Below are 109,522 nucleotides of genomic sequence, written 5' to 3'. Positions count from 1 at the left end.
TTAAGCAAACCCAAGTGATTAGAGAATGAGTGATGAACTGTCGAAAACAGTGTTGAAAATGTTGCTGAAACACAAAGAACCTTTCAAAATCCTTCAAGGATATTCACAGTTACAAAAATGAGTTACCCCTACGCAATAGCACTGCTGCGTACCCAGATTGTTTATTTTGCTTTAACATGACCGTTACGGCAATCATTTGGAAACTTGTGGCAGTTGCTAAATTTCATCAGAAGTGAGGTCCATTATATTAAGTAGAAATATGGCTCAAGGAGCAAACAATGTCACTAGTGGTAATATGTTATCACATTGCATCTCCAGTTATTGTCATAGTGTTACACATGTTTGATTACATTGTAGTTTAATATTACAGTATGGATATTATTGTTGGAAGAGTAGAAAGCAACAAATTTGACCATGGATTTCAAGGACTTAAGTTATGAGGAGAAGCCACAGAGGTTAGACTTGTTTTCTTGTAAATGGAAAACTTTTATAAGATCGGATTGAAGTCTCCATCATGATGAAGAGAAATGGTGAAGGGTTTATATACCAGAAGGCATAAGTTAAATAATTAGGGAGATAGGAATAAGAAGAAAGAACTTTTTCATCTTCAGGGTAATAGAGATGTGGAGTAAGTTATCAAGGAAGGTCATTGAAGTGGAAAGCATTTAGTGGTTCAAGAGACAATTAGGTCTGTTCCTGGAGAGAGAAAGGACAGAAGTACTACTGATAGATGACAATGATGTTTCAAAAAGAATGAGCTTTCTGCAGTTGATAGCCATTTTCTGTTTCTAAGAATTGAAAGGCATCTAAATGTAGTGCATAGTACTGAAATTTGGTAAGGCAAGCACTATACTGCTGCATGTATCAAATTATCTTTCAGCTCCAGTATCAGGCCAATGCTGTTTTTAACTTACTGGTGCTTAGATGGTAATGTGATACTGTGGTCGGCATTTGATGTTACGATTATACGGATAGTAGTATCAATGGGCAATAGTGAAAATGAGCCATTATGTCATACATTGGAGCATTAATAATAGAAAGTTAAAGAATTTGTAAGAAAATGTGTGGTAGTGCTGTCATTTAATACCGATGGTAGCAAAATAAAACTCAGGTTAAAAGCCTATGATCAACAGTCAGTGACATCAAGTAAGGAGGAGAGAAAATGAAAAAAGAATAAAATATAAAAGAGCTTATGAATAAAACATCATGGTGAGAGGTGTGCAATAGAAATATATGAACAGTTTCCCATCTGTTCTGTAGATTATCCAGTAATTTGCCAGAGGTGAGGTGCAGTATTGCAGCAAAGAAAATGGAGAAGAGAGTTGGTGTGATGTCACAGTCTTGTTTGACTGCAGTTTTCAGTGAAATGGGGTTTGTGGGGTTCCGTTGGTGAGGATCACAGCTTGCAAGTCATTGTGAAGTAGGTGGGGATGGTGACAAATTTCTGAGGGTAGCCAAAGTTGAGGAGGATACCCCATTAGACTTCATGGTTGACAGAGTCAAAGGCTTTTGTGAGGTTGAAAAAGGACAGGTACTGTCATTGGTTGGTTCAGAGACTTGGCCAACCTAGAGAAGACACCTCAAAGCACTGGAGAAATACCACCAGCAGTGCCTTTGCAAGATCCTCCAAATCCATTGGCAAGAAAGGTGGTCCAGCAGTAAGGTCCTCTTCCAAGCCAATCTGCACAGTATGGAGGCACTAAACACTCTAAACCAGTTCTGCTGGGCAGGACATGTTGTTTGTATACCTGACACAAGATTCCTAAAGCAATTGCTCTACTCGGAACTCAGTCACGGCAGGAGACACCGAGAAGAGGTCAAACATTCTGGCTGATTCATGGGTGACCCTGGTTTATGATAAACCAAAATGGAGAATGCTAATTCAGGGAGGCGCTGAAGACATTGAGAGACTTCATCAGGAACATGCAAAGGCAAAATCAAGGCATTGGAAGGAGCACACAGATCTCCAAACAACCTATCTACCCAACCCTTCAAGCACCACATGCTCCGCTCGTGGCAGAGTCTGCAGGCCATGGGCAGAATTTTCTGCCTGTCGGGCAGCTAGGCCCGACCCAATCTCCAGCGGACAGGGAGACGATCCCCGCTGGAGAAGCAGGCCCCGCCGCCATTTTACATGGGCAGGCCAATTAAGGCCTGCCCAGCGTGACATCCAGCAGGAAACGCTATGTGCTTCCTGTGCGGCCGGTGGGGGGGGGGGGGGGATTCCCCAAATGTGAGAATGCGCTCTTTCGCACGTGCGCACGAAAGAGAGCACACATCTCCCTGAGGCTAAGTGTAGCCTCAGGGAGATCGCTGACACTTTTAAAAAATATTAAAAAGAGAAAAAAAAAATCCTTAACATGTCCCCCTCATGTGACAATGTCCATGAGATGGGACATGTTCATAATTCACCATAATAAGAAGTTTATTAAACATTTTTAAACCCTATATGAAACCTCATCCTGCCAGTGGATGAGGTTTCATGTTTTTTTCAATTTCCCGCCGGGGCTCCTGGCCTGCCCGCCAACCTTAAAGTTGGACGGGCAGGTCCTTCAATTGTATAATTGATCCTACCTCAATTGGCCACTGGCAGGTCTGCGGGCACGCAGCTGATTTTGCTGTTTCCTGATTTCCTGAAAATTTAAATGGGCCGGGATGACGTCGGGGGTTCCCCGACGTCATCCCACATCATTTTACGTTGTCAGCGAGCGGATCCCGCTCCCTACTCGCCGATGGCAAAATTCTGCCCCATGTGTTGAAATTATCAACCATCTCGAACCAATCAAACTGGAGTGGAATCAAGTCATCCTCCATCCCGAGGGACTGCCTAAAAGAAAAAAAAACATATGATGGTTATAACAATAATAAATCATTGCTTAGTAGCAGTTTAATGTATTATGTTGATGAGACAGTGGTGATACAAAAGTTTTTCAGTGAGAATAAAACAATCTAACATTGAAAAAAACAGAAGGTGAAACAGAATAGCAGCTAATGACAGTGATGATTTAGCGGCAGAACATTACAAGGGTAACAGCAGTATTCCTTCAATGCAAGTCCAATACTGAAGCAGTGTGACAATGGTAATGGTATAATGTGAGATTGATGAAGCAGCGGAAATAAAGCAGTTTAACATTAATGAAGCTTTCGTGATGGAAGGGTATGACATCAATGGGACAATGTTAATGGAACAGTGTGACATTTGTAAGATTGGTGAGGCAGCAGTAACAAATATAATCAAATTGAAATTAGTCCATCACTTTCAGCTAGAGTTTATATCACTTGCAATGCCTGTTCTTTTTATTTATGTTTCTTAAGATTGACATTTTTTGATCTGTACTGTGTAACAGAATAAATTACAATGGATACCACAATTAGATGAGCTAAGTTGGAGGATGAAGTAAACAGCCAGATAACTGAATTACATTTATCCTATCTGATTGGATGACTTGCATTTGAAATATGTGATCAGATAGTGAAATTGTGGTTCTTACATTATCAAGTTAGCTAGAGAAAAAGCAAGTAAGATTGAGAATTTAGAACCATGTGAAGCTGTAGCCAAGATTGGCAACTGAGATGATGAAACTGTTTCCTTGCGTTGATATTTGAACCTTGGACTTCAAGGAACTGTAACAACAACATGTAATGACTTTGTAACAAAAATTTTTTTAACATTATGTTAAATGCAAATTGTATTGTAAACATCAAATGTGTAAAACTGGTAATTATATATCTATATATTAAATACATATTTCTTGATAAATAGCTGTTGATAAGAATCAAAACATCTTGTAGCGCTTGAATTTTTTGCACACTGTTCACTTGTGTATTCTTTGATCAGGTTTCTTCTTTAGACTCAAGCAGAAATTATATTAGTTTTGGAATCTCCATTGAAATGGACTTTTCTGTCTGTGCGTACATGAGCCTCCCTCTCTCCTTTAAAAATGGCTTTCAAGAACGACAAACCAAAATTAAATGTGCAGGTTAGACAAGAAAACACTGAAGGATGTATGAAGGACACCAGGGTTAAGAAACAAACCATTTCTACAATTTCTGCCTTAGCAAACCGATTTTTCTTTTTCTCCTTGCCCACCCTGAGAACCAGCACAGAGTTTACCCTCTTAAAGCAACACTTCCACTGATAATGGAACACTCTAATTCGGCATCTTGAACTATTGTTACACAGCAATTACGTACATTTATGACCCTGAAACCCCTTCCTCTACTTTAGCAAGCTTATATCCCCACATCTCTTACTTTAGCACTCCCATGAGAATTGACATACACTCCCCAACTGCTAGTCTTACCTTCATTTACTCTATTTTCATGCAGACTAAATTTGCATGCAATGCTCCCATTAAGCAGAGCACCAGACGGTCTCTTCCCAACCTTAAATACATTGCCCTTCAAGTCAAAGGCCATACAACTCATGGAAAAAAGGACAGCTCTTGTCCTGGGTGATGAGAGGTTGAGGCATCTTCCCAGGGTCAGGTTACTGACTGAGTACCTGTACTATTGTCCCCAAATCTAAGCATTAGACAGACATAACCTCCTGCCCACTGCTGTCTCTGCTTAATCCCAAGGGGTAATGTTTGCCATCCTTAGTTTCAGCTTCTGTGCTACAGATCCACTGCAGCAAAGAGCAGCACAGGAGGAAGTAGAAGATGATGAAGACCAAACGGCATACAGGGGATCACAGCGGCACAATAATGCTGTCTCTCAGGACAGCAACGCATATGAAGCAACACCAAACTGTCTAATGCAAAATGACATGAAATGAGGGTTAGTGATGTTTCTGCTCAATCATTTCCTATACTCCACGTTCTCCAGTAAATCTTAGAAGGTGCACTAGAATAGCTGATGGAAAGTTATCTGTTGGCACCCAGGGCAAACATGATGTTAGAAAAGAATAGGCTGACTGTTTGCACTTTGTAACTATTACATTGAAATAAACTGTGCACAAAAATGGCATTTGTTATTCATGAAGGTCAGTCATACAGGAAAGGGTACTCTTTGGTGCTGACTTATTCACTCAGGTGATGAATAGCCTGCAGATATAGAATGAATTGAGGGAGTATCCCTGTATTTAAAAGTAAGGGAGAATGAGGTAAGTCTCAATGGTAGAGACTTTGTTCCACAGAAAAGAAGACTTCGGTGATAACAAGTGCTGTGATATCTCTTTCAATAAACAATGCCTGGGTCTCTTTTGCTCCAACTTGTGGTGCTCTTACTCTTCCATGGTAATGGTTCACTGGACCATGCCTATTGGGAATGCCATTGCTATTCCTGAGAAGCCCTAACTGCTAATAAAGGGGTGGTGGGGAGATGTAAAATTTGCAGTGGCCTGACTTTAGCAGAAACATGAGAAGCAACTACTGCAGTATATAAGGAGAACTGTAAAAAAAAAACCTTTTAAAAGCGTTCCCCATCTTCAGAAATCTATATTTGAAATCTCCGGATCCTTTTGCAACAGGAACCCCTCACATCCTCCCCTATAAGCTGATCCTGGCTGCTGCTGCACCTTATATTCACTGAGTTGCCCAGTGTGTATTAGCAGTTCACAAGCAAGAAATTCACAACTGCTACGCCACTAGTCTCACTCTGACGCTGCTGGAGGGAAAATATAGGTTAATGTTTCAGACAGAATCCTTCATTGGAACATTTCTCCTCAAAAAGACTTCTGTCCAAAACATGAAGCTTTATTTGCTCAGGGAGCTGACTGGCCTGCTATATATATTTTTTCAGATTTGCAGTTTTTATTTTAATTTGGATTGCCAGCTGTTTCGTGTTAAAGTATGCTTTCTTTATTCTTTCACAGGGATGTGGGCATCGCTGGCTAGGCCAGTATTTATTGCCCATCCCTAATTACCATTGAGAAGGTGGCGGTAAGCCACCTTCTTGAGCTGCTGCAGTCCAAGTGGTGTAGGTACAGACATTTGTTAGGAAAGGAGTTCCAAGTTTTTTGACCCAGCGACAGGAATGGATATATAGCTCCAAGTGAGGATGATTTGTAGCGTGAAGGGGAACTTGTCTTTTTAGGTAGGAGAGGTCATGGGTTTGGAAGGTGCTGTCAAAGGAGCCTTAATGAGTTGCTACAATGCATATTTCAGATGGTACGCACTGCTGCCACTGTGCGTCGGTGGTGAAGGGGATGAATGTTGAAGGTGGTGGATGGAGTGCTAATCAAACAGGTTGCTTTGTCCTGGATAGTGTCGAGCTTCTTGGGTGTTGTTTGAGCTGCATTCATCCAGGCAAGTGGGGAGTATTCCATCACACTCCTGATTGGTACCTTGTAGATGGTGGACAGGCTTTGGAGAGTCAGGAGGTGAGTTACCCTCTGCAGAATTGCCAGCCTCTGACTTGTTCTCCTAGCTACAGTATTTATATGGCTGGTCAGTTCAGTTTCTGGTCAATGGTAAAACTCAGGATTTTGATAGTGGGGGGATTCAGCGATGATAATGCCATTGAATGCCAAGAGGAGATTAACAAAGAAAAGTACAGCACAGGAACAGACCCTTCAGCCCTTCAAGCCTGCACTGATCATATGGCCCGTCAACTAAAACATTTTGCACTTCCGGGGTCCGTATCGCTCTATTCCCATCCTATTCATGTATTTGTCAAGCTGCCTCTTAAACACCATTATCATACCTGCTTCCACCACTTCCTCTGGCAGCGAATTCCAGACACTCACTACCCTCTGCGTAAAATACTTGCTCTGCACATCTCCTTTATAGTTTTCTCCTCTCACCTTAAATCTACGTCCCCTAGTAAGTGACTCTTCCACTCTGGGAAAAAGCTTCTGACTATCTACTCTGTCCATGCCACTCATAATTTTGTAAACTTCTATCAAGTCGCCCCTCAATCTCCATCACTCTAATGAGAACAATCCGAGTTTCTCCAACATCTCATAGCTAATAACCCCCTGACCAGGCAGCATCCTGGTAAACCTCCTCTGCATCCTCTCCAATGCCTCCATATCCTTCTGGTAATGCGGTGACCAGAATTGCACGCAATATTCCAAGTGTGGCCTAACCAAGGTTCTATACAGCTGCAGCATGGCTTCTCAGCTTTTATACTCAATACGCCTGCCAATGAAAGCAAGCATGCCATATGCCTTCCTGACTACCTTATCCACCTGCATTGCCACTTTCAGTGACCTGTGGACCTGTACACCCAGATCCCTCTGCCCGTCGATGCACTTAAGGGTTCTGCCATTTACTGTATAATTCCTGCCTGTATTAAACCTTCCAAAATGCATTACCTCGCATTTGTCCGGATTAAACTATCTGCCATTTCTCCGCCCAAGTCTCCAACTGATCTATATTCCATTGTATTCTTTGACAATCCTCTTCACTATCTGCAACTCCTCCAACCTTAGTGTCATCTGCAAACATACTAATTAGCCCAGTTACATTTTCCTCCAAATTATTTATATATACCACAAACAGCAAAGGTCCCAGCACTGATCCCTGCGGAACTCCACTAGTCACAGCTCTCCATTCAGAAAAGCACCCTTCCACTGCTACCCTCTGTCTTCTATGACCAAGCCAATTCTGTATCCATCCTGCCAGCTCACCTCTGATCCCATGCGACTTTACCTTCTGTACCAGTCTGCCATGAGGGACCTTGTCAAAGGCCTTACTGAAATCCATGTATATAACATCCACTGCCCTTCCATTGTCAATCATCTTTGTCACTTCCTCGAAAAACTTGATCAAGTTAGTGAGACACGACCTCCCCTTCACAAAACCATGCTGCCTCTCACTAATATGCCCATTTGCTTCCAAATGGTAGTAAATCCTGTCACGAAGAATCTTCTCCAATAATTTCCCTACCACTGACGTAAGGCTCACCGGCCTGTAATTTCCTGAATTATCCCTGCTACCCTTCTTAAACAATGGAACAACATTGGCCATTCTCCAGTCCTCTGGGACCTCACCCATAGCCAGTGAGGATACAAAGATTTCTGTCAAGGCCCCAGCAATCTCCTCCCTTGCCTCCCTCAGTACTCTGGGGTAGATCCCATCTGGCCCTGGAGACTTATCCACCTTAATATTCTTCGAGACGCCTTGAAATTGTTTCTTGGAGCAATATGTTGTGGAACCAACCAGGGAGCAGGCTATTCTGGATTTGGTTTTGTGTAATGAGATGGGATTAATTAATGATCTCATAGTAAAGGATCCTCTAGGGAAGAGTGATCATAGCATGATGGAATTTCAAGTTCAGTTTAAGAGCAAGAAACTTGAGTCCGACACTAATGTTCTGGAGTTAAACAAAGGTAACTACATAGGTATGAGGGCAGATTTGGTCCTAGTGGACTGGGCAGGAAGGTAGACAGTTGATGAACAGTGGCAGATATTTGAGGAGATATTCAATTCCTCCCAAGTAAAATATATCCCAATGAGGAAGAAAGATGGTAAAAGGGGGAAAAAGCATCCATGGCTAAGCAAGGAAGTTAAAGATAACTTAAAGGCAAAAACTAAGGCATACCAAATTGCAAAGGTTAGTTGCAGGCTGGAAGATTGGGAAACTTTTAAAGATCAACAAAGGGTTACTAAAACAAATAATAAAAAGAGCAAAGGTAAATTATGAAAGAAAACTAGTGCAAAATGTAAAAACTGATAGCAAAAGCTTCTACAAGTATATAAAAGGAAATAGAGTAGCTAAAGTGAATGTTGGTCCCTTGGAAAACAAGACTGGAGAGTTAATAGTGGGGAACGTAGAAATGGCAGAGATGCTTAATCAATATTTTGCCTCAGTTTTCACAGTGGAGGACACTAGTACCACCCCAATAGTAACAGGTAGTGCTGAGGATATAGAGAAGGAGGAACTCAGAACAATCACCATCACTAGAGAAAAAGGACTGAGCAAACTATTGGGATTAAAGGGTGACAAGTCCCCAGGACTTGATGGCCTGGATTCTATCTTGTCATTGCCTGGCATTTGTGTGGTGTGAATGTTATTTACCCCTTATCTGCCCAAGCCTGAATGTTGTCCAGGATTCATTGCAATAGGACTGCTTCAGTCCATGCTATTAATTAACTTAAGTTATTACCTGATGCTGTGGGGGAAGATACAGGGAAGCTTATCAAATCTAAAGTTAAGAACACAAGAACACAAGACATAGGAATAGGAGTAGACCATATGGCCTGTCAAGCCTGCCCCTCCATTCAATACAATCATGGCTGATCCTGGGTTTCAACTCAATTTTTCCATCTATTCCCCATATCCCTTAATTCCCTGAGAGACCAAAAATTTGTCTATCTCAGCCTTAAATACATTCAACAATGAAGCATCTACAACCCTCTAGGGTAGGGAATTCCAAAGAGTGAAGAAATATCTCCTCATCTCAGTTCTAAATGATCAGCCCCTTACCTGAGACGGAGCCTCCATGTTTTAGATTCCCCAGTCAGCATAAACAACCTCTCAGTGTCTACCCAATCAAGCCCCTTCAGAATCCTGTGTTTCAGTGAGATAACTTCTCATTCTTTTAAATACCAGAGAATATAGCCACTCATTATTGGACAATCATCTCATTCACAGGGACTAATCTAGTGACCTTTCTCTGTACTGCCTCCAATGCAAGTATATCCTTCCTTAAATGTGGAAACCAAAACTGCTCACAGTACTTCAGGTGTGGTCTCACTAGAATCCTGTGCAATTGTAGCAAGACATCTTTATTCTTATACCCCAGTCCACTTGCAATAAAGGCCAATATGCCATTTACCTTCATAATTGCTTGAAGTACTTGCATGCTAACTTTCTGTGAACCTTGTATGAGCACACCCAGGTCTCTCTGAACATCAACATTTAGAAGTTGCATGCCTTTTAAAAGATATTCTGCTTTTCTATTCTTACGACCAAAGTGAATAACCTCACCCTTCCCCACATTATACTCCATCAGCCAACTTGTTGCCCACTCGCTTAACCTAATGCTTTTACATCACGTTTTTAAATTTCTGGCTAGTTTACTCCCATAGCTTATTCCTTCCTTCTTAACAACTTTATGATGGTCCTTAGCCAGTTTTCTCCTCATACCTATATAATTGGCTTTATTTAAGTTTAAAATTCTCATTTGTGATTGAAGTATGTTGCTTTCAAACTTAACATGATATTCAATTTCATTATGATCACTCGTTCTCAGTGGATCTTGTAAAAAAATCACTAATTAGCGCTGCCTCAATACAAAATACTATATCTAAAATAGCTTCATCCCTAGTTGGTTCCACAACATATTGCTCCAGGAAACTGTCATGTAGGCATTCTATAAACTCATCTTCTGAACCACCCTCGCTAAGTGGATTGGTCCAGTCTATATGAAGATTAAAGTCCCTCAAAATGATTACATTGCTTTTATTACACACTCCAACAATTTATTTTTAATGCTCTCGCTAATGGTACTGGTAGGGGGCATGTAAAATAGTCCCACCAATGTCTTCTGACTCTTGTTATTTCTAATCTCCACCCATACTGATTCTACTTCTTGATCATTTGAGACAAGATCCTTCCTCACTGCTATCCTTATGAGCTCAATCAATTAACATTTGGAAAAAAAGCATATTGCTCTCTTTTTAAGTGAGAAAGAAACTTGCATTTTAATCTCTAGCCTAAGTTAAAAGGTGACAATGTTTTTTGCTTAATTTATATAAAGTGACTTGCAAAACAACAATAAATCCAATTAAGGCAGTTTATTTATCAGACCTGACTTCCCAAAGTGCTGTTGCATTATAATATATTTTAATAGTTTTGTATATGTGTGAAACAATTATCTGTTTGAAAAAAAATTAACAATGTAGTAGAGCGAATACACTATTTATCTCAGGGCAACCACAAATGGACAATAAATGCTTCCTTGCCAGCTTTACCCACATTCAGAGAATAAGTAATAATTTTCTAAAAATCTCAATAAAGGAAATCATTAGCTCACTAACACTAATTTTTTGGACAATTTGCAAAACTGTTGAAATAAGAGTTCTTTGAGGATGTAACAAGAAGGTTGGATAAGTGAGAACCAGTAGATGTAGTATTCTTGGATTTCTAAAAGGCATTTACACAAGTAAGAGCTCATGGTGTTGGAAGTGATATATTAGCTTGGATAGAGGATTACTAAGTAACAGGAAACAAAATCAGGATAAATGGATAATTTTCAACTTGGCAAACTGTAACTAATGGAGTGCCACAGGGTTCAGTGCTGGGACCTCAACTATTAACGATCTATATTAATGGCTTGAACAAAGGGACTGACTGTACTGCAGCCAAATTTGCTGACAATACAAAGATAGAAGAGCAAGTTGTGAGGAGGATACAAAGAGTTTGCAAAGGATATAGATAGGTCAAGTGAGTCAGCTAAAATTTGGCAGATGGAATATCATGTGGGAAAATGTGAGGTTGTCCACTTTGGCAGGAAGAATAGAAAAGCAGAATATTATTTAAATGAAGTGAGACTGTAGAATGCTGTGGTACAGAGGGATCTTGGTGGCCTTGTACATAGTTAGCATGTTAGCATGTAGATACAACAAGTAGTTAGGAAGGCAAATGGAATGCTGGCCTTTATTGCAAAGGGGATGGGGTATAAAAATAGGGAAGTTTTGCTACAACTATAGCATTAACTGCTATTAAGGTAGACAGGACCATCACATTCCCCACTTTGTCTGATTTGCCACCAGTTATCAGGTTCCCACATACCCATCCCACCACCCAAGCCACATAAAAATCAAGACCAAAAGATTTAGTAACAACAATGATCTGTATTTATATTGCACTTTTAACAATTGTGAAGCAACCCAAGACACTTCAGATGAGCTGTCAAACAAAATCTGACAGACAGCCACATACAAAATGTTACAGCAGATGACCAAAACCCAGTAAAGGAAGTAGGTTTTAGAGAGTATCTTAAAGGAAGGGAGAGAGGTACAGAGGTGGAGAGGTGTATAGCGGGTATTCAGAGCTTACGGCCTAGGCAACTTGAAGGCAAGGAAACCAATAGTGGAGTGATTAAACTTGGAGATGCTCAAAAAGGTAGAATTGGAGAAGTACAGATATCTCAAAGGGTTGTGGGGCTGAAGGAAATTACAAAAGAGGGAAGGGTGAAGCCATAGAGGGATTTGAAAACAAGGATGAGAATTTTAAAATCAAGGGATTGCTTATGGGAAGCCAATGTCAGAGAGCACAGTGTTGAAAGATGAATGGGACTTAGTGTGAATTAGGATACAGGCAGCAAAATTTTGGTTGCATTAAAGTTTATATAGGCTGGAAGATGAGAAGCCAGCCAGGAGTGCAGCCAGGAATAGTCAAGTCCAGAGGTAACAAAGGAATGGCAGATGAGCTGAAGGAAGGGTGGAATCAAGCGATGATATGGAGGTAGAAGTGGGTGGTCTTGGTGATGGTGTGAATATGTGGTCAGACGCTCATCTTGGGGAGATATGACACAATGGTTGCTGTTGTAGTTCACCTCAACAAACTACCAGGAGACTCAGGTACAGGCTACAATAATTTATTAATTATTCAAGCATTCACAGGGAGACACAGCCTTGGACAGTCCAAGGCTGAACTCTAAAATGTTACAGTGTCCCTTCCTTATACACATCTTGAGTCACGAATACATATTCTAATCCTGTCAATTTACAATCATATGCTTCTCCAGTCTCAGTTACTTGTTTCCCGTGTGTACATACATCAAGCATTGTCCTCATCCATGCAAGAGCACAATATCTTGCTGATTGTGCAGGAGTCTGGGCCTTCCTGATCTCAGCATCCACTCCCTGGCCTTGCTCTTTGTTTTACCAGCTTGCCTATCTCATTTCTTATCCTGTTTAAAACACATATGCTACTCTCCTGTTCTGCTTTTCTGCTTACATTTTATTTTTTACTAAAATACACTTCTATCAAAATCGTTTAACCCTTTCAGTTGCATTCAGTCTGGTTCAGCCTCGAACTATTCCCTAGGAGAAGGGTGGAGTCAGTGGCTTGGGAATGGAGTTTGTGGCGGGGGCCAAAGACAATGGCTTCAGTCTTCCCAGTTGGAGGAAATTTCTGTTCATCCAGTAATGGGTGTCAGACAAAGGATGTGACCATTTAGGGACAATGGAGGAATTGAGAGAGGTGGTGGTGGTGAGGTAGAACTGCATGACGTCCATGTACATATGGAACCTGACATTGGGCTTTTGGATAATATCACTGAGGGACAGCATGGACATGAGAAATACCAGTGGCCAATGTTAGACTCTCGGAGGACTCAAGGGAACCTTTTTCGCACCTTGTTTTGAGGTGAATTCCCTTGCAAGGTTTGTAATTTTGACTGAAATCATATCAAGATTAGATTTAGGTAGGTCGATGAAGCAAAGGGAAATGAAGTGATTTGAGATCAGGCGGGGATGGGGGGAGGGGGGCAACAATGGTGAATAAATGTGATTAGGACTATTTGCTGTTTCGGAAGGTAAATGCCAAGATTGGGCCAAACGACCTGTTTCCTTGTGCCTTCTACTCTTTTCATTGAAACCCTTAAGGAGACACTGGGTTTTCCGAGTATCATCAGCCAAATAACCTAACAAAAGTAACCCCTTTTACAGGGTAACAACTAATTAAGCCCAAAACATTAAAAAAAGGAAGCTTATGTTAAAACTGCTATGTATCCGTTCCTCATTCTCTCGCCTGATTTTTGTGTACTGATTTTTAGTCGGCTAAATGAGGATTAGTGACCTGCCCTTTTAATGACACTAGTCGGTGCAAGTGCTAGAAATCTGCAGAGGCGGAAAACCCAGGACTGATCAGTCGGGTACGTTCGGTCAGTTAAGGGCTGCAGACCCATCAGCTGGGCACGGACAGCCTTGGAGGTCTGTTTTCTTTTGTGTCTCCTGTGCAGTCATGGAGTTGATCTGGTTGGTGCTCCTGGTGATCGTCCTTTATTTTGTCCTATTTTACCGCTGCACTGGGGCTTGGACAAAGCCAGTGATCCGAGAGAAGGGGAAAGCGGATGGCTCGCTCCGGTATGGTGTGAAGGACATGGTAAGTGAGCCGGGCCGGGAAAAGAGCCCCAACCAAGAGAAGCTGGACAGTCTCTCCATTCAGCACCTTTAACTTTTTGTATGTTTGCATTCTCTCCTTTTTGATTTTTCTACTTGCATTTCTTTAATCTGATTTTTTAAAATTATATAGTCCCGCCTCCAAATGTCTTTTCTTTGATACGTTCAGTTTTGCTAGGACTTTTTCAGTATCAATATCTGCCCGCCCGCAGAGCATGTAGACGAAGCCATAAAAAGGGATGAGTACAAAAGCAGACGGTTAGATTTATATTTCCTGGTACTAGCCCAGAAATTATGAGACCCGGCGAGGTTTTGAAATCAAATTTGATAAGGGAAGCAATTTGAGCCAAGTTCCCTAATGCTGTAGAAATTGGTGTGAAATCTTAATTGCTAACCCAAAATGTGGGTCAAATTAAGCCACATAGTAAGATACAGTATTTGGCTCAATGTGACCCACATTTTGAATTGGCAATTAAGGTTCCATACCCATTCCTATTCTTGAATATGGCTCAAGTTGTTTCTCTTATTAAATGTGGTTCTGAAAGTCGAGCCTTGGAATACTTTACACATCACACCAGTGACATATTCACATGTATTAAATGAAACATCATAGCACAACATGTGTGAAGTCCTACTGAAACCTGGCTACTTTGTTGAATTCACTAAAAGAAAAAAAAATCTTCCTATCATAGGCTAGGATCTGACACCAATCAAATTTTACCAACCCAGAATAATCCAGAAATGTATCATTGGAATATCAAAAAATGGCCTGCGTGGATGACAACCTTTCATGTGTCTTGAAGACCTTTCTGAATGCCCATTAACCTTCTCTGTTCCAGTGGAAAAGTCCTAACTTGTCACATCTTTCTTTATAACTAACCCTCCATTGCTAGTTACACCCTAGTGAATTTATGCTGCAACTTTTCCATTGCTTTTATATCTTTCCTATGCTGGGTTGCCCTAAACTGCTACAACTGCAAACTAAGGTCGTGTTTAAGTTTAAACCAAGAATTTTATTTACCTTTCCATGGCCTTGTGTCTTTTTTTTGCCAACTTTCAATGACCTCTGTACATCAAGGGCTTCCTACTTTTTAAAACTTTATTTAAGATCTTACCATTTAAAGTATATTTAATTTGTAATTATTATAGGGTGTACATAGAATCATACGCAACAGGAAAGGCATAAAGCGCAAAACAAGTTGCTTGCCAAATGACGAGCTATGTGGTGCTACAATGAGGGAAACATATTTGCTCAAACTGATTATCAAATGGATGTGTGCTAAAAAGAAGAAAACAGAACAAAAATGAGTGATCAAACAGTTCACTTAGTTATTATATTCACTCTAATACAAATCCAACAGAATAAACAGACTAACTCAAAACCCAGAAGCAAAGAGAGCCAGGAAACCTGTTTCCTCATGGATAGAATTAATTAGAATTTGATTGTTACTAAATAACACTGGTTATGATCCAACTGTCACTCATTGATTATTATCTGGGCTGCTTGATCATATCTTGAGAATGAAAGGAAAAAAACAAACTTGCAAAACTGTTCACTGGTAATTTTTGTGTACTTTTTTTCAGCCAGCAATGCGTCTGTCTGGCATTGCATTGAAAATATCCACACATCTATCAAACACGGTGAGTAAATATATTGCAATTGACTTGAAGGAAGTGATTATTCAAGATGGATCTTGTAGCTTTATTTTTCTGGCAATGTGGTCATTACAGAACAAGCAGTATTTGTTGCTGAAATAATTCATATTTATTCTTTCATTTGTAATAAATATTTTTGTTTCCTTGAATTTATAGTGCAATAATGAGAATAATGTCTTTAATACAGCAACAGACAAACTTGCATTGTCCAGCTGTGGGTAACTTTAATCAAGGGGCTCGTGGATGAGGCTGTAAGAGTTCCAGTTGCATATTTCACTGATCCGCTTTGTCACGGAGCAGTCTTCCACTGCTACCCAAAGAGTGCTTGATAACAACCACAGTAGATATTGTGGAGAGAAAATAGGGAAGTGCAGATGGATCTAGATAGGTTGAGTGACAGGGCAAAAATCTGGCCAATGGAGTATAATGTGGGAAATGTAAAGTTGTTCACCTTGGCAGGAAGGATAAAAAAGCAGAGTATTACTTAAATGGAGAATGACTGCAGAATTCTGAGTTGCAGAGGAATCTAGGTGTTCTAGTACGAGTCACAATAAGTTAGTATGCAGGGACAGCAAGTAATTAAGAAGGCTAATGGAATGCTATCTTTAATTACGAGAGAAATTGAACATAAAAATAAGGATGTTATGCTTCAGCTATACAGGGCATTGGTGAGAACACATCTCAAGTACTGTGTGCAGTTTTAGTCTCCTTATTTAAGGAAGAATGGGAGGCGGTTCAGAGGAGGTTTACTAGGTTGATACTTGGAATGAGCGGGCTGTCTTCTGAGGAAAGGTTAGACGGGCTGGGCTTGTTTCCACCGGAGTTTAGAAGATTGAGGGGCAACTTGAAGTATATAAGATCCTGAACAGTCTTGACAAGATGGACGTGGAAAGATTGTTTCCTCTTGTGGGTGAGTGCAGAACTAGGGGGCAGTTTTAAAATTAGGGATCGCCCTTTTAGGACAGATGAGGAGAAACTTTTCTCTGAAGGTTGTGTGACTTTGGAACTGCCTCAGAAGGCAGTAGAGATGGGTCATTGAACATTTTTAAGGCAGAGTTAGATAGATTCTTGTTAGGCAAGGGAATCAAAGGTTATGGGGTGGATGGGAATGTGGAATTTGAAACACAAACAGATTAGCCATGATCTTATTGATATTTTCTAGTGAATTGTCCTGATGAGTGCAAGACAAAAAGCTTTGACTAAAGAAGTCTCTTTTTCTCAGCAATACTTAAATCATGTAACCTGGACCCCCAAGTCTCTTTGGATCTCTACTCTTTCTAACTTTTCATTGTTTAGACATTACCTTTTTTTAGATTCAAATTAGATGACTTCACATTTGGCTACATTGAAACCCATTTACAGTTGTACCCATTCACCTAATCTATTGATTATCTCTTTTTTAAATTTTATGATTCCATCTACACTTCTTGTAACACTATATACTTATCTTCAATAAGATAAAAAAACTGCGGATGCTGGAAATCCAAAACAAAAACAAAAATACCTGGAAAAACTCAGCAGGTCTGACAGCATCTGCAGAGAGGAACACAGTTAACGTTTTGAGTCCGTATGACTCTTCAACAGAACTAAGGAAAAATAGAAAAGAGGTAAAATATAAGCTGGTTTAAAGGGGGAGGCGGTGGTGGGACAGGTAGAGCTAGATAGAGGGCCAGTGATAGGTGGAGATAACCAAAAGATGTCATAGACAAAAGGACAAAGAGGTGTTGAAGTTGGTGATATTATCTAAGGAATGATAATAGGTGACATTAAAGGTAGAAAGCAGGACGAGCAAGGTAAAGATAGCCCGAGTGGGGATAGGGTGGGGGGGAAGGGATCGAAATAGGCTAAAAGGTAGAGATAAAACAATACTTATCTTCATGTCATTGGCAAATTTGAATATGTGGCTTTTTCATCCCATCACATAAGTCATTAGTTGAGCCCCCAACGCAGATCCTTACAGGAAACCACTAGTATGTCCTGCTAGTTAGAGCACCTACCTGTTGTTCCTGCTTCCAGTCTACCACTGCTCAGCCAGTTTCTAAACTAGGTCAATAATTTACCTTCAAATGAACTTCAACTTAGCTAAAGGTCTCTTATGAGGGACTTTATCAAATGCAGTCTGGAAGTCCATATAAATATCATCCACAGACAATCCGCTGTGCTTTGGTTACTTTGGTTATCTCTTCGAAAAATTCAATCAGGTTTTATACTCCTTTTTTGCAAATATAACCTGTTTTGTCACACTTTGCTGTTCTTTATTCCCACTCTCCAGAATCTTTGTTTTTTATGTTTTGCATTGTATTTGCATTTCTTAAAGGGATATGTTCACAGCACAAAACTGCTAACAAAATGATAATCTCAATTCATGAGGTCACAGGAAGCTTCTGTTACAAAAGGAAATCATTAATAGGAGGTGTATTTGAGGTTGTATAAGGCACATTGTTATGTTATAAATAGAGTCAGCTTTACAAATTCAAGTTGGCTGTCTGTGATCAGCTGAAATTTTTTTAGGTGTTCAGTTATTCTATCCTTATTTGTAGACTCTTAACAATTTACTGAAAACAGATGTTAGGCTAATTGGTTTATTGTTTCTTCTCGCCATTCTTAAACAGTGGGGTATCATACACAATTTTCTTATCTAAAGTGATGATTTTTGGGATTTAAGAGAACTTTACAGATGCTCTAACTATAATCTTTCAAGGTTCTCACCTAAACTCTATGTCGTAAAGCACTTTGGAACATTTATGTTATGTAAGAGATCTGATATAAATTTAAGACATTCCTGATCACCATGATATTTTTCATTAGCATTTCACAGTTATAATCTACATTTCCTACATTAACATTGCCAATACTTCAGCAAGTACTTCATTGGCTGTGAGCACTTTGAATTAAAGAAATTTACAGAAGGAGGCCATTTGGCCCATTGTGTCTTTATCAGTTGAAAAGGATCTATCTGGCCTCATCACACTTTCTGGCTGTTGGTCTGCAACCCTGTAGGTTATAGCACTTCAAATTCCTATCCAAGCATTTTTAAATGTGATTGAAATTAATAATACTCAAAATAATAGTGGAAACTTTAATCACATGTGGCTTTCTTCAGGTGATGCTTCTATTACCCTTTCAGCTAGTGAGTTCCAAATCCCCACCACCCTCTGAGTGAAAAAACTCAACTCCTCTCTAATGACTCTACTGATTACTTTAAATCTACGTCCCTGGTTATTGACCTCTTTGCTAAGGGAAATGGAAGTCCTTCCTATCTGGTCTACCTAGGCCCCTCATAATTTTATGCACCTCAATTAAATGACCCTCAGCCTCCTTTGTTCCAAAGATAACAACCCAACTTTCTCAATCTTTCCTCATAGCTAAAATTCTCAATTTCTGGCAACATCCTTATAAATCTCTTTTAAGCACTGTCTAGTTTGATAACATCCTTCCTGTAATGTGACAACAGAACTGTACATAGTCCTATAGCTGTGAGCCAATTAGTGTTTTTTACAGTTCTAACATAATCTCTCTGCTCTTATATTCTATGCCTCAGCTAATAAAGAAACGTATTCTGTATGTCGTCTTAATCACCTTATTTATGTCGTCTTAATCACCTTATTTACCTATCCTGGCACCTTTGGGATCTGTGAACTCCAAAGAGCCTCTGTTGCTCCACACTTCTCAGTATCCTATCATTTATTGTGTATTCCCTTGTCTTTTTTGTCTTCCCCAAATGCAACACCTTGAAATTCTCCAGATTGAATTCCATTTGCCACTTTTTTGCCCACCTGACCAGTCAATTGATTTCTTCCCTTAATCACATGCCCCCTACATTTTAGCCTCAATTCCAAAACTACCTCAGGGTAGTGTCCTGGGACCAACCATCTTCAGCTGCTTCATCAGTGACCTTCCATCTGGAAGGACAAGGGCAGCAGACGCATAGGATTCACCAACACCTAGAAGTTCTCCTCCAAGTCACTCACCAACCTGACTTGGAAACATATTGCTGTTCCTTCACTGTCATTGGGTCAAAATCCTGGAACTCCCTTCCTAACAGCATGTGGTGTACCTACACAACATGGACTGCAGCTGTTCAAGAAGGCAGCTTACCACCTCCTTCTCCAGGGCAATTAGGGATGGACAATAAATGCTGACTTAGCCAGCGACACCCATGTCCCTTGAATGAATAAAAAAAAATACCAGACTAAATTAAATAGGACCAGCAACTGGATTGAGCACTTGTTCCAAACCCAAATGCAACTGTTGCTTCAAATTAATGTAATTTTTTTTTTGTATTTGTCACTCCAACTCGAGGTCAAGGGTAAAGAAGTAGGTCCTCAATCCTTGTTATTTGTTCCTGCTCTGACAGCAAGAAAACTATTAAATTGAATTCTCCCATCAAAAATGATTTGAGAGACACAAATATCTCGGTGGATTATCTGCTTTTTCAAATGACTAGTTTGGTTTTGACTGTGTTTTCTGCAATATATTTTAAGCTCTTCTGTTTATCTAACCTATTTGAGAAAGATAGATCAATAAATAGGTTTGTATTAACTTGTTATAACTACTGAGATCACCTGGCTGATCTAAATCTATTCTTGTTCTTTCCCATTGATTTTTAGGGCAAATCTGTTGAGGACTGTAATTGATATAAACATACCAGTTACATATTTTTTTTCTCACTACCAACAGTAGATGTGGTTAAAATCTTGAAAATCTGCAGTGTGATTTTCTTATTTTCTACTTGAGTACTTTAAGACATTGAAAACAAAGTTTTAAAAAAAACTTGTTGCTATCGTTAGCAGATGTCTGGTAATAGTTTTTCCTGCAACCATGCCCTGTTTTGCATCAGGCATCTATTTGCAAGGTATTTTCATAGCCTTGGGAGCAGTACAAAGTAATAAATTTGTTTTTCCAGATTTGCCAAATATTAAATGACTTTCAGGTGAGGATTTTTTGGAATATTAATGAGTAGCATCTTTAGGATTCAATTTGCCACTATTTCTTTAAAAAAAAAGTAGCTTAATTTAAGCAGTACAATTAATGCAATAGTTGGTCCACAAACTGTATGTTTTGGTTGTCATGGTGGATTACAGAGCAAATGTCTGCATTGCACTTAGTCCATCGGGTGCCTCACCTAAGAGTGCTTGTTTTATGTTTTTTTTAAATAAAACCTTCAGTCTTGTGCTAATGATTCTCTTTATCTATTCTATAATTTTATATATTATTCTGGTTATTTTTCAGATCTTTGGACAACTGATTTTAGTTCCACTGCTCATGAGGTATAGTATTTGCACATGTTGTAAATCTTCAGTGTGGATGACATCACGTCAATTATTTGGACTGTGTGACCATTGAGATCACAGTGACAATGGGCCAGAATAAACTGTAGCCAGCAAACAAATGGCACCTACCAATCATTAGACTTACTCTTGGAGATCTTTGCAGCTGGGACCAAAGTGAAATTAAGATTGAGAAAGGTGAAATCCATGGCACAGAGATTGAGAGATCTTTTTGGGCAGGTTTACTTGAGATCAGCGATGAGTGCCATTGCTTTACAGCTAATCACAAAATCTAGACCATTAAGTAATCTCATTCTTGTTAGCCTAGTAAGCATTGCACCCACTTCCGTCCCTGTCATCTCCAACCTGCTGAACAAGAAGTGCAAGGACCTTATGGTATATTTTGGCATTAAGATGGAGATTGTCTATTCAGTTGCTTTGAGTGGGGTGCCTTAAGGATCAGTATCGGATCCCCTCCCCACGTTTTAGTAGTGCATTCACACTTCCAACTTTGGTGTGAAGCAATTTTGGATTCACATTGATGCTGTAGTCATAATGCAGAAATGGCCTGACTCCAGCACCTTGACTTGACCAGATATATAAAAAGAAATTGTGAAACTCCCTCAAGTTTGGAATCTATTCGGGCCTTGGCATTCAATTTATACTTTGTATTTTATACTTTTTCTGATTGGCAGGATGTGATGAGTGGAGTCCTGCAGGGATCTGTGCTAGGGCCTCAACTTTTTTACAATTTTTATCAGTGACTTAGATGAGGGGAGTGAAGGCATGGTAGCTAACTTTGCAGATGACACAAAGCTACGTAGGAAAGTATTTGTGAAGAGGACAAGGAGATTGCAAACGGATATTGCTAGGTTGAGTGAGTGGGCAAAAATATGGCAGATGGAGTATAATGTGGGAAAATGTGAAGTTGTTCACATTGGTAGGAAGAATAAAAAAAGCAGAGTATTACTTAAAGATAGAACGGCTGCAGAATTCTGAGCTGCAGAGGGATCTAGGTGTTCTAGTGCATGAAACATAAACATTAGCATGCAGGTTCAGCAATTAATTAAGAAGGCTGATGGAATGCTATCCGTTATTACGAGACAAATTGAACATCAAAGTAAGGATGTTATGCTTCAGTTGTACAGGGCATTGGTGAAACTACATCTCAAATATTGTGTGCAGTTTTGGTCTCCTAATTTAAGAAAGGGTGTAATCGTATTGGAGGCGGTTCAAAGAAGATTTACTAGATTGATTCTGGAATGAGCGGGTTGTCTTTTTAAGAAAGGTCAGACAGACTAGGCTTGTTTCCATTGGAGTTTAGAAGAGTGAGGGTGACTTGGTTGAAGTATATAAGATCCTGAATGGTAGTGACAAGGTGGACATGGAAAGGGTGTTTCCTCTTGTGGGTGAGTGCAGAATTAGGGAACGCTGTTTTAAAATTAGAAGCTATCCTTTTAGGACAGAGATGAAAAGAAATTTTTTCTCTAAAGTTTGTGTGACTTTGGAACTGTCTGCCTTAGAAGGTGGTGGAGGCGGAGTCATTGAATATTTTTTAAGTTAGAGGTCGATAGATTCTTGTTAGGCAAGAGAATCAAAGGTCATCAGGGGTAGGAAGGAATGTGGAATTTGAAACACAAACAGATCAGCCATGATCTTGATAACTAACGGAGCAGGCTCAAGGGATCGAATGGCCTTCTTCTGCTCCTATTCATATGTTCATATGTACAAACATTAAACTTGTAAATCTTAATTTACATTTACAACCTAGATTCAGAAACCAAGGGCAGAATTTTCTGGCTGGCGGCGGGGGATGGGTGGGTGGAGCGAGAGTGGGCGGATCCATGCTGCCATTTTACGTGGGTGGGCGAATTAAGGCCAGCCTTAATTCACCCAGCGTGAATCGCGGCTCCCGAGGACAGCAGGAATGGACGGGTGGCGGCAGGACTGCAATGACCCTGGGTCCAATTGCGACCCAGCGGCCTGTTTTAAAAAGCTGCTGCAACCTTTCAAAGGCTGTGATTCACGGCCAGTGGAAGGTCTCCCCACAGTGCTGCTGGTGAGCAGGCCAGGCAAGAGGGTAGGGCAGCAGGACACAGTGCCCATTGTTTTTCGGATGATTGCCTTGCTGACCTCCTTGGGGAGGTGGCAGCACGGCGGGAGGTCTTCGTTCCCCAGGACAGGAGGAGGAGGCCCTGCCATATGACGAAACATGCCTGAGAGGAGGTGGCGGAGGTGGTGAGCTCCCACAATGTGGTTCGGCGCAACTGGATCCAGTGTCGCAAGTGTTGTGCTCAGGAAGAGTGAGTACCATGTTGGCATTGGTCACTTCAAGCAGGAGGCCCTAGATTTGGAGAGGCGCCATGCACCCAAGTCCACCGGTGTTAGTGAGGCTGGGGTGCCATGGGCAGGTATGAATGCCCTGCAGTGAAGTCACCATTGTTCTCCCAACAGCCATGGCAGTGCTGAATGTTTAGTGATTGAAGTTTGCAACATGGCTTGACAAATGGTTATGGAAGGATGAGCGCACAATGATTCGGGAGACAGGGATGCACATTGACATTGTCTCCAATGCTAAGTGATCCACTCTACTTGTTCATCCTTTCAGCATCATCGGAGCAGGGCCGGGAGGAGCAGCAGCAGAGGCCCCCTCTCACACCTGAGGGCCTGAACTCTCACTAGTGTCACACCATCTCTGCCAGGCAGGCACCAGCGCAGATACTAGCACCTTGGTGGGAATTAGAACATCAGCTAATGTCCCGGGGCACAGCGGTGAGGACACTTCACAGTCGCTGGAGGAGCTGGCAGAGACAGAGTGCCCATGGTGCCAGCGGTCGGAGGAATGCAGGAGACCAGGCACATGCTCAGTTGGTGCCTGATGATGTGCCTCTGGACCTGTCCGCAACGCAGCAAGCAGAGGAAATGTGGGAGCATCTGGGAGAGATACATGAGGCTATGCTTGGCTTAGTCTCCGTGGTGGAGGAGTCTACACGGACAATCACCGAAGCAATGAGCCACGTGTCTGAGTGCCATGCGTCCTCCATGGAGAGAGTGGTGACTCTCGTGGAGAGGCTCCTCCAGGAGGCCCATCAGGGCTTCTTGGGGATGCGCTTAGAGCAGCAAGCCCTCACATCGGCATTAACCTCAGCTGGTCATTGCCAATGTGGGAGATGGTCTGGGCACCAAGTTTCCCAGCTCGGTGCCCATCCATCCATGGTGAGCAGGGAGTTCCGAAGTGACCTCATGTCAGCACATCAGTTGCCTGTCGTCTCTGCAGGCTCCTCTTGGGGCACTCCAGATGAGGGCGGCAGTTCCTCCCCCCCTTTCCCAGTGACCGTTGCATCCAGTGAGACTGCGATGACTGGGGAGATGCCAGCTGTGGAACTGGCAGCTCCCTCCCAGGCGGGGCCAGCACAGGCTCCAAGGACCAGAGGATGGACACCAAGGTCATCGAGGCCAACAGGACAGCAGAGTCAGCAGGTTTTCAGATGCCAGTCCCAGCGAGGGGTCAGCACCAATATGTAGCACCTGAAAACATAAACACAAGGCACCTTAGGCACACCACGGGTCTATCACTGGTGCTTTTGTGTTAGCCCACAATGAGGTCTTTATAAGTTGATGTGATTTTTAACATCTTTGTCATTTTGTTTCGTTAAGTTTCTTTGGCTGTAATATTAAATTCAGACATGTCACCATGGCTGAGGGTGCCTCTTTTCTTCTGCAGGTGGATGGTTTCCAAAAATGTTATGAGTGTTTTGTGGGACATCCAGCTTTATTAACAAGGACCTTAGTTAATGTTCTGAACCAGGCAGATTTTGCACTTAGGTTTTGAGTATGGAACCCATAGCCCAGGCTTGTCCTGGAGGTCCATATGTGGTGTGCTAGCTGAAGGTTCATTGGATTAAAGCCTCCCGGGTGTCCCTGCCTCCCTGGAGTATGCCCAGGTCAGCGTCTACCCTCTCAGCATTTCCCTGTGTGTGCTCATCCTTGGACTCACTGCTGGACTCATCGTGTGCAGCCGCAGCCACTGCGTCGACGTCCTCATCGTCCATTGCGTTCCCCCCTTTCCAGCGCAAGATTGTGGAGAGCGCAGCATGCAACCACTATCAGCAACATGCAATCTGGGGGGTGCTGGAGTGCGCCCCCTGAGTGGTCCAGGCATCGGTAGCGCATCTTGAGAAGACCAGTGGCTGTCTCCACCACAGCCCTTGTGGTGCCATGGCTCCTATTGTACCGCTGTTCAGCTTCTGTTCTTGGATGGTGGAGAGGCGTCATGCGCCACCTACTGAGGGGATAGCCCCTGTCACTCAGCAGCCATCTATCCAGCCGGGCCGGAGCATTGAAGAGCCCTGGCACCTGGGAGTGTCTGAGGATGTAGGCGTCGTGGGAGCTGCCTGGGTACCTTGCACAGACTTGCAGAATCAGCATCCTGTGATCACAGGTTATCTGCATGTTCATGGAGTGGAAGCCCTTCCTGTCGACGAAGGCTCTGGGCTCACCTGCTGACGCCTTGATGGTCACGTGTACAGTCTATAGCACCCTGGACGCGGGGGAAGCCAGCAATGGCCGCGAAGCCTCTGGCTCACTGTGTCTGAGTTGCCTGGTCCCAATGTTATTGGATGAAGGTCAATGCACCCTGAACAGAGCATCTGTAACCTGCTTGACACAAGTGTGGACAGCTGATTGGGAGAAACGGCAAAAATCACCCACTGAGCCAGAAGGAGCCAGAGGCATAGAAGTTGAGGGCAGCTGTGACCTACAGAACCACTGGAATGGGGTGTCCATGCACAGTTCGCAGAAATCTTAGGGCCAATCATCTGACAGAGTTGACTGTGTCCCTTGAGAGACGGAGCCTCCTTCGGCACTGCACCTCAGACATATTGAGGTAGCTGCTTCACCACCTGTATACCCTGACAGCAGGATAATGGCGTCTTCTGCGGCCCCTCCCACCTTGGACTACCTCATGGCCCTGTACCCAATGTGCCTGCACCTGACCTCCCAAAGGTGGCTCCCCTGGAAGCTGAATGTGTACTCCTGGCCTCCTCCCCCTTTTAGCCCACCCTTCCTCCTCAGAAGAGATGCCTCTAGTGGACAGTTCAGCTCCCATTCCCGGGCTAAGGGAAGGCTTCCTGAAACCTGCAGGCCCAAAAAAGGTTCCTCATTGCAGAGTGCTGAGCTGAAGGTTGTGAGTTCAGACCAAGCAGCTGGCATGCTGGTTTTGAAGCATTGCAGATCTTACAGGCAAGTATCATTAACTTTGAAGCATCAATATTTGACGGAGCACACTCGTGACCCCACTGAGCCCTCTTATCCCGCCCTTGGATGAGCATGTGTCCTACCCGCCTGCCCATTGTGCCCATGCGCCGACCCGAAGATTGCACGGGTGCCGAAAAATCGCCGTCTATTAGCACCTCAAGGGTATTAAGTGGCCGGTTAATTAATGGCGGGCGCGCATCGGTGATCAACGCACGCCCGCCCAACGAAATATCGCAATTGCGCACGATGACGTCAGGACACTCGCCCGATGTCACCACGGGAAAATTCTGCCCCAAATGTAAATTGGCTATATTTTTAGATAATACCAAACTGGGAGGAGCAACTGAATCTGAGTAAGAAATTGGAGAATGATGATGTGTCAGACAAAATGACTGATAATGCTTTGAATGCAATGCCCTACTCAATATCTTGGTTGAGAATGGCCTTTTTTGGATAGGAGCAAAGCGAGAGGAAGAGAGAAGAGGGAAAAACAGTAATTTAATAGTGTTATCCTCACTTTAAAAAGAAATGTGCTCCTTTTTCTAGGATAACCAACCTTACCTTGCTGCGGCACCTAGTTATTACAGAAGACCCAGTATTTATTCCTGTTGTTATCCCTGAGGGCAACACTGAACCACCAAGAGATGAGACAAGTGACAGCATTCTGAGGGAAGTCCTGCAGCTGAGGTGGGTATTAAGGGTTGGGTAAGATTTTATCAGAGATGTTTACAATAGATGCTTTTGTTTCCAGAAGTTTGAATATATATGCAAACCTAAAGACATTGGGGGAATCATTCATGTTGATCTCTTGCTTTGATTCTGCAGCAGCTGCCAAACCAGTCAATTCTAATGAATGAATTGCCAATTAAGTTTCCTACCAGCATTATTTACTAATCAGGATTGCGCAAAAATGTGCATTGTACAATCTATAACCTGGTTTAAATTGGAATTATTTAATAGTAAATTAATTTGATAGATTATAGACATTATATAATTACAATAAATTGCAAAGAAGGTTTTAATGCCATGTTCATAAAACCTGGCAAAATTAGGACTGTGAAAATTGCATTTTAAAAACATCCAAGTCCTTCTGTTTAATTCTTTTGCTAATTGCTTTGCTTAAGACACCTCAGTGTATAAAGCTAAAAGCTGTTACTCAGATAATCCACTCCATATCAAAAATTGAAAAGCTATCTTATTGCAAGAACTAATGTTGGGTAGCACAGCTGTTTGGTCAAAGGTTCTTGATTCAAATTCTGCTTGGGTGCATTCAGCACCTTAGGATATGAGAAGACAGCAGGAGACAGCTTGCCATATGGTTGCAGAATCCATCTTGGGACTAGCTTTTGCTGTTCAACACTGATTACAGGTATATCCAAAACAGATTTGAATATGTCTCTAAGGTGACATCCCTGTTCCTTGTCCTTTTGTCAAAATAGGACTCATTTATTCTTTGATGTTTCCATGTATGTCGCCTTAACATTTACTCATTTTCTACATCCATTAGCTTATTTGTCTAGCTTCCTTTGAATGCTGTAGATTTATTTTATGCAAATCAAGTAATTGCAACTTTTAACATCTGTAACATATCTAGTGTAAACAGCAGGGAGCACAGAAGATTCTTTCCTCTCCCAGATACAACCATTTTTTTTAATACATTATGTCATTTTATTTGACGGTTCTAACAAATAACTCAATACCAGCAAGAGGGTCCAAAAACAATAAACAAAAAACAAAAGCTCATCCAGCAGATGAGCAAGGTTTCAGGTCACTGACACCCTCCCTCCTTCCCCCAGTTCCATCTCTCCCATACTGCCATCCAGATCCCAAGAAAGCGAATCAGTGTCTCTCAGCCAGACTCCAGAAGCCCGGCTGTGTGCAGTCTCACCCATCCTCAAATACCAACTTTCATTTTTAGTGCTGCTTTCTTCTGAAGGAACAGCCTTCTGTTAACCTGGCCTTTCCTCCGGTGGGCTGGCAGAGTACGGTGGAGCATCCGACACACAGCACTACAGTCTGTGCATGGCTCAACACAGTAGTGATTTTGTAGCAACCAGGGCACTTGACATCCATGAAGTAGGAGTTGGGACTTTGCACCAGATGCTTCTTCTTGTGTTTCCTCTTCTCCTCCTCGGGAGATGGATGCAACAAATCTTTTGCCAGAGGCATCTTTAGCGTGGACTCACTAGCGTGGAAAAGTACAACCATTTTTATTTCTCTTTGTGCCCTGCATTGACAAACAGCTCTCAAACAAGGCAGCTAATTTTCCCTTAATTTCATGAACATTAATTTTCCCAAAGACTCAAAACACATCTTTCTGAAATTCCAAGCAAGCTATATCCATTTGATCACTGTCATCCATCAATTTAGTAAGTTATTCAGAGTTTCTGTAGACGTAAGTGAGGCTAACACTGTTGCCTCTAAACATGTTCAACCAATGCAACACAGCAACCAGCAGACCCAACAAACTGTTGAACTGAACTGAGTAAAAATCAGAGGAAATTATGTTTACACCGTACAGTACTCTGGTGAGACCCGTATTTATCTTCTCAGGAATGGGAAATAAATACTGGTGTTGCCAGTGACTCCATATTTTAGGGCTAGTTTTCTTTTCTTTTGAAATATTAAACAAGCCTTTGATACTAGAATCCTTTCTGGTCTCTAACACACAAAGACAATATTCAAGCACTGGAGGCATTGCAGAGGAAACCCACAAGGGTGATCCCGAGCCTTCAATGCCATGATAAAAATTAAAGACTTGCAGCAGAATTTTTCAGTCGGCGTGTGGGGGCGGGCCCAACATGCCTACGTGTAAAATGACGTGATGACGTCAGTTGTGTATCCCGAAGTCATCGCGTTGAACTGCGATGTTTCGTTTGGCGGGCGCACACCGGAGTTGGCTGCACGCTCACCGATATGTAAATGGCCGATTAAGGCCATTAAGGATCTAATTAAGGTAATTGTAAATGCTGCCTGTCCAATCTTAAGGTTAATGAAAAGGCCAAGCAGCCTTTGAGTTTTTTAGAGACCACGTCCACGAGCGGGATGAGGTTTTGAAAAGCTTTTATTAATTAAATTTTTAAATTTTCATAAATATGAAAACATGTCCCATCTCATGTGACACAGTCACACGAGGGGACATGTTTAAATAAATTTCTAAGCCTTTTATTTAATTTCAAAAGCCCTCCAAACTCCCTGATGCAGCTCCGTGCCTCAGGGAGATTGAAGCGCTCTTTTGCACGCATGTGCGAAAGAGCGCTGGCCCCGAATCTCCCTCCTCCTCCTGCCCGCACAGGTAGTGCTGAGCGCTACCACTCACGTCTTACACTGGGCGGGCCTTAATTGGCCCACCTGTGTAAAATGGCGGCACGGAGCCGATCGTGGGTGGCAGTCAGCTCCGTGACTGCCTGCTCCCATTGAGCCCACCCGCACCTTAAAAATTCAGGCCCTGGGCTTTTCAGCATGGAAATTAGTTGTTTCCGAGGTGACCTTGTAGAGGTATATAACATAGTTAAGGGCATGGCAATCATAGTTAACGAAATGCAAAAGTAAATCTTGAATATTACTTAACTTGAAATTGTAAAGATAGACCAAAGGAACACTGGTTCGAACTAGCAAAAATTAAATGTAGTACTGATATTATTCAATATATGGACTAAACTGTCAGAGCACTCTGTGAATGTCCTGGAAGCATTTAAGAGACAGTTGAATTATGCAGTGGGGAAACTGGAATATTTTACTGGATGGATGACTTTAAATGAGTTGACTGCCTTTGTCATCAATAATTATCTTGTGACCTTCTATACTCCTTTATGGACACAGCATTTGCTAAGAGAACACTGATAACCTCTTCGAAGAGAATGGCTGGTGGTATGACTGTATGAAAAAAATCTATAAAGGGAAATCTTTGTTTATGGATATTTATGTATTCAATCTTTCATGTAAGAAATGATATATTTACATGTTGCATAGTCTAATCTTTAGGCCTTTTTTTTAGTATAAATGGCTCTAATTTTCTAAGAGTGATATTTTTATATGTAATTTGCAGTGTTACTGAAGAAAGGCCTGGATTTAACTTCAAAAGCATCTCTGATTTCTTGGAAGGATACAAGTATGTATATAAATGGAAAATGTCATTTTAATTATTTCCTTAATGTCCCTCCCCGCCACCAACCCCACCAAAAAAAGACTTTTAATGTCTAGCAGTTCAGTGGCTCTGAAAATATCAGTGATAGCTTAGAATGCTTTACCAGTGCTATTTCAACCACCTCATGCTCCTCCCCTGATCCCAAAAGTTCTGCACATGTTGGAAGTGTTGAAAGAAAAGATAATTATATTCTTTGCTTGTCATGAAGTATTATTTATGATAATACTGGAAGCTATTGATGCTAGCCCATCCTAGGCCAGAGTCTAAACATAAATGCCTTACTGCAGAAAAAAAAAGACAATTGCAGTGATAAAAGCAGTGCGTCCAGTACCTCAGGAAAAGAATCTGAGGAACAAACGTTACAGTTTGTCTTCTATTTACAAATATAGATCACGAAAATCAAGTGAGAATATAATTGACTAAAGTACCAAATGATAGCAAACTTATTGATTGTGGCTTTCTGATATTAAATGCGTTGTAGGTTAAAAAGTTGCTATGATTGCTGCCACTCAAGCACCTGTTATCCTACGATGACCATCTCATTTTCCGGCAGTGTTTATTTCAATGTTATTGTAAAAGATTCACGTCAACAGGGGCAATAAGTGCTAGGAAAAACCATGGCAATGAGGGAGTCCAGGTTACCTTTGACCATTGAGGCTATGATTTTTGCCTCCTTATGTCTTAAACTACTTATGCAGCGAATGGAGCAGTTTCGTGAACAAGTAGTCATGCAGTTTGAATGTTCACACCGAAATTTTCATTGGAGTAAATAGCAAGGGGATATGTGAGACTTTTCATTTACTAGCTACATTGAACAGTGATGTATACAGGTCCTGGTGAAATTTAGTTATGTATAAATAACAAGGTAGTTATAAGCAACTGTCATCTATGACAATTGGTTTAAGACTGCCAGCTACTATATTCAAATGACCTAAGCAGAAGTTGCATAAATTGCTGAAGTTGGTTTGAAATTTGTTATGAGGCAATAATGGAAAGGATTTACAGCTCAGGAACAATGTTATAATTCAGAAAAATCTTTTTTGCTATGACAGACTAGTGGATTTCTGGAATAAATTCTTAGATAAGGGGGTTAATTCAGAGTTGGTTTGAAAATAAATTCCATTGATAACTGCTCAGAAGTAAGATTGAGGATTAAATTAATCTTTAGTAACCTTTGATTTTTCTTTCAAACAGATTAAGGTATGGGATTAACAGATGGTGTGGGAGAGAAGTCCAGTATCGAGCATTACATGTGTTCTGGATTTTTGTTATATTCTGTAAATGAAATTTGAATGTTATGTGTTTTTACATAATATGGATATTTGGATGCTTTGTTTCTAGTTCAGCAGCTCATGGATAAACCACATAAAATACTCTGATAAATTTTCATCTTCATCATGTGGGTGGTAAATGAGCCAAACAGCCCAATTTACATTCATTGCCATTCATGAGGTGAAGATGAAAATGTTATCTCTGGCCCCGCCCCCAAATCTTAACACTGTTGACTAGACCCCAAAAAACTACTTCCTACAATGCCTGTGTTTTTATTCCAAGTAAAATTGATGCCTGTTTTTACTCTCCATTGTCAACAATTGGTTAAAATCCACATTTTGTCTTCTCTAGTTGCTGCTATCGATGTAAGAATTGTGAGATTGAATAACTTGCCAATAATGTTTAATATTGCCTAATTAATCAGTCTAATCATTACCAATATATTAAAACAAATAATTCTAACCCATCTAATTTTGTACCTGTACAGGTCAGGTAGGATTACTCCAACCCAGATTGCTAAGAATGTAATTAGTGCTCTCGAAGATGCCGATCAAGCAGCTACTCCATTGCGTGCTATAGTGCAGTATGAGGGTGACCAGATAATTAAGGTTGGTAATATTTTTGATATATCAAAGGCAATATTAATCCTTCTTACTTGGGCTGTGGCACCTGCAGTGTTCAACAGGGAGTTATTTACGGCTAAAATGTGTGATGCAATTTATTTATCAATCCAATGGGTTAACAACATAGTATATTGGCTTAATAATATTACTCTCTGATTGTATCATGGTACACACGATTGTTGTTGAAACAGAATCCTGATCATCTGGAACAAAATTATTTTATTTTATAAAAACAAAAAACTGCGGACGCTGGAAATCCAAAACAAAAACAGAATTACCTGGAAAAACTCAGCAGGTCTGGCAGCATCGGCGGAGAAGAAAAGAGTTGACGTTTCGAGTCCTCATGACCCTTCAACAGAACTAGGTGAATCCAAGGAAGGGGTGAAATATAAGCTAGTTTAAGGTTGGGGGGGTGGGGTTGGGTTGGGGGAGAGAAGTGGAGGGGGGTGGTGTGGTTGTAGGGACAAACAAGCAGTGATAGAAGCAGATCATCAAAAGATGTCACAGACAAAAGAACACATAGGTGTTGAAGTTGGTGATATTATCTAAACGAATGTGCTAATTAAGAATGGATGGTAGGGCACTCAAGGTATAGCTCTAATGGGGGTGGGGGGAGCATAAAAGATTTAAAAATATTTAAAAATAATGGAAATAGGTGGGAAAAGAAAAATCTATATAATTTATTAGAAAAAACAAAAGGAAGGGGGAAGAAACAGAAAAGGGGTGGGGATGGAGGAGGAAGGTCAAGACCTAAAGTTGTTGAATTCAATATTCAGTCCAGAAGGCTGTAAGGTGCCTAGTCAGAAGATGAGGTGCTGTTCCTCCACTTTGCGTTGGGCTTCACTGGAACAATGCAGCAAGCCAAGGACAGACATGTGGGCAAGAGAGCAGGGGGGAGTGTTAAAATGGCAAGCGACAGGGAGGTTTGGGTCATTCTTGCGGACAGACCACAGGTGTTCTGCAAAGCGGTCGCCCAGTTTACGTTTGGTCTCTCCAATGTAGAGGAGACCGCATTGGGAGCAATGAATGCAGTAGACTAAGTTGGGGGAAATGCAAGTGAAACGCCGCTTCACTTGAAAGGAGTGTTTGGGCCCTTGGACGGTGAGGAGAGAGGAAGTGAAGGGGCAGGTGTTACATCTTTTGCATGGGCATGGGGAGGTGCCATAGGTGGGCGTTGAGGAGTAGGGGGTGAGGGAGGAGTGGACCAGGGTGTCCCAGAGTGAACAATCCCTACGGAATGCCGACAGGGGCAGGGTGAAGGGAAGATGTGTTTGATGGTGGCATCATGCTGGAGTTGGCGGAAATGGCGGAGGATGATCCTTTGAATGCGGAGGCTGGTGGGGTGATAAGTGAGGACAAGGGGGACCCTATCATGTTTCTGAGAAGGAGGAGAAGGCATGAGGGCAGATGCGCGGGAGATGGGCCGGACAAGGTTGAGGGCCCTGTCAACGACCGTTGGTGGAAAACCTTGGTTAAGGAAGAAGGAGGACATGTCAGAGGAACTGTTTTTGAATGTAGCATCATCGGAACAGATGCGACGGAGGCGAAGGAACTGAGAGAATGGGATGGAGTCCTTACAGGAAGCGGGGTGTGAGGAGCTGTAGTCGAGATAGCTGTGGGAGTCTGTAGGCTTGTAATGGATATTGGTGGACAGTCTATCACCAGAGATTGAGACAGAGAGGTCAAGGAAGGGAAGGGAAGTGTCAGAGATGGACCACGTGAAAATGATGGAGGGGTGGAGATTGGAAGCAAAATTAATAAATTTTTCCAAGTCCCGACGAGAGCATGAAGCAGCACCGAAGTAATCATCGATGTTCCGGCGAAAGAGTTGTGGAAGGGGACCGGAGTAGGACTGGAACAAGGAATGTTCCACATACCCCATAAAGAGACAGGCATAGCTGGGGCCCATGCAGGTACCCATAGCCACACCTTTTATTTGGAGGAAGTGAGAGGAGTTGAAGGAGAAATTGTTCAGTGTGAGAACAAGTTCAGCCAGATGGAGGAGAGTAGTGGTGGATGGGGATTGTTCGGGCCTCTGTTCGAGAAAGAAGCTAAGGGCCCTCAGACCATCCTGGTGGGGGATGGTGTAGAGGGATTGGACGTCCATGGTGAAGAGGAAGCAGTTGGGGCCAGGGAACTGGAAATTGTTGATGTGACGTAAGGTATCAGAGGAATCACGGATGTAGGTGGGAAGGGACTGGACAAGGGGAGAGAGAAGGGAGTCAAGATAATGAGAAATGAGTTCTGTGGGGCAGGAGCAAACTGACACGATCGGTCTACCGGGCCAGTTCTGTTTGTGGATTTTGGGTAGGAGGTAGAAGCGGGCCGTCCGAGGTTGGGCGACTATCAGGTTGGAAGCTGTGGGAGGAAGATCTCCAGAGGAGATGAGGTCAGTGACAGTCCTGGAAACAATGGCTTGATGTTCAGTGGTGGGGTCATGGTCCAGGGAGAGGTAGGAGGAAGTGTCTGCGAGTTGACGCTCAGCCTCTGCGAGGTAGAGGTCAGTGTGCCAGACAACAACAGCACCACCCTTGTCAGCGGGTTTGATGACAATGTCAGGGTTGGACCTGAGAGAACAGAGTGCAGTAAGTTCAGAGAAAGAGAGATTAGAATGGGTGAGAGGAGCAGAGAAATTGAGACGACTAATGTCGCGCCAACAGTTCTCAATGAAAAGATCAAGAGAAGGTAAGAATCCAGAGGGAGGGGTCCAGGTGGAGGGAGAATATTGGAGGTGGGTAAAAGGATCCGTTGAACGGGGAGAGGACTCCTGCCCAAAGAAGTGAGCCCGGAGACGAAGACGGCGGAAGAAGAGTTCAGCGTTGTGCCGGGCCCGAAATTCATTGAGGTGAGGGCGTAAGGTATGAAACTAAGTCCTTTGCTGAGCACTGAACGTTCAGCATCGGAGAGGGGAAGGTCGGGGGTATAGTGAATACACGGCTGGGGCTGGAATTGGAAGATGGGGTGGGGACGGAGGGACAGGCAGGGGTGGAGGGTCCTAGATGGGTGTTAGTGTCGATGAGTTGTTGGAGCTTGCTTTCCTTAGCACTTGAGAGAAACAGAAAAAGTTTCTTGTTGAGGCGTCGGATGAGACGAAGAATAAAATGAAACTGGGGGCACGCGCAGCTTTGAAAAAGGGTACGGCGGTGCTGCTGGAGGGAGAGGTCGAGTGTGTTCATATGGCAGCGCATGGCACTGAGTGTGGATCTCAATGTGACGGGAACAGCAGTCCGAGAAACGTTTTATGTCCCGGAGATACCTGTAATCCTGGGTGGGTTCGAAACATGAGGGATGGGACTTCAGTTGAAATCCACATGGGGTAAGTCGGAGATGGAGACAGTCACTGAGAAAGGAGATATGGCTGTGAAAGTGGGTTTTAGTAAACACCTTGTCAAACACCAGGAGAGAAATGGAAAGCAATTCACAACCCTTTCAGTGAAGTAATTCCCTTCCATCTCAGTCCTAAATGTTCCACCGAACTGCTGTCTACTGACTATGAAAGGAGGCGAGTAGTAAGCATCTGGCAACAATTCTAGTTTATCAGTATAAAGGCAAAAAACTGCGGATGCTGGAAATCCAAAATAAAAATAAAAATCGGCTGTACCACCCCCACCCACCAACACCGCCCCCCTCAAACCAGCTTATATTTCGCCTCTTTTCTATTTTTACTTAGTTCAGTTGAAGGGTCATTCGGACTCAACGTTAACTGTGTTCCTCTCTGCAGATGCTGCCAGACCTGCTGAGTTTTTTCAGGTATTTTTGTTTTTGTTTTAGATTTCCAGCATCCTCAGTTTTTATTTTATTTTCATGTTTTCTTAAGTGTGCCTTTGTAGGTGGCTCAGTTGCCATGAATAAAGGATTAAAGTTAATCTCTGTCCCTGTGTGTCTGTGATTTTCTCATACACTCTCTATCACTGCACATCTGGATTTCCCTTCGGTGCTCATTCACTGCACTATTCTTTCTCTGTGTCCAAGACTTCTTTCCACTTTTCTCTCTGGTTTTCACTTCTCCACCTCTCACTTGCTTCCTGTTGGGAAAGTTTTCATAGGTGCTGAAAATGTTGCAATCCCTCATTTTAAGTGTTTCTTTTCATGAGCCTAGACAGTGGTTGGTGACAAAATTGACTGACACTGCTGGGATAATGCAGCCAAGCCTGAGCATGTCTACACATGCTCTTTCCAGCCTGATAGTTATCTAGGGCAAAAATCATATTTGATTTTCCCCTCCCTAATGTAGGGACGCTGATTGTAGTACTCCCTTCGGATCCACTAATATCATAAGATTAGGGATTGAACCTGATACTTCTGTTATATTTTGCTTTAAGCCTTTGGAGGAGCTGTATATTAATTAATCCCTACTGAGTCATGGGATTGCCATTGTTTAGACATTATCATTTTCTCTTTGGGAAGAGGTGGGCAAAGCAAAGATCAGCACTTCAGATCTGAATTTGATTTTGTAGACTGCAAAATTTGTGAGATACTTGGCAAAATAAGCTTGTTTGCAGTAATTGGGTGGGGGTGGGGCAGCAGGAGTTGAACTTTTACAAAGTTCATTTAATGTGACTTTCACTAACAGTTACTTTGGAACCCTGTGATGGTAAAAGGTCAGGCAGACAAGAGTTCCACCTAACTGCTGTTTACTGACTATGAAAGGAGGCGAATAGTAAGCATCTGGCAGCAATTCTAGTTTACCAGCATAAAAGCAAAAAAACTGCGGATGCTGGAAATCCAAAACAAAAATAAAAATCAGCTCTACCACCCCCCACCCCCCGCCCCAACCTTAAACCAGCTTATATTTCGCCTCTTTTCTATTTTTACTTAGTTCACTTGAAGGGTTATTCGGACTCGAAACGTTAACTGTGCTCCTCTCCGCAGATGCTGCCAGACCTGCTGAGTTTTTCCAGGTATTTTTGTTTTTGTTTTGGATTTCCAGCATCCGCAGTTTTTTGCTTTTATACAAAAATAAAAATACCTGGAAAAACTCAGCAGGTCTGACAGCATCTGCGGAGAGAAACACCGTTAACATTTCAAGTCCGTATGACTTTCAACAGAACTAAGGAAAAATAGAAAAGAGGTGAAATATAAGCTGGTTTAAGGAGGGTGGGTGGGACAGGTAGAGCTGGATAGAAGGCCAGTGATAGGTGGAGATTGCCAAAAGATGTCATAGACAAAAAGACAAAGAGGTGTTGACGATGGTGATATTATCTAAGGAATGTGCTAATAGGGGACATTAAGGGAAGAAAGCAGGACGAGCAAGGTACAGATAGTCCTAGGGGTGGGGTGGGAGAAAGGGTTCGAAATAGGCTAAAAGGTAGAGATAAAATAATGGATGGAAATACAATTAAAAATAATGGAAATAGGTGGGAAAAGAAAAATCCTATACATAATTTATCAGCACATGGTCAGGAATTTGTTTAATACTTTGGACCCTTCTTCCAACATGATGTTTGTAAACTAGCCAAAATCATTGTGGAATGAAGGTGTTCCATTCAAGGCCCATCAGAGGTGAAATAGTGAAATAGAGACTCTTCCCACACACCATAGGTATAATCTAATCTTCACTACAAGGTTAAATACTGGTGGCAAATTCCACAGATTACACACTGTATTACTTCACATTACTGAGAAGAATACCTGCTGTACTTTCAAATGGCAGTAATGAAAGGAATGATCGCCTGAACTGCTAATTAAAAGCAGATGCAAGATGTACAGCAGGTCAATTTGCTCTCCTCTGCTGATGTGCTACATCTTCACTAAATGGATGTTAGTCGGAATATTAGAAGCCAATCCAGTAGTCAAAGTGAGGAAATTTATAAACTAATCATATGCAATTAAATGCTGGGCAGCGCTCTGGACTTACTTTATGAAAAGTTATTTCTAATTTACTCTCCTTGCAACTTAGTGTAGCAATTTCTATCTAATTGTTCACTCCCTCTAATCTGTTGGCTTCGTGCAACACCATCCTTCTCCATCAGCAGGCCCCATCGCATTTAATTTCCACTCTGTACTTCATGTTACTAGTGCCTGAAAGGGTGTTTTTCAGCAATCTTTGTATTGATGCATCAATAAAATGTCTGGTAGTACCAGAAGAATGTTTGAAACTGGATGAGATGAAATTATATATCAGCACTATTATTCTGCTACATTTCAACACTATGACATTCTGTTTTGATGTATAGATGGCAGAAGCCTCCACTGCTCGATATAGAGCCAATGCACCTCTTTCCCCACTGGATGGAATTCCTGTCTGCGTGAAGGAAGAAATAAAAGTCGTAAGTGTAATATTGTTTGAATAGAATGGGTACAGCATGGAAGGAGGCTATTCAGCCCATTTGTGCCTTTGCCTGCTCTCCGCAAGAACTGCTCAGCTAGTTCCATTCCTCTGCTCTTTTCCCGTATTCCTACACTCTTTTCTCTTCAGATTCTTTTCCTATTCCCTTTTGAAACCCACGTTTGAATCTTCCTCCTCATACAATCAGTGAGTGCATTCCAGATCCTAATCACTAGCTGCCTCAAAGTTTGTCCTGGTGTTGCCTTCGGTTCATTTGTCATTATCCTTAAATTGGTGTTCACTGGTTCTTGACCTTTCTGCCAATGAGAACAGTTTCTTCTTCGTTACTCTGTCTAGACCCCTCGTGATTTTGAACACCTCTGTAAAATCTCTTCTTGCCTTCTCCTCCAAGAAAAACAGCTTCAACTTCTCCAGTCTACTTATGTAACTGAAGTCCCTCATCTCTGGAGCCATTCTTGTAATCTTTTCTGAACCTCCTCGAATGCCTTTACATTCTTCCTAAGGGGAGGTGCTAGAATTGGACACAATCATCCAGTTGAGGCTGAACAAGTGTTTTATAAGGGTTCATCATAACTTCCTTGCTTTTGTACTCTATGCCTCTATTTATAAAGTCCAGGATCCCATTTGCCTTACTCACCACTTTAACAACCTGCCTTGCCACCTTCAATAATTCGACAACATGTACCCCAGGTTGCTCTACTCCTGAACCATTTTAGAATTGTCTTTTATATTGTCTTTCCTCATTCTTCGATTGTCTTTCTTCATTCTTCCTACCAAAATGTATCATTTCATACTTCCTGCATTAAATTTCACTCTGCCCATTCCATCAGCCTGCATATGTCCTCTTAAAATTCTACTGCTATCCTCCCCGCCATTCACAATAATTCCAAATTTTGCGGTTTTGAAATTGAAATTGCAGACCCAAGTCTAGATCTTTAACATAGATCAAGAAAAGCAGTGGTCCACGTACCGATCCCTGGGGAACCCCACATTTCCATAGCTAAGCTAAACTATGATACTATGATCACTGTTTCCTACTGCCACTTCAATCTCCTCATTCCCCAGAATCAGATCCCATAATGCTTTCTCATTGGGTGGGAAATAAACCAATTAGAAAATTTTCCTAAACTCACTTCAGAAACTCTTCTCCTTCTCTGCCCTTTGCACAATTACTATCCCAGTGTATATTAAGAGAATTAAATTTGCCCCATTATCACTATTTAATTTTTGCACCTCCCTGTAATTTGATTGCAAATTTGTCCCTTTCTTTAGCTCTCACTAAATTGTTGGCCTATAGAATGCAGCCAGCAGTGTAATAGCTCTACTGTTTCTTAGCTCTAACCAAATAGATTTAGTCCTCGACTCCTCTAGGATACCCTCTCTCCCTGCAGAACTCCAGTATTCTCTTTAATCAATACTGCTACCCCTCTTCTTTCTTTCCTTCCCTACTTTTCAAGTCTGTGTGACCCTTCTTCGGAGCTCTGAAGAAGTTACACAGACTTGAAACATTAACTTTGTTTCTCTCTCCACAGATGTTGTCGGATCTGCTGAGTTTTTACAGAATTTTCTGTTTTTATTGGTGGTTTTCAAATGTTGGTGCTTGGCTTAAATCACACACTGGGCAGAATTTTCCCACTGGCTTGCGCTGGCGTCCCAACGTCACCACACGCTATCGCGATATTTCGTTGGGCGGGCGGGCACGCGTGCGTTGATCTCCAATGCGCGCCTGCCATTAATTAACTGGCCACTTAAGGCCCTTGAGGCGCCAATCGATGGCAATTTTTCGGCGCCCGTGCAACCTTCGGGTCGGCGCATGGGCGCAACTGACAGGCGGGTAGGACAAATTTGTATAAACCTCATCCACGGGCGGGATAAGAGGGCTCACTGGGGTCATGAGTGTGCACAGTTAAGTATTGATTTTTCAAAGTTACTGATACTTGCCTGTGTGACCTGCAGTACTTCAAAACAGATACCAGCTGCTTGGACTGGACTCTCAACCTTCAGGTCAGTACTCTGCAGTGAGGAATATTTTTTAGGTCTGCACATTTCAGGAAGCCTTCCCTTAGCCTGGGAATGGGAGCTGAACTCTCTCTGAAGAGGAAGGAAGGGCTTGAAGGGGGAGGAGGCCAGGAATGCACATTCAGCCTCTAGGGGAGCCACCTTTGGGAGGTCAGGTGCAGGCACAAGGGTGCAAGGCTAAGAGGTAGTCCAAGGCGGAAGGGGCTGCAGAAGATGCCACTATCCTGCTGCCAGGGTATACAGGCAGTGAAGCAGCTACCTCAATATATTTGAGGTGCAGTGCCGAAGGAGGCACCTTGTCACAAGGGAGACAGTCAGCTATATCTGTAAGATGATTGGGCCTGAGATCTCTGTGAACTGTGTGGGTGGATACCCCAAGCCAGTGACTCAAAAGGTCACAGCTGCCCTCAACTTCTATGCCTCTGGCTCCTTCCAGGGCTCAGTGGGTGATCTTTGCGCTGTCTCCCAATCAGCTGTCCACACTTGTGTCAAGCAGGTTACAGACGCTCTGTTCAGGTGTGCATTGACCTTCATCCACTACAGTTGGAACCAGGCAAGCCAGACACAGCGAGCCAGAGGCTTTGCGGCAATTGCTGGCTTCCCCCGTGGCCACATGTGTGCAATAGACTACAGACATGTGGCCTTCAATGCACCAGCAGGTGAGCCTGGTGCCTTTGTCAACAGAAAGGGCTTCCACTCAATGAACATGCAGATAGTGTGTGATCACAGGATTCTACAAGACTCTGCAAGGTACCCAGGCAGCTCCCCCGATGCCTGCATCCTCAGACACTCACAGGTGCTGGGACTCTTCAGTGCTCTGGCTCAGCAGGATGGATGGCTGCTGGGTGACGAAGGCTATCCCCTCAGAAGGTAGCTCATGATGCCTTTCTGCCAACCAAGAACAGAAGCTGACCAGTGGAACAGTAGGAGCCACACCTCCACAAGGGCTGCAGTAGAGAGAGCCATTGGTCTTCTCAAGATGCGCTTCCGATGCCTGGACCACTAAGGGGCGCACTCCAGTACCGCCCAGATCGTGTTTCGCTGATAGTAGGTGTATGCTGCGCTCTCCACAATTTTGCGCTGGAAAGGGGGGACGCTGTGGATGATGAAGATGTCAAAGCAGTGGCTGCGGCTGCACACGATGAGTCCAGCAGTGAGTCTGAGGATGAGTGTGCACAGGGAAGCGCTGAGGGGGTACACACTAACCCGGGCATACTCCAGGGAGGCAGAGACACCCAGAAGGCTTTAATCCAATGAACCTTCAGCTAGCAAACCACAGATGGATCTCCAGGACAAGCCTGGGCTGTAGACTCCATACTCGATACCTAAGTGCAAAATCTGACAGGTTCGGAACATTAACTAAGGTCCTTGTTAATAAAGCTGAATGTCCCACTAAACACTCATAACATTTTTTTGGAAACCATCCACCAGCAGAAGAAAAGAGGCACCCTCAGCCCTGGTCACATGTCTAAATTTAATTTTACAACCAAAGAAACTTAATGAAACAAAATGACAAAGGTGTTAAAAATCACACCAACTTATAAAGACCTCATTGTGGGCTAACACAAAAGCACCAGTGATAAACCCGTGGTGTGCCTAAGGTGCCTTGTGTTTATGTTTTCAGATGCTATGTCTTGGTGCTGATCCTTCGCTGGGAGTGGCATTTGAGACAGTCTGCTCACTCTGCTGTACTGTTGGCCTCGATGACCTTGGCGGTTGTCGTCTGGCCCATGGAGTCTGTGCTGGCCCTGCCTGGGAGGGAGCTGCCAGTTCCACAGGTGGCATCTCCCCAGTTGTCGCAGCCTCACCGGATGCAACAGTCACTGGCAGAGGGGGGGAGGAGCTGCCACCCTCATCCAGAGCACCCTGAGAGGAGGTCGCAGAGACGACAAGCTGCTGCTGCACCAACGTAAGGTCACTTCGGACCTCCATGCTCACCGCGGATGGATGAGCACCGAGCTGGGAAACTTGATGCCCAGACCAACTCCCACACTGGCACTGACTGGCTGGGGTTAATGCCAATATGAGGGCTTGCTGGTCCGAGCGCATCTCCAGGAAGCCCTGATGGGTCTCTTGGAGGAGCCCCTCCATGAGAGTCGCCACTCTCTCCATGGAGGACCCATGGCATTCGGCCGTGTGGCTCATTGCTTTGGCGATCGTTCGCGTAGATTCCTCCACCATGGAGACCAAGCCAAGCGTAGCCTCATGTATCTCCCCCAGATGCTCCCGCACACCCGGCCACATTTCCTGCGTTTGCTGCGTTGCAGACAACTCCTGAGGCACATCATCAGGCACCGACTGAGCATGTGCCTGATCCCCTACAGTCCTCTGACTACTGGCGCCATGGGCACTCTCTATCTCTGCAAGGTCCTCCAGCCACTGTGAAGTGTCCTCACCGCTGTGCCCCAGGACACTAGCCAATGTTCTAATTCCCACCGAGTGCTAGTATCTGCGCTGGTGCCTGCCTAGCAGAGATGGTGTGACGCTGGTGAGATATCAGGCCCTCAGGTGTGAGAGGGGGCCTCTGCTGCTCCTCCTCCTGGACCTGCTCTGATGATGCTGAAAGGAAGAACAAGGACATTGGACCGTGGAGACGATACCAATGTGCATCCCTGTCCCCCGAATCATTATGCGCTCATCCTTCCATTAGCAATGGTCAAGCTATGTTGCAAACTTCAATCACTGAACATTCAGCACTGCTATGGCTGTTGGGAGAACAATGGTGACTTCACTGCTGGGCAAACATACCCACCCGTGGCACCCCAGCCTCACCAACACTGGTGGACCTGGGCGCATGGCGCCTCTCCAAATCTAGGGCCTCCTGCTTGAAGCGGCTGAGAATCACCAACTATGCCAGGTCGCCGCCAGTCCTCACCCGCTCGGGGTCATTATGTGCATTCTTCTCCTGAAAAGGAGAAAAGAGCATTGATTAGTTCTACTTGTACCTGGATTCTCTTTGTGGATGGCCCACCCCAACCAGAGTGGGACATTGCAGGGTTCCAATGTCTCCTCACCCCGCTGCGGCTGAACACTCACACAAAGATGCTACACCTGCCCCCACCCCCTTGTCCAAATGCTGCCTACATCACATTAGGCACAAGACAGTCTAGAACCTTCCATAGCAAGGAGGCGCAAGCACGCGGAGCGCAGAAGCTAGCAGATTGATTGGTGCCAATACCAACTTGAAGCCCCCCTCCCAGCAGGTCATCACCCTGACTTTGACATGCCCTGGAGTTCCAGCACTGCGCCTAGGTGCAACTCCTCTAGGTTGTCCCCAAAACAGTAATGTGGGTCTCAGTGTACCACATGCTGCAGGGGCAGAACCCATCTCTTCACCACCCTCTCACGGTGACCTCAGCACGGGCAATATCTGCTGGCCCACCATACCGTCAATGATTCAATGCAATCACTACACTCGGACTTGTAGGGGGGCGCCAGGGGGGAAAGCCGACCTGCTGGGTTAAATGACCAATGCCAACATGGTACTCACCCTTCCTGAGCGCACCAGGTCATTGAAGTGCTTGCGACACTGGATCCAGGTGCACCGCACCACGTCGTGGGAGCTCACCACCTCCGCCACCTCCTCCCAGGCACGTTTCGTCACGTGAGGGGGCCTCCTCCTCCTGTCCTGGGGAACAAGGACCTCCCGCCGTGCTGCCACCTCCTCAAGGAGGACAGCAAGGCAATCATCTGAAAAACGAGGGGCACGGTGCCCACCTGCCCTACCCTTCTACCTGGCCTGCTCGCCAGCAGCGCTGTGGGGAGCCCTTCCACAGGCTGTGATTCACAGCCTTTGAAAGGCTGCAGCAGCTTTTTAAAACAGGCCGATGAGTCGCCATTGGACCCAGGGTCATTGCAGTCCCCCCACCGCCCGTCCATTCCTGCTGTCCTCGGGAGCTGCAATTCACGCTGGGTGGGCCTTAATTGGCCCGCCCGTGTAAAATGGTGGTGCGGAGCCAATCGTGGGCAGCGATTGGGTCCACGCCTGCCTGCGCCCGATAGACAGAAAATTCTGCCCACTGAGCGCAATGACTTTTGTGCAATCTCTGTTTCTGGTCAGTTGGTGCCCGCTGATTTTGATGTGTGAGGTTGAAGTACATATTAGTTCTGTCTGAGGCTTCCAGTTCAGAGTTGTCACCTTCATACACAATTTTGAGGTAATTTGTTATTTTTGACTCAAGGAACAGTTAAAGTGTCAGAGCAAATTAAATATTTGTATCCTTAATCTATCTGCTGATTTTCTTTAATATCTAGAAAATTTTAAATTGTAGAATTTTTAAAATTTAGGCTTGAGTAATGTATTTTGGCAATGTGCTGTTCTTCTGTCTATTTACAAGTTCAGGATTTTGTTTTTAGTATTTGCTCTTGGGATGTGGGAGATGCTGTCAATATTGCATTAATTGCCCATTTCCAGTTGCTCTAAAAGGATTGTGGGAGGCCTTCTCCTTAAACTTCAACAGTCTTTGTGTAGATGCTGCATCTGTGGTGCTTTTAGATTGTTTTTTGTAGGAAATTTGCATTCAGATGTGCAGGGAGGGAGAAAAGCAGAACTTTGACATTGTCAATTGGTGGGGTGAGGTACGGAAGGTTCTCTTCAAAAGATGCTGTAGCTAGAAGTCAACTTTTGTTTAATGGAGATGCTAATGTCTTGCACAAAGTGAGATGTCTCATGTGAGAATAAGCCCTGCTGTTTAAGTGGGGGGCATGGGGGTGGGAGAACTGCTCCAGACAACAATGTCTTCCAAAAAACTTTTCACCTTGCAACCAGGGCCTGAATCTTCTGGTCGTCATGCAGGGGCAGGCCCCGCTCGCCGATGTATAAAATGATGCACGGTGATGTCGAGCGTGGGTCCCGATGTCACCGCACGTCATTCAGATCTTCAGTTCGGTGGATGCGCACCAGAGTCGGCTGCGCACCCACCAAACTGTCAAAGGTCTATTTAGGCCATTTAAATAGCAATTAAAATAATTAACAGGGCTGCCCGTCCAACCTTAAGGTTGGCGGGCAGGTGAAGAGCCCAGGAGGCCTTCGCATTTTTCTTGGAACCTCATCCACGGGTGGGATGAGGTTTCATGAAGGTTTTTAAACTTTATTAAAAATTTTTAATAAAATTCATAGACATGTCCCAGCTCATGTGACACTGTGCACCTGCCTGCACCTGCTCCCGCTCAGTAACCCCCACCCCTGACGGGGAGAAAATTCTTCCTCGGAAGTATATTACAAAGCTGCTTTAGCACTGAAATGTTGAGGTTTCTGAGGTCGGCCTTGAGAGCCAATGGAATAGCAGGAACTTCACATGTTATTGCGAAGCTTCAGGTCAATAATCATAGATAACTGCTCTTCTGTTAGTGTTTGCATTTGTAAGACTTATCTTTAAAAAATCTAAATGCTTGAATGTCAACAGATGCTGCCAGGCTTGTTGAGTTTTTCCAGCATTTTCTGTTTTTACTGCAGTTTCTGGACTTTGACGATAGATACATTTCAAATGATCAAATGCAAATGTTTCACCTTTTTGCAAAATGGAGGCATTTGGGAAATCCTGAAGCTAAGATTGTAATTTTGCTCCTAAAATTTAAGGGAAATTTCAGATGCTCATTCCTACCTGTTGACTGTTGTATTCAAAGCCCCAGTGCATTCATTGTCACAGCTGGATAACATAAGTTGCACTTATAGCTTAAGAGATTTCTTTGCTAACATTATTTACATTTGTACAGGTTCCATATTATCAACGGGTGGGAACTCTTTATCTTGGTGAGGAGCGAGAAACTGAGGATGCCACTGTCACAAGAAAGTTAAGGGAGGCTGGAGCAGTTATCATTGGTGTATCCAACATGCATGAGCTTGGATTAGGCGTAACTGGCTGCAACACCAACAGGTGAAGTTGTGATTATTCCTAACTTATAACTTTGGTTTTTGCTGCTTTAACTCAATAACCACAAGACAGATTATTTTATAATTCTATTTCCCATGGATCAAGTGCTCTGGATCAACTGATCAAGTCTGTGGAATCAACCGCTTGCATATATTTGTTTATATCATATATATATATATATATATATATATATATATAATATAGACTTATTTATATATTTATTAAAACTTGGTCAAAGAAGTAAGTTTTAAGGGCTGTCTTAAAGGAGGAAAGAGAAGTAGAAAAGCAGAGAAGTTTACAGTGGTAATTCCAGAGCCTCGGGCCTAGACAGCTAAAATTATGGCTGCCATTGATTATAATTGACTCACTCTTGCTTTATTCTGTAACATATTTAATCAAAAGTATAATACTGATTTTTTTTCTGGTTTTTACATTACTGACACAGTCCTAATGTTATGTACTAATGACAGTGAAAGGATCTGCTTTATGCCAGTTTTCTAAAATGGTGGCTGCTGAATTTCTACATTCTTGATAGAAAATAACATTGCTATAAACAATGTGGATTGCCACACCTCATTTGATGTCATGAGCTGATGACTTGCCGTTTGAAGTCTGCCTTTAGGTAACTTTTAAGTGATTACAAGTGTTCCCAAGTTTTTCATTCTGGTGCCAACCCCCTGCCCTCCACCTCCAGCTTTTCTCAGAACCCCACTTCTCCCAATTCTCTGGCACCACTCACACCACCAGTGGGATTGGGAGCAGTGGGTGAGCAGTGCCTGGAGGATATGGGGCCAAGGGAGCTGGGTGGTGGGCTGAGCAGTGTTGGGGTGGGGGCTGGCGGGGGGCTGCTTGACATATCTTCTGATTTAAGGGGCTGTGCTCCTAACTGCTAGGAACAGCCGCAAGTAAAACCAGTGTAAATAACAGTGTAAGTATCAGGCAAACAGCCTTTATGCCTGGTGGGACCATCAGTTTGGGACCCATGCTCTCTAGAAGTTGTGGTGCTGTTGCAGCCCTCAGTAGGGCCGTACAGGATCGCTGTAGCTTCACCAGCTGATTTAGGACCAAATCCGAAGGCTTGTTATCTGACCCGGACTCTGCAGATTCCTGGCCTCCAACAGTCCTCTGAGTGCTGGCGACCTGGAATGCCCCTGCCTCTGTCTGCTGCGGACAAGGTTGTGTGCTGTTCTCACCAGATTGTGACCCCAAGGCTCTTCTGGAACTAGGTCCCACCGAGGTGTGTGCCTCTTAAGATGCTGGAGGGTGTGGGTGAGCGCTGTGATGAATCTTCTATGGTGCTCTGCTCTGGTTCCTCATTTGTGGTGTCGTCGGGGCTGGAGCTGAGGTCCTGGCTTGTGGATACCCTTGGGCGCTTTCCAGAAGTGGCCATAAATGAAAGGAGAGATAATTAGTACATGGCAGGTGACTCTAAAACAGGACAGTGCACTGACAGTATGATTGTTTGAGGGATGAGCTGGTGCAGAATCCCCACAAGTGTTTGCCACCTACCTCATGTCAGCACAGGCAAGGTCCACGTGCTTTCCAGCCAGCTCAATGGCTCGATCCTTGTAGTGGGTGAGGACCTTGATTTTGGCTACTCCACCCCTGATCTGCGAGCTCTCCCTTCCTTCAATTGTATGTGAGCTTGTCCTACATATAGAAAGATGGAGAGTGTGAGCGGGACATTAGCCAGGGCAGATGATAAGGATGCCTGCTATGTGTGGGTGGTGAGTACAACTATGGACGGGATGAGGACGCAAACTGCAGAGGATATGAGGCCAGATGGATACGTGAAGTTGTTTGTGAAAGAGTGAGTGGTGCTGTCCCTTGAGCTTGGCAGCGTGTGAGATGCCAGTGAATATGTGATGGGCTGGTGTGTGAGAGAGTTGGGAGTGATGATTTGGTTGACCTACCCTGGTGGCATGGAGGAGATCCTTCATCCTCTTTCTGCACTGGGTGGCTGACGTCTTCTGTGCTGCATTTTCACTGACCGCCATTGCCACCACCTGCCAAGCCAGAGTGGTGAGGTTTGTGGACCTCCTCCGGCCATCATGTTGGGTAGAGGACATCACAACGGGCCTCCACTGCATCCAGCAGACATTCCAGCGAGGTGTCACTGAATTTGGATGTAGCTGTCATCTTCCCTTTTGGGGTCATCTGTCTCATCTGTGGCAGTCCTGGGCTGCAGCCATTGACAAAGCCTGGGTGTCATTTAAATATGGTGCCCGGAGTGAGGAAGCGGTGAGTTCATGGTGGGGCGGGTGGATCAGAGGCCGCCTGCCCACGATCCGGTACGTTTCCTGTGCATGGATAATTAATGTGGTGGGAGGTGGACGATATGGTGCGAAAACCCGCCATTGCGGCTGGCGGGTAGAAGGCTATTTTTCACGCCCGCTGCTGCACTTAGTGCAATGAGGTGAAAATCCCACCCACAGTGGATTATATTTCCACCACTATTTCTGTCCTAACAACCCTTTGTATGAATAAATTCTCACGATCTTGCTTCTGTTCATTTGGTTTTAGATTTAATTGAATGTTGAACACAGCACAACGTTTTTGCTTATCCCAAAACCGGCCTATGCAAAATCCAGTGCACTGCACATCAGTTGGCCAAGGTTCAGGCCACAATTAAATGGTCCTAAACTGGCCCCTCCAGTCCAAAAATCTTTTCAACCACTTTTCTGTTTTCTATCCTTTAGTCAACTTCTCTTCCATGCTGTCAAGCCTTCCATGTGGCATTTTAGGGGAAGACTGGCATATTGATAATGTCACTGGACTTGTGATCCAGAGGCCCAAGCATTTTCTCTGTGGACATGGGTTCAAATCCCACCACTGCAGCTGGTGAAATTTAAATTCAATAAATGTGGAATTGAAAGTCCAAAAACACAGAAATTCCAGGCCATTAAATCTAAGTAATGGTGACTATGCCAACTATCATTGACTGTTGTAAAAACCCATCTGGTTCACCAATGTCCTTTAGGGAATAAAGTCTGCCATCCTTACCTGGTTTGGCCTGCCTGTGACTCCGGAACCACAGCAATATGGTTGACTCTTAAATGCCATCTGAACTGCCTCAGTTCAAGGACAATTAAAGATGGGCAACAAGTGCTGGTCTTAGCAGCAACACTCACATCCCATGCAAGAATAAAGAAAAAAAATCTTAATAAATGCCTTTTGAAAATCCATATAGACAATATTATCAGCAGTTCCTTTATCAATGCACTCCTTTAGATCCTCCAGAAATTCTATTAAGTTTATCTGATATAAGTTGCTTGCTGGCTGTCATTAATGTGCTTATTATCTTTCTACAACAACAACTTGTATTCTAATAAAGCTTGTAATATATAGCATTAAAATGTCCCAAAATGCTTCACGGTAGCATTACGAAGCAAGATTTGACACCATGCTAAGCAAGCTGCTGTTATTTGGAAAGTTTTGAAGTCCTGACACTTGTGTATTGAACATTTTGCACAGATTTTCTTTCCCTTCTATAGTATTCCTGGAAGGCTACATTTGGCAAAGGAATATTTCCTACAATCTCGGTAATAACTGCTGCTGTTCTAACAACAAACTGAGGAGAATGGAAAATATTCTGGGTGGTGCCGTAGTGCTTTATAAAGCACCTCCTGATCTAGTAATGCCTCTGGCAGAATGCTTGCTTCTGTGAGGACCCGAGGATCCATATTTACAGAGTGCACCATTACCCCCTCAGCATATTAAAGGACACCCATCTTCGGTCTTTACATTTCAGAGTTATGCCATCCACTGGTGAATTATAGCCAACAACAATATGGCTCTTCCTTTAATTATGAAGAGCTATAGAGCTATGTTTGTTTGTTAGTGGGGTATATCAACTTTGCTTATGCTTATAAACTGAAATATGCTTTCATCATTTCTGAAAGGTGTGACAGGTCTTGGGTATAGAGCTGTTACTACAGGCTGCACCCTTTGCCCTCCAACGACCTGCCCTCCCCACACACTCCAGTAAATCTGTATCAGCAGATAGGCAGAGATCAGTTAGGAGCAATTGTAGTGGAAGATCACAGCAAGAGAGCTGACAAAGAGAAATGTGTATATTCTTGAGGCAGTGGAAATGTACATTTAAAAATGTCTGCAGCTGAGATGCATATTTTACAGACTCTCCTGTCACTGCAGGTATCATGGTGTTCCCAGAAATCCTTATAGTCCTCACCATTTTACTGGAGGGAGCTCCAGCGGCTCGGGGGCGGCTGTAGCAGCAGGTATGAGTTTAAATCCCTAAAGAACGTGGCACTGTCTGGCATCAATTTTTTAAATGTTTCTCTTTAAGCCAGCTATTTTATTGAAGAATGTAGAAATAAGATATTCAAGTTTTCTGGTAACATCTGTTCGTATTGAAGGTAGAGCTCACATAGGTGTAGTGGGCATAAGGAGTTGATTAAATCTGCATCTGAAGGGAACTGATTAGATTCAATGGCCTGGAATTTCTAGGGGTTTTTTTTAACAATGAAATATTAGCGTTTTCTGTTGTTATCCCTCTGAATCTGATCACAACTTCAGGATTTATCACAGGTGCGCACTTAAACAGACATCCTGAAGTTGTGGTCCATGAGTCACTGCTCACCTCACCCCCTCCCCCTAGGACTGGCAGTCGGTAAAATCAACTGATCTGTTGGGAACTTTCCCTTTTCTGGTCTCGTATCGCAGTTAGAACCGCCCATAAAAAGTTCAGTAAGGTGTAACTAGGTTTTTGATATTGATCTGAGTGATAACTATTGCTGAACAACTGATCTGGCCCTGGACATATTTTATATTTGTGGAATGTTGTTAAATGTCTCCATTATGATTAATTACTAAACATTTTGAATTAGCTTTGGTTTAAATAATTGAAAAATAACTTATTAATGATATTTCAGTTTCTTCCTTAACCTCATGTGTATGCTTAAATCTTTATTTCACTTTCTCTTTCCCAAAAGAATTACAAAACAATTTGGTTTTAGTGTTTTCCACTTTCCTGTTAGCTGTCTGTGAGAATTCTTTAATGTGATTGGCTGGTTGGACAACTTGCTGACATCATTGCAACTCCATGATGGGAAACTAATTAAACTATGGTACAATCAATTCCACATTGAGAGTTAAAGTTCTCACCACAGAGATCACTAGACCTGTCACTGCAACTTCCTTTGAGGTCGGCAGCAAGTCCCCCTTTTAGTTCTGTTGAAGGGTCATTCGGACTCGAAACGTTAACTGTGCTCCTCTCCGCAGATGCTGCCAGACCTGCTGAGTTTTTCCAGGTATTTTTGTTTTTGTTTTGGATTTCCAGTATCTGCAATTTTTTGCTTTTACCCCTTGCCTTGCTGGTAGCTGCAAAAATTCAGGACAAAATGGTTGCCTATAACAAATATGTAGCTCTGTGAACTTTTGTAGATTGCTTAAGTAACTTTGGCTCGTACAGATCAGAAAGAATCATAGTAAGGGTGCTCTGTATTTCACAGTTTCAAGAAGATGAAAATTTCTAGAAACCAGCAAAATAAATACTGACACTGCGTAGGCACTGTCATCACTCTAGTTCAGTTTGACCTCCTTCTGACTATTTGAAAGCAAAATGTTTTTTGTTTCTCCGCATCTGCCTATATGAAGCCTTTGATTCACATCCAAGATCACTAGAACTACTAGATGCTGGATGCTCTCCGGTACCTTACCAAGTGGCCACAACTTAACAGAATTTTTAGGTGGTACAGCCAAGCCCAGTCCCATACTGACCTGATATTCTGGGTACACTTATAGCACTTCCAGCATGCGTTGCTTGATGGTAATTTGGAGCAGCAACCTAGGCTGAATTTTCACCTTTCTAATTAACAAGTATTAAAATTAATTGCAGTTGGCCATCACCATCCAAATCGACTAATGCAGCACAAACCTGAAACTTTTCTGGTCTGTGTGATGTGGCCACTGACCATATAAATTTGTTGAGCCATCAGAAGAACTTGACAACATATCCTTAATTAAAAATGTATTATTTAGAAGAAAGAGAATATGTTAAAACTGTATATATTTTTTGGAAAACACAAAGTTATAATGGCGCAACACCAGTAATAAATAATTCTAGAAGTTGCAGTTTCTTGCTATGTCTTTAACTTGTACTAATATTTTCTTTAAAGGTCTTTGCCCATTGGCTATTGGAAGTGATGGAGGAGGTTCAGTAAGAATTCCAGCATCATTTTGTGGTGTGGTAGGACTGAAAGGTATTTTTATTTTGATATGATTTTAAAATGTGCTTGCAAAGAGGAATTGTTTTATGTTCGGGAATTTCTGTCCAGCTGAACATCTGCCTAATTGTGCATTTACCTGCCAATTTAAATCAGAAATTCTTTATTGAGCTGACTCAGATTGTTGACTGACGCATTGCAAGTTAGTGTCCACTAGTTGTATGTTGGTAAGACTGCATCGTATAGGTTTGGCATCGATGCATAGAGAAATTCTGTCCATTTTGCCCTAGAACTAGATCAAGTGAAACCACCTCACACAGCCTGAATCTTTACTCCCAAAAACAAGTGGTCATGTCAGAGGTCAAAATGCAAAATATCTGGTACAGGAACCAACCCACTTCGTACCAGCCCACTTCTAGGTTAAATATATGTGCAACAAAGAGCGGGCAACCAATCCACTCATGGGAAGTAAATTGGTCATTTAAACATTTTGATGAGGCTGTGTCTTCATTTTAACAATTGTTCTATTTTTAACCACAGGCAAATGGGTTTCAGGAAATTTAAAGGATGTGAGAGGGGCTGAGGTTAGTGCCTTTGAGCTAGGAGGAGCAAGAGTTCTTCCCCCAGGCCCAACAAAAAACAAGGAAACCACCCCGCCAGAGACCCATCTGCCTCCCACTCCCTGACCATGTAGGACAATCCTCCATGATATCTGTCACTCGCCCAGCTATCTGGTCTCAGATTCTTCAACCCTGTAAAGCAGACCTCCTACCTGACAGGCCTTCCAGTCTATCAACCTGGCTGACCTTGAACGTGAATTCCATTTAAGGATTAAATTCTTCAGGACATTCAGGAAACCTGTTCTTCTGGGCTTCTTATACTAACCGCAGCTCACCAGCCCCCACCGCTCTTCCTTTCAAACAGAACATGAACCCTCACAAGAATCCTGCCTGCTTATTAACCCAAAAACAGTCCTTCTCTGCTTCTTACAGCAGCAGCTGCTTTGTTCCTCCACACAGCAATATCTGCCTTATCTTTCTCTTGTTTCTGAAAACTGTCATTTGCTATTTTAATAAGTTTCTGTTTGAGTTTCTCCCACATGGCAATCTGATCACAGAGGAATGTCCCAGAGCTGGGGTCCTTATGGAATTCTCTGTCTCACCTTAAGTTAAAACAGACATTTTAAAACATATTATTTTGTAAAGTCCAGCATTCATAACCAGGAATACACTTGAATCAGCACATCTGGTACACTTTTAGGAAAGGCGGTGGTGCAGAGGTAATGTCAGCAGACTAGTAATCCAGAGGTGTAGGCTAATAAATAAATAATTCTGGAATTGAAGAGCTAGTCATTGATAATAGTAACCATGACACCATTGTCGATTGTTGTAAAAACCCATCTGGTTCACTAATGTCCTTTAGGGGTGGAAATCTGCCGTCCTTACCTGGTCTGGCCTACATGTTACTCCAGACCCACAGCAATGTGGTTGACTCTGAAATGGCCTAGCAAGCCACTCAGTTGTATCAAAACTATTACAAAGCTTAAAAAAGGGAATAAAACTGGATGGGCCACCTGGCATCGACTTAGGCACCGGAAACAACAACAGCAAACTCAATCCTGTCAACCCTGCAAAATCCTCCTTACTAACATCTGGGGGCGTGTGCCAAAATTGGGAGAGCTGTCTCACAGACTAGTCAAGTAACAGCCTGACACAGTCATACTCATGGAATCATATCTTACAAAGTCCCAGATACTACCATCATCATCCCACAGACAGGAGAGACCCATCAGAAGTGGAAGTACAGAGGTATACAGTCAGGAGGGAGTTGTCCTGGGAGTCCTCAACATTGACTCTGGACCCCATGAAGTCACATGGCACCAGATCAAAAATGGGAAAGGAAACCTCCTGATTGCCATCTACTGCACCCCACCGCCCTCTCAGCTGATGAATCAGTACTCCTTCATGTTGAACACCACTTGAAGGAAGTACTGAGCGTGGCAAGAGCACAGAATCTACTCTGGGTGGGGGATTTCAATCCATCACCAAGAGTGGCTCAGTAGCACCACTACTGACCAAGCTAGCCGGGTCATAAACGACATAGCTGCTAGACTAGTTCAGCGGCAGGTGGTGAGGGAACCAGCAAGAGGGAAAAACTTACTTGATCTCTCCAAGTTACCTGTTGCAGATTCATCCATCCATGATAGTTTCGGTAGGAGTGACCACTGCACAGTCCTTGTGGAGACAAAGTCCCATCTTCACATTGGGGATATCCTCCATCATGTTGTGTGGCACTACCACCATGCTAAATGGGATAGATTTCCAACAGATCGAGCAACTTAAAACTGGGCAACCATGAGGCCCTATGGGCCATCAGCAGCAGCAGAATTGTGTACAACCATAAGCTGTAACCTCGTGGCCCAACATAGCTCTCATAACCCCACTCAACCATTACCATCAAGTCATGAGATCAGCCCTGGCTCAATGAAGAGTGCAGGACGGTATGCCAGGAGCAGCACCAGGCATACCTAAAAATGATGCGTCAACCTGGTGAAGCTACAACGCAGGACTACTTGCATGTCAGATAGCAAAAGCAGCATGCGATAGACAGGGCTCAGCGATCCCACAACCAATGGGTCAGATCTGAGCTCTACACTCTTGCCAGATCCAGTCATCAATGATGGTAGTAGACAATTAAAACAACTAGCTGGCAGAGGAGGCTCCACAAATATCCTCATCCTCAATGATGGAGGGGCCCAGCACAACAGTGCAAAAGATAAGGCTGAAGCATTCGCAACCATCTTCAGCCAGAACTACCGAGTGGATGATCCATCTCAGCCTCCTCCTGAGGTCTCCAGCATCACAGATGCCAGTCTTCAGCCAATTCGATTCATTCCATGTGATATCAAGAAACAACTGAAGGCACTGTGGATATTGCAAAGGTAATGGGCCCTGACAACATTCTGGCAATAGTACTGAAGACTTGTGCTCCAGAACTAGCTATGCCCTTAGCCAAACTGTTCCACTACAACTACAACACTGGCGTCTACCCGGCAATGTGGAAAATTACCCAGGTATGTCCTGTACACAAAAAGCAAGACAAGTCCTACCACATCAGCCCACTCTCGACCATCAGTAAAGTGATGAAAGGTGTCATCAACAGCGCTATCAAGTGCCATTTACTCAGCAATAACCTGCTCGATGGCGCTAAGTTTGGGTTCCACCATGGCCACTCAGCTCCTTACACCATTATAGCCTTCATCCAAAGCTGGACAAAGAGCTGAGCTCCAGAGGTGAGGTGAGAGTGACTGCCCTTGACATCACGGCAGCATTTGACCAAGTGTGGCATCAAGGAGCCCTAGCAAAACTGGAGTCAATGAGAATCGGGGGAGGGTGGGGAGGGTGAGGTGGGTGGTGGCGGGGGGTGGGGGGAGGTGGGTGAGGAGAGGAGATCTCCACTGGTTGGAGTCATATCTAGCACAAAGGAAGATGGTTTTGCTTGTTGGAGGTCAGTCACTTCAGTTCCAGGACATCACTGCAGGAGTACCTCAGGGTAATGACCTAGACCCAAACATCTTCAGCTGGGTCATCAATGATCTTCCTTCCATCATAAGGTCAGAAATGGGGATGTTTGCTGATGATTGCACAGTGTTCAGCACCATTCACGACTCCTCAGATACTGAAGCAGTCCATGTCCAAATGCAGCAAGACCTGGACAATATCCCAGCTTAGGCTGATAAGTGACGAGTAACATTCATGCTACACAAGTGTCAGGCAATGATCACTCCAACGAGCGAGAATCCAACCATCGCCCCTTGATGTTCAATGGTATTGTCATCGCTGAATCCCCCACTGTCAACATCCTTGGGGTTACCATTGACCAGAAACTGAACTGTGGCTACAAGAGCAGGTCAGAGGCTGGGAATTATGCGGAGAATAACTCACCTCCTGATTCCCAAAAGCCTGACCACCATCTACAAGGCACAAGTTATGAATACCTGGATAAGTGCAGCTCCAACAATACTCAAGAAGCCTGATACCAACCAGGACAAAGCAGCCTGCTTGATTGGCACCCAATCCACAAACATTCACTCCCTCCACCAATACACAGTAGTCGCACTTTGTACGATCTACAAGATGCAGCACTGGAGGAACTCACTAAGGCTCCTTGGACAGCACCTTCCAAACCCACAACCGCTACCACTTAGAAGGACAAGGGCAGCAGATACATGGGAACATCACCATCTGGAAGTTCCCCTCCAAGCTACTTACCATCCTGACTTAGAAATATATCACCATTCCTTTGCTGTCGCTGGTTCAAAACCCTGGAACTCTTTTCCAAACAGCACTGTGGGTGTACTTGCACCACATGGACTGCAGCGGTTCAAGAAGGCAACTCACCACCACCTTCTCAAGGGCAGTTAGGGATGGGCAATAAATGCTGCCCTAAACAGTGATGGCCACATTCCATGAATGAATAAAAAAAAACTCATCACCTGACTCCCCAAAGCCTGTCCACCATCTACAAGGCTCACATCAGGAGTGTGATGGAATATTCCCCACTTGCCTGGGTGAGTGCAGCTCCAACAACACCATCCAGACAAAGCAGCCCACTTGATTGGCACCCCATCAACATTCAACATTCACCCCCTCCACCACCAATACACAGTGACAGCAGTGTATACTAGCTACAAGATGCACTGCAGCAACTGTCCAAGGCTCCTTCGACAGCACCCTCCAAACCTGCGACCTCTACTGCCTAGAAGGATGAGGGCAGCAGACACACACCATCCTGAGTTGAAACTTTCTCGCCGTTACTTCACTGTTGCTGGGTCAAAATCCTGGAACACCCTCCCTACAACACATGGACTGCAGCGGTTCAAGAAGGCAGCTCACCACCACCTTCTCAACAGTGGTTAGGAATGGCAACAAATGCTGGCCTAGCCAGGAACACCCACATCGCATGACTGAATGAAAAAAGTCCACCATCATCATAGGAAAATGGGGGGTGGGCAGTAAATGTGGCCTTCCCAAAGTCAACAACAACTTGCGTTTACATAGTCACCCACATTCTGAGAGCCAGTTAAAGAAAAAATCTCCAAAATGATGTGCTATACTCTTGTGCTGGGTTTTACCATTGGCCAGAAACTGAACTGGACCAGCCATATACATACTGTGGCTGGGAATTTTGTGGAGAGTAATTCACCTCCTGACTCCCCAAAGCCTATCCACCATCTATAAGGCGCAAGTTAGGATTGTGACGGAATACTCTCCACTTGCCGGGATGATTGCAGCTCAAACAACACTGAAGAAGCTCGACATCCTCCAGGACACAACAGCTTGCTTAATTAGCATTCCATCTACTACCTTCAACATCCAGTCCCCCCACCACTGCAGCAACTCACTAACGCTCGCGTTCCAAATCTGTGACCTCCACCAACTAGAAGGTCAAGGGCAGCAGATGCATGGGAACATCACCATCTGCAAGTTCCCCTCCAAGCCACACACCATCCTGACTTGGAAATATATTGCAATTCCTTTATGGTCGCTGCGTCAACATCCTGAAACTCCCTCCCTAACAGCACTGTGGATGTACCTCCCCCACATGGGCTGCAGCAATTCAAGCTGGCAGCTCACCACCGTCTTCTCAAGGGCAATTAGGGATGGGCAATAAATACTGGCCTAGCCAGTGACGCCCATGTGCTGTAAAAAGAATTAAAAAAACCTCTTTGTGATCACTTAAACTGACAAAATACATTTTAAAATTTAGTTTTTTCTATAAGGAAATCTATGGTATTACTCAGTTCCAAGGTTTTCTGTTTATGTAGCTCAGTTAACACTTCTTTTGTACATCTTTTAATATTTGGATTTTGTTTTTGACTCAAGAACATCTGTTGACATGTGGCCTGAATATTTGTCAGTTCAGTTATTGCTAAACAGGAAGTCTGTTAACAATTTTATTTTTGTTTTTGTTTCCTTTAGTTACTTTTGGTCGAATCAGCACCATTGGGTCCCATCCTCTTTCCTATTCTACTGTCAGTTTGGGTAAGACAACACTTTGCACTCCTTAAAGTTACATATGCAATTCTCTGTCCAATTTTATGGATTTGCAAGGAAAATACATGATATCTATAAGAGGCTGAGTGAACTCGCCAAGCCTTCTTCGACTGCACCTTCCAAATCTGTGACCCCTACCACCGAGAAAGACAAGGGCAGCAAACGTGTGGGAACACCACTACCTACAAGTTCCCCTCCAGGCTACACACCATCTTGACTTGAAACTAAATCACCGTTCCTTCACTATCATTGAATCAAAATCTTGGAACTCCTTTCCTAACAGCGCTGTGGGCGCACCTACACCACATGGGGCAGAATTTTTGGCTCATTGGGCAGGTGTGTGCCTGACCCGAACGAGTGTAAAATAATGCGCAATGATGTCAGGTGAGCGTCCCAATGTCATTGCGCATTCGCACGATATTTCGGTCAGTGGGCATGCTAAGGAGTTGGCAGCGCACTCGCCAACAATTGAGTGGCCTATTAAGGCCTTTGATGAACTAATTGATTGAAATTTTTCATTGCCTCTCCAACCCTTTGGTTGGCGGGCGGGCGAAAAGGCCAAGCAGCCTTTGCATTTTTGGCAAAACTTCATCCGCGGTTGGGATAAGGTTTCAACCAGTGTTTGAAAAAAATTTAAAACTTTCCAAATTCATCTCTAACATGTCCCTGCTCATGTGATAGAGTCACATGAGGGGACATATTTTTACCATTTCTAATTTCTTTGTTTTTTATTTTAAAAATCTTCAGCTCCCTGAGGCAGCTCTGCACCTGAAGGAGCATTTACCGCGCACACCCACACACATGTGCTAACTTCCATGCTCACCCTCCTCCCACCCTCACTCTGGCAGCGCTGAGCGCTGCAATGCACGATTCACGCTGGCTGGCCGTTAGTTGGTTGGGGCCCGATCGTGGACGATGGACTGTCGCTGGTGTTCCCGCTCACCCCCACCGAGCCCACCCGACAACTGGAAAATCCTGGGCATGGAGTTTGGTTCGAGAAGGCAGCTCACCACCACCTTCTCAAGGGCAGTTAGGGATGGGCAATAAATACTGGTCCTACCAGTGACACCTTCATCCCCTTAAAGAGTTTTTAAAGATTTCAATATGTTTTACAAATACTGCTTATAACTTGAGTTTTAATACTTTAAGTGCTATTTAAATTCTAAATCTTTTGAAGAAAGCTAAGTGACTTTGTGCCTCTTCAGGCATTTATAATGGATGAATTAATCCAAATTCCCACTACAATACAATACAAAAGCAATAATATCTTATCTACAATACATTATTCTAATAAATTACTCTGAGAATTGGAAGCAGCTGCTCTGTAGAACTACAATATTTAGTTAACTGTTTTTCAGTTTTGGTGATCTTTTCTGCTCCTAAATGAATTATAATACAGTAAAGAAATATCAAAGTAGCTGCATTCTCCACACTCTCCTTAATCTGAATTTTTACTTTGTCTCCAGAGTTATTAAAATGAGCTGTGTGATTATAAGTTGTTTTGGAGAAAGCTGAAAACTCTGAATAATTTGCTTGTATTCACAGGTCCAATCTGTGCCTCTGTAAAGGATGTAGCTATATCCTATGCAATTCTGGCAGGCCCAGACCCCAATTATCCGTATGGTAAGTTTCGTAATTTACTGGAAACATTTATGTATATCTACGGCTGAATAATTGTCAGCATCAATAATGTGATTAGACGAACAGAAAATGAGACAGTTTTACATCTAAGAGAAAAATGTAGTTGGCAGAGTTGTAATAAAATTTTATAGGGATGTGTAAGGGCATTGATTTTCTCTGCATTGTACAGAACGCCAATTTGCTATAGAGGAGTTGATCATTATATCTGCCTGTATTTGAGCCTGTATGAAGGAGGTCATTTGACTAGTGATCTAACCTGCTCTGGCACCACCACCCCAATTTTTGGAGGCTGATAAAAACCCAAGAAAAGATCCAGAGGAAGCTTGATCACTAGCTTGATACGCAGTTTAAATAACCGTTAGTTAACATGATAGGCTCAGAGATCTGGTACTTTACACATTAGAAAAGTGTAAACTTTGAGGAAATTTAATTTAGGTTTTTAAAAAATATTTAAATAAATATACTGCGTCTAGATAGGTTATACAAGCTAAGCAAACTGGGAGGAGCCTGGGAACACAGGTATAACTTGGGAGGGGGTGGGGGGGGATCGGTGGTGGGAGGCAAAGAACTAGATTAAAAACAAAAAAACTGCGGATGCTGGAAATCCAAAACAAAAACAGAATTACCTGGAAAAACTCAGCAGGTCTGGCAGCATCGGCGGAGAAGAAAAGAGTTGACGTTTCGAGTCCTCATGACCCTTCGACAGAACTTGAGTTCGAGTCCAGGAAAGAGCTGAAATATAAGCTGGTTTAAGGTGTGTGTGTGGGGGGCGGAGAGATAGAGAGACAGAGAGGTGGAGGGGGTTGGTGTGGTTGTAGCGACAAACAAGCAGTGATAGAAGCAGAATATCAAAAGATGTCAACAACAATAGTACAATAGAACACATAGGTGTTAAAGATAAAGTTGGTGATATTATCTAAACGAATGTGCTAATTAAGAATGGATGGTAGGGCACTCAAGGTATAGCTCTAGTGGGTTTTTTTTATTTTATATAATGGAAATAGGTGGGAAAAGGAAAATCTTTATAATTTATTGGGAAAAAAAAAGAGAAGGGGGAAACAGAAAGGGGGTGGGGATGGGGGAGGGGACTCACGACCTAAAGTTGTTGAATTCAATATTCAGTCCGGAAGGCTGTAAAGTCCCTAGTCGGAAGATGAGGTGTTGTTCCTCCAGTTTGCGTTGGGCTTCACTGGAACAATGCAGCAAGCCAAGGACAGACATGTGGGCAAGAGAGCAGGGTGGAGTGTTAAAATGGCAAGCGACAGGGAGGTTTGGGTCATTCTTGCGGACAGACCGCAGGTGTTCTGCAAAGCGGTCGCCCAGTTTACGTTTGGTCTCTCCAATGTAGAGGAGACCACATTGGGAGCAACGAATGCAGTAGACTAAGTTGGGGGAAATGCAAGTGAAATGCTGCTTCACTTGAAAGGAGTGTTTGGGTCCTTGGACGGTGAGGAGAGAGGAAGTGAAGGGGCAGGTGTTGCATCTTTTGCGTGGGCAAGGGGTTGTGCCATAGGAGGGGGTTGAGGAGTAGGGGGTGATGGAGGAGTGGACCAGGGTGTCCCGGAGGGAGCGATCCCTACGGAATGCCGATAAGGGGGGTGAAGGGAAGATGTGTTTGGTAGTGGCATCATGCTGGAGTTGGCGGAAATGGCGGAGGATGATCCTTTGAATGCGGAGGCTGGTGGGGTGATAAGTGAGGACAAGGGGGACCCTATCATGTTTCTGGGAGGGAGGAGAAGGAGTGAGGGCGGATGCGCGGGAGATGGGCCGGACACGGTTGAGGGCCCTGTCAACGACCGTGGGTGGAAAACCTCGGTTAAGGAAGAAGGAGGACATGTCAGAGGAACTGTTTTTGAATGTAGCATCATCGGAACAGATGCGACGGAGGCGAAGGAACTGAGAGAATGGGATGGAGTCCTTACAGGAAGTGGGGTGTGAGGAGCTGTAGTCGAGATAGCTGTGGGTGTCGGTGGGTTTGTAATGGATATTGGTGGACAGTCTATCACCAGAGATTGAGACAGAGAGGTCAAGGAAGGGAAGGGAAGTGTCAGAGATGGACCACGTGAAAATGATGGAGGGGTGGAGATTGGAAGCAAAATTAATAAATTTTTCCAAGTCCTGACGAGAGCATGAAGCAGCACCGAAATAATCATCGATGTACCGGAGAAAGAGTTGTGGAAGGGGGCCGGAGTAGGACTGCAACAAGGAATGTTCCACATACCCCATAAAGAGACAGGCATAGCTGGGGCCCATGCGGGTACCCATAGCCACACCTTTTATTTGGAGGAAGTGAGAGGAGTTGAAGGAGAAATTGTTCAGCGTGAGAACAAGTTCAGCCAGACGGAGGAGTGTAGTGGTGGATGGGGATTGTTCGGGCCTCTGTTCGAGGAAGAAGCTAAGGGCCCTCAGACCATCCTGGTGGGGGATGGAGGTGTAGAGGGATTGGACGTCCATGGTGAAGAGGAAGCGGTAGGGGCCAGGGAACTGGAAATTGTTGATGTGGCGTAAGGTGTCAGAGGAATCACGGATGTAGGTGGGAAGGGACTGGACAAGGGGAGAGAGAAGGGAGTCAAGATAACGAGAAATGAGTTCTGTGGGGCAGGAGCAAGCTGAGACGATCGGTCTACCGGGGCAGTTCTGTTTGTGGATTTTGGGTAGGAGATAGAAGCGGGCCGTCCGAGGTTGGGCAACTATCAGGTTGGAAGCTGTGGGAGGGAGATCCCCAGAGGAGATGAGGTCAGTGACAGTCCTGGAAACAATGGCTTGATGTTCAGTGGTGGGGTCATGGTCCAGGGAGAGGTAGGAGGAAGTGTCTGCGAGTTGACGCTCAGCCTCCGCGTGGTAGAGGTCAGTGCGCCAGACAACAACAGCACCACCCTTGTCAGCGGGTTTGATGACAATGTCAGGGTTGGACCTGAGAGAATGGAGTGCAGTAAGTTCAGAGAGAGACAGGTTAGAATGGGTGAGAGGAGCAGAGAAATTGAGACGACTAATGTCGCGCCGACAGTTCTCAATGAAAAGATCGAGAGAAGGTAAGAATCCAGAGGGAGGGGTCCAGGTGGAGGGAGAATATTGAAGATGGGTAAAAGGATCCGTTGAACTGGGAGAGGACTCCTGCCCAAAGAAGTGAGCCCGGAGACGAAGACGGCGGAAGAAGAGTTCAGTATCATGCCGAGCCCGAAATTCATTGAGGTGAGGGCGTAAGGGTATGAAACTAAGTCCTTTGCTGAGCACTGAACGTTCAGCATCGGAGAGGGGAAGGTCAGGGGGTATAGTGAATACACGGCTGGGGTTGGGATTGGAAGATGGGGTGGGGACGGAGGGACAGGCAGGGGTGGAGGGTCCTAGATGGGTGTTGGTGTCGATGAGTTGTTGGAGCTTGCGTTCCTTAGCACTTGAGAGAAAGAGAAAAAGTTTCTTGTTGAGGCGTCGGATGAGCCGAAGGATAAAATGAAACTGGGGGCACGCGCAGCTTTGAAAAAGGGTACGGCGGTGCTGCTGGAGGGAGAGGTCGAGTGTGTTCATATGGCGGCGCATGGCACTGAGAGTGGATTTCAGAATGTGACGGGAACAGCAGTCCGAGAAACGTTTTATGTCCCGGAGATACCTGTAATCCTGGATGGGTTCGAAACATGAGGGGTGGAATTTCAGTTGAAATCCATGTGGGGTAAGTCGGAGACGGAGACAGTCACTGAGAAAGGAGATATGGCTGTGAAAGCGGGTTTTAGTAAACACCTTGTCAAACACTAGGAGAGAAATGGAAAGCAATGAAGGTGAACAAGGCAACAGAGAAATCCGGAAATCTTGTCGCAGAGAGGAACAGAACTTCTTCAAGGAGGTAGGCATTTCTTGAAGAGCAGTGGCAGTCAATTAAACAGAGATAAAAACAAAAAAACTGCGGATGCTGGAAATCCAAAACAAAAACAGAATTACCTGGAAAAACTCAGCAGGTCTGGCAGCATCGGCGGAGAAGAAAAGAAAAGTTCTGTCGAAGGGTCATGAGGACTCGAAACGTCAACTCTTTTCTTCTCCGCCGATGCTGCCAGACCTGCTGAGTTTTTCCAGGTAATTCTGTTTTTGTTTTGGATTTCCAGCATCCGCAGTTTTTTTGTTTTTATCTCTGTGTTTAATTGACTGCCACTGCTCTTCAAGAAATGCCTACCTCCTTGAAGAAGTTCTGTTCCTCTCTGCGACAAGATTTCCGGATTTCTCTGTTGCCTTGTTCACCTTCATTGCTTTCCATTTCTCTCCTAGTGTTTGACAAGGTGTTTACTAAAACCCGCTTTCACAGCCATATCTCCTTTCTCAGTGACTGTCTCCGTCTCCGACTTACCCCACATGGATTTCAACTGAAATTCCACCCCTCATGTTTCGAACCCATCCAGGATTACAGGTATCTCCGGGACATAAAACGTTTCTCGGACTGCTGTTCCCGTCACATTCTGAAATCCACTCTCAGTGCCATGCGCCGCCATATGAACACACTCGACCTCTCCCTCCAGCAGCACCGCCGTACCCTTTTTCAAAGCTGCGCGTGCCCCCAGTTTCATTTTATCCTTCGGCTCATCCGACGCCTCAACAAGAAACTTTTTCTCTTTCTCTCAAGTGCTAAGGAACGCAAGCTCCAACAACTCATCGACACCAACACCCATCTAGGACCCTCCACCCCTGCCTGTCCCTCCGTCCCCACCCCATCTTCCAATCCCAACCCCAGCCGTGTATTCACTATACCCCCTGACCTTCCCCTCTCCGATGCTGAACGTTCAGTGCTCAGCAAAGGACTTAGTTTCATACCCTTACGCCCTCACCTCAATGAATTTCGGGCTCGGCATGATACTGAACTCTTCTTCCGCCGTCTTCGTCTCCGGGCTCACTTCTTTGGGCAGGAGTCCTCTCCCAGTTCAACGGATCCTTTTACCCATCTTCAATATTCTCCCTCCACCTGGACCCCTCCCTCTGGATTCTTACCTTCTCTCGATCTTTTCATTGAGAACTGTCGGCGCGACATTAGTCGTCTCAATTTCTCTGCTCCTCTCACCCATTCTAACCTGTCTCTCTCTGAACTTACTGCACTCCATTCTCTCAGGTCCAACCCTGACATTGTCATCAAACCCGCTGACAAGGGTGGTGCTGTTGTTGTCTGGCGCACTGACCTCTACCACGCGGAGGCTGAGCGTCAACTCGCAGACACTTCCTCCTACCTCTCCCTGGACCATGACCCCACCACTGAACATCAAGCCATTGTTTCCAGGACTGTCACTGACCTCATCTCCTCTGGGGATCTCCCTCCCACAGCTTCCAACCTGATAGTTGCCCAACCTCGGACGGCCCGCTTCTATCTCCTACCCAAAATCCACAAACAGAACTGCCCCGGTAGACCGATCGTCTCAGCTTGCTCCTGCCCCACAGAACTCATTTCTCGTTATCTTGACTCCCTTCTCTCTCCCCTTGTCCAGTCCCTTCCCACCTACATCCGTGATTCCTCTGACACCTTACGCCACATCAACAATTTCCAGTTCCCTGGCCCCTACCGCTTCCTCTTCACCATGGACGTCCAATCCCTCTACACCTCCATCCCCCACCAGGATGGTCTGAGGGCCCTTAGCTTCTTCCTCGAACAGAGGCCCGAACAATCCCCATCCACCACTACACTCCTCCGTCTGGCTGAACTTGTTCTCACGCTGAACAATTTCTCCTTCAACTCCTCTCACTTCCTCCAAATAAAAGGTGTGGCTATGGGTACCCGCATGGGCCCCAGCTATGCCTGTCTCTTTATGGGGTATGTGGAACATTCCTTGTTGCAGTCCTACTCCGGCCCCCTTCCACAACTCTTTCTCCGGTACATCGATGATTATTTCGGTGCTGCTTCATGCTCTCGTCAGGACTTGGAAAAATTTATTAATTTTGCTTCCAATCTCCACCCCTCCATCATTTTCACGTGGTCCATCTCTGACACTTCCCTTCCCTTCCTTGACCTCTCTGTCTCAATCTCTGGTGATAGACTGTCCACCAATATCCATTACAAACCCACCGACACCCACAGCTATCTCGACTACAGCTCCTCACACCCCACTTCCTGTAAGGACTCCATCCCATTCTCTCAGTTCCTTCGCCTCCGTCGCATCTGTTCCGATGATGCTACATTCAAAAACAGTTCCTCTGACATGTCCTCCTTCTTCCTTAACCGAGGTTTTCCACCCACGGTCGTTGACAGGGCCCTCAACCGTGTCCGGCCCATCTCCCGCGCATCCGCCCTCACTCCTTCTCCTCCCTCCCAGAAACATGATAGGGTCCCCCTTGTCCTCACTTATCACCCCACCAGCCTCCGCATTCAAAGGATCATCCTCCGCCATTTCCGCCAACTCCAGCATGATGCCACTACCAAACACATCTTCCCTTCACCCCCCTTATCGGCATTCCGTAGGGATCGCTCCCTCCGGGACACCCTGGTCCACTCCTCCATCACCCCCTACTCCTCAACCCCCTCCTATGGCACAACCCCTTGCCCACGCAAAAGATGCAACACCTGCCCCTTCACTTCCTCTCTCCTCACCGTCCAAGGACCCAAACACTCCTTTCAAGTGAAGCAGCATTTCACTTGCATTTCCCCCAACTTAGTCTACTGCATTCGTTGCTCCCAATGTGGTCTCCTCTACATTGGAGAGACCAAACGTAAACTGGGCGACCGCTTTGCAGAACACCTGCGGTCTGTCCGCAAGAATGACCCAAACCTCCCTGTCGCTTGCCATTTTAACACTCCACCCTGCTCTCTTGCCCACATGTCTGTCCTTGGCTTGCTGCATTGTTCCAGTGAAGCCCAACGCAAACTGGAGGAACAACACCTCATCTTCCGACTAGGGACTTTACAGCCTTCCGGACTGAATATTGAATTCAACAACTTTAGGTCGTGAGTCCCCTCCCCCATCCCCACCCCCTTTCTGTTTCCCCCTTCTCTTTTTTTTTCCCAATAAATTATAAAGATTTTCCTTTTCCCACCTATTTCCATTATATAAAATAAAAAAAACCCACTAGAGCTATACCTTGAGTGCCCTACCATCCATTCTTAATTAGCACATTCGTTTAGATAATATCACCAACTTTATCTTTAACACCTATGTGTTCTATTGTACTATTGTTGTTGACATCTTTTGATATTCTGCTTCTATCACTGCTTGTTTGTCGCTACAACCACACCAACCCCCTCCACCTCTCTGTCTCTCTATCTCTCCGCCCCCCACACACACACCTTAAACCAGCTTATATTTCAGCTCTTTCCTGGACTCGAACTCAAGTTCTGTCGAAGGGTCATGAGGACTCGAAACGTCAACTCTTTTCTTCTCCGCCGATGCTGCCAGACCTGCTGAGTTTTTCCAAAGAACTAGATTAGATGTTTGTATGTTCTTACGTTAATAAATTACCAACCTCTGGAATGCTTTGCTGGCACATATAGTGAGTGCAGATTTGCTGCAAGCATTCAAAAGGGAACCTAATATGTGGCCTACATAACTGCATGTAGAAGGTAGGTTTGTATCCCTCAGTTACCATTGTTTCTGGGAACCTGGTTGTCTGCCTTTGGCAGTTGAAGAAGAATTTTCCAGAAACTTTTCTGAAATTAGACTAAGGGTGGGATTTTCCCCTCAGTCCACTAAGTGCAGCAGCATTTTACCCACCCGGAAACATGCCAGATCGTGGGCCTCTTGATTCGCCAGCCCCACCATGAGCTCACCGCTTCCTCACTCCGGGTGCCATATTTAAACAGCATCCATGCACAGCTTTTTTAATGTCTACAACCCAGGACTGCTCTGCGGAAGACGTCTCCCAAAGGGAAGAAGCATGCTGTTGCAAAATTCAGTGACGCCTCCCCGGAATGCCTGTTGGACATAGTCGAGGCTCATTGCAATGTCCTTTACCCCCAATAATGGCCAAAGGCTGTCCACCAACCTCACCACTCCAACTTGGCAGGAGTTGGCAGCAGTGGTCAGTGCCAACACAGCACATACAAGGTCAGCCACCTAGTGCAGAAAGAGGATGAATAGTTTTATCCGTGCCACCAGGATAAGTTAACCACTTGCAACTCACACACTCACCAGCCCATCACACCTTCACTGGTATCTCACATGCTGCCAGCTCAAGGAGCATCACCACTCACTCTCTCACATACAACTTCACATCTCCATCTGGGTTCATCTCCTCTGGAGCTTGCGTCCTCATCCCATCCATGGCTCCATCCAAACACGCCAGGCATCCTTATCATCTGAGTCTGAAGAGTCAGACGGACTCGAAAGATTAGCTCTGTTTCTCTCCCCACAGATGCTGTCAGACCTGAGTTTATCCAGCATTTTCTGTTTTTATTTCAGATTTCCAGCATCCGCAGTATTTTTCTGTTATCCTTATCATTCTGCCCTGCCATGCGTCCTGCTCATGCTCTCCGTCTTTATGCAGGACAAGCTCGTACACAATTGCAGGAAGATGTCCCAGACCCAGGGTGGAATGCCAGAACTCAAGGTCCTCACTGTCTTTGAGAACAGAGCCATCGAGCTGGCTGGAGAGAACATGGACTATGCCTGCAGCGACGGTGAGGTCGGCAGTGCACACTCATCCCTCAGACAACCATACTGTGAGTGCATTTTCCTGTTTTACAGCTGCCTGCCATGCACTAATTATGTCTACTTTCTTTCTTAGGCACTTCTTAAACCGCCTGAGGCCCTCAACCAGCCAGGCTTTTAGCTCGAGCCCCGATGACACCTCAGATGAGGATCCTAAAAAAAGCGCTATTGAAGACCCATCACAGTGCTCACCCACACCCTCCAGCAATGCAGAGACACACACCTCAGTGGGACCAGTTTTACAGCCGCCTCAGGGTCACAATCTGGTGAACTCAGCACACAATCTGGACCGCAGCAGGAGGAGGTAGCGATGTCTGAGGTCGCCAGTACACCGAGGACTGCTGGAGGCCAGGAATCTGCTGAGTCGGAGATAGATGATGAGCTCTGAACTCGGTCCTAAATCAGTTGGTGGAGCTGTAGTGACAATCATGGGAATATCAGGAAGGGATGTCTGGTGCATTCCTCAGATTGCTGTGGACAATGGAGGAGTCCATTCGTCTTCAGTCAGAAGTGATAGCTCCAGCGTGCCGATGCACCGAGATCAACACTGGCATAATGGCAGCTGCCATGGAGACCTTGATCCAGGTCATCAGTCCTGCGCTGCTGCAGGGGCAGCACTCCATCGCTGTAGCCATTGGTGGCATCCATCAGTGGCTATGTGAGAGGGGGGCAGGGCATCTAGATCTTACTCCAATTGCCCCTGCTCCTGAAGGAATTAACCAGGGGTCCTCGGGCACCTATAGGGAGGAGGACCAGCAGCTGGACACCCAGGGGCTATCTGCCCAGGTGACTCCGGGACTGCCCAGCTGTTCCCAATCCCCTCTTCCTGTAAGCCCATCACCTCCAACTGCATGGGCCGAAGAGGGTGCATCCGCCCCACAGCAGGACACCCAAAGCAGGCTGGGGTCCTCAGGGTCTCAGCCCTCCAGACGACGTTCGCCAAACAACAGGGTGTAGCAGCCAGCAGGCTGCCTCCACCTCCGCTGTGGATGTCAGGGATGCACCCAGATGTAGCGGTAGGGTTAGGAAAATTTTTAAAATTTAGGAGCAAAACGGTGACATGAGTGTTCACAATGTGAATATAATGTTCACAAATGTAAATAGGGTTACACCCATCTCACATCTCTTCTTGTGTGTGCCTCTATTTTATGATGAACTGTGTTGTTGTCGATCACTAGTGATACCGTGGTCCCTCCCCCCACTTAGCGCAGATGTCGCAATCATGGGCCTCTTGTCTATGTCGTGCACTTCCATATGACCACAGTGTATGCCCCTTTTTCAGGTCATTCTCGACATCAGTGATGCCTTGACCTTACTGTTAAGTGTGCTTGTGGAAGGAACTTCATTCACATACTTTGCAGGGTCATGTCATGTTTATTCTTGGTTGTGTAAGATTGAGGCAGAGGTGTTCTCCTATCTCCTCTGCATTCTTGAAAGATGAAGATGTAGTGTACAACGAGAGAGGTGTTTATGCATGGATAAGGGTCATAAATCATGCAACTCCATGTGCTCTCTGTCATCTGGCAGGGTTTTAATGCTATGAACCCAGACTCTGAGCTTGCGTGCGCTGCTGTCTGCTAACCATGTTTCTGACTAACAGTGTATATCTGCTAAGCTCAGTAATAAATGGGAGCACCTTGCCATTTCAAGGTGCCGAAGCTCTGCCCTTTTCAGCCACATTATTGTCCAGGTACTTGAACCTTTAACCTTGAGCGTTTCCCAATTGTCTGTATTGCTGCCATAGGACTCTCGTCACAATGTTGGGATGCAGCACTGTGCACCCAATCACCTAAACGCTCACTGAGATGAGTGTTTGCAAATGGTGATATTTGGCAGTCAATAGAGCCTTTGAACATGCTCTTGAAGCGCATACGGTAGCATTAGATAATGTTGAGGGGAGCATGGGATGTACTGAAGCTGAAGTGTGCTCTTTATTAGCAATGTCTGAGCATTTTGGAGTTCGCAAGGGTCAGGGTTGACCATGAGGGCGCAATGTATATCTTAAAGAGGAGGCATTTTAATGTCTGGCACAAAAGTCGTTGAATGTCATCATCCTCAGGTGGTCCACATGCAGAGTAAGATGAGGATAAAAGCAGGCCAACATCCCTAACTGAAAATGTAGGATGTTAATGTGATAGAGAAAAAGGTGACACAGAGGATTGAGTCATCTCAGAATAGAAGCACACCTGCGGAACATCCTCGGCTGCCTTGGCCCAAGTGTCACATATCAGCTTCACCATCGAGGTTACACAGAATGCATTGTCCCATTGCTGGAGATGGATCTCCTTAAGGAGCTTTGTCAGACTGAAGGCAGACAGCTACGAACCCACTGAGGATGTGGAACAGCTCCTGGCTCTTGTAGGCTGATGTTGTTACTGGGATGCTAGAGATACGCTTGAAGAGGCAGCACTTTCTGACGTCTGATGCTGGGACTCCTCCTCCAGTTAGCACCTCATCTCAGCACGGACACATGCTCCCGAGGCTTCTTCATCCTTCAAAGGATCAGGACATTGTGAGCCTGATGTGTAACTATTCACTCTCATATTGAAGTGCAATGTTGAAATGAGAGGAATAGTAACGCTGGTGTTAATGTTGGCCCATGATGAAGGGCACTTGTCTGAGAGGGTACTCATTGCAACTTGTCATCCTCCTGATGAAATCTGGTAGCTGTGGGGGCCTCACATGCATGCCTGCTTCATTTGGCCTGTGCTTTGGCCTCTTCCCCTGCAGCTTCAACTTCCTTGAAATCAATGCCCTCATTCCCTTCGATGTCCTCCTCATCAGAGGAGATGTGCAGCTCCTCCATGTCGGCATCTGGCAAGTCCTTCCCCCCTTCGCAGCACCAGGTTGTGCAGCACACAGCAACTCACAATGATCCTCTGGGGAATGTACTGGAGTACTCTGCCACATCTGTCCAGGCATCGTAATTGCATCTTTAAGATGCCTACGGTGTGCTCCACCAACGCTCAGATAGCGGCATGAGTTTCGTTGTGTCTTCTCTCTGCGTGAGTCTGAGGCCACTGCACAGGTGTCATCAGCTACCCCTTGCGGGTACCCTTAGTCACCGAGGAGCCAGCCCTGGATCCCTTGAAGATGTCTGGGATCTGTGATCTACTCAAGTTGTATGAATCATGGACACTTTCTGGGTATCTGGCACAAACCTGCATGATAAGTTTCTTAAAGTCATAGACCAGCTTTTCGTGGAGTGAGTGGTAGCCTTTCCAGTTTGTGTATTAAAATGCCTGTTGCCAGGGAGCTTTTATAGCCACGAGTGCAGTCGATGACACCCTGCACCTGTGGGAATCCAGAAATCTCAGAAAAGCGCAGGTTTCTGGCATCCTGGCTTGCTTGATGACCTAATTGTGGGCGCAAAAAGGACCTCATGCATGTATCTATGAGTGGACGCTTGAGAGATCCCCAGTGGAGCCCTGGAAGTAGCCGCTGGCGTAGAAGTTGAGTGCGGCTATTACTTTCAGAGCCACTGGCAATGGATGCCCTGCCAGTCCCCATCATGCCAATTCCTGGAGAATGTGGCAAACGTGAGTCACCATTTCCCTGGATATGTAGAGACGTCGGTGACACAGTTTTGTGTTCATCTGCAGAAATGAGAGTTTTGTACACCCTTGGTCTTGTGTCTGGAGGGGCCCTGTTCTCCCTTGGTCCTGAGGGTTTTGTTCCTCACCGTGGTGAGTCAGAAGCCTCCATTGCAATCTTCCCTTTCTTCTTCTCTCCTGCCAATATGCGATTATGTAGCCAGCAATAAATCCAGGCTCCACCTTCCTGGTGGTCTCCTCTCTGCAGTATCAATGAGAAACAGACAAGAGTCAGCGTTAGCCTCCACAGGTCCTCTCTCTCTCAATAACTCATCAGTGAATGTGGATTGCAAGGCTTTGTTTCCGTGTCAGTAACTACTCACCCCTGAAATAATGATCAGCACGGGATGCATTTCGAGATGCCCCTTCCGTCTGGCTTTACATGACTGACTGCTATGAGATTGTTTTGGCCAGGCACTTGGTTGTGTTGTTTTCAGGCCCAGGCGCTGGGATCCTCATTCACTGCGCTCTAAAATTGTACTCTTTGGAATAAATATGAGGGGAAATGTTTAGTCAGGAAATGAGATTATTTGAAGGGGGTCCGAGGCTTCTTTTCTGTGAACCTGCCAGCACAAGAATTCTAACACATATCTGAAGCTTGTCCAGTCACCCAGTTGCTCTGGAGTTCATTTTTGCTCTGGGGAAGTTCCACACTGTGAACAAGGAGATTGATTAGTGCCACTTTGCGGGATTAGTCTCGCCTGTATACGCATCATTGCTTCACTTTCCTGATTCCCTGCATTGTCATTGAAGGGCTCCTAACATGTCTTAGCTGTGCATCTCTCCTCATTTGGGATTACACAGTTCAGTTGGGTGCCCCTTTAATCAGCCCCCCTGCCCTCCAATCTGCCCTCAGAGCTCTCACCAGCAGAGCTTCTCTTCATTTTAATTTTGTACTGCGCCATCGCTGCAGGTTGGAAGATGGCAGTGCAGAGTTCTTACCGCCAGACTATTTCGGAACCTCCCCGTGTGTGTGTGGAAACCCCTCCTGTCATCCCGGGGGAGCTTAATATTCAGTTTCCCTCCCACTAAGAGCTCTCAATCCTCTCCTTGTATTCCTTGATCCCATCGTGATTGTGGTGGATATCTGTTTGTTAGCTCCTGAATATTTTGAGGTGGATGTGTCTATGCCCTAGTGGATCTCGCCTCTCCCCATCTTGAGGCCACTTGCATAGTTAAACATATACCCACCCCCACACCTTCAGATACCCTCACAATGCCTTTTCCCCATTTGTAGGCAGCAGATGCATCCCTTGACTGTGTGCCACCTGATACCAGAAACCCATGGACTGAGGCACATGATGTTACAACCATGCCCTGTGCACAACTGAGACTGAACTGGAACAAGGACAGTCTTTACAAGGTCACCAAAGTAAACTGAGGCATTTATTCACTCAGTGATTCTCCCATTCTGGCCCCAAGTGGCTTACGTCATTCTGTAACATACTCTGTCCCCATCCTGGAGCTGAGAATGATAACCCTCTGCATCCTCTCCCCCATTCATGTGTCTAAGTGCAACCTTTCCCACTTTTGCCCCCCAAGTGGAGCCCTTAACCTGTAGCCCCTTCTCATGCCTCAGGCCAGTTTCCCCCCTTCCCTGGTGGGGCCCTAACCCTGCAGCCCATTAAAAGCCATCCCCGCCTTACTGCTGGTCTGGCAGGTAGAGACTTGGTTTGTGACAGCCCCCTGAAAGCGATGTGGTGTTACCTGCGAAGCCTGTCGCTGATTATTGTGAGAATTGCGTGATGCAAGGTGGGCAAACGAGCCTCGAAGTCACGAGTAAATTGCAGGTTGCCAGGTCCATGTCGCTTATATACCATTGTGAAACACATCATTATAATTGCACACCGACGTGCCCTAATGATCCACCGTGGGGGTTGATTCTAGCGAGAAGTCCTTTTCATGATATGTAAATTTACTGAAAAGACGTTCCCGTCATGGCATGTCAGGAAACATGGTCCACTATTGGAGGCTGCAGCGCACAATCGCGAACTGGTTTCACAACAACGTGAAATTGATTTCCGGTTGTCTTGTGATATTTTCCGCTCTTGCACGCCATGATGCCAGCTGTGGGCGGGAGCAGAAAATCCCTGCCTAAGGGGCTTTTTTTTTTTGCCTGTTGAAGGAGCGATTGGGTGAGGAGTATGTAGAAGTAGCACCATTGCAGTATAGAACAGGCTCAATGAACCAGCTGGTCATTAGCTGTTGTTTGTTTCTATATGTTATTAATTTAGTGCAACCCTTGCAATATTCTGTAGATTTTTTTCTGTTGTTTTTTCAAACCTGTGGTTTAATAAACATTTTGTAAAACAGGTTATACCTCTTGCATTGCCAACTTGCTGACGGGGGAATTGAGGCATTTTGCATGAATGTTTTGAAGCCAGAGGAGTTCATGAAGGCTCATTTACCCAGTACAATATGTATTGCTGCAGAGTGAGCAATTCAGAGGGGCAATCATCCTTGAATTGTTGCCTACACTTGACAGTGGTCTTGGAACTGCTTATCCATCTGTTTTCTTGGCTGCAGATAATGCAAGGTGAAGGATGATAGTTGACAAAATAAAGGGATTCATACCCTCAAAAAGATTACAAATGAAACCTGTGTCCTCTACCTTCCCTTCCAGCCTCAGTGAACACTCTCTTGAGTGGAGTCACCTTTGTGCCTCAGCCTTTTTTCCCTGCTAGCTTAACTGAATGTTTGTTTTAGACTTTATTGCTTTTTATCGAGCATGTGAATTTGGTTTTTAAAATACTATAAATAATGGTACTACAGATTTACAAGATGCGGACGTTTGATATTTTGAAAGTCTCTGGCAATGCAATAGAATGCTCAGATCTGTGGGAATGATCTGTGGGAAAAGCCCTGTACATGATTTCCCACATGTAAAAGTGAAAGTGACATTGTTAAATTTCTCATAATAATTACACACTTACAACAAGAAACATTATGAAAATCGCCTAAATCTATTTGTAGAGAAGTTACTATTTTAAAAATAAGTCCAGTGTTCTCATAATGCTTTGTTTCACCTGCCAGGTCTGGATATAAATGCAACTTTCAGATCAATAACAACATATTTAATCCACTTCATGGTCAAGCCCTCCCAGAGCAGGTCTAATTTAGATTGGTGACACGTTGCTGTTCTTTCAGGTCTGCAACAACCTCCATTAAACTTCAACAATATTGGAAATCCTGATCTGAAGAACATAAAAATTGGGATAGACTGGAAGTTCTTCAAGGTAAAGCCCAGCCTATTCTGTTGGCAGAATAAAATTGTATGGAAATGGGTGCAGGGTGCAGCAGTAGTGTGGCAGGGCAAAACTTTCACCTACCCCTTTAGCCTGTTAGTGATTCCCCTCCAAAAATTTGCAGGATGTGGCCTTGTAAATATTTGTAAATGTTTCCCCTGCTTGAGAGAGTGAAACAGAGGCACTCAACCTGATAAAAGTGGTAGTGATTGGAGTAGTTCCCTTCAAGTAACTGAAGAAAAAAGATTGCAATTTTTATAATTCTGAAAGTGCGGCCATGGTTGGGCAGGGGGGTTGGGGGAGCAGTACTAAGAATTTAATGGTTAATTTAGCTTTTATTGCTGCATTTTGGGGTCTTCAAGGCACAGAATAGAACCTGTGTACACTTTTGGCCAATTTAGGTACTGTTGGGCTAATGGGATAGTAGACTGGGCAGAATTCCCAGGTTTGTCCCAGACATGTCTTCTAGTGGCACATGGTGGATAAATTGTCTCCGTCCCTCAATCAATATCCAAGGTATGAACCCTGTGGGTCTGAGTTCTACCACAGTTTGCAGCTTGCCACGCTAACCGGAATTAAGCTGCAGTTCTTCTCTTTCCAGCCCCTGAATCATTGGGACCTAAATGTTTGCATCATCCCTATATCCAGATTCCTGCTTTCCTATGATTATGATTGTGGTTTTGCATCTTGCAAATCTATTCTGTTTTTAATTTCCTCTTTGACTTGAATTTTAACAGGATTGTGATAGTGAAATTTTGGACATCTGTCAGAAAGGTAAGGATACATGGATACCTGAAAATTTCCTATCTAAATGTATTATTCTGTACGATGAGGCTGAAAATCTGCAGCAGAGCATCTACCCTCTATCAGGTCATCCTGGACCTCAGTAGATTGGAAGAATTTTAGATTATAATATTAAGCTGATCTCCCACCTTATCTCCCTTCTTCACCCCCATGAGAAGCTAGCACAGAGAATTGTAGATACAGCCCACAGTTTCTATTCATTTAGTTTAATGGACTGAAAATCATAACCTGTACCTGTGAGATTTCCTGATGGATGGTCCTGGAAGGCAAAGCTGACAGCGAGGAGTAAAGCAGTGGAGAATTTACTCCACTAATTTAGGAGCCACTTCAGGGTCAGATTCTGGGAAACTAAGATATTCCCAATGAATTTGAAAGCTGTGTAAATGCAAACTTTTTAGTCCAGCATTGGTGCGTTAGTAATACATTCTTACACCAATGGTTTCCTACATGGTAAGTTCTCATTCTCAGCCATTCACAACCCAGCAAGAAGAAGGGAAGAAACAATATTTCTCTGACATACTGCTTAACAGATCAATCAAATTCTGTTAGCAGATATGACAAAAGCAAGTCACCTGCTCTGTACAGATTGATGTATGGCCTTGGGAGACTGGCGAGAAAATAAAATGAATTGAAGAGGTTAAATTAGGAGCATTAAAAATTGCCTGTTTGAGTAAATTGTTTATTATACAAAAGAATAACATATTAGTATTTATTAATAATAAAAAAATCAGTAGCTCAAACAGATGCATCAACCTAAAATGTGATTCATGACATGTCAACTGGGCTGCTGTTTGGGTACTTTCCAGCAAAGCTGCATCCATGTAAAGGGAAAGGGTTTGGAAAAACCCCCTCAATTCTGATGCTCAGTACAAGAGGCCTCACACCAGGTATTATCCCATTGTCTTTTACAGAAAATAAAACTGAAGTTTTAAAAGGGGAACTAAAGTAGAAAATTCAAGTTTAACTATTTCAGTGTTTTCAGAATCAATATTGTTATTTTTATCATTCTTATATAGCGGTGCAGTATCTAAAAGGTCTCGGTGCAACACTGGTGGACCTGCACATCCCAGAGCTGGAGGAGGCACAAGTTTCTCATGTTATCTGCATTCTGAGTGAGATACGACAGTCCTTACACATGGATTTTAATAATCACTACAACAAGATGGTAAGAAAACAATTGGATTCAGTTGAAAACACCAAGCTAAATGCTTAAGTTTAATGGAAAGATAGCCTTAATTTCTTAATTCAAGCTACTGATTAATTCACCTGACTTAATGATGATTTGGCGATTTAAACAATAAGGGGGACTTCCTGTGTTTTGATGCTCATCCTGAATTTCAAAAATGGATTGGAAGTTCCAGTTATACATTTTTTTTTATAATAACTCTTGACAGTCTGTCTTGTACAACAGAATTAACTGCCTAACACTTGCCAACCCTGAAGCAGAGCAGAGAATTCCTTATATGTGTTGGCAACATGCGGTTATGAAGATCTGGTTGCCTTTAAAAATGTTTCTACTGGTCACAAAACTGCAGAATTTTTAAAAAACTGTTCAAAATAGGATAGCTGACAGGCAAAATGACAGATGATAACTTTATTTTTTTAAAACTTCACTCCCTGCCTGAGAGTTTGTGTTTCTTCCTGGTAGCTTTGATACTTGTCACATTGGAAGTTGCATGTATAAATTTAGACATTGTCACTATATATTAGAACACCAACATGGTATGAGTTCTTGGAGCTCACTGTGAAGCAAATAACCTTTTTATTAAACTATATTATCAATAGTATATTTTCTTTCACAGAATCTAGAAACTCAAGCAACTTTAGCTCTTGCTTCTAAGTTCACAGCACTTGATTACATACAGGTATGTCACCATTTATAGATATGATTCTTTCTTACTTTCCATTAAGTGGTAGTTGTGAATATACTGTTATTGCTGGTCGTTTGACTGAGAGAGGTACATTTGCAGCAAAGAGAGCGGCTGTAACACCAGAAAATGATGTGTGTGGAAGTAGTAGAGTGCCTAATCCTACATCGGATCAAACAAGAAGAAGAGAAACATAGGACTTAGGAGCAGGAGTAGGCCATTCAGCCATTCAAGCTTCAATAAGATCATGTCTGGATGAGTTGTGGTCTCAACACCACTTACCCGTCCATAACCCTTGACTCTCTTGTCTATCAAAAATCTATCTAACTCTGCCTTGAAAATATTCAATGACCCAGCCTCCATTGCTTTCTGGGGAAGAGAATTCCACACACTAATAATCCTCTGAGAGAAAAAAAAACTTTTTCCTCCTCTCCATCTTAAAGCAGTAGACCTCATACTTAACTGTGTCCCTTCGTTCTAGTCTCCCCACAAAGGGAAACATCCTCCTGGTATCCACCCTGTCAGGTCGCCTCAGGGTCTTTTGGCCTGAATTTTACATTCCGCCCAACCCGAACGCATGTCCAATTGTTCGAAATTACATCGGGTCTGCGTCCCAACATCATTGCAATATTGAGGTCAGTGGGCACGTGCAGGAGTCAGAACTGTGCCCGCTAACAATTAAAGAGCCAGTTAAGGCCATTAAAAAGCCAACTGACCGAGATTTTACATTGCCCGTGCAATTTTGCGCTCGACACACAGGCAAAATGGGCAGGCAGGTAGCACTTTTATATCATCCAAGGGTGGGATAAAAGACCCCTGGAGCATTTTATTTGTGATTGTGCAGCTGTCACGTTCCTGAGTTTTGCCAGAATTTCCTTTTGATTGCCTGAGCTTTCCAAGCTGCTTCACCTATAAATTTGTGCCAAAGTTCTAACAAAATAGATCAGTCTGTACAAACCATGGGAACATTGACATTTACAAAAGATATCGGCCTTGGAAACCCATGGCCATTTGGCATATTGTCACTGTAATTATGTTGGAGAGGCGGGGGGTGTTGAGCTGAGAGTAGGGGCTTTCTGAATGTCAGAATCCCTATAATCCAGGCCTTCATTATGACGTAGCATACAGATACTGCAGGTTTGTCATCAGAGGTGTTCCAGTTGACCCAGGAGTAGATATGGAATATGACCAGATCTCTACTTAATTAAAAACGTTTTTTAAAAAGGATTCTCCTACAAAAAGGAACAACCACATTTCATTTGCAGACCTCAGTACCCCTTGCCTCATTTCACCCCCAAATTAGCTCTAGCTGTGTCACCTCAGCCAGGCAGTAGAGATGCTGCAATAGCAGCTAGACCAGATGCACCCTTGATAGCATGGGTGTCTACCATGTTGGAGCATTCTGCTCTCTGGAGTTCGGTAGGTTATGGGTTCAAGTCCCACTCCAGAGAGTTGAGCACGTGCGCTTACATTCCAGCGCAATCCTGAGACAATGCTACACTGTCTGTGGTGCCAGTGTTCAGGTGAGATGTTAATCTGCAACCATGTTTACCCTCTCCGATGGCTGTGAAAGATCCAACATTGCTGTCTGTGGGAGCTTGATGTGTGCAAATTGGCTGGCTGGCACATTACACACGAACATAATATATGAACAAAGAGCAGGAGTAGGCCGTTCGGCCTGCTCCACCATTTAATAAGATCATGGCTGATCTGATAGTAACCTCAAATCTGCATCCAACCCACCCCTGATAACCTATCACCCCCTTGCTTACCAAGAGCAGGATCTTTAGGTCGGCGAATGGGGGCGGGGCCCGCTCACCGACGCGGGATGATGTTGGGCGGAATTCCCAACATCACCCTGCGTCATTTCCATTTTCAAGTCAGCGGGGGCGCAGCTGAATCAGCAGTGTGCCCGCCGACCTGTCAATGGCCTATTGAGGCCATTAATAAAACAATTTAGGTAATTGACAGGGCTGCCCGTCCAACCTTAGGGTTGGCAGGCAGGCCAGGAGCCCTGGTGGGCTTAAAAAGCATGAAACCTCATTCACAGGCAGGATGAGGGTTCATGAGGGTTTTTAACTATTTCATAAAGATTTGAGTTAAAGTGATGGACATGTCCCAACTCATGACAGGGGCAGAATTCTTACCTCGATGGGCAGCCGAACCCTGCTGCCGAAATGGGGCCTGCCGCCATTTTGAGTGGACGGGCCGATTAAGGCTGTGCACTTCCTGTGCAGGGGGTGGAAGGAATCCCCATCTGTCAAAGTGCGCTCTTTCATGCATGCACACAAAAGAACGCACAGCTCTCTGAGGCAAAGTCCTGCCTCAGGGAGATTCGTGAGAGGTAAGTAAACTCTAAAAATAGATAAATATTAAAATTATTAACATGTCACACGAGATGGGATGTGTTAATAATAAATACGTAAAATTTATTAAATTTTTAAAAAACGGACATGAAACTTCATCCCGCAGTGGATGAAGTTTCATTAATAATCTGCAGCCCACTGGGGCTCCTGGCCTGCCCGCCAGCCTTAAGGTTGGCCGGGCAGGGTGTTTAATAAGGTTAATTTGCCTGTCAATGGCCTTATTCGGCCAAGGACAGATCGGCGGACAGACAGCTGATTTCGCTGTCCGCCCACCTTCATGAATATTTAAAGGGACCAGGATGACGTTGGGGTTCCTCCCGACGACATCCTGTGTCGTTTTCCCCTCGGCGAGCAGGCCGTGCCCCAAATTGCCAAGGGGAAAATCCTGGCTGGTGTCATATGAGGGGATATGTCAGGGAAATTTTTTAAACATTTACCTTAAAGGTTTTAATTCTGAGCCAATCTCCCTGAGGCAGCACTTAGCCTCAGGGAGATCAGTGTGCTGCGCGTGAAAGAGCACACTCCCGCCTAAGGGAATCCCCTCCCACCCACATGGGAGCGCTCAGTGCTTCCTGGCAGACATCATGCAGGGTGGGCTTTAATTGACCCGCCCACTTAAAATGGCTGCACGCCCCTAACCTGGGGCGCCGACTGGAGGCGCGCCTGCCTATGCCCGCCCCCGCACTCCCCTACCACCACCCCCCCCCCCACCCAGCCCCCAATTTTGGGATTTTTCCCCAAGGATCTATCCAGCTCTGCCTTAAAAATATTCAAAGACTCTGCTTCCACTGCCTTTTCAGGACCTCTGAGAGCAAAAAATTCACCTCATCTCTGTTTTAAATGGGTGACCCGTTATTTTTAAACATTCTCCATATTATAGCAGTGACCACATTTCAGAAAGCAGTGAAGCACTCTGGGATGTCCTGAAGTCATGAGAGGTGCTGGAGAAATGCTTATTTATTATTTTTCTTTCTTCACTGATTTAAGTAGATGAATGGAATATCCTCTGCAACTCTTTCCCCCTTCCTCCTAACCACAGCTTGCTCGCTGCTGCCACAAAGTTTAGTTGGATCAGGGGAAGTAGCTGGGCATGACCTGTAGATTTTCAAGGCATATTTCAGAGCTACAATGTACATATATATTGAGTCAGTGAAGAATTTAGTCAGGATCAGTTAGTTCATAGCTGAAAAGCCGCAGTATTAACACCAAATTTGTTTCCATGTTGTAGACCTATCTGTTTTTCCACTGGAAATTGAATTGAAGTTACCAAAGTCATGGGGGATACCATTGGACCCGGCACCCAACTCGTTCCCATCCCTGCCCGCACTGTCAGGCTAACTGAAAGACATGTTTCTTACAGACGGGCCTTAATTGGGCACCCAGCATGAAATAGCATTGAGAACACTATCTCATCTGGGGGTGGATTCTACATCTGCTTCTGGGCCCGCTGACTTTGCACACATGCGAAACGTGAAATTCGGGCCTATATGTTTCAATATGATCATCTCTCTGCTTTTCAGGGAGGATTTGAGATTTGGTGAAAGGATAACAAGGGGTGTTCTGTTTACATCATACCCAACATATTTCATTTATCTTGCTCTGCAACTTTCTGATGTGTATCTTCCCCTTATGTAAAAGACAGGCTTTTAAAATGCCAACTAATTCTTCTTGCGCTTCTGCACAGGCTAATCGTCAGCGATCGCGAGCTATGCACTTCCTGAAAGAAATCTTCAATGATGTGCAATGCATCATCACACCAGGTAAGACTATATTTTTGTCCAATGCAGTGTCAAACTAATATATTAAATAAAGTATACACATCATTTTAATATGGATTCCCTAATCCAAGAATATCCAAAACTTTTTGTCTTCATGGGCTGCTGCAGCACAAGTAAAGTGTTTCAGTTAATTTGGGTATGTTTTAAGGTGTCATTATTACCAACAGGTCTTAGTGTTCTGACTTCGGACTTATCAACCAATGAGCTAACAGCGGGAAGAACCTCCTTTCCAACCAGACTTAATAAAAATAGTTTATATAATAATATATTTTACAATTTTCACAAGTTAAGTGGACAATACCTGTAGCAACCAATACTATATCACATTGGTAAGCAATTTACTTCATATGTCTCTTAGTCTAGGGCCTGACATGATATTGTTCTCTGGGGAAACAAAAAACTGCAACCAATCTTGGGAAATTTATAAGTACCAATTTGCGTTGTTATTGCACATTGTACACTGAGATAGATATAAAGAGCACAACGGAGGACTTCCATCCTGATTTTAAAAACGAGACTGAAACAAGGCATGATTTGGATGATTCCCATTGCATTTGCCATGTTTTTCACCAAATTTCAGATGTCAGTAGAGAGAATTCATAGATATTGGATCTAGATTTTTCTATAGTGATTTTGCCTGGGATATTATAAGAAGCTATTATCTTTGAATTCAAGAATCAATTTGAAATTATCTGGAAGAAGCTGCTCCATCTACAATGATGGAGAAAAAGGCAAAATGTTATATCACTGGCTTCAAAAGAGCTTATGAAATGGAATCATTCAGTTTGAAACGCCTATCAGGAAAACCGGTTTGAAGCTTCCAAAAGATGGCTTGGATTAGGGAAGACTCTCACAGAAGTTTAAAAAAAAGTTATTTGCAAAAGCTAAAATGATGTTTGTTGTGATATCTTGCCATTTCCAGTGACTGGAATGAGGTCCTATGGAGGCATAATATAGAAACATAGAAAATAGGAGCAGGAGTAGGCCATTCGGCCCTTCAAGCCTGCTTCACCATTCATCAAGATCATGGCTGATCATCCAACTCAATAGCCTGCTCCCACTTTCTCCCCATATCCTTTGATCTCTTTTGCCCCAAGAGCTATATCTAACTCTTCCTTGAAAATATACAATGTTTTGGCCTCAACTACTTTCTGTGGTAGCGAATTCCACAGGCTCATCACTCTCTGGGTAAAGAAATTTCTCACTCTCCTCACTGCCTGCCTTTCAGAAAAAGACCCGTTTATTCCTACTCTTTGTTTCCTATCTGCCAACCAGTTTTTTATCCATCTTAGTCCACTACCTCCAATCCCAAGCGCTTTAATTTTACACGCTAATCTCTTATGTGGGACTTTGTCGAAAACCTTATGAAAGTCCAATTAACCACATCCACTGGCTCCCCCTCATCAACTCTACTAGTTACATCCTCATAGAAATCCACGAACCTTAAACAACCAAATTATGCCTGGTATTTTTATTATTTTGCACATCTTCTGCAATCACAACAACAACAAAATTAAATGTACTAAGCACTTCACAGGAACATTATGAAATAAAGCATGACACTGAGCCACATAGGTTTTAAAGAGTATCTTAAAGGAGGAAAGCAAGGTAGAGAGGGTGAGGGTGCATGGACTGTGTTCCAGAGCATGGGGCCTAGGCAATTATAGGCAAAGCCGCCAGAGATGCAGCAATGATGCATAAGACACCAGAATTAGAAGGGCACAGATATCTGAGAAGGTTGTGGGGCTGGACGAGATGACAGAGATAGAGAGGGGTGAGGCCATGGAGAGATCTGAAAATAAGGAAGAGGGAGCCAAGAGTATGTCAGTGAGCACAGTGTGATAGGGGAACAAGACTTGCTGTGGAAGACACAGGCAGCAGAGTTTTGGATGACCTCAAGTTTATGGAAGGTAGGATGTGGGAGACCAACCAGGAGTGCATTGGAATAGTTGAGTCTAGATGTAAAGAAGGCATGAGTGAGGGTTTCAGCATCAGATGAGCTGAAACAAGGGCAAAGCTGAGCAACATTATGGAGATGGAAATGGGCGGTCTTAGTGACTGGCACAAATATGAGATCTGAAGCTTACCTCGGAATGAAATGTGACACCAAGGTTGCGAATGGACTAGCTTAATCTCAGACTGTTTCCAGGGAATGGAATGGAGTCAGTGGAATTTGGTGTGGGGACCAAAAACAATGGGCCGGATTTTCTGCACCCGCTCGCCGCCGGGATCTTCCGGTCCTGATGCAAGTCATTGGACATCTGGCTGGGGCGCTGCCTCACCCGCGAAGGAGCTGGAAAATCCCGGCCAATGGGTTTATTCTTCCCAATATTTAATTGGAGGATGTTTCAGAGATGATTATGGTCCTTTTTGGACTATGGCTAATTATCATTTACTTCTGCTCATCCAGTAGAAGATTTCAGATAAGCAAACTGATATTTTAATGACGGTGGAGGAGCCGAGAGACATGGTGGTGAGATACAGCTGAGTGTTGCCAGTGTACTTGTGAAAACTAACTCTGTGCTTTCGGATGATGTCACTAAGGGCAGCATGTACATGAAAAATGAGAAACATCTATGGGGGCACCAGAGGTAACTGCAGGAATGGCAAGAGAAACATTGCAATCTTACCAAGACTTTAAGTTTTGGCATAGACCTTTCCCAAGTAAGGGAGCACTGGGACTTGTAAAATGAGATGTGAAATAATCTAGATTAAGAACAAATAAAAAGGCTTAAAAAAAACATAAGTATTGGTCCCTTCTCATCCAAATTTTGTCAACATAAAGCAATTTGCCAATCTCAAAACTGACCTTGTATTCCACTGTGGTTTTCTAGTAGTACAAGATAAACATTCTTTAATATTTAAGGAACAGTCATTGTATTCAGTAGAGTGAAGGCTATGATTGTTGCATCCTCAAAATTCAAGAATGTTGTAACTTGAGACTGATCTTTTAACATATTATGCTTTTATCAGAGGGAGGAAGAGGATGAGAAAGACAGTACAGGCATCAATAGCAACCACAGTATTTCATGTTTACTGTGGGGGTTGTTTGAAGTGTAAAATAGCAGCTAAGATGGGGAATTTCATTTTGACAGTGTCCTGAATTACTTGATGATGCCACTCACAGGTAAGTGATGCTGCCACAGACTAACATTGCATGCAATTTGGGACAAATATGTCTGTTTGTTATAGAAGAGGATGCTAAAGATGGTGATTAGTAAGCAGTATTAGCAAATTTACCACTGATTCTATGGTGTTAAGTCTTCATTTGATTAGCCTACAGGCAGATTTGTTAATTGTGTTATATTTTTATGTATGTTCCTAGCTATACCCTGTACTGCTCCACCTTCTGAACCCTCCGACTTCATCACAGGTTGCAGTGATTTTCATACCTTGTTCTGCACAATAAGGTAAGCATAAGGGATTTTGGATACAGAATATCAAGAAAAACAGATAACTTAACACATTCTGCAGTTAAATAGAGTGCTGGCTGTACTTAAATAAAAGCTAAAAAATGGGCCTGGACATGAGTCCAAACATGAGTTGGGGCTCTTTTGCAGCTTCCAAAACCTGAACCCACCTCCAAACCCTATTCCCGCCATATTTTAGTCTTTAAGATACATGGGTGGGAGGTTTGAGAGTCCGGAGTCAAGCTGACTAGAAGGCACCACTCAGTTCTCGGGATCAACAGCCCAGCTCCCAATACAGTTCTCATGCTTCCTAAACTTCACCCCACTCCCATGCCCCTCTTATCCCCCAAACCACACCATGCTCCCTTCATGCCCCCTCATACTCCATATGCCCTTCCATTCTCTTCTCTCTCCTCCCCCCCCCCCCCCCCCCCCCCCCCCCGCCCCATGTATCCTCCACCCAGGAATGTTTTAAAGGAGGAAGGCAAGTCAGAGAGATATAGGGAGGGAATTCTAGAGTCTCGGGCCTAGGCAACTGAAGGCATAGCCACCTTTGGTAGAGCAATTTAAAATTGGAATGCCCAAGAGGCTGAAATTAGAGGAGTGCAAATGTCTGAGGGCTGTGGGGCCGAAGGAAATTACAGAGATAGAGATGGGGAGGCCATGGAGGAACTTGAAAGCAAGGATGAATATTTTAAAATCAAGACATTGTTTGACTGGGAACTTGTGTGGGACAATGAGCACAGGGGATCAATGGCAATTGCTAAGAGTTAGGACATGCGCAGCAGAGTTTTGGATGACCTCCATTTACAGAGGTCAAAGACGTGAATGAGGGTTTCAGTGGCAGATGAGCTGAGACAGAAGCAGAGAGGGATGATGTTACAAAGGTGAAATTAAGTGGTCTTAGGGATGATGCAGATATAAGGTTGGAAGTTCATCTTGGAGTCAAATATGACACAGAGGTTGCAATCAGTCTACTTCAATCTCAGACAATTGCCAGGGAGAGGGATGGAATGGGTGGCAAGGGAGCAAAGACAGTAGCTTTGGTCTTCCCAGTATTAAATGGAACAAACTTCTGGTCTTCCGGTACTGGATGTTGGATAAGCAGTCTGACAATTTAGAGGCAGGGGAGGAGTCAAGAGAATTGGTGGTGAGGTGAAGCAAGGTGTGGTCAGTGCACATGCTGGGCCTACGCACCTGAAGGCATAGACACCTTTGGTAGAGTGATTAAAATTGGGATGCCCAAGAGGCTGAAATTAGAGGAGTGCAAATGTCTGAGGGTTGTGGGGCTGAAGGAAATTACAGAGATAGAGAGGGGTAGGCCATGGAGGAACTTGAAATTAAGTATGAAAATTTTAAAATCAAGACATTGTTTGTTTGACTGGGAACTTGTGTGGGACAATGAGCACAGGGGATCAATGGCATTTGCTGTGAGTTAGGACAGTACTAATGCTGGGCTTCTGGATGATGTTGCCAAGGGACAGCATGTTGATGAGAAATAGGAGTGGGCCAAGGGTAGGTCGTTTTGAAACCCCAAAGGTGTGGGAATGTGAAGAAAGTCAATTGATTCTCTCGGTATGATTGGATAGATAAGAATGGAACCAGATGGGTACAGTCCCATCCATTTTGATACCAGTGAAGAGGCATTGGAGGAGGATGGTGTGATCAAACCTGTCAAAGGCTGCAGATAAGTTGAGAATGCCAAGGAGGAATAGTTTCCCTTAGTCACATTCAAATAGAATGTAATTTGTGGCTTCATAAAGAAGACATAAGGAGGCTACAAAGGGATATATATCATAGGTTAAGTGAGTGGGCAAAGATCTGTCAAATGGACTATAATGTGGAAAAATATGAAATTGTCCATTTTGGCAGGAAGAATAAAAAAGCATATCATCTAAATGGTGTGAGATTGCAAAGCTGAGATGCAGATGGATCTGGGTGTCCTAGTGCATGAATCGCAAAAGGCTTGTATGCAGGTACAGCAAGTAATAAAGAAGACTAATAGAATGTTATCATTTATTGAGGGGAATTGAATACATGTGGGTCACTGCTAAAAATAAGGGGTCACCCATTTAAGACAGAAATGAGGACAATTTATTTTTTTTCCAGAGGGTCATGAGTCTTTGGAACTCTTCCTCAAAAAGCAGTGAAAGCAGAGTCTTTGAATTTTTTTTAAGACAGAAATAGGTAGATTCTTGTTAACTATGGGGTGAAAGGTTATGGGATTAGGTGGGAATGTGGAGAAATCAGATTAGCCATGATTTTATTGAATAACAAAGCAAGCTTGAGGGGCCGAATGACCTACTCCTGCTCCTAATTCGTATGTTCATACAAGAGCTGTTTCAGTACTGTGGCAGGGAAGGAAACCCAATTGGAGGCATTCAAACATGGAGTTCCGGGAAAGATGGGTACAGATTTGGAAGGCAAAAACACCGTCAAGGACTTTGGAGAGGGAAGTGAGGATGGAGATGATGACAGATTTGAAGGAGAAAGGGACAGAACCTGAGGATAGAGAACAGTTAACAATGTTGGCTAACATGGGAACCAGGAAGGGACATTCGGTGGTCAGTAGTTCAGTGGAACTAGAATTGGCAGAGCAGGAGGGGAGTCTCATGGACAAAATGAACTCTGAGAGGGCATGAAGGAGAAAGGAGAGACAAGTTCAGGGCTAGGGCAGAGGGGAACCTTAGACAAAGTTTGACCCGGTAGGCCAAGCAAAGGGAGGGAAGTGACAGAGGCAGTTGATCAACTGGTCTCAATCTCCATGAGCTCCTTGCACTTGTCCTTGGAAGCGAGGATGGAGGAAACATGGAAAGGCTGGTTTAAGAGGATGGCTTGCTGTTAGAGAAAAGAAGCTGGGGTTTAACTTTGCATTTCCATATGATCCTGAAATACTGAGAAGTTTAGCATGTGAGTTTAGCAGGACCCAATAAGTGCTTTGTGATCCAACCAGACCCAGCTAAACCAGCCATATCCATTCAGTTCTGTGTCCCTTGGACTTAAGTGAGTGAATTTGAGGGCCATACCAGGGGAATGGTCAGAATGAGAGTGAATAATGGTTTTAATGGGGCTGCAGAAATGTAGTAGTGAATGGAGGGCCAAAGGCCAGACAGTTGGGAGTTTGAGAGTGCAGCACTAAGTAAATTGGGGGAGGTTTTATTTTCCCCTGGGGTGGATCCAGAGGAAGTATAGTTTAGAGGGGGAACTGGGATGTGGGTGGAGAGCGATTCAAGAAAGTGTCATTACCTGTGATTGATACTACGGGGTAGCGCACCCCACACAAGATGACAAAGTCAAGCAATTGGCCGTGACTATGGGATGGGGAATTTACATGGGTGAGATTAAGGGAGGATAGGAGGGCAGTAAACTCGGTGCAGAAAGAACATTATGAATTAAGATGGAGGTTAAAATCACCTAGGATGAGAAGTCTCTCACTACAGAGCCTGAAGGATGGCTTGTTGAGAAGATTGTGTGGATGGTAGGGAATGAGTATTTTGAATGAAAGGTGAGAGGGATGGAACAAGCTGAGATCTCAAAGGATGAAAATGCCAGAAGAGTAAGGGGACAGACGAAGGTGAGATTTGGTTAGAAGAGCCACACCAACAACAGAACAGTCTGGGCGAGGCAAGCGGTGGAAGTTATAGCCAGGCAGGGAGGCTTCCGTTAAGAAGATGATGTCACCATGCCTCAGCCAGGTTCTGCCTAGACCATGATGTCAAAGCAACCATGATAAACTCATGGATTGCAAGGGCTTTGTTCAGGAGTGAACAGACATCATGGAGGAAGATGTGGAGAGGAGCATTGATAGTTTGACCACTAGTGGAGTCCACAGGATCAACAATGGGAAGGGTGAGTTAGACAGGTAGGGGATTACCAAGATTAGCCCTCAGCAGTGTGTTGAGTGAGAAGGTCAGCAAGAGAGTGACATGGGCCAGATTGTTATGTACATTGTTATGATAATATTAAAGGGGACGAAGAATGGAAAAAGGCAATCCTTGGGTACAAATGAATATTTGCCATATGTTCACCTAACTGTAGGGTGTATTGCACCTGGTCCAAGTACTCTGTGGTTAATTTATTATAAATGATATCTTCTGTCTTTTAGTTATCCCTGGTCAGTTTGCAGTGGCACTTATTTAGAATGTTGAGTGTAAATCAGACATTCTACACTGTAGTAGGAAATATGCATTATTCTGATGGTGTATGGTGAGCTCTAGATTGCATTTCACCTATACCAGACCATAAAGTTGTTATTGAACCAATAAGAAAAAAAGTAAGAGTACACAATATGATTGGATATATACAAAAGTCCATAACCAAATAAACTGTGGAAATTCTTAATCTAACTGGCTAATATATTTTTCAACTCAGATATATGCAGCTTGCAAATTTGACAGGAATTCCTTCTCTCGTGATTCCAGTCGGGTACAGCTCCTCTAGGCTACCCATAAACCTTCAGGTAATGTCGCATTCTCTCAATGTCAATGCAAATGCCCCGGAAAAGTGATCATGAGCAAACAAGGCAAAAATTCCTTTTTATATCTGATTCAAGGCAATGATTAAGGTCAAAGGTGCAAGCCCCCCATTTGTTCTGTGATGTGACTGCATGAGCTTGCCAATCTTGGAAGACTCCAAATGCAAAAATGAAACCGTGGCCTATAAAATGTGAAATGCAACATACAGAAAAGATTCAGAATATGTTGTAATCAGGATCAATCAGCTTGAGTGGAGATAGATTTGACCTTGGCATATGCCAAAACATAAAATATGGCTTAAAACATGGCAGAAATCAGTGCAAACAATTGGAATCTTTCTACTATAAGATTATTTGTTTGCTCTCCGTCCCCCGAGTTGTACCCCATTAATTGTTACCAGTAGCTTTCAGCTCCCAGATCACACTAGAATACCCAGCTCTGCCTCTTTGTCTTCCCAGCCAGTTGTGCATTGTTATGTTATACCATTGCATTGGAATCATATTGTCTGCCCTTGTATTGAAAAATATGCAATTACATTAATAATTCTGATTCTTTCTCCCAGATTATGGGTAAATGGTGGGATGAAGCAATTCTTTTCCAAGTTGGAATGAAGGTAGAACAGTTCCGTGCTGAAACGAAGAAACCTCAGATTTATTATGATCTTCTGCAATGAAGCATTAAGGACCTCGAGGTGATTTGTTGTGTTTTACAAATTGAAGCCATGTTCCTATTCATGTACTTGCAGGAAGCATTTAATTCTTGTTTATAATACCTTGAAATATGAAGCTGCCTCTTTTTAAAAACATTTCATCAAGTTGTCCCCTGCTGAAAAACTATGCATTCATCCTGATACATTTCTCTTTGTTGTACGGCATGTTAGTCCTCCTGTTGGGAGGCCAAATTGGTTGGTTCTAGATACAGCTTTTCTCTTTCCTTTTACAAATTACCTGTAAGCTGCTGGCTGTTGAGAAGGATGTAAGATTAAGATGATTACTTATGCACATACAGTAAATAACCTAATGCAAATCATGGAGTATAATATCATGTTAAGGGAATTGACAGTAGTTCAATTTAAATAATCCAGCTCAAACTAATGATTTCAAGGAGCAATTTAATTCGTAGTGAGAACCTAATTAAAGGTCAATATACTGAACTTCGGTGTCTAATAATTCAATTTTTGATGATAGTGAGCAGCTTAATCATTAAATCTGGGAGTCTCAGAGAAATACTTGCGACTTGTAACATCATGTTAAACAGCTGTGTTCATTCTTGCAGCATTGCCTGGTTTCCTTTATAGGCCTGACCTAAATGTGTACGTCTTAGCGTATGGAACAATTCAAATGCATACTTCTGGATTTTGATGATAGATAAATATTATTGTCTTAAGTTATTATGAGTTATTCCAAAGATTAAACCTATATATATATATATATATAGAAAGCTAAATGCTGGAAATCTGAAACAAAAACAGAACATGTTACTAACACAGCTGGTCAGCATCTGAGAAAACACACAAGTTTATGTTTTGATGAAGATGGTTCTGCACCTTAAACATGAAACGTGACGTTCTTACCAGTTGAAGCTAGCCTGGAAATGACCAGGAGTTTTCAGGACTGTAAGACAAATTACAAAACTGATTTTTATTTAAATTCTTATTCCTATATCATAAGAAATGTAATTTAACAAATTACTATAATGTAGAGAGATTTAAAGTCCATTTGCTGCTTACGTTATGAGTTAATCTTAAATAACCAAACTTCTAATGTTGAAAAACACTATGTTATCTAATATAAAAGCAAAATAATGTGGATACTGGAGATCTGAAATAAAAACAGAAAATGCTGGAAAAACTCAGCAGGTCTGGCATCATCTGTGGAGAGAGAGAAACATTTAACAGTCCAATATGACTCTTCTTCAGAACTATCTTACCTAATAGTTTTGTTTGCCTGATACTACTAAGTAGCTACTAAGCCACTGAGAGTTTGACTTTTGCCTGTCAGTGGAGAGACTCACTGTCCCATTCTCAAAGGTGTTCTATCTATAGAGTTTTACATTCGTAGTGAGTTGAATAAGCATTGCAGATACTTCAACTTGAAATGACTTTTGCCCCAACATCAAAACTTTCTGGCAAGCTATTTTAGCACAATTGATAAAGCGCTATGATAGCAACTGTGTATGTCTCCCTTAAATTGTTCTGCATTTTATGTTGTGAAATTCTCATTCTTTTATTTGAATTGCTAAGATGATTTGAGGAAAATTGCTACAAACTTTAGATTTCGGCAGGGGTCTAGGAGGGGTGATATTAGACTGATTACCTGTTGTACAACCTGCCCAATTTTCCCTTACATTGACTTCATTAGGAAGAGGAATCAGATGGGGTATCTAACAGGTGATCAATCCGATATTGCCCATTTTACACTCCATGCTGAAATCAAAAGGTCCAGTGAGTGTTACTGAACAGTTGAGATAAGCACAATTTTTATTACATATTTGAATAGAAATCCTATATTGCACCTGCAATGTTTGTTGATGATTTGTATTTCTAACTATTGCTGTTGTACTATTGTGACTTGACAGACCAACCACTTAATTGTGCTGCTCATATGAATCTGTTAAATTCAATAGACCATCCAATAAAGTATTTCAGATGAGTATGATGAGCCCCAGCAGCTTTTTGGGTATATATTCAGCATCTGTGACTTGAAAATATTTTGATTTTTAATAAAAAGATCTTTTCACTATCCGAACTAATGCAGGTTGTTGTCACTTATTGGCAAAGCGATTTATAAAAGACATGGGGCTGTAACTTTTGAGCTCCAGGACAGCGTAACTGGGGGGTATCCCAAAGATGCTCTGGGGAACCCCCTTCCAGAAGTTCCCAGGTAAGGTTTGCATGGCAATTGCTTGGGAAGTGCAAATTTCCCCTGGGTCATTGCCCTGCATTGGGAACCATCTGAAAATGCAATTTAAATCACAAACATCAGATGGTTCTGACTGTGTGTTACCTAGAAAAAGTCAGAAAAAATAAAACCACTTCTAGCTTCAGAGTAACAATTGTACTGACCCACACCCACCCACCCCCCCAACCTCCACGGGACTCCCCCTCCCATGAGTCTCCTCTCCCATGGGAAAATGCTGCAAAAAGTGGCGTGGCCTCCTTGCTTCTGACTCTGAAACTCTGGACTGAAGACCCCGGGAACATGCAACCCTGCACAGTTCTCATCCCGCCTGAGTCCAAAGATTTCAAGGTAGGAGCAGAGTGGCAATCTGACTCTGCCACTTCACAGAAGTTCAGCCCCCCCCCCGCCTTTTTTTAAGCAACATATGATTAAGATTTGATAAAAAGTAAAGTAAAAGCATACAAGTGAACAACAATGATCATGACAGAGTTTCAGCAAATTACTGTATCACTATACTGGTACTTTACCAATGTCTATCAAAATTGTAAGCTGATCTCTTTGTTCTTTGAGCTATAGATGTTGTTACGATCCCTTTATAAACTGAAAATTTGAGAGTTTTGTATTCCCAGTAACCAACTCAAATGAGCACACAAGATTTCACATTTTAAGACTTTTACAGGAACAAACTAAAATCAGCATTGTTTATTCAATGTAGGCAAATAATACACCAAACTACAGAAAAGATATTTCCCCTTCATAACATAGTTGAAAACCCAGCTCTGCGATTATATATCACACTGCACTTACAGAATTGTAGTCTTTACAGAAATCAGTCGAAAGTTTCCAATGAGCTCGCTTCTCCCCTTTTTACGGAGTTGTAACATCTAGTGTCCATCAAAAGTAGTTTCCCTCTGTATTCTGAGCATTCCTGAACTGACTTCCAGCCCACTCCTTGTCCCAGCGTTCCAGGATGAATTTTCCACTGTCCTTAAATCTCCACAGTCCCATCTCTTTGACCAAAGAACAAGCCCATTGGCATCCTGTCTGGTGGCTAACAGAAAAAAGCCTTTTCTTCTGCTGTTCACAGCAGCGGTCTCTCTCTTCACCAAGCACCCCCCCTCCCCAACTATCTGGCTCCACTAATTCTTTTTACCTTGAATTAAATAGGCAGTTACGAAATAACCGTCTTATAAAACCTCACGTTCATAACAAAATATGTCTCTTGTGGAAAATCATACAGAAAATTATAGTAAATACCTGTCAATTTTTTTTACTGACAGTCCTGTGGCTTTAATGTGAACATTATTTAAATTTTCCACCCTGTACACTGTAAACTTAGAACTAGATACACTAAATTCTACCCTGTCTATTCCCAACCACGCTTACTCCCAAATCATAGCCCTTGTTGGTGGATTTCTAGGAGGATTTGTACTCAATTCCTTGATGATTTTAAATTTGCACATTAAAAATGGTACATTCTGGTTCTTTTTGAACATTTGTTACACTTCAGAATTTATCACTTATATCTGATGTGACAACACCCTACCTAAAGCAATCTTCACCAACTTCAATGTGATTTTGGGGCTTGAAAATGCCATCCTGTTGGAGGGAATCTATAGTCCTTATACCAACAAAAAAATTCAATTCTGTGATTTTAACTTGCTTTTTCTATTTGATGTCTTTATGTATAAAGTAATTTTATGGCTTCTATTAGTACTTTCACTTTCTTGACAACCATTGTAATTGCACTTCAAGTTCTCTCTTCTGAAAACACCCTTTGAGCATCTTACTCTTTACAATAAAGAAATCTCTCGCATATCACTGCCAACATCCCACCAATCTTTTCTGATTTACTTCTACTCGTAAATTTTTACCCCCAACCATCTCCCTATCAATGTGCTTATATTACTTTTAATATCACATGCCTTAATTTCTAAATTTTTTATGTGGATCATACAAAATTTCTTCCAAAAAATCCATGTTGTCAACAGTTATTATAATTTCTTTAAAAATCAGTGAAATAACTCAAGCAGAATCTGTCTTTTACAAGTTCATGTGGAGCATCCTTGGTCAATCTATGCCTTTCTAATTGTTCACCAATTCCACCCTGCATTAATCTCTAGTGGATTGATTTTCCTCTGCATCATATGTATATTTCCAATACAGAGCAAAAAGGAGTGAAAACTCCATGAGGATGGTCCCTGGCCCATTGATACTTCTCAGGATTTTTAGTTATGGGTCGAGTGGGAACTGAATCAGTATGCCTAAAATGTGGTTCAATTCAAATTAGCTTAAAATGATAAGTAAAGGGTCATTGGTGTATCCATGCCATCTTGGTTGCCAAACCCAGCAGTAACATCACTTTGCAAATAAACATAAGGTTATAGGAGACTTCTAAATTTTTAAAGAATTCCATAAAATTCAGGGTGTCATTGGTAATGCCAATGAAGCTTTTTATGCTACTACAGTCAAAAGTGTCCTGTACATGGGACATGGTTTATTTCAATAATGCATAGCTATTGTCTGACAATGTGATTTATCGATTTATAGCACAGATAAAGGCCATTAGGCCCAATGTGTCTATGCTGGTGCTTATGCTCGCATGAGCCTCCTCCCACCTGCCTTACATTTAATCCCATTAGCATTATCCCTTTCCCCCTCATGTGTTTATGTAGTTTCTCCTCAAATGCATTTATGCTTTTGCCTCAACTCTTCTCTGTGGTAGTGAGTCATTCTAACTACACTGGGTAAAGAATTTTCCCCTGAAATTCTGATAAATCCAATCTGGAAGGAAAAACAAATCGAGCAACATTAAAATAGCATTTTTAGCATTGCTCACCATACTACTGCCTTGTAAAATTTTATTCCACCATTAAGAGTAACAATAAACCGTTCCACACTTGAAAGCATGACCTCTGTAGCGCCCAACATTTAAATGCCTGAACATTTAACAGTGTATAAATACTGGGACCAAGTGGGAAAGCAGAGGTGAAGAGTTTGAAACTACAGTTGTAGGGTGTATAGGAGATCTGGTGATGGCAGGGAAGGAGGTAGGTGGGAAAATGGTTTCAGGAAGAGAATTTAAGCGTAGTGGCTGAAAGATTGGCCTCCAGAGGTAGAATGGAGAAAAGGGGCAATCCTTTTATAACCGTGAATCCTGCCACCATTTGTAGATACCCAGCAAGTCAAAGATTGGAACCTGTTTTGGTGACATCTCCATGCCAGCTGAGTGTAGATAAAATGAGGTTTATATCTCTATGAGATCCGTAATTAGGCACCAATTGAGCATAGTGGAGCAGTGATAGGATTGGGAACATCCAACCACAATTTCTCACAGCATCATGGACACCTGCATTCTCCATAATATTGCAGTACAAAGATATGCATATCGGGCACAAGCAACAAGAAATCCTGAGAAGCCAACATCTTTCGCAGCTGCCAGAGCCATTCGAAGTAACATGAAACAAGACACTTTCCTTTACCAAAGTCGCCAAAACCCTTTGCATTGCTACTCACCTCAGCATCTTCTGTTGCTATGTTGAAGGTTCCTACTTTCCTGGTCCTTTCTCTTTCTCTGGTTTCGCCTCCAGGCCCTTGGGGGCGCTGTGGGCAGAGAGTGCAGCCGGTACGCATGCTCAGGACTCGCGCGCTTGCCGATTGTGCTGTCAATAAAGTTATATTTGAAGGACTCCTGACCGGTCGGCGTTTGTGAATAAAGTTTTTGTTGAAGCCATGGCGGATTATAAAGAGGCGCCGCTCGCCTCCCTGCCTCAAACCCTTGATCCGCGCGAGTACCTGGAGCTGAGCCCAGAGGAGCGCCGGGCCCAAGAGGAGAGACTCGCCATCCGTGCCCGCCTCAAGCTGCAATATCTGAGCCAGCTCAACAACCCAAGGCGGACCGAGCTGATAGTGAGTGATGGGGAGAGAGGGAAGTGGGTTGGAGGGAAGGACAAGGAGGGGAGGGGGAGGGGGAAGGGGAAGGGGTGAGAGAGGTGGGGTGGGTGGTGGGGGTGACATGTCTGCGGAGGGGGTGTGGGAGAAGGGTGTAAGTGAGGGAAAGGTCAAGGAAGAAGGAGGAGGGGGATCCTGGAGTGTGAGGCCGGCTTGTGGGGGGAGGAAAGTAAGTGAGCGGCCTTAGAAATTTCTACATTCATCCAATTCGGGCCTTTTTTATCCTCAATTTTAATTGCTTTACCATTGGTGGCTATGCTTTCCGCTATCAAGATTCTCCTCCTCCTTCAGTTGCTGTGCCCCAAGAAGGGATTGGTGACCATGGACTTCCATTGGGTTGGTCCATGATTACGCTTGGCGAAGTACTGCAGTGGTTTCTGTTAACCTTAAGGTCCTAAGCTCTTGAATTCTAACCCTAAAACTCTACGTCTCTGACTTTTAACTTGTTCCTTAAAACCTATTTCTTTGGTCAGCCTTACGCTCATCTACCCTGATATCTTCCGAAGCTTACTGTTCCAAAAAATGTTTTTGTTGATATAGTTGTTTTGTGCCTTGGAATGTTTTGCAATGTTAAGTGTGCTATATAAATGTAAATTGTTCAACTTCTTAAAAAATATGTGGACAATCTACTGTATTTAATCTGGTCCATGTCATGTCACTTAAATGGTAAAGCAGGAAATTATATTTGCCCAGACATCCCCAACCTCATTCCTCCACCAAGTACTTAATGTCAGTAACATTGGAGAACAGAGTGGGACAGTGGAATGAAATTTGTAGTTACACCCTGTGTTGACTTAGCTATTCAAATCTCATCACAGCAGTTGGTGGAATTTAAATTCAGTTAATAAATTTGGAATTAAGAGATGCAGTCTGTCTTCAAATTGAAGATACCTTCCATCATGTGTGGCAGTACCACCATGTTAAATGGGATAGATTTCAAATAGATCTAGCAACTCAAAACTAGGCATTCATGAGGTTCTGTGGGCCATCAACAGCAGCAGAATTATATTCACCCACAATCTGTAGTCTCATAGGCCAGGATATCCCCCACTCTACCATTACCATCAAGCTGGGGTTCAACCCTGGCTCAATGAAGAGTACAGGAGAGGATGCCAGGAGCAGCACCAGGCATACCTAAAAATAAGGTGTCAACCTGGTAAATCTATAACACAGGACTACTTGTAAGCCACAGTGGAAGCAGCATGCAGAGGTGAGCAATCCCACAACCAGTGGATCAGATCCAAGTTCTACAGACTGCCACATCCAGTCATGAATAGTGGTAGACAATTAAATGACTAACAGGAGGAGGAGGCTCCACAAATATCCCCATCCTCAATGATGTGGGAGCCCAGCCCATCAGTACAAAAAACAAGGCTGAAGCATTTGCAGCAATCTTCAGCCAGAAGTGATGGGTGGATGATCCATCTCTGCTTCCTCCTAAGGTCCCCAGCATTACAGCTGCTGGTCTTCAGTCAATTTGATTCATTCCATGTGATGATAAGAAATGGCTGAAGTCATTGGGTACTGCAAAGGTTATGGTCCCTGACAACATTCTGACAATAGTACTGAAAATTTGTGCTCCAGAACTTGCCATGCCCCAAGCCAAGCTGTTCAATTACAACTACATCACTAGCATCCACCCAGCAATGTAGAAATTTGCCCAGGTATGTCCTGTCCACAGTAAGCAGGACAAATCCAACCTGGCCAGTTATCACCCCATCCATCTATGCTGATCATCAGCAAAGCAATGGAAGGTGTCATCTGCAGTGATATCAAGTGGCACTTACTCAGCAATAACTTGTTCCTAACCTCATTACAGCCTTGGTCCAAATACAAAAGAATTGAACTGAAGAGGTGAGAGTGACTGCCCTTGACATCAAGGCAGCATTGGAGCAAATGTTGCATCAAAGGAGCCTTAGCAAAATTGAAGTCAGTGGGAATCGGGTGGGGCGGTGGGGGGACAACTCTCCACTGATTGGATCATACTTAGCACAAAGGAAGATGATTGTGGCTGTTGGAGTTCAGTCATCTTAGTCCCAGGACATCACTGCAGGAGTTCCTCAGGGGAGTGTCCTCGGCTCAACCATCTTCAGCTGCTTCATCAATGACCTTCCTTCCATCATAAGGTCAGGAGTGGGGATGTTCGCTGAATACCGCACAATGTTCACCATTTGCAACTCCTCAGATACTGAAGCAGTCTGTGTCCATGTGCAGCAAGACCTGGACAATATTAAGGCTTGGGCAGATAAGTGGCAAGTAACATTTGTGCCACACAAGTGCCAGGCAATGACTTCTCCAAAAGAGAATATAACCATCTCCCCATGACATTCAATGGCATTACCATGGCTGAATCCCCCACTATCGCCATCCTGGAGGTTACCATTAACCAGAAACTGAACTGTGGCTATAACAGTAAGCCATGTAACTCACCTCATAACATCACAAAGCCTTTCCACCATCTACAAGACTCAAGTCAGGAGTGTGATGGAATATTCCACTGCCTGGATGAATGCAGTTCCAAAAACAGCATCCAGATAAAGCAACCTGCTTGATTGATGTCTCAATCACCCTAAACATTTATTTCCTCCACCATCATTGCACAGTAGCAGCAATGTGTATCATCTACAAGATTTGGTGTAGCAATTCACCAGGGCTCCTTCGACAGCACCTTCCAAACTCGCAACCTCCACCACCTAGAAGGACAAGGGCAACAGATGCATGTGAACACCAGGACCTGCAAGCTCCGCTCCAAGCCACACACTACCCTGACTTGGAACTATATTGCCATTTCCTTACTGTTGCTAGGTCAAATCCTGGAACTCCCTTCCTTCCTAACAGTATTGTGGGCCCTTCTACAACACATTGACTGACTGCAGCAGCTCATCACCACCTTCACAAGGCCAGTTAGGGATGGGCAACATATACTGGCCTAGCCAGCCATGGCCATGTCTGAGTGAATGGGGGAAAAAAAAGTCCACCATCATCATAGGGAAACTAGGTGTGGGCAGTAAATGTGGCCTTGCCAATGGCAACAAGAATTTGCATTTATTTGGCCACCTACATTCTGAGAGCCAGTAAAAGAAAAGCTCCCTAAAATTATGCGTCATACTCTAACATGTGCATATAAAAATTAGAAGTTGCTTAAGTGTTTCCTCATTCTACATCAAATGAATTTCAGCAGTTTAATTTATTCCCTAATGTATGTAGGTGACAAAACTGCTTGCAGTTTGCTTCACGTTGTTAATCTCAAGTCATAAAGTTGGTTTTTGTGAAAAATAAAATTGTTACACAAGATTAGAGTTGGAGCATGAATGAGGCAGCAATGCTGCATCTGACCATGCTTCTTCAGGGCAACTTTGGAAACTTGTGGCTTAACTTGATGCTTAACTTGATGAACACTCTTCAATGTTTCATAGGAAAATTTATTTGAAACATGTACATTTTGTACCAATTGATTGCTCAAAATTCGCCATCATCTATTTCATTTCAACTTACTCTAAGTTTGAATGCTTCTGGTCCTTTCCAACAAATAATTTGCTTCAATTTCTTTGCATTTTACAGGAAGACCCAGCCCTCACTCGATGGGTGTATGCTCGCAATCTGAACCACATCTATCCTAATTTTCGTCCAAGTCCTAAGACTTCACTGATGGGATTTCTCTGTGGTGTAGTGCCTCTATTTGTCTGGTACTACGTCTTCAAAACTGATCGGGTAAGAATAGTGAAAATGAAGCAGAATTGGGAAATAATTAGATGAAATTTGATGAAATGGTAGGGGGGAATGTGGGACTACTCTAGGCTGGATTTCCTAATTGACTAAACTATTATTGGAAATGCACTTGGACTTCACTCCCACCAGTCAATATTATACTGTGGAGACTTGGCCCTCAGTATGCCTTCATTATACATGTGTGGCGGACTCCAGGCAGACCTTGAGCTCTATAGGTAGGTCACCTCTGTGAGCAATATTCAATGCTGCAGCAGCAGCTGAAAGGATCAAGACAGTAATTTTATGTGGTTCAGTGAAGTAGATGCATCTTCAGTGGACAGAGCTCATGAATTTAAAGATGCTTCAGTTGAGGACTGTAATGTGATGGAGGCCCATGACGGACATGATCTTGGCCTGAGGGAGAAAGTCGCATGTCACACATTAAGGAATGCTTTCTGAGATCTTAAATTCCATGTGATGGCATGCAAAGTACCTTTACCCTTTCTACTTCTTTTTGAAGGGGATGTGATCCAAAACTAAAGAAAGTATCGCAAAGGCTGTTGCTGAAAATGGTCAGCCAGCATCCTCAGAACCTCCTGCCAGTGTTGAAGTAGGTGCTACAACTGAAAAGTTCACTAAGCACTGAGGAGAGAAATAGTGACTTCAGGTTGTAGGAAAGTTGTCAAATGTGGTTTCAATGCAGTGCTGTCACTAACAGGGTATCTACCCAATGATTTGGTGTAAGAGAGGGAATGCCTGTGAAAGGGTAGCAAAATGATTTCCAAGTAGGAACCTTGGTGTTGTGCAGGTTGCATACATTTCAGGAGATTGATTTAATTTTGTTGTCAAAGGGTGACCGTGATGGTTGCACTCATTTGGCAGTGGACTTGCATCTTAGTCAGCTGTAGGTTTTCCTGCACACAGCTATCTGTAAGTTACTGCTTTGTGAAGCTGACAAAGCCATCCAAAGCAGTTCTGAGGGGAGATGGTGAAGTCGTTGCACCTGGGTCTGCATACGTCACAGTATGACTACCATTGGATGGGGGCCAGGAGCTTTCTATGGTGCTTGTTCCACTGGGCACCTCTGGTAGTCTTTCTGATCTTCAAAGCAAAGTTATGCAGAAGGCTTATGAGAGGTGCCATAGATTCCTCAATTCCAGTCTGCAAGATTAAACTTTGAAAAAAGCTACCATAAACTTTCAAAAAAGCTACCAAAAATCAATCCAAAATTAAATTAATTTTGAAAAATGCCTGTAGACTTAGCTGCAAATTTTTCTCGTGGCCTTTAACAGTGGAGCACCCCTGACCCACTACAAATAGGCCACAATACCATGTGTTGAATGCTGCTAGTAGTGACAGTGGCAGAGAAAAATCTTACCGTTATGTTTGTGGAACAGATGATTTGGGATCAGCCCTTGAACATCTGATTTTACTCCATTGCCAGGCCCAGGTGTGCACAAAAATGGGCAGCTAATGTTAGTTCCAATAATTCTATTTTGAGGAAGAATGAGTCTGAAGCTAGCCTGTAGCTTAAACAGGTTTTTTTCCAAGACAGCTCTGAGTTCCTCCTCCCCTCAGTGTCCCTATTTATACTCTTTTTTGAGCATAACTAATGAACAAAAAGGGGGACAAATTAACAAAAAGTCAAACAAGCTAATAAAAGTGGGTACCCCTAAAAGGGGCACTGTAACCAAAGAACAAAAATACAAAGGAAACTTACAAAAAATCAAATTAAATGTGATTTTGTGTCCCCCATTTATATGCTCTTTTTGAAAACAATCAATAGAAAAAGGGACAAATCACAAATTAACAAAAGATCAAATGAGCAGTTAAACAGGACAGCCCCTTAAAGGGGAATGCAACAAAAGACAAACACAAAGGAACCTTACAAAGGTCAAACCAAAATGTGATTGTGGGTGTCAGTAATGCACCCCAGTCCCCACAGGTCATGGAAGGTCTGTCCCCATTCATACTCTTTTTTTTTTATTAAACCAAACAAAACTAGGGACAAATTAAGAAGAAGCCCCTTAAGAGGATGCTGCAAAAACAAAGACAAACCTTAAAGCAAACTTACAAAATTCAAAATAAAACGTGAGTAAGGAGAAATGTAATGAGAAAGGAATAATTCGCAATCTAGTTGTGTGAGGCCCCTTGAGAATGAGCGACCATAATATGATAGATTTCTTCATCACGATGGAGACTGACGTAGTTGATTCTAAGACTAGGGCCCAGAATCTTAATAAAGGAAACTACGATGGTATGAGGCACGAGTTGGCTATGATGGATTGGGAAACGTTACTTAAAAGGATGACAATGGCAAACATTCAAAGAGCGCATGGGTGAACTGCAACAATTGTTTATTCCTGTCTGGCGCAAAAGTAAAACTGGAAAGATGGCCAAACCATGGCTTACAAGGGAAATTAGAGATCGTATTAGATCCAAGGAAGAGGCATACAAATTGGCCAGAAAAAGCAACAACTGAGGATTGGGGGCAGTTTAGAATTCAGCAAAGGAGGACCAAGGGATTCGTTAAGAAGGGGAAAATAGAGTACGAGAGTAAGCTTGCGGGAACATAAAAACTGACTAAAAAGTATGTGAAGAGAAAAAGATTGGTGAAGACAAATGTAGGTCCCTTACAGTCAGAAACAGGGGAATTTATAATGCGGAAGAAAGAAATGGCTGACCAACTAAATATATACTTTGGTTCTGTCTTCACAAAGGAGGACACAAATAACATAGCAGAAATGTTGGGGAACACGGTTTAGTGAGAGGGAGGAACTGAAAGAAATCAGTATTACTAGGAAAATGGTGTTGAGGAAATTGATGGGATTGAAGGCCGATAAATCCCCAGGGCCTGATAATCTACATCCCAGAGTACTTTAATGTAACCCCAGTATTTAAAAAGGGAGGTAGAGAGAAAACAGGGAATTATAGACCAGTCAGCCTGACGTTGGTAGTGGGGAAAATTCTAGAGTCCATTATAAAAGATTTAATAGCTGAGCACTTGGAAAACAGTGGCAGAATCGGACAGAGTCAGCATGGATTTATGAAAGGGAAATCATGCTTGACAAATCTGGAATTTTTCAAGAATGTAACTAGTGGAGTTGATGAGGGGGAGCCAGTGGATGTGGTTTATTTGGACTTTCAGAAGGCTTTTGACAAAGTCCCACATAAGAGATTGGTGTGTAAAATTAAAGCGCATGGGATTGGGGATAGTGTATTGAGCTAGATAGTTAGAAAACTGGTTGGCAGAAGGAAACAAGGAGTAGAAATAAACCGGTCTTTTTCTGACTGGCAGGCAGTGACAAGTGGGGTACCGCAGGGATCGGTGCTAGGACCCCAGTTATTCAAAAAAATATATTAATGATTTAGAAGAGGGAACTAAATGTAATATCTCCAAATTTGCAGATGACACAAAGCTGGCTGAGTTGTGAGGAGGATGCAGAGATGCTTCAGTGTGATTTGGACAAGCTGAGTGAGTGGGCAAATGCTTGGCAGATGCAGTATAATGTGGATAAATGTGAGGTTACCACTTTGGTAGCAAAAACGGGAAGGCAGATTATTATCTGAATGGCTATAAATTGAGAGAGGGGAATATGCAATGAGACCTGGGTGTCCTCATATACCAGTTGCTGAAGGTAAGCATGCAGGTGAAGCATGCAGTAAAGAAAGCAAATGGTATGTTGGCCTTCATAGTTAGAGAATTCAAGGGCAGGAACAGTGATGTCTTGCTGCAGTTATACAGGGCCTTGGTGAGGCCACACCTGGAATATTGTGTGCAGTTTTGGAATCCTTATCCGAGGAAGGATGTACTTGCTATAGAGGGAGTGCAATGAAGGTTTACCTGACTGATTCCTGGGATGGCGGGACTGACATATGAGAGATTGAGTCGGTTAGGATTATATTCGCTAGAGTTCAGAGGAATGAGGGGGATCTCATAGAAACCTATAAAATTCAAACAGGACTAGACAGGGTAGATGCAGGAAGGATGTTCCCAATGGTGGAGGAGTCCAGAACCAGGGGCCACAGTCTGAGGATACGGGGTAGACCATTTAGGACTGAGATGAGGAGAAATTTCTTCGCCCAGGGTGGTGAGCCTGTGGAATTCATTACCACAAAGTAGTTGAGGCCAAAACATTGTATGTTTTCAAGAAGAAATTAGATATAGCTCTTGGGGCGAAAGGGATCAAAGGATATGGGGCAAAAGCAGGAGCAGGCTATTGAGTTGGAAGATCAGCCATGATGATAATGAATGGCGGAGCAGGCTCGAAGGGCTGAATGGCCTACTCCTGTTCCTAGTTTCTATGATCAATAGAACACCCCAGGCCCTGCGGTGCCCACTGGGTGTGGAAGGCCTGTCCCCATTTATATTCTTTTGAAATAAACCAGTGAAAAACAAATTAGATAATTATCAAATTAAACAAATGAACAGGAGGACAGTCCTTTAAAGTGACTACCCCCATTTATACCACTTTGATAAAACCAAATAAACTAAATTAAAAAATTAAAGAACAAATTAAAAGGCAGCCCCTTAAAGGGATACTACATCTTAAAGGAAACTTACAAAATTCAAAATAAAGCATGACTATGGGGGTCAATAAGGCACCTCAGCCCCATGGTGCCCATTGGTTATGAAAGGCCTGTCCCCATTTATAGTGTTTCTACCCGGTTTTGAACCGGGGATCTTGTGCATGTGAGGCAAACGTGATAACCACTACACTGTGAACCAATATCCATCACCTGTTCAACAATGCAGTTGCCTTAATGTAATTGTCATTTAATAAAGTGTCATTGGACCTTAATGTGATTAATAAGACATTGACAGGTAAAAGCAAGGCATCAGATTACTAAACAATTGGTGGCCATTTTCTATTAGAATCAGAAGTCTTGCGTATTGAACATGATTGTGAAATAATTTGAAATTCTATTTAAATTAAAAATGAGATCTTCATAATTAATATTATCATAATTTCTGGTTCTGTCTTAGATGCCTTTTAATTGAATAATGCATTCTTTTTGGTGGTGGTGGTGAGGAGATTGGTGGAGTGGAGGGCTATTAGCTTAGCTAATTGTAGTAAAAGCTAACCAGAGCATTCAGCAAACTAAAAAAGCGATAGGAGATGAGTAAAATTCAAACCAAGGCAAAGAATTAGGGTAACAAACATCCAAGGAACAAATATGGTTACAGATTGCCAGTAATGACTGCTTAAAAATAAAGTAAGTGGAAAAATAAAAACAAAATTTAAATTGCCTGTATAGCAATGTCCACAGGGAAATAGAAGGCAGTAGTTCATAGCAAAGAACCAGATACAATTGAGATAACTGAAGCATAGCTTAATAAAGAACTAGACTGACAGTTATATATTATAGAATATAATCTATTTTTTTTAAAAAGGGAAGGAAGAAGGATTATGAAGTAGCTGCACTAATTAGAGCTAACAATGGCAATAGAAAAAAGGGACTTAATAGAAACAGAAGCGATATGGATTTAGACAAAGGATAGCTAAGAAATCACCTTTAATAGGAGTTATCTACAGACCACTCAATAGTGGAGAAAGAAATTTTGTAGGCTAACCTATGAAATGAGTAAAAGACAATAATATGTATGGGTGATTGAATAATTAAAAGACCAAACTAGTTGATTGGAATAAAGTGAATTTTGAGGGAATGAGAATGGAATTAGAGAAGATAAACTAGGGGGGAAAAATAGCAAACAAAAGATAGAACAACATTGGAATAATACTTAAAATGGCGATCATTAGAGTTCAGGAGGAAAAAGATTCCAGTAAAAAGGCAAAACAAACCAGCCAATAATGAAACACCATGAATAAAGACATATGGGTAAAATTTAAGCTAAAGAAATGGCATTCATTAAGTCCATAAACAATGAAGCTATAGAATTTTCTTGAATTCTTTGTAAAAGCAACAGAGTAGACAAGAGTAATGCAGTGAATCCAATATATTTATTTTCAAAACAACAGCAACATCTACTTATGTATCACCTTTTTAATATATTGAAACATCCCAAGGCTTCACAGGAGTATTATGCAACAAAATAATAACGTTGAGCCTCATAAAGAGATATTAGGTAATTAAACAGAAGCTTGGTCAAACAAGTAGGTTTTAAGGAGTGTTTTAAAGGAGGAAAGAGAGGCAGAGAAGGTAGAAGGGGTATTCCAGAACTTAGAGCTGAGGCAACTGAAATTGTGGCCACCGATGGTGGAGCAGTTAAGATCAGGGTGCTAAAGAGACCAGAAGTAGAGGAGGGCACATATCTCGGTGGGATGTGGGGCTGGAGGAGGTTACAGAAATAAGGAGGAGTGAGACCATGGAGGGATTTGAAAACATGGATGAGAATTTTAAAATCAGGATGTTGTTTGACAGGGAAGACACAGGCATCTGAGTTTTGGATGACCCCCACTTTGCAAAGGCTGGAAAGTGGGAAACCAGCCGGCAATGCATTGGAATAGTCAAATCTAGAGTTGACAAAGGCATGAACGAGGATTGCAGCAGCAGATGAGCTGAGGCAGGGGTAAGTTGGGCAATGCTACGGAGGTGAAATAAGTCTTGGGCGTGACTATGAAGTCAGAAGTTCATCTCAGGGTCAATTGTGACACTAAAGTTGCGTTCAGACTGTTGTTGTGGAGAGGGATGGAGTCAGCAGGTTGTGAACAGAGTTTGGAGCAGACACAGAAAATGGGTTTCAGTTTTCCCAATATTTCTTTGGAAGAAACTTCTCATCCAGTGTTGGATGTCTGATAAGCAGCCCGATTAATTTTGCAGCAGCGGGGGGTTGAGAGAGGTGGTGGTGGTGATGATATAGAGCTGGGTGTCATTTGCTTACGCATGAAAACTAGCAATGTTCTTTCGGATGATGTCGCTGAGAGGCAGCATGTAGATGATAAACAGGAGCAAGCCAAGGATAGATCTTTGGGGGACAACAGAGGGAACAATGTGGGTGCAGGAAGAGAAGCCATTGCAAATGATTCTGTGGCTACGATTAGATAAATAAGAATGGAACTAGACCTGCTCAACTCATCATCATAAGACAACCCCTTCATCCCAGGAATCAACCTAGCGAACCCTCTTTGAACTGCCTCCAATGCTTGTATATCCCTCCTAACTAAGGATACCAAAGCTGTGCACAAAACTCTTAAGTGCAGTCTCACAAATGCCTTGCACATTTGTAGCAAGGCTTTCCCTTTTTTATACTTTATCCCTCTTGCAATAAAACCGACACTCCATTCACCTTCCTAATTGCTGTATTTGCATGCTAACGCTTTGTGTTCCACGCACAAGAACACCAAGATCCTTCTATACTGTAGTATTCTGTAGTCTCTCTACATTTAAGTAATAATTAGCTTTTCTATTTTTAACACCAACATGCATAGCCTCACGTTTTTCAACACTCTACTCTCAAATTTTTGCCCGCCCACAACTCAAGTATATCCCTTTGCAGACTGTGTCCTGCTTATAACTTGTTTCCCCACCTATCATTTGTCTCATAAGCAAATTTGGCTATAAAGTACTCAGTCCATTCATGCAAGTTATTAATATAGATTGTAAATGATTATGGCCCCACCGCTGATCCCTGTGGCAGCCCACTAGTTAGTTTGCCAATCCGAAAATGACCCATTTATCTGGACTCTGTTTCCTGTTAGTTATGTCAGCATGAGTAGAGAATTGACTTATTACCTCCAGCTCTTATGCGTAGGAACTTTTTTTATGTGGCACCTTATCGAATGCTTTTTGGAAGTCTAAATGCACTGCATCTACTGGTTTACCATATCCACTTTGCATGTTACATCCTCAAGGATAGTCATTGGCATCCTATTGATGACGAACAAACATCCTCAAAGAACTCAAATAAAGGGAATAGAAGGATATGCTGATGGGGTATAATGAAGAGGCTGTGTAAGCCAAATTGCCTGTTTTGTGGTGTACACCTGATATAATTCTTTAAATAATCATCATGTGATATAGTTGATTATATTTCATGTGTATTTGAAATCGTATCTAACTTATGGCTTCTGTTTTCTTTCAAGGACGGTAAAGAAAAGCTTATCAAGGAGGGAATGGAGCGACCATTTAGTCTAACGTCATGAGTGCTTTTAGCAGAGATGACATGTGACCAGTAATTGTACAGTATGTTATGCAAAAATTAAACGTCCTTATGCTTTAAATAAACATTGATTTAATTTATTCTTTGTCCTTGCCTTTCATTGCAAAATCCCGTTATGTAAATAAAAAGGAAGTGGTAGTACAGCTATTTTTTTCTCACTTTATTTCTGTCTTTTACTCCTGTAACAATTCATGAAGGGTTCTTTTGGTTTTACTCCCTACTCATTTTGCAGAAGCAGAATGCTGAATATTTTAACAACTTTCATTTATATTGTACCATAAATGTAATAAAACATTTTGAGCTGTTTTTACAGTAGTAAAATTTGATGCCGAGCCACATAACATATTTGGCCAAAAGCTTGGTCAAAGAGGTAGGATTCAAGGAGTGA

At 43.5% G+C, this 109,522-nt stretch overlaps 3 protein-coding genes across 3 annotated transcripts; 2 read left to right on the top strand and 1 right to left on the bottom strand.

The window, feature by feature from the left end:
* Nucleotides 1-13,738: 13,738 nt before the first annotated feature.
* On the top strand, nucleotides 13,739-93,142 carry LOC121290957 (fatty acid amide hydrolase-like). Its single transcript, XM_041212029.1, has 20 exons — nucleotides 13,739-14,001; nucleotides 15,603-15,659; nucleotides 20,907-20,944; nucleotides 26,747-26,887; nucleotides 30,249-30,311; nucleotides 32,107-32,227; nucleotides 38,419-38,511; nucleotides 46,266-46,426; nucleotides 50,579-50,664; nucleotides 52,564-52,647; nucleotides 58,593-58,655; nucleotides 60,213-60,290; nucleotides 75,655-75,743; nucleotides 76,490-76,526; nucleotides 77,573-77,721; nucleotides 78,359-78,421; nucleotides 82,475-82,550; nucleotides 85,894-85,978; nucleotides 90,350-90,437; nucleotides 91,016-93,142. Exons 1-20 carry the CDS (start codon nucleotides 13,861-13,863, stop codon nucleotides 91,124-91,126), a joined length of 1,824 nt encoding a protein of 607 aa, XP_041067963.1. The 5' UTR covers nucleotides 13,739-13,860; the 3' UTR covers nucleotides 91,127-93,142.
* Nucleotides 28,083-28,389, bottom strand: LOC121290958 (40S ribosomal protein S27-like). Its single transcript, XM_041212030.1, has one exon. The coding sequence runs from the start codon at nucleotides 28,367-28,369 to the stop codon at nucleotides 28,115-28,117; it is 255 nt and encodes an 84-aa protein (XP_041067964.1). The 5' UTR covers nucleotides 28,370-28,389; the 3' UTR covers nucleotides 28,083-28,114.
* Nucleotides 93,143-96,980: 3,838 nt separating the features above from the next.
* ndufb4 (NADH:ubiquinone oxidoreductase subunit B4) lies at nucleotides 96,981-109,214 on the top strand. The gene is made up of 3 exons (XM_041211728.1): nucleotides 96,981-97,262; nucleotides 100,866-101,015; nucleotides 109,058-109,214. The coding sequence occupies exons 1-3, from the start codon at nucleotides 97,086-97,088 to the stop codon at nucleotides 109,115-109,117; spliced, it is 387 nt and encodes a 128-aa protein (XP_041067662.1). The 5' UTR covers nucleotides 96,981-97,085; the 3' UTR covers nucleotides 109,118-109,214.
* The last annotated feature ends 308 nt before the right edge of the window (nucleotides 109,215-109,522 follow it).

Source organism: Carcharodon carcharias, chromosome 18 (assembly GCF_017639515.1).
Source record: "Carcharodon carcharias isolate sCarCar2 chromosome 18, sCarCar2.pri, whole genome shotgun sequence".
In the NCBI taxonomy this organism is placed as follows: domain Eukaryota; kingdom Metazoa; phylum Chordata; class Chondrichthyes; order Lamniformes; family Lamnidae; genus Carcharodon; species Carcharodon carcharias.
The sequence above is the reverse complement of the archived record's forward strand: the minus strand, read 5'-3'. Positions and strand labels throughout refer to the sequence as shown.

Excerpts from the sequence above, each read along its gene's own strand:
- LOC121290957 (XM_041212029.1), top strand. The coding sequence starts at position 13,861 with ATGGAGTTGATCTGGTTGGTGCTCCTGGTGATCGTCCTTTATTTTGTC. Across the intron at positions 20,945-26,746 it reads TTAGTTCCACTGCTCATGAG|GATAACCAACCTTACCTTGC; the intron begins GTATAGTATTTG and ends TCCTTTTTCTAG. Across the intron at positions 85,979-90,349 it reads ACCTTGTTCTGCACAATAAG|ATATATGCAGCTTGCAAATT; the intron begins GTAAGCATAAGG and ends TTTTCAACTCAG.
- ndufb4 (XM_041211728.1), top strand. The coding sequence starts at position 97,086 with ATGGCGGATTATAAAGAGGCGCCGCTCGCCTCCCTGCCTCAAACCCTT. Across the intron at positions 97,263-100,865 it reads CAAGGCGGACCGAGCTGATA|GAAGACCCAGCCCTCACTCG; the intron begins GTGAGTGATGGG and ends TGCATTTTACAG. Across the intron at positions 101,016-109,057 it reads ACGTCTTCAAAACTGATCGG|GACGGTAAAGAAAAGCTTAT; the intron begins GTAAGAATAGTG and ends TTTTCTTTCAAG.
- LOC121290958 (XM_041212030.1), bottom strand. The coding sequence starts at position 28,369 with ATGCCTCTGGCAAAAGATTTGTTGCATCCATCTCCCGAGGAGGAGAAG.